The sequence below is a fragment of the Pelophylax lessonae genome (assembly GCF_965119305.1).
Source record: "Pelophylax lessonae genome assembly, chromosome: 2".
Classification (NCBI taxonomy): domain Eukaryota; kingdom Metazoa; phylum Chordata; class Amphibia; order Anura; family Ranidae; genus Pelophylax; species Pelophylax lessonae.
Genome location: NC_138769.1, coordinates 313,293,787 through 313,433,823, shown reverse-complemented (window position 1 = coordinate 313,433,823; position 140,037 = coordinate 313,293,787). Strand labels below are relative to the sequence as shown.

The window sequence follows — 140,037 nt, the reverse complement described above, 5'->3', positions numbered from 1 at the left end:
AGATTCTAAATTAAATTATGAACATGGGGACTCTGCTGGCATCTGACAGGAACAACCCAGGAGAGACCCCTTGACTGGCCCATAGAGACACTGATTGTTCAGGCCTTGACTGAGCAAAAAGCTTTGTCTACCATCTCTGTTGCACCTAGAGTGCATATTGTTTACTATTGCTCATTATTGATTGACTATTTTTTTTGCTCTTTTTCAGTGGGATCACTCCATCACAACCACAAAGAAATGGTGGAAAGAGTATCCGGCTCACCTATACAGGAAACATCAGAAATGACAAAGTCAATCTTTCTAAACAGTAGAAAAACTCAAACATCCAGGCAATAGAGGGAGATATACTGATTGACTGGTGCTGGATAGAGGGACCTAAGAACGATGTGCTGGCTGAAGTAAAAAGTCAAAAATTACCTTGGGAAGGAAGCTCTGGGCCTCAACACCACCTTGTCCAAGACCATAAAGGGTTCTTTACAGAATAAGGCTATTAGCTCACTTAAGCCTCGTACACACGAATTTCCCGCCGACCGGTCGTCTGTCTTTTGTCCAGAGTGGTGTCTGTTGGTTGGAATGTGCTCTAGACTGCACACAAATTTTCCCGTACGACAGAATTCTACTTCAGAAGTGATGTCATGTGTTGGATTGCTTTCTATGTGTTCTTTCATCTCTGAGCATGCCTAGTCTTGCTCATAAGATTTTTCCCCATCGAAATCTGTACTAATAAGACGAAAATCGGACGTGTTTTGATGGTCAACAAAAATGATATAGCCTGCACACCAGGATTTTTTCAGCCGAAAAGTCGGAGTCGGTTGTCGGAAGCACCATACTAACAAGCCGGAAATCGGCAGATCGGTCGTCAGACGAAAATTCCCAGCCGAATTTCTTCTCGTGTGTACGGGGCTTTATCCTCCAAAGGTGACGACAAGAAACACCACCTTATGAGTCAGGCTCCGTTCACACCAATGCATTTTTTTCATGCTTTTTGCTGAAATGCAAGACATTTCAACATGGGTTGCTATGGAACACGTTTACATCAATGCATTTTTGAAAAGAGTCAGGGACTTTTTTTTTAATGCAAAATGGTGCTTTTTTTGGTTTAATAGACTTCCATGGAGAAGCTGCAGAAAAGTATGTAGTGCGTTTTTACCGCGTTTTTAAATCTGCCCAACAACAAATTTTCCATAAAAGAAAAGCACGCAAATTGTGGCAAAAAAAGTGGAAGCACAGCAAAAAGCACTACAGAAACGCTCAAAAAAGTGCAGGTGTGAATCGAGCTTAAGAGTGAAAAAGGGAATATACCTTATAGGTTCAAGGAGCAGTTTTTAAAGTGCTTACCAGGAAGCCACACTGCCCAAAGGTCTTGAGCAAAGAATCGGCGGCTAGCGGCCTTTCAAACAGAACAGCAAGAGCAGAGACCCCTCTCTTAGGCTCTGTTCACATATATGCAGTTCCGGCTTTGGTGCAGAGCCTGGTATGGTTTCCATTCAACAGTTCAGGTGCAAATTCGACTCGCACCTGGACTGAATTGAAAACCACACAGGTCCTTTTTAAAATATGGAAATAAAACAAAACAATATCTGCGCTCAGAACAAAATATCATTAACTCTAAAGCACAAAGGCAGCCAGCACAAAAATGGCAAGATTATGCACCAACGTAGCATGGAAAAATATAGAGGCAGCGACAATGTGGATGTATACATAGAGTATAACAAAAGACAGTGAAGATTCAAAGTCCAATAAATTTAATAGCGAAAGGGATGAAATTCTTCCAAAACTCATGGAAAGATTGAATTTAACCACATAACATTGAAATAGAATGGACTGTTACCAAACAAAATTGACCCGTTACGGATGTAGAGATCAAAAGCAGCAGGTTCTGAGCATATAAGGATTCCAAAGGTGGCTGTGATATATCCAATGAATTCCAATAGCAGGAAATCATTCACCCCCCAGTACCCACACAGGTAAATCCCTAGGGATAGACCGATATGGTTTTTCCAGGCCGACACCAATATTTTGGTCACAACGTATCGGTATCGGCTGATATGGGCCGATATTTTGTACATTTAAAGTTTTGAAAAATAAAGACAATTTTTGACACAAATCTGGTACTGATCATGTTAATTTTCTAGTTCCAAGGCCGATACCGATATATCGGGGAAAGTGCATATCGGCCTTGCCAATAATCGGTCTATCTTTACAAATCACATCAGGAAAAGACAAGCTGGAATAGTGTAGTATTTCTAACCAGTGGAAATGTATTAAAAGTATTGCACTTACAAGCAAATAAAGGTTAAAAGCATATAGCATCCAAATTTCAAAAAAATGCGGTTGGTGCTTACATCATAAGTCCTGGTCCTGCCTTACGCGTTTTGTCACTCTGACATTTGTATGATGTAAGCATGCTGACAACCGCGTTTTTTTTAAATTTGGATGCTTTATGCTTTTAACCTTTATTTGCTTGTAAGTGCAATACTTTTAATACATTTCCACTGGTTAGAAATACTACACTATTCCAGCTGTTTTCCTGATGTGATTTGCCTGTGGGTACTGGGAGGTGAATGATTTCCTGCCATCGTTTTCCATTGGAACTCATTGGATATATCACAGCCACCTTTGGAATCCTTACATGCACAGAACCTGCTGATTTTGACCTCTCCATCCGTAAGGGTCAATTTTGTTTGGTAAGAGTCCATCTTATTTCCACGTGGTGTGCTTTAATTCAATCTTTCCACGGGTTTTGGAAGAATTTCATCCCTTTCACTATGGACTTTATTGGACTATGAATCTTCACTGTCTTTTGTTATAATCTATGTATACATCCACATTGGCGCTGCCTCTCTATTTTTCCCTTTTTTAATATGCACAGACACCTGCCTGCATATATGTGAACTGGCTCCATTGAAAGCCGGTCCGGTTCACATTTTATGCAAATCGGATGCAGTTCAAAAATGCATCCAATTAGCAATTATGTGAGCCGAGCCTTAATCGTACTGAGTGCCAAATGCTGGTTCATGCCCAACTGTAAAAACACCAAGGATTTATTGCACAGAGAACTTTTCTGGGTTGAAGGTTTTGTATCTTTTACAAAGCAAAATCTGGCTTCCACGTATAGTTATAGATCCTGTGGGAAGACTCCCTTGCTTTTAGCAGCATAGGAATATTCCCCTGTATATATGTCTACGGTGGTTTATAACTCGTTTATGGCACGGCTAATATATATCTCTTAAATTTACAGTTTATGTATATTTATATCGGCACAAGATTTTAAAAAATACTAGTTTTCGTTTTCGGATCACAGTGTATTTAGCATTAGTGGCATTTACAAAGTTAACTTTATTCTCCGCCATATTCCTGGAGTCTTTATTATTTGCCGATTAGTTAGCTGTTTAATCGCTGACGCTTACTGTTGCCTGGTAACCACTGTATACAAATAGGGGACAACAGGAAGTGATGCTACGCTGCAGAGGACATCGGATGACGAAACGCGTACATCGCTGTTGCATCACTTCCGGTTCCGATATACTGGTGGAACGCAGTGCGTTCCGGGGCGCTATTTCCTCGTTTGATATTCCTTGTCACATTGTGAGTACCCAGCTTTTTACCTATTAATAAAACAGTCTTACGTTATCACACTATCGAGACCTTTCTTTTGCCCTGTATATTCTACTGCTGAGTGGCCGGCCTTTATCCACGAATTCGTACATACCACCATCCCTATTGGAGAGGACTTTAAGGATCCTGTTTTTCTTCGGTGACACCCGGGACCCCCAGGGACGGCCTCCAATACCTCCCCGACCCACTAAGAAGTTAGGAGCGAAGGGAAGGAGCTCAATCCACAGCTTAATACCCGCCCTATACTCCTGTGTGGGGTGGGTACTTCTGGTTAGTAGGTTATTTACTAGTGGGATCCCCCTGCACTTCGCCAGTTGCCCACCAGGGGGTCACCTGAATTCTTTTTCATCCATGCACAGAATCCTTTTTCTGGATCTTTCTTTTGTATTCGGACTATTTCTTATCACTCATACTGGTTATTAGGACTTTATTAATTTTTTAACCAGTCACTATATTATTTATTGCTTTTTTTGCACATTATTGCACCTTTTGCACTTTATTCACGGATTTATCATTATTATTGGCCATTAGGACTATATATATATATATATTTTTTTTCAGCTAGCTATCATATATTATTTATACTATATTTTTTTCCGCTAGCTACTATATACTATTTATCGTTTTGCACAATACTGCATTTATTGCGATTTTTCCCAGTACAATTGTTTTCTCTTTCCTGCACATCATTTAGCACTATTTGTCACTTGGCACTTTACATTGCTTATATTATTTAACCGTTTCACATATATCACTGGATTGCACTTTTTGATCACTGGGATATATTATCCATTTTTGTACATGTTGATTTTATAATTTTATTGCTGTTTTTACATGTGGGTTTATTTATTTAATTGTGCATACTGACACTTGCACAGACACGTTCATTTATATCCACATATATCACGTTGTGATTTATATTACAATATTCCATATAGGCAGCGCCAAATACCTATATTTCTAACCTCTTTGTTATACAGTCATCTGATTGTAGCTTAGGGTAGGCTGCAGCCTAAATTATTTTTGATATATCCGTTAGATATCCATAGCGTGGAACTCACTTCTCACCATTTTTACATACCCCTTTTGGGGCATGGCCAATTCTACTGCCATGGATATCTTCGGGTACCTAGACAACAGAAAGATCAATATGGAAGATATCTTTAATCAAGAAAGAGTTAGCAATAGGCAGGAGATGGATGGCCTTTTTAAACAGCTTAAACATGCTTTGGAGAAGCAGCTCAGAGTCTGGTGGGATATATCAACATTAGAAATGTATATCAAAGATAAAATTACACCCAGACGTCTTAGATGGGATATTAATCCTAATGATGGCCTAGAGCAGTGGTCCTCAACCCTGGCCTACAGGGCCCACTAACAGGCCAGATTTTAGGTATTACCTTGGGGAGATGCAGACTAGAGTACTGCAATCATTGAGCAGCAAATGATATCACCTGGGATGTATTTCAGTTATCTTGAAAATCTGGCCTGGTAGTGGGCCCTGTAGGCCAGGGTTGAGGACCACTGGCCTAGAGGATAGAGTTCTCGCAGAAGAATGGTATATATTTTTTAATAGGTGTGAAACAGATCTTCTCACACTTATTATTAAAAGAAGAAAGACCAAATTGCGGAACATAGAATCTCAAATTACGGATCTATAAACAACATTAATCCCATTTACACTTCTCAAAGAGTATAAAGATAAGGAGAAGGAACTCCAAGCTTACATTACAAAATACGATTCGGCCATACAACAAAAGAAACAAACTATAAGAACCAAAAGGTTTACAAATGGCAAGCAACAGTGGAAGAGATGGAGATCCCAGCCACTGCAAATGCCTTTGATTCCAGAGACACTTCAGTGGATGAAGAAGAGTATGAGGAGTCTATAGCAACTCCAGTCCCTAGGACCCCACAAGTGTTCACGTTTAGACCCAACAGAGATATAGGGGATAACCAAACATCCACACAAGATAACAGATATGTATTATAAAGAGAAGTACCCAGGCCACAAGGCAGAACAACTACTCCACCCAGGGACCATTTTAATAGGTACAATACACCCACGCAAGAGATTTAATCTCCCTACAAACAACAGGTTTTCCCCTCTAACAAGGATGGATACCTATACACCTATTAGAAATAATAGGGGTAGTAACTATTATAACGGACCCAGGGATTTTTTTTTGAGGGGGACAACAGAGGAGACCCCCTCCCTACAGGCAACAAGGCTGGCACAGACCACAAGGGAGAACAGGATGGAGAGGCCCACAAGGCCAACAGAACAGATGGAACCACGACTATCCCTCAGACAGGAGACCTACCACATACAGAGGAGGAGATTACCAAGGACAATGGAGAGGACCACAACAGGGTGGACATATGGGACCCCAACATCAGAACCAATATTGGGACGAAGGAGACGTACGCGAGGCAAGAGAGGAGGTAGGAAGAAAAAGAAGGCGAGAGTTTTAGGCCAAGGCATTTTTAATCGTACTGACATTGTTTTTAGTGAAGAAGAGCTACAGGTTTTAGATTATGGTCTTAAATTTGCCCCTACCAAGGACATTGATCCCTTTGAAGTTTTTATCGACTTACAAAAATTCTTAAGGAAACTCAACATTAAAAAGTTTTTTGAAATCAAGGGACCCACACCTACCACTCCAGACCCTTCTTTTATCCATTCAGGTCTTAGAAATCACTCCATTTTTAATCCGCAAGTTCCTGGTGGGGAATGTAGTGGAGCTTTCAAGAAAATGGTTGAAGAAGACCTACGGAAAATTAAAATACCACCAAAAAAATACAACAAGATCAAACAAGCTATGAAAGAACTGGAGAAAAGAAAGGGAATAGTCATCCGCCCTGCGGATAAAGGAGGAGGATTGGTCATCATGAATAAAACGGATTACGAAGAAGAAATGGGCAATTTATTAAAAGTTGAAGGTACGTATGAGAAATTGAAGGGTAATCCAACCAAAGCGTATAAGAAAAAACTGAAGGGTTACATTAATAAAGGCAAAGAATTAGGGATATTAGATAAGAAAGAAGCACAATATGTATTACCTGAAGCAACCAAGATCCCAGTGCTCTACTATGTGCCGAAAATACACAAAGACCCCGTAAAACCCCCAGGAAGACCCATTGTGAGTGGGGTGGACTCATTATTCTCCAGACTTGGGGAATATTTAGACGGTTATCTACAACCAGTGGTAAGAATGGGAAAATCCTACTTGAAGGACAGTACAGACCTTATTAGGTCTTTTAAAGGATTACATATCCCAGAGAATTGTATTTTGGCCACAATAGACGCCAATTCCCTATACACAAGTATCAGACAAGCGGATGACCTTAAAGCGGTAGAGAAAGCTCTACATGAGCGCACCCAATTGAAACACGCACAAATTAAGTATATTTTAGAAGGACTAAAACTCACTATGAGCAGTCCTTTTTTCTGGCATAAACGGGATTATTATTTACAAAAGAAAGGGGTTGCAATGGGAGCCGGCTATGCACCCAGCGTGGCTAACCTATTTATGGATCTTTTAGAAGAAGAGGCTATTTATACTCAGAGTAATCCAGAACTAATTTTTTATCAACGCTATATTGATGATATTATCATATTATGGGAGGGTACGGAAGAGTCTTTTAACAATTTCTTTTTAAAACGAAATGATAACCCCTATGGAATAAAATTTACTGGTGATTGGAGCCTGAACCAAGACAACTATTTAGACCTACTCATTTTTAAAGAGGACCAAAGATTAAAGAGTAAAACGTATTTTAAACCAACCGATAGAAATGGTTATATATCTACAAAAAGTTGTCACCACCCTATCTGGAAAGATAGCATTCCTAAGAGCCAATTTGTTAGAATTAGGAGAAACTGCGACGACCTGGAGGATTACATACAACAAACAGACACACTTATGGTCAGATTTGAAGAGAAAGGATACAACAAACAGAAACTAATTAAAACGAGAAATGAAGTACAGAATATGAACAGAGAAGATCTCTTATATAGGAACAGGCCTTCATCCTGAAAATTCGAAAATTTCGCCTTCGTAACAGGATTCCATAAAGGTTTTAGACAGACGGAAAAGATTGTGAAGAAGTACTGGTCGATTTTGAGGTCAGACAAAACCCTATCAAAGATGTTACCAAGACAACCCAAATTTATCTATAGAAAGGCCCCTACACTACGAAATCAACTAGTGCATAATGCTATAGACCCCCCCAAAACCAGTCAAGATGTTTCCAGACCTCAAAGGCTTCATTAGATGCCTACCATGTAAGATGGTCAGAAACCAACCCAGGAAGACACTGAATTTTAAATCCAGATGGAGTGGGGAAGAATTCCGTATTAATAAGCTAATTACGTGCCAGACTACACACGTGACTTACATCATAGAGTGCCCCTGCTGACTCCAATATGTCGGCAGGACTACTAGGCCCTTATTTGTACGAATCAGGGAACGCATCAAAAATATTAGAAAAGGGTTCCCCAAACACAGCTTATCCAGACACTTTGCGGAAACACATAATAAAGACCCAACAGGACTTACCTTTATAGGAATAGATTCCATCTCAGGTCATTGGAGGGGTGAAAATAAGAAAATTAAAATTTCGAAAAATGGAACGGCCTGGATATACCGACTAAATACACTACAGCCGAGAGGGTTAAACCTAGATATTGACCTCAATTGTTTTATCTCTAACTTTTAATCCGTCAACTACACCTTCCCTTAATTGAACATATAGCCTCTTTTAATATATAATTTTATTTAAATTATAAACTTAATATAGGTTTTTATGCACAGCCCTTTTAATATCCCTTAATATTTTAATATTAAGATTTTAATATTTTATAGACAAATTATTTTTTAAAGGGTTATTATATGTCTTTTAATATTAATTAATTTTAGCCAGCATCATACGATTACCTATCTATGACATTTTATTGTGATTTTTGTCTCTTACACATATGCCTTTAAATACTAATCCTTATTAATCTAGCCATTACAGCTACCTATTCCAACATACGATATCTCGCCCTATTTCCTCTTCTACACACATTAGACACTTTTTCAACCTTCGTTGTGGTAATACATAGTTTGTCCAATAGATGCCCTCCTTCACCACGTTTATTTTAAATATAGCATCTATTATATTATGTATATACAATATGAAATATGAAATTTATTATATTATGCACATGTAATATTCACCATTGTTTTAATTCATAGTTGTTAATAAATTGTAAATTTTAATATATATTCCCCTGTATATGTCTACGGTGGTTTATAACTCGTTTATGGCACGGCTAATATATATCTCTTAAATTTACAGTTTATGTATATTTATATCGGCACAAGATTTTAAAAAATACTAGTTTTCGTCTTCGGATCACAGTGTATTTAGCATTAGTGGCATTTACAAAGTTAACTTTATTCTCCGCCATATTCCTGGAGTCTTTATTATTTGCCGATTAGTTAGCTGTTTAATCGCTGACGCTTACCGTTGCCTGGTAACCACTGTATACCAATAGGGGTCAACAGGAAGTGATGCTACGCTGCAGAGGACGTCGGATGACGAAAAGCGTACAGCGCCGTTGCATCACTTCCGTTTCCGATATACTGGTGGAACGCTGTGCGTTCCGGGACGCTATTTCCTCGTTTGATATTCCTTGTCACATTGTGAGTACCCAGCTTTTTACCTATTAATAAAACAGTCTTACGTTATCACACTATCGAGACCTTTCTTTTGCCCTGTATATTCTACTGCTGAGTGGCCGGCCTTTATCCACGAATTCATACATACCACCATCCCTATTGGAGAGGACCTTAAGGATCCTGTCTTTCTTCGGTGACACCCGGGACCCCCAGGGACACTACCTCCCCGACCCACTAAGAAGTTAGGAGCGAAGGGAAGGAGTTCAATCCACAGCTTAATACCCACCCTATACCCCTGTGTGGGGTGGGTACTTCTGGTTAGTAGGTTATTTACTAGTGGGATCCCCCTGTACCTCGCCAGTTGCCCACCACGGGGTCACCTGAATTCTTTTTCATCCATGCACAGAATCCTTTTTCTGGATCTTTCTTTTGTATTCGGACTATTTCTTATCACTAATACTGGTTATTAGGACTTTATTCATTTTTTAACCAGTCACTATATTATTTATTGCTTTTTTTGCACATTATTGCACCTTTTGCACTTTATTCACGGATTTATCATTATTATTGGCCATTAGGACTATATATATATTTTTTTTTTCAGCTAGCTATCATATATTATTTATACTATATTTTTTTTCCACTAGCTACTATATACTATTTATCGTTTTGCACAATACTGCATTTATTGTGATTTTTCCCAGTGCAATTGTTTTCTCTTTCCTGCACATCATTTAGCACTATTTGTCACTTGGCACTTTACATTGCTTATATTATTTAACCGTTTCACATATATCACTGGATTGCACTTTTTCATCACTGGGATATATTATCCATTTTTGTACATGTTGATTTTATCATTTTATTGCTGTTTTTACATGTGGGTTTATTTATTTAATTGTGCATACTGACACTTGCAGACACTTTCATTTATATCACATTGTGATTTATATTACAATATTCCATATAGGCAGCGCCAAATACCCATATTTCTAACCTCTTTGTTATACAGTCATCTGATTGTAGCTTAGGGTAGGCTGCAGCCTAAATTATTTTTGATATATCTGTTAGATGATATCTATAGCGCGGAACTCACTTCTCACCAGGAATACAATCATGTTTATGTTAAAGTTGCCTTGTTTGGGGGGTGGGGGGGGGGAGTTTGAAAGATTTGAAATTCCAAAGCTTGTAGGCAGACTGGAAACCACACATGGGTCTGGACTGGAGAGTTTAAGGGCAAGAGGAATAATGAAAGGGTATGGACCATCAGCAAGGGATGAACTGTTCCAAACTTTGCTTTAAAGCAGAAGTCTGTTTTTTAAGTGGCGACAGGTAGACATTTTTACATCTGTGCAAGGTCTATTCTATCATACGTTGTTTATACCTGCCTATTTTTTTTTGTGTACACTGCCGCACATGCGCAGCTCAGTGTACAATCTTGGCTTGATTCTCTGCCAGGGCAAAGTAACTCCTGTGCAGATGGACAGTTTTGTCATACAGGTCTGGCCAATCAGGCATCCAAAGACTTGGAATCTGGAAGGCTAACATAAGATAGAACATTCACTAACGCTAGAAAAGCACTAGAGCGTACAAGACTTCACCCAGTGAATGACATTAATGTCCAAACCCTAAGGCACTTTTCACACATCTCTTCATCTCTTGAGAAGAGGAGACTAAGTGGGGATATAATCAATGTATACATACATACTGTAAGTGGTCCATATAGTGAACTTGGTGTTGTGTTATTCACTTTAAGATCATCACAGAGGACAAGGGGGCACTCTTTACATCTAGAGGAAAATAGATTTAAATCTCCAAATACAGAAAGATTTCTTCAGAGTAAGAGCTGTGAAAATGTGGAATAGACTCCCTTAAGAGATGGTTCGGGCCAACCCAGTAGATTACTTTAAAAAAGGCCTGGATTCTTACCTGAATGTTCATAATATAACTGGATGCTAACAATTATTGGTAAAGTAAAGTTGATCCAGGGAATATCCAATCGCCTCTCAGGGGAATCAGGAAGGAATTTATTCTCTTGCTGCAGCAAACTGGATCATGCTTTGCTGGGATTTTTTGCCTTCTTCTGGATCAACGGTGGGTATAGGATTGTATTTCCCCCCCCCCCCCCCCTTTTTATTGGTTGAAGTAGATGGACTTGCATCTGTTTTCAACCTAACTTTTCCAACTATTGTGAGACACTGTCCCTTACCAGCCTGTCATTACCTGTTATTGGAAATCAGCCTCTCCTCCATATATCGTAGAATGGGCTTAAGATTCTAAATTAAATTATGAACATGGGGACTCTGCTGGCATCTGACAGGAACAACCCAGGAGAGACCCCTTGACTGGCCCATAGAGACACTGATTGTTCAGGCCTTGACTGAGCAAAAAGCTTTGTCTACCATCTCTGTTGCACCTAGAGTGCATATTGTTTACTATTGCTCATTATTGATTGACTATTTTTTTTGCTCTTTTTCAGTGGGATCACTCCATCACAACCACAAAGAAATGGTGGAAAGAGTATCCGGCTCACCTATACAGGAAACATCAGAAATGACAAAGTCAATCTTTCTAAACAGTAGAGAAACTCAAACATCCAGGCAATAGAGGGAGATATACTGATTGACTGGTGCTGGATAGAGGGACCTAAGAACGATGTGCTGGCTGAAGTAAAAAGTCAAAAATTACCTTGGGAAGGAAGCTCTGGGCCTCAACACCACCTTGTCCAAGACCATAAAGAGTTCTTTACAGAATAAGGCTATTAGCTCACTTAAGCCTCGTACACACGAATTTCCCGCCGACCGGTCGTCTGTCTTTTGTCCAGAGTGGTGTCTGTTGGTTGGAATGTGCTCTAGACTGCACACGAATTTTCCCGTACGACAGAATTCTACTTCAGAAGTGATGTCATGTGTTGGATTGCTTTCTATGTGTTCTTTCATCTCTGAGCATGCCTAGTCTTGCTCATAAGATTTTTCCCCATCGAAATTTGTACTAATAAGACGAAAATCGGACGTGTTTTGATGGTCGACAAAAATGATATAGCCTGCACACCAGGATTTTTTCAGCCGAAAAGTCGGAGTCAGTTGTCGGAAACACCATACTAACAAGCCGGAAATCGGCAGATCGGTCGTCAGACGGAAATTCCCAGCCGAATTTCTTCTCGTGTGTACGGGGCTTTATCCTCCAAAGGTTACGACAAGAAACACCACCTCATGAGTCAGGCTCCGTTCACACCAATGCATTTTTTTCATGCTTTTTGCTGAAATGCAAGACATTTCAACATGGGTTCCTATGGAACACGTTTACATCAATGCATTTTTGAAAAGAGTCAGGGACTTTTTTTTTAATGCAAAATGGTGCTTTTTTTGGTTTAATAGTCTTCCATGGAGAAGCTGCAGAAAAGCATGTAGTGCGTTTTTACCGCGTTTTTAAATCTGCCCAACAACAAATTTTCCATAATAGAAAAGCTCGCAAATTGTGGCAAAAAAAGTGGAAGCACAGCAAAAAGCACTACAGAAACGCTCAAAAAAGTGCAGGTGTGAATCGAGCTTAAGAGTGAAAAAGGGAATATACCTTATAGGTTCAAGGGGCAGTTTTTAAAGTGCTTACCAGGAAGCCACACTGCCCAAAGGTCTTGAGCAAAGAATCGGCGGCTAGCGGCCTTTCAAACAGAACAGCAAGAGCAGAGACCCCTCTCTTAGGCTCTGTTCACATATATGCAGTTCCGGCTTTGGTGCAGAGCCTGGTATGGTTTCCATTCAACAGTTCAGGTGCAAATTCGACTCGCACCTGGACTGGATTGAAAACCACACAGGTCCTTTTTAAAATATGGAAATAAAACAAAACAATATCTGCGCTCAGAACAAAATATCATGAACTCTAAAGCACAAAGGCAGCCAGCACAAAAATGGCAAGATTATGCACCAACGTAGCATGGAAAAATATAGAGGCAGCGACAATGTGGATGTATACATAGAGTATAACAAAAGACAGTGAAGATTCAAAGTCCAATAAATTTAATAGCGAAAGGGATGAAATTCTTCCAAAACTCATGGAAAGATTGAATTTAACCACACCACATTGAAATAGAATGGACTGTTACCAAACAAAATTGACCCGTTACGGATGTAGAGATCAAAAGCAGCAGGTTCTGAGCATGTAAGGATTCCAAAGGTGGCTGTGATATATCCAATGAATTCCAATAGCAGGAAATCATTCACCCCCCAGTACCCACACAGGTAAATCACTAGGGATAGACCGATATGGTTTTTCCAGGCCGACACCAATATTTTGGTCACAACGTATCGGCTGATATGGGCCGATATTTTGTACATTTAAAGTTTTGAAAAATAAAGACAATTTTTGACACAAATCTGGTACTGATCATGTTAATTTTCTAGTTCCAAGGCCGATACCGATATATCGGGGAAAGTGCATATCGGCCTTGCCAATAATCGGTCTATCTTTACAAATCACATCAGGAAAAGACAAGCTGGAATAGTGTAGTATTTCTAACCAGTGGAAATGTATTAAAAGTATTGCACTTACAAGCAAATAAAGGTTAAAAGCATATAGCATCCAAATTTCAAAAAAATGCGGTTGGTGCTTACATCATACGTCCTGGTCCTGCCTTACGCGTTTTGTCACTCTGACATTTGTATGACGTAAGCATGCTGACAACCGCGTTTTTTTTAAATTTGGATGCTATATGCTTTTAACCTTTATTTGCTTGTAAGTGCAATACTTTTAATACATTTCCACTGGTTAGAAATACTACACTATTCCAGCTGTTTTCCTGATGTGATTTGCCTGTGGGTACTGGGAAGTGAATGATTTCCTGCCATCGTTTTCCATTGGAACTCATTGGATATATCACAGCCACCTTTGGAATCCTTACATGCACAGAACCTGCTGATTTTGACCTCTCCATCCGTAAGGGTCAATTTTGTTTGGTAAGAGTCCATCTTATTTCCACGGGGTGTGCTTTAATTCAATCTTTCCACGGGTTTTGGAAGAATTTCATCCCTTTCACTATGGACTTTATTGGACTATGAATCTTCACTGTCTTTTGTTATAATCTATGTATACATCCACATTGGCGCTGCCTCTCTATTTTTCCCTTTTTTAATATGCACAGACACCTGCCTGCATATATGTGAACAGGCTCCATTGAAAGCCAGTCCGGTTCACATTTTATGCAAATCGGATGCAGTTCAAAAATGCATCCAATTAGCAATTATGTGAGCCGAGCCTTAATCGTACTGAGTGCCAAATGCTGGTTCATGCCCAACTGTAAAAACGCCAAGGATTTATTGCACAGAGAACTTTTCTGGGTTGAAGGTTTTGTATCTTTTACAAAGCAAAATCTGGCTTCCACGTATAGTTATAGATCCTGTGGGAAGACTCCCTTGCTTTTAGCAGCATAGGAATATTCCCCTGTATATGTCTACGGTGGTTTATAACTCGTTTATGGCACGGCTAATATATATCTCTTAAATTTACAGTTTATGTATATTTATATCGGCACAAGATTTTAAAAAATACTAGTTTTCGTTTTCGGATCACAGTGTATTTAGCATTAGTGGCATTTACAAAGTTAACTTTATTCTCCGCCATATTCCTGGAGTCTTTATTATTTGCCGATTAGTTAGCTGTTTAATCGCTGACGCTTACTGTTGCCTGGTAACCACTGTATACAAATAGGGGACAACAGGAAGTGATGCTACGCTGCAGAGGACGTCGGATGACGAAACGCGTACATCGCTGTTGCATCACTTCCGGTTCCGATATACTGGTGGAACGCAGTGCGTTCCGGGGCGCTATTTCCTCGTTTGATATTCCTTGTCACATTGTGAGTACCCAGCTTTTTACCTATTAATAAAACAGTCTTACGTTATCACACTATCGAGACCTTTCTTTTGCCCTGTATATTCTACTGCTGAGTGGCCGGCCTTTATCCACGAATTCGTACATACCACCCGGGACCCCCAGGGACGGCCTCCAATACCTCCCCGACCCACTAAGAAGTTAGGAGCGAAGGGAAGGAGCTCAATCCACAGCTTAATACCCGCCCTATACTTCGCCAGTTGCCCACCTCGGGGTCACCTGAATTCTTTTTCATCCATGCACAGAATCCTTTTTCTGGATCTTTCTTTTGTATTCAGACTTTTTCTTATCACTCATACTGGTTATTAGGACTTTATTAATTTTTTAACCAGTCACTATATTATTTATTGCTTTTTTTGCACATTATTGCACCTTTTGCACTTTATTCACGGATTTATCATTATTATTGGCCATTAGGACTATATATATATTTTTTTTTTTTCAGCTAGCTATCATATATTATTTATACTATATTTTTTTCCGCTATCTACTATATACTATTTATCGTTTTGCACAATACTGCATTTATTGCGATTTTTCCCAGTACAATTGTTTTCTCTTTCCTGCACATCATTTAGCACTATTTGTCACTTGGCACTTTACATTGCTTATATTATTTAACCGTTTCACATATATCACTGGATTGCACTTTTTTATCACTGGGATATATTATCCATTTTTGTACATGTTGATTTTATAATTTTATTGCTGTTTTTATATGTGGGTTTATTTATTTAATTGTGCATACTGACACTTGCACAGACACGTTCATTTATATCCACATATATCACGTTGTGATTTATATTACAATATTCCATATAGGCAGCGCCAAATACCCATATTTCTAACCTCTTTGTTATACAGTCATCTGATTGTAGCTTAGGGTAGGCTGCAGCCTAAATTATTTTTGATATATCCGTTAGATATCCATAGTGCGGAACTCACTTCTCACCATTTTTACATACCCCTTTTGGGGCATGGCCAATTCTGCTGCCATGGATATCTTCGGGTACCTAGACAACAGAAAGATCAATATGGAAGATATCTTTAATCAAGAAAGAGTTAGCAATAGGCAGGAGATGGATGGCCTTTTTAAACAGCTTAAACATGCTTTGGAGAAGCAGCTCAGAGTCTGGTGGGATATATCAACATTAGAAATATATATCAAAGATAAAATTACACCCAGACGTCTTAGATGGGATATTAATCCTAATGATGGCCTAGAGCAGTGGTCCTCAACCCTGGCCTACAGGGCCCACTAACAGGCCAGATTTTAGGTATTACCTTGGGGAGATGCAGACTAGAGTACTGCAATCATTAAGCAGCAAATGATATCACCTGGGATGTATTTCAGTTATCTTGAAAATCTGGCCTGGTAGTGGGCCCTGTAGGCCAGGGTTGAGGACCACTGGCCTAGAGGATAGAGTTCTCGCAGAAGAATGGTATATATTTTTTAATAGGTGTGAAACAGATCTTCTCACACTTATTATTAAAAGAAGAAAGACCAAATTGCGGAACATAGAATCTCAAATTACGGATCTATAAACAACAGTAATCCCATTTACACTTCTCAAAGAGTATAAAGATAAGGAGAAGGAACTCCAAGCTTACATTACAAAATACGATTCGGCCATACAACAAAAGAAACAAACTATAAGAACCAAAAGGTTTACAAATGGCAAGCAACAGTGGAAGAGATGGAGATCCCAGCCACTGCAAATGCCTTTGATTCCAGAGACACTTCAGTGGATGAAGAAGAGTATGAGGAGTCTATAGCAACTCCAGTCCCTAGGACCCCACAAGTGTTCACGTTTAGACCCAACAGAGATATAGGGGATAACCAAACATCCACACAAGATAACAGATATGTATTATAAAGAGAAGTACCCAGGCCACAAGGCAGAACAACTACTCCACCCAGGGACCGTTTTAATAGGTACAATACACCCACACAAGAGATTTAATCTCCCTACAAACAACAGGTTTTCCCCTCTAACAAGGATGGATACCTATACACCTATTAGAAATAATAGGGGTAGTAACTATTATAACGGACCCAGGGATTTTTTTTTGAGGGGGACAACAGAGGAGACCCCCTCCCTACAGGCAACAAGGCTGGCACAGACCACAAGGGAGAACAGGATGGAGAGGCCCACAAGGCCAACAGAACAGATGGAACCACGACTATCCCTCAGACAGGAGACCTACCACATACAGAGGAGGAGATTACCAAGGACAATGGAGAGGACCACAACAGGGTGGACATATGAGACCCCAACATCAGAACCAATATTGGGACGAAGAAGACGTACGCGAGGCAAGAGAGGAGGTAGGAAGAAAAAGAAGGCGAGAGTTTTAGGCCAAGGCATTTTTAATCGTACTGACATTGTTTTTAGTGAAGAAGAGCTACAGATTTTAGATTATGGTCTTAAATTTGCCCCTACCAAGGACATTGATCCCTTTGAAGTTTTTATCGACTTACAAAAATTCTTAAGGAAACTCAACATTAAAAAGTTTTTTGAAATCAAGGGACCCACACCTACCACTCCAGACCCTTCTTTTATCCATTCAGGTCTTAGAAATCACTCCATTTTTAATCCGCAAGTTCCTGGTGGGGAATGTATTGGAGCTTTCAAGAAAATGGTTGAAGAAGACCTACGGAAAATTAAAATACCACCAAAAAAATACAACAAGATCAAACAAGCTATAAAAGAACTGGAGAAAAGAAAGGGAATAGTCATCCGCCCTGCGGATAAAGGAGGAGGATTGGTCATCCTGAATAAAACGGATTACGAAGAAGAAATGGGCAATTTATTAAAAGTTGAAGGTACGTATGAGAAATTGAACGGTAATCCAACCAAAGCGTATAAGAAAAAACTGAAGGATTACATTAATAAAGGCAAAGAATTAGGGATATTAGATAAGAAAGAAGCACAATATGTATTACCTGAAGCAACCAAGATCCCAGTGCTCAACTATCTGCCGAAAATACACAAAGACCCCGTAAAACCCCCAGGAAGACCCATTGTGAGTGGGGTGGACTCATTATTCTCCAGACTTGGGGAATATTTAGACGGTTATCTACAACCAGCGGTAAGAATGGGAAAATCCTACTTGAAGGACAGTACAGACCTTATTAGGTCTTTTAAAGGATTACATATCCCAGAGAATTGTATTTTGGCCACAATAGACGCCAATTCCCTATACACAAGTATCAGACAAGCGGATGACCTTAAAGCGGTAGAGAAAGCTCTACATGAGCGCACCCAATTGAAACACGCACAAATTAAGTATATTTTAGAAGGACTAAAACTCACTATGAGCAGTCCTTTTTTCTGGCATAAACGGGATTATTATTTACAAAAGAAAGGGGTTGCAATGGGAGCCCGCTATGCACCCAGCGTGGCTAACCTATTTATTGATCTTTTAGAAGAAGAGGCTATTTATACTCAGAGTAATCCAGAACTAATTTTTTATCAACGCTATATTGATGATATTATCATTTTATGGGAGGGTACGGAAGAGTCTTTTAACAATTTCTTTTTAAAACTAAATGATAACCCCTATGGAATAAAATTTACTGGTGATTGGAGCCTGAACCAAGTCAACTATTTAGACCTACTCATTTTTAAAGAGGACCAACGATTAAAGAGTAAAACGTATTTTAAACCAACCGATAGAAATGGTTATATATCTACAAAAAGTTGTCACCACCCTATCTGGAAAGATAGCATTCCTAAGAGCCAATTTGTTAGAATTAGGAGAAACTGCGACGACCTGGAGGATTACATACAACAAACAGACACACTTATGGTCAGATTTGAAGAGAAAGGATACAACAAACAGAAACTAATTAAAACGAGAAATGAAGTACAGAATATGAACAGAGAAGATCTCTTATATAGGAACAGGCCTCCATCCTGAAAATTCGAAAATTTCGCCTTCGTAACAGGATTCCATAAAGGTTTTAGACAGACGGAAAAGATTGTGAGGAAGTACTGGTCGATTTTGAGGTAAGACAAAACCCTATCAAAGATGTTACCAAGACAACCCAAATTTATCTATAGAAAGGCCCCTACACTACGAAATCAACTAGTGCATAATGCTATAGACCCCCCCAAAACCAGTCAAGATGTTTCCAGACCTCAAAGGCTTCATTAGATGCAACAGATGCCTACCATGTAAGATGGTCAGAAACCAACCCAAGAAGACACTGAATTTTAAATCCAGACGGAGTGGGGAAGAATTCCGTATTAATAAGCTAATTACGTGCCAGACTACACACGTGACTTACATCATAGAGTGCCCCTGCTGACTCCAATATGTCGGCAGGACTACTAGGCCCTTATTTGTACGAATCAGGGAACGCATCAAAAATATTAGAAAAGGGTTCCCCAAACACAGCTTATCCAGACACTTTGCGGAAACACATAATAAAGACCCAACAGGACTTACCTTTATAGGAATAGATTCCACCTCAGGTCATTGGAGGGGTGAAAATAAGAAAATTAAAATTTCGAAAAATGGAACGGCCTGGATATACCGACTAAATACACTACAGCCGAGAGGGTTAAACCTAGATATTGACCTCAATTGTTTTATCTCTAACTTTTAATCCGTCAACTACACCTTCCCTTAATTGAACATATAGCCTCTTTTAATATATAATTTTATTTAAATTATATTAACTTAATATAGGTTTTTATGCACAGCCCTTTTAATATCCCTTAATATTAAGATTTTAATATTTTATAGACAAATTATTTTTTAAAGGGTTATTATATGTCTTTTAATATTAATTAATTTTAGCCAGCATCATACGATTACCTATCTATGACATTTTATTGTGATTTTTGTCTCTTACACATATGCCTTTAAATACTAATCCTTATTAATCTAGCCATTACAGCTACCTATTCCAACATACGATATCTCGCCCTATTTCCTCTTCTACACACATTAGACACTTTTTCAACCTTCGTTGTGGTAATAACGGAATTTTTGTAAAATCTTACCTGTAAAATTCCTTTCTCTGAGTCCTCCGACAGTCGCCGCCCTCTTCATATTCGTCACAATGGGGTATTAGACTTTTCTCCGAAGGAGTAGCTAGGCAACAGAATATGTTAATATAAAAGTTTTAACACATCCCACCCCCAGGGGGTGGTCCCCTCAGTCAATACCCTACTTCCTGTATCCATACTCCAGTTTCAGTGGAATAGCAGTAGAGAGTACATTCAACCCCAAAAGAGGGGCGGGGGCGGCGACTGTCGGAGGACTCAGAGAAAGGAATTTTACAGGTAAGATTTTACAAAAATTCAGTTTTCTCTTACGTCCTCCGACAGTCGCCGCCCTCTTCATATTCGTCACAATGGGGACGTCCCAAAGCAGTGCAAACATGAGGGGTGGGAAACGCAGCCGCGCCCAAGGCAACGCCGTCTCCACAGCAGAGAAAGGAACCTTACCAAAGGAAGGAAACCCTCTGGGCAACAGAAGAAAAAACTTGCTCAACAGAAGCAAAAAATCCCAGGAAAACAAATAACCCAGGGATAACAACATGTATCCCAACAGCCAAGAAGCCCATACAAGAGGCTCTAAGGAACTGCCGCACCAAGAACCTTGCGGCCAAAGGAAGCATCTGCCGATGCCTGAACATCCACTCTGTAGAATTTTGTGAAGGTGTGAACGGACGACCAAGTCGCCGCCTTACACACCTGGGCCACAGAAGCCCCATGACGGCAGGCCCAAGATGTACTCAGAGATCTTGTAGAGTGCGCCTTCACAGGCACAGGGGGAACTCTCCCCTTCAAAGCATAGGCCTGTTCCACAGTCTGTCTGATCCATTTGGCAATGGTAGAGGCCGATGCAGCCAAGCCCTTCCGAGGTCCCTCAGGAAGGACAAACAAGGAATCCGACTTGCGGAAAGATTCAGTCGATTTCAGGTAAACCCTAATCGCCCGAACAACATCCAAGGAATGCAGCTCCACCTCCTTCGGATGTTTGGGCTTCGCGCAGAGCGAAGGCAGGACAATATCCTCATTGATGTGAAAATCCGAAACCCTCTTCGGAAGAAAAGAAGGGTTAGGTCGTAAGACCACCTTATCCAGATGAAGGACCAGATACGGAGACTTGCAGGACAAAGCTGCCAGCTCCGAAACCCTGCGAGCCGAAGTGATCGCCACCAAAAAAGCGACTTTCTTGGACAACATGGACAACGAGATCTTCCTGATCTGTTCAAAGGGAGCATGTTGTAGCACGGACAGAACAAGATTCAAGTCCCAAGGAGGCAAAGGTTCCCTCCTAGGAGGGACCAGATGTCGCACCCCTTGAACAAAGGTACTAACCAAAGAGTTAGACGCCACAGGACGTTGAAAAAGAACGGCCAGCGCAGACACCTGACCCTTGACCGTAGCCAGCGCCAAACGCTGGTCGACACCCGTCTGAAGGAAGGACAACACCCTAGACACCGAGTAAGTGCGAGGTGAAAACCCCCTGGACTCACACCAGGCAAAATAGGCCTTCCAAGTATGGTGATAGACCTTCCCCGAGGAAGACTTCCTCGCGTTAATCAAAGTGTGAATGACCTCCGGAGAGAGACCCCTATCCTTCAGGACCTCTGTTTCGACAGCCAGGCCGTCAAAGCCAGCGACTGTAAAGCAGGATGGAATATCGGTCCTTGAGACAAGAGATCTTCTCGAAGAGGCAGACGCCAAGGAGCGTCGACCGCCAGGTTCACGAGGTCCGCGTACCAGGACCTGCGAGGCCAGTCCAGTGCCACAAGAATCACCGCGTGTGGTTCCGAGTTCAACCTGCGAAGGAACCTGGGCAGCAATTGGATCGGCGGGAACGCATACAGCAGCCGATACTGGTGCCACGGGGCCACCAACGCGTCGGACGCGTCTGCCCGAGGATCGCGCGTCCTTGCCACGAACCTTTTTACCTTGTTGTTCAGACGAGACGCGAACAGGTCCACTTCCGGAAGACCCCACTTCGTGCACAACATCTGGAAGACAGCCGGGTGGAGAGACCATTCCCCCTGATCCAGGGTCTGGCGACTCAGATAATCCGCCTGCCAGTTCTCCACCCCCGGAATGTGTACCGCCGATATCGCCGGGACATGAGCCTCGGCCCAAGAAAGAATGCCGGCCACTTCCCGAGCCGCTCGGGCACTCCTGGTGCCCCCTTGGTGATTGACGTAAGCCACTGCCGTGGCATTGTCCGTCTGCACCCGAACCGGACAGCCACGCAGCCTGTCCGTCCAACGGTGAAGGCAAAGATTTATCGCACGCAACTCCAGAATGTTGATCGGAAGGGAGGATTCCTCCTCCGACCAAGTCCCCTGGGCGGACAGAACGCCCAGAACACCACCCCAGCCTGACAGGCTGGCGTCCGTGGTGATCACCGTCCATGAAAGAGGACGAAAAGACTTTCCCCCCGACACCGCCGGGGACTGGAGCCACCACAGAAGATCCCTTCTGGTGCGACGGCTCAACGAAACCTCGACATCCAGAGACTGCGGACGCCCGTCCCACTTGGACAGAATCTCCGCTTGGAGACCCCTCGTGTGAAACTGGGCAAAGGGAATTGCCTCGAAAGCCGAGACCATCAGACCCAGACACCGCATGCACTTTCCGCAGGGATGAGCACGGAACGTCCCTGAGGGACTGGACTTCTCCCTGAAGAACCCTGATTTTGTCGTCCGGTAGGAAGACCTTCGCTTGGACCGAGTCCAGGATCATTCCCAAATAGGGAAGACGAACCGTCGGGCACAGTGTCGATTTTGGATAATTTATCGTCCAACCAAACTCCTGCAGAGTCTGCACCGTGACGGACAGATCCTTCTCCAGACCCTGGCTGGTCGCAGACCGAACCAGAATGTCGTCCAGATACCCCAGGACAGAGATGCCCTGGGCCCTTAACAAGGCCAGCAGTGGCGCAAGCACCTTGGTGAAAACCCGCGGAGCCGAGGCGAGGCCAAAAGGCAACGCCACAAATTGGTAGTGATCCTCCGCAATGGCGAATCGAAGGTACCTCTGGTGACCCTCGAAAATGGGAATGTGTAGGTACGCATCCTTCAGATCGATGGAGGCCATGAATTCCCCCGGAACCAGGGCAGCCACCACCGACCGCAGAGATTCCATGCGGAACTTGTGAACCCGCACAAAGCGGTTTAGAGCCTTCAGGTCCAGAATAGGACGAACCTTGCCCTCCTTCCTGGGTACAGTGAACAGATTTGAATAGAACCCCCGAAACCTGTCCCGATGAGGTACTGGGACCACCACTCCCTGAGCTCTCAGGTCCCGCACCGCCAGGTGCAGATCCCGCAAACGCTCCGGAGACAGTTGAAGATTTGAGGGAAAAAATCTGCTCTCCGGCCGAGAGAGAAACTCGATCTTGTAACCAGAACGAACGATTTCCTGAACCCACCTGTCCCGAACACGGGCCAGCCAAGGTTGTAGAAAACCGAGCAAGCGTCCCCTCACCCCAGAACCGGGTGAGGGCGCCCCTTCAGGCCGCACTGTTGTGGGCAGCGGATCCGGATTGGCCGGACTTCTGCTTACCTGTCCACGGCTTCTTTTGAGAGCCCTGACCTTTGAACGGTTTGCCCTTAAAGTGCGGCCGAAAGGCACGAAAGGACCCCTGAGAGGGCCGAAAGGAAGCATGCTTCTTACCAGGAGTCGACTTAGCCTTCTGGGATTGGGGCAAGAGCGTGCTCTTACCACCCGTGATCCCCTTTATCAGTGTATCCAAGGATTCACCAAAAAGGCGAGAACCGTCATAAGGAAGATTGGCTAAAGTCTTGCGAGAAGATTGGTCCACCGACCAACACTTCAACCAAACCAAACAGCGAGACAACACCGCCACACCGTGTACACGTGCGGCCAACGGGACCATATCCAAATCCGCATCGCACAAATACATGACACCCTGATGGATTTGATCCACCATGTCCAATGTCGCCTGCGGGGCTGAGTCAGCCACCAAAACGCGTCTAAGCACCTGCGTCCAACTCGCGACCGCCTGGGCCGCCATAAGGGAAGCAAACAGAGCTTTCAACATAGAACCCATAATAGAATAGGTATGACGGGCAAGAGACTCCAGCCTCTTGTCCGTGGCATCCCGGAACACCGGGGTATCCTCAGCAGGAATCGCAGTGGACTTATTCAAAACCGCGATCGCGTGATCCACCGGAGGTGGTACACACCAACGCTCGTCAGTAGCGGGCGTGAAAGGATAACGCAATTTGAACCTACTGGGTACAGCAAAAGGCTTGCGGATATTACGCCATTGTTCTTTAACAGCGTTTTGAAAATCATCCGTGCAGGGAAAAACCTGAGATGTTTTGCGCCGTCTCTTTGTCCCATAAGCTGCCAAGGCAGCCGACGGACACGGTTCATCCTGCAAGCGCAGCGTATGCTTAATAGAAGCAACCATTTCATCCATGAGCGCAAGCTCTTCAGACGAGCCAGGGGGAGAATCATCCACCCCTTCAACCTCAGCCTCCACCTCGGACCCCACAAGATCCAGGGAGGAAAGGGACCCTGATAAGGAGACCCCGGCCACACCAGCCCCTGCACCATCACCCTCTGAACCAGAGGAAATTGAATCTCTGGACCTTTTTGTGGATTGAGCAGCCACCAGCATTTGCACCTGTGCTGCCAGATTAGCCACAATCGCAGCCAAATCCCCCCCTGGGGGGGAAACAGCAGTCCCCTGACTACCCATCAATGTGGTAGGAAATTTGCCCTCCTGAGAATCCATTGCCCCAAAATTATTGCTGGCCAAGAAGGGGTTAACTGCCCCTTTAACAAGCGCAGCCCACCGCACACACACACAGCACAATTGAGACCCCCACAGGGAAGACACAGAACCCAGGCAATGGATAAAGGAAGATCAGAAAGGTAAAAACCTGAAGGAGACCTCGCTGTAGCTGCCGCCGCGATCGTGCACACCAGGAAAGAGGAAGTGATGCAATCAGGGCGCTCTGTTAAAGCCTATGGAAGGCTACAAGAAAATGGCCGCCCGCAGTTAAAACATGCGGCTGGGCGAGTGCAGGCAAAATGGCGCCGTTTGGCGCCGAAACCGCCGCTCCCCCACTACAGTGAGGCATTAACACCACCCATGCAAAAAAACATGGTGGGTCGCCGTAGCGATCGCTGTAAAGTGCCCCAACATGGTCAAAAGCATGTCCCACAGCACACAGCCTTCACACATACACAGGCTGACACAGACAGTGCAGCCCAGCCCCCCCCCTCCTTATGCCCACAGCATGCAGCCAGAGAGACAGGGAGAAACAAATCCACAGTGTGAACACAGGCAGGGTAACACAGTCCCAGACTGACAGCCCTCCCAAAACAGACAGGTCCCCACATAAATACACTTACCTCCACGGATGGCGTGGGGGACCCGCACAGGCGAACAAACCGCTGCACACAAGGCAAGGAGAGTCGCATCCAGGACGCAGCACAATGGTGGGTTAAGAAACCGCACAGCGTCCAGTGAGGTAGCCACCTCACCAAGCATCCCTGCACCGAACAGGGATGGGTCGTTCACTGCGCCAGGAGCGATACCTGACTGAACGCTCGATGGCAGGCTGGGAAGCCACCGACCCACAACCTGCGACCAGGGGGATCAGCCTGAGACCCAGCCCGCACGAATCCTCTTCATCAGAAGAACTAACTAACGCTGAAAAAATAACAGCTAAGTAAAGCAAGAGAGAAAACTCAAACAAAAAATCAAAAAAAGAAGAAAGAGTCTGGGGCACAAAGCCCCAGCACAGAGAGAGCCAGCCACTCCTGACAAGCTAGACATTGAAACTGGAGTATGGATACAGGAAGTAGGAGGGTATTGACTGAGGGGACCACCCCCTGGGGGTGGGATGTGTTAAAACTTTCATATTAACATATTCTGTTGCCTAGCTACTCCTTCGGAGCAAAGTCTAATACCCCATTGTGAGGAATATGAAGAGGGCGGCGACTGTCGGAGGACGTAAGAGAAACATAGTTTGTCCAATAGATGCCCTCCTTCACCACGTTTATTTTAAATATAGCATCTATTATATTATGTATATACAATATGAAATTTATTATATTATGCACATGTAATATTCACCATTGTTTTAATTCATAGTTGTTAATAAATTGTAAATTTTAATATATATTCCCCTGTATATGTCTACGGTGGTTTATAACTCGTTTATGGCACGGCTAATATATATCTCTTAAATTTACAGTTTATGTATATTTATATCGGCACAAGATTTTAAAAAATACTAGTTTTCATCTTCGGATCACAGTGTATTTAGCATTAGTGGCATTTACAAAGTTAACTTTATTCTCCGCCATATTCCTGGAGTCTTTATTATTTGCCGATTAGTTAGCTGTTTAATCGCTGACGCTTACCGTTGCCTGGTGACCACTGTATACAAATAGGGGACAACAGGAAGTGATGCTACGCTGCAGAGGACGTCGGATGACGAAACGCGTACAGCGCCGTTGCATCACTTCCGGTTCCGATATACTGGTGGAACGCTGTGCGTTCCGGGATGCTATTTCCTCGTTTGATATTCCTTGTCACATTGTGAGTACCCAGCTTTTTACCTATTAATAAAACAGTCTTACGTTATCACACTATCGAGACCTTTCTTTTGCCCTGTATATTCTACTGCTGAGTGGCCGGCCTTTATCCACTAATTCGTACATACCACCATCCCTATTGGAGAGGACCTTAAGGATCCTGTCTTTCTTCGGTGACACCCGGGACCCCCAGGGACACTACATCCCCGACCCACTAAGAAGTTAGGAGCGAAGGGAAGGAGTTCAATCCACAGCTTAATACCCACCCTATACCCCGGTGTGGGGTGGGTACTTCTGGTTAGTAGGTTATTTACTAGTGGGATCCCCCTGCACCTCGCCAGTTGCCCACCACGGGGTCACCTGAATTCTTTTTCATCCATGCACAGAATCCTTTTTATGGATCTTTCTTTTGTATTCGGACTATTTCTTATCACTAATACTGGTTATTAGGACTTTATTAATTTTTTAACCAGTCACTATATTATTTATTGCTTTTTTTGCACATTATTGCACCTTTTGCACTTTATTCACGGATTTATCATTATTATTGGCCATTAGGACTATATATATATATTTTTTTTTTTTCAGCTAGCTATCATATATTATTTATACTATATTTTTTTCCACTAGCTACTATATACTATTTATCGTTTTGCACAATACTGCATTTATTGCGATTTTTCCCAGTGCAATTGTTTTCTCTTTCCTGCACATCATTTAGCACTATTTGTCACTTGGCACTTTACATTGCTTATATTATTTAACCGTTTCACATATATCACTGGATTGCACTTTTTCATCACTGGGATATATTATCCATTTTTGTACATGTTGATTTTATCATTTTATTGCTGTTTTTACATGTGGGTTTATTTATTTAATTGTGCATACTGACACTTGCAGATACTTTCATTTATATCACATTGTGATTTATATTACAATATTCCATATAGGCAGCGCCAAATACCCATATTTCTAACCTCTTTGTTATACAGTCATCTGATTGTAGCTTAGGGTAGGCTGCAGCCTAAATTATTTTTGATATATCTGTTAGATGATATCTATAGCGCGGAACTCACTTCTCACCAGGAATACAATCATGTTTATGTTAAAGTTGCCTTGTTTGGGGGGGGGGGGGGGGGGGGGAGTTTGAAAGATTTGAAATTCCAAAGCTTGTAGGCAGACTGGAAACCACACATGGGTCTGGACTGGAGAGTTTAAGGGCAAGAGGAATAATGAAAGGGTATGGACCATCAGCAAGGGATGAACTGTTCCAAACTTTGCTTTAAAGCAGGTCTGTTTTTTAAGCGGCGACAGGTAGACATTTTTACATCTGTGCAAGGTCTATTCTATCATACGTTGTTTATACCTGCCTATTTTTTTTTTTTTGTGTACACTGCCGCACATGCGCAGCTCAGTGTACAATCTTGGCTTGATTCTCTGCCAGGGCAAAGTAACTCCTGTGCAGATGGACAGTTTTGTCATACAGGTCTGGCCAATCAGGCATCCAAAGACTTGGAATCTGGAAGGCTAACATAAGATAGAACATTCACTAACGCTAGAAAAGCACTAGAGCGTACAAGACTTCACCCAGTGAATGACATTAATGTCCAAACCCTAAGGCCCCTTTCACACAGGCGGACCGTTCAGATCCGCCTGTCCGTTTTTTTGGCGGATCTGAACGGTCCCCCCATGCATTCCTATGGGGCATCGGATGTCAGCGGAGACCTGTCTGCTGACATCCGACCCGATCCGATCCGTCAAATCTGGACGGATGGAAAAATGGATTTTTGTAAAATCTTACCGTAAAATCCTTTTCTCTTAAGCTCATTGACAGACGTAGTCCTCGTTGATTAACAACAACTCGGGTTATACTGCCCTCTACAGGAGTAGGACTAGACAGGAAAGAAAACGTTCTGGCCACACCCTAGGGGCAGTCCCAGAGGGTATATCCTCTCACTTCCTGCTACAGCAAATCAGTTATGTCACAAAGCAGTGTTTAGAGAATTTAACCCAACCCAACTCAAAAACAGAGGGGCGGGTACTACGTCTGTCAATGAGCTTAAGAGAAAAGGATTTTACGGTAAGATTTTACAAAAATCCATTTTTCTCTGTCGCTCATTGGCAGACGTAGTCCTCGTTGATTAACAACAACTCGGGATGTCCCAAAGCAGTACCACAAATGAGGGGTGGGATAACAGAAATCAAAATCCAGAAGGCCCAATCGGAGCCAACCAGAAGCATCAAGGACTCATCGAGCAAAAAGATGAGACCTAAGTGAAACACCCAACAAACCCTTGAGGTAGACCAACAGTCTCCTCAGATTGCGGCCTGCAGAACCTTGTGGCCAAAAGAGGCATCTGACGATGCCATCACATCAACTTTATAAAATGTTGTAAAGGTATGAACCGACGATCAAGTCATCGCCTTGAAAACCTGGATCGCTGACGCCTGATGGCGGAAGACCCAGGAGACACTAGGCGCCCGAGTAGAGTGCGCCTTAACAGGGAACGGAGGATTCCGACCCTTAATAGAATAAGCCTGTACCACCGTCTGACTGGTCCATCTAGATATGGTCGCGGCAGACACAGGCAACCCCCTTTAAGGGCTATCCGTGATCACAAAAAGTGAGTCCGTCTTACGAAAACAAGTTCGTAGTAGTCAAGTGTATCCTTCTGAACCCCATCCAAGGAGTGTAATGCAAACTCCCAAGGATGGCTAGTCTTAGGACACGGGGAAGGTAACACAATATTTTTATTCAGATGAAAACTGAAAACCACTTAGGAAGGAAGGATAGATTTGGAAGAAGAACCACCTTATCCCTATGAACCACCAGATATGGGGAACGTCAAGATAATGCGGCCAGTTCTGACACCCTGCGTGCAGAAGTAATGGCCACCAAGAAGGCCACCTTCTGGGATAACGTAAGCAAGGGAATCTCCCTAATATCTTCAAAGAGAAGTTTCTGAAGAACCGACCACAATAAATTAAGATCCCAGGCGGTAAGGGTGCTCGCACTGGCGGAGCCAGATGTCGCACCCCCTGGATGAAACTCCGCACCAAGGAATGATTAGCCAAAGGTTTCTGAAAGCAGATTGCTAATGCTGAAACCTGACCCTTGATAGTGCTCAAGGACAGTTTCTGCTCAACCCCTTGTTGCAGACAGACCAAGATTCGGGTCACCGAATAGGTATGTGGGGGAAATCCAAAAGATTCACACCACGCAATATAAGACTTCCATGTGCTGGAAGTCGCTTTCCTTGCTTTAACTAGAGGTAGGAATAACTGAAGCTGACACTCCCTTGTCCTTCAGTACCTGGGTCTCAATGGGCAGCCCATTAAGCCAGCGATTGTAAAGCAAGATGGAAGATCGGTCCCTGAGACCGCAAATCCTCCTTGAGAGGAAGTCTCCAAGAAGCGTCCGCGACTAGCCTCACCAAGTCGGCGTACCAGGCTCGACGAGGCCAGTCCGGAATTTCCAGAATAACTGGAATTCCCTCCAACTCTATCCTGCGAAGAAGTTCCCGCAGTAACTTGAGAGGATGGAAGGCATGCCGTAGCTGATACTGCCCCCATGGGGCGATCAGCGTTTCTGCTGCGTCCGCTAGAGGATCGCGGGTGCCAGCTACAAACCTCCGCACCTTCCTGTTGAGCCAAGGTGCCAACAGATCCACATCCGGGGTGCCCCAATGAAGGGACAGCTAGTGAAAAACCTCTGGATGAAGAGGCCATACCCCTTGATCCAGAATCTGACGGCTGAAATAATCTGCCTGCCGATTTCCCACCCCCGGAGTGAACACTGCGGGGAGATCCGGAACAAACCGTTCCGTCCAACGAAAAGATGCTAGTCGTTTCGATGGCCACCAGGACACTCTAAGTGCCCCTTTCTTGACATAAGTCACGACCGTGGCATTGTGCGATTGGATCCGAATCGGGCTGCTCTAGAGCTGCTCGGTCCAGTAAATCAGACAAAATCTGATCGCTCTCAGTTCCGATACCCTATTGGTAACCTGGATACTATCGGAAGGAATGACTTCCCCTGGTTGAGCATCGGAGGTTCCCTGGTCCGCTCGCTCAACCGGATCCGATTGTCCAGGAATTCGGAATTCTGATTCCATAAGAAAAGAATCTCCTTCAGGAGAATTCGGGTATGAGACTGGGTATACGGTACTGCCTCTAAGAAGGCCACCATCCGCCCAGCCAATTGACGGACAGCAACATCCGAATCGTTGACTGAACCTTCTGGAGTTTCTCCGCAAGGAGAAACTCTCTTGCCCAGGATGTATCCAACCTTAGGCCCAGATAGTTCAGTCTCCTGGTGGGAACCAGGGATGATCTTTGGGAAAGCGAAGAAAAACACTGATGTCCTGCGATGATGGGGATATAAAGATAGGCATCCTAAATGTCTATGGACGCCAGGAAATCCCCCTGATGCAGGGAGGCCACCACTTGTTCGGATGGACTCTATTTTTTCCCAAGTTCAGAAAATGGACGCACCTTGCCCTCTTTCCTGGGCATTGTGAACAGGTTCGAATAGAACCCCTGAAACCGTTAAATGTTAGAAGGGAAGAATCGCACCGGTGGAAGTGATCAAAACTCGATCCTGTATCCTGACCGTATGACCTCGCGAACCCCTTAGTCCGGGGTTCTGGCAAGCCATGGATCTGGAAACCGGTGAAGACTTCCTCCCACCCCAGAGATGGGTAGGGGCGCATCAGGCTGTATTTTTCAGGCTTGGCTGAGCCGGACTTTGTTTAGCCGACCAGCGCCCTTTGAAACCCCTCTAAAGGGGCTTTGGAGGGTTTCGCCTTATCGCCCGCCCTCGCGGAGCGAACAACTCTTTAGGAGCAGAAAGGGAAGGTCCTCGTTGGTTACGAGGTCCTCTTTATCCTAACAGTCTGTGGCAAGACAGCAGGTGGTACCGTCTATCCTTTAAAGAGGGATTCCTCAAACGGATAGCGCCTAGCCATGCGTTAGGAAATAACAGGGGTTCATTACAAAACGACCCCATTTGGGTAAAGGAAAATCCTTCGCCCTTTTGGAAGGCTAACAAGTACCAAAAAGGAATTTCAGTCTCAGCTACCTCTGCCGGTGTAACCTCAAGACTAAAGGTTTCCCAGGCGGACACAACTGGTGCATCCACCACTCTTGTGCTATGGCGGAGGCAGAAACATTCTCCTCACTGCTGAGGAGACATTACCTGAGACAACAGCCCCATAAGAGGGACCTGCAGCTGCATTGACCAGCTCTGAATCCGTATCTGAAGTATCAGATAAAAAATAGGGGTAGGCGGGGGTCGCTTCTTGACCCCCGTCCCTGACAGGCCACCTCCACCCCGGATACCAAAGACTCCAAAACTGCAGATAATGCATTAAAAACAAGTGAGGTACTGGAGGGTCCTGCGGCCACCTTGAGGGGATCCGGTGGGGATACCTATGCGGCAGGGTCAATGATTATACCAGACATTTGCCAGCAACAAAAAAATTACAAAGTAAAAAACTTTTTTTTTTTTTGTATCCCCCAGTTGCAACAGCGCCCCTCAGTGTTACCTGCCTTTTTGGACCCCACAGAGAGAGAGAGAGACAGACACCGACCCCAAGGCTCATCCCTGATACACAGAAGTTTTTATCAGCTTGCTCAGTGCTGTCCTGTTACAGACAGGAAGTCTTTGGCCCTTTTTCCTGGGTAAAGGAGGCGGCTCCGCCCCTTAACACACCTTCCGGCGCCTCCCCCTGGCTCCACGAGGTGTTTGGTCACCTCAAACATGGCCGCCCCCATGCTGGAGACACGAGGCTACGCCAATATGGCGGCCTCGTGTGCTCTGCAAGACAATGGCGGCGGCCTGTTAGGATAGCGGCGGCTTAGCAGCGGCCTGCGGGATGCTGTATTCGGCCTAGCGGCCTGCGGGAGTGCATCGGCCCCCCAAACTTCACCCTGGATGGTGATCAGCCTGGCTGGCGGTACCGGACCCTGGCGGGCCGCATGCGGTCCGTGGGCCGTCAGAAGGCAGCCTGCCCTTGCTGGAGGAATGCGATCTGGACTGCAGTTATACATGCATAGACATTGCCCTGTAAACACCTCTGACAGGTAAGATACCTTATGCTACCACAGTAATATTCTAGTACTGTCACTGACTTCAGTCATCTTTACAGTTTTGAAATGACAGATTGTCAGCTCCCAAACCAAGCCTCCTGGTTTCTTGTTCACAAAAATCACACTCAAATAGGGGGGGATCTGTGACATGTTATAGGATAGAGGGGAGACCCATCCTTACCATTTCAGAGAGGGGCCCGCGTTCACCACAAACCCGTCAGGGGGAAAAGGGGGAACATACTACTCACCATACCGGAACCAGGCGGGCGCCAACTCCTGACAGTACCCCTCTCCACCGGGGTGGGAGGGCTGTCGACCAATACGGACGCCGTGATTCATGGTCATTGGCGTTTAAGCGAGACGTTTAACTCGCAGGGTCAGTCCCCGTCCAGTGGGACTATGTCGCGGCCGACCCAGCGCGGAGCTATGGCCTGCACGCGCTCATAGGCTGAACTGGGGTGACCACTGGATCTCAACATCCAGCCCGTCGCCCAGTTCCAGCTTTCTTGCTTGAAGATCTCACAGGAACACTGGAGAAAAAAAGCGGTCTAAAAAATCTAAGAAAAAAAATCCTGCCAGGACCGAAGATCCTAGCAAGGCATCTAGGTCCTTACTCCTAACTAGACAGAAAAAAACTGATTTGCTGTAGCAGGAAGTGAGAGGATATACCCTCTGGGACTGCCCCTAGGGTGTGGCCAGAACGTTTTCTTTCCCGTCTAGTCCTACTCCTGTAGAGGGCAATATAACCCGAGTTGTTAATCAACGAGGACTACGTCTGTCAATGAGCGACAGAGAAACCCTATTTTACATCCGTCCAGCGGATCGGATGGCATCGGGTGAGAACAGACTGACGGTCAGTTCCCATCCGATTTCTCCCATAGAGATGCATGGGGAACTGTCAGCTGTGTCTCCGCACACAGCGCGGAGACACAGCTGTCCTCCTGCTGCTCAGCGGGGGAATCGGCGGCTCGATCCCCCGCTGAGAAAAGCGGACTCCGTCCAACGGACGGAGTGTGTGAAAGGGACCCAAGGCCCCTTTCACACAGGCTGTCCAATCAGGTCTGCCTGTCAGTTTTTCAGGTGATCCTGATAGCAGTCTCTATGGAGCGGCAGATTGTCCGCTGACACCCATCACCATCTGATCCTGTCCCCAAAAACAGATGGATGATGGTCCTATTCCCCATCCGTCTGGCATATTAGATGAAAACTGGACAGGCAGTCTGTTTCTATCTAATTACCTCAGCAGAGAGCAGGCTGTGTCCTTGACCAATCTACAAAGCGGAGTGGACACAGACCTGTCACCCACCTGCTCAGCAGGGATCAGAGGAGAGATCCCCCACTGAGCAAGCAGATTCCGCTACACAGGTGCACCTGTGTGAAAGAGGCCTTAGAAATAATCCCTTTCATAGTAAATCGTCAGGAAGTGGGAAATTTAAAGCCATTTAGCAGTCAAAATTGTGAGGTAGCTCCCAGAGCTCAGCCCGATTGGCCTACCTAAAAAGCGGGTCTTCAGAAACAAGGCAAGCAGTAAAGCAATGCCAACACCTCTGGACCTGAAAAGCATCTTAATGGCTAAATACTACTGGGTGTGACATGTGCCCAAGGTCACTTCTGACTAGCCCCTCAACATCCAGTCCAGCAGGGTCTGGGTACAGTACTCCAGTCATGCCAGGGAAAAGGTCAGTCTTGGCAACTACCAAATAGAGATCAGCTTAAGTAGTGATGTAGTAAAAGGAATCTTGATTAAAGAAGAAAAGAAAGGAAAGGATAAAAAGTTTGCGTAAATGGTTGGCTTTTCCCCACAAAGCTGAAGAGATGTCCACTAGGAAACAAGTAAAAAAAAAAACAAACTGAGGCATGGTAGGGGTAGGTGTTAACCTGGGTCTGGCAAGATTTTTTTTTTTTTTTTTTTAACTGTTCAAATTATCTGTAGACCGCAGTATAACCTGACAGTATATGGATTCCAGTTTTCCTAAATGGACAAGAAAGAAATAACACACACCTTAGTTCCTGGCAGGTACCCACCAAAATTATCAGTTTATCGCAGGCCTTATAGACCATGTACAAATGAACCATTTGTAGTTTCTATATGGTGTGTTACACTAATATGACATTTTACATTGACAACTGGAATGCATTATTAACCAGAACCACTGCTGGCATTGGGCATTTTCACTATCAAGTGCTTACTCATGCAGGGTTGATGCAATGGACCCAATTTAACAATGTGTCTATTGGGTGAACCTCATACCAGTCAGTCATTCTCCCCAGTCACCAGATTCAGATATCCAAAAAAAAAAAAAAAAATTATGGGATTTTTACCATAAAATCCATTTCTCTGATGTTCATTGACAGACACAGACAGCTCTTCAACTTTCATAACCGTAAGGTTATGCTGCTCCCTACAGGAGTAGGACACTAGGCAGAGAAAAGCTTGAGTATGCCTATGAGGCAGTTTCTGAGGGTATACTCCCACTTGATGCTATAGGTATTCAGTTTTGTAACAAGCAGTGTCAGAAGAAAACCAACCCAACTCCACAAAACACCCTCAAAGGAGGACAAGTCCTCTAAACAGCAGCCTGCAAAACATTGCAGCCAAAAGAAGCATCCTCAGATGCCAACCACTTTATAAAACTTTGTGAATATGTGCACCGACGGACCAGTGGCTACTTTGCAAACTTGCACCACTGACGCCTGATGATGGAAAACACGCAGGAGGCACTAAGCACCCAAGTAGAATGTGCCCTGACAGGGAAAGGAGGAACCTGACCTTTAACAGAATAAGCCTGAACCAGTCTGCCTGATCCATATGGAAATGGTCACAGCAGCAGCAGCCAGCCCCTTGCAAGGTCCATCCATAAGAACAAACAGGAATCTGATTTTCTAAATGACTCCGTAGCTGCCAGGTACACTGATTGCCCGAACCACATCCAGGGAATGCAAAGCAACTTCCTTAGGATGCTTAGGACACAGGGAAGGCAACACCATGTCTTCATTCAGATGAAAATCGGAGACAACCTTTGGAAGGATAGATGGACATGGTCGAAGAACCACTAGATAATGGCAAGAGCACCGCCAGCTCAGACAACCTGCGCGCCGAAGTAATAGCCACCTTCTGGGACAATGTAAGCAGGGGAATCTCCCAAATATTTTCAAAGGGAGGTTTCTGAAGAACTGACAACACCAAATTGAGGTCTCACGGCGACAATGAAGACCGCACTAGGGGAGCCAAGTGTCTCAATCCCTAGAGAAAAATATGCACCAAGGAGTGCGAGGCCAACGGACATTAAAGGAAAATCGCCAAGGCCGAGACCTGGCCCTTGATGGTAAGAGACGATTAAGGGGGGGGGGATAGGATATTAATGTACAAATACTGTACTGGCAACCCTAGCATAAGGAACAAACTATTCAGAGAAAGGGAATACAATAAGACGTGGCCACTCACTTAAACTAGAGGAAAGGCGGTTTAACCTTAAGTACGTAGGGGGTTCTTTACTGTCAGAGCAGTAAGGATGTGGAATTCTCTTCCGCAAACAGTCGTATCAGCAGGGAGCATCGTTTCAAAAAAACTATTAGATGGGCACCTTAAAGACCACAACATACAGGGGTATACAATGTACGGTTAACAACACACACACACACACACACACACACACATCGTAGGTTGAACTGGATGGACTGATGTTTTTTTTTTTCCAACCTCACTATGTAACTATGTACTCCAGGCCAAATTTTGCTCGACCCCTCGCTGGAGGAAAGCCAAGATTCGAGTCAACGAAAAGGAGCGAGGGTGAACCCCATGAGACTCACACCACGCAATGTACATCTTCCAAGTGCGATGGTAAAGCTTCCTGAATGTAAATTTTCTAGGTTTTAAAAGCGTAGGAATCCCTGAAATCACACAACCCTCTATTCTTCAGCATTTGGCTTTCAACAGCCAAGCCATCAAAGCCAGCTACTAAAGCAGGATGGAAGATTGGTCCTTGGGACAGCAGATCTTCCCTGAGAGGAATCTCCAAAAAACATTGGCGACCAGCCATACCAGATTGGCGTACCAAGATAGGCAAGGGCCAGTCTGGAGCTACTAGAATGACAGGAATCTCTTCTGCCTCGATCCTGCTTAGGAGTCACGGAAGAAGCTTGAGACGAGGAAAAGCATATATCAGACGATAATGACTCCAGGGAGCCCCTAGGGCGTCCGTGTCAGAGGGTCCAGAGACTGTGCCACAAACATCTGAATTTTCCTGTTGAGGCGAGAGGCCAACAGGTCCACCTCGGGAGCCCCCCCAACTGGAGACACAACTGACTGAACACCTCTGGATGAAGTGACCATTCTCCTTGGACCAACACCTGTCGACTGAGATAGTCCACCTGCCAATTTTTCAACCGTGGAATGTGTACAGTAGAGAGCAGGAACGAACCATTCTGCCCACCTTAGAATGCCAGCTACTTCCCGAGCTGTCAGAACACTTTGGATAGACTGGCAACCGTTCCGTACAGAAGAAAAGATTTTTCCCTGAAGAAGTGCCAGAGAGCGAAGTCACCAAACCAGGGACCCCTTTGTTTTCCAGGTCAAAAGGATCAGATTGTCCAGAGACTGGGGATCTTTGTTTCACTTTACCTGAATCTCCTGTTGAACACTGCAAAAGGTAGACACCATCTCAGGCCCAGCACCCGCAAGCAAGTCCAAAGTGACGACCATCTGCTGGACAGCAGAAGCTGAATTGCTTCCTGCAACTTCTGAAGTTTTTGCAGAGGGAGAAACGCTCTGGTGGAGGCCGAATCAGTCCCAAATATTGCAGGCTCGTGGACGGGACCAGAGCAGACTCCTGAAGATTCAGAATCCAACCAAACTCCCTCAGCATTTGCAGAGTCATCTCCAAGTTGGCCAGCAGAGCAGTCAAAGACACTGCTCGCAAAAACAGATTGTCCAGGTACCCCGGTATTGCGATCCCATGCTGACACAGAAATTCCAGAACTGGGGCCAGCATTTTAGTGAAGACCAGATGAGTAGAGGCGAGACCAAAAGGGTACACATCACAAATTGATATTGCTCCTCGCCCATGGCAATTCAGAGGAAGCGCTGATGGGCGATACAAATGGGGACATGAAGGCAAGTGTCCTTGGTATCGATGGATGCGAGAAAGTCCCCGATGTAGGGATGCTATGATCGTGCGAATGGACTCCATTCAAGACTTCTGTACCCGCACAAGGCAGTTCAATGCCTTAAGGTCCAGCATTAGAAATATCTTGCCCTCCTTCCTGAGAAACGTAAACAGGTTTGAATAGAAACCTTGAAAGCGTTCCGCCATCGGAACCAGGATAATCACTCCTTGAGAAGTCTTGCACTGCCCCATGGAGATCCTGTAAGTGAGCAGATGGGGGGACAGAGGCTGCAATAGACTGAGCTGGGGGAAGGTGAGACTTGATTGGGAAGAAGGTGAACACGGGGGTCTGACCATTCCAGGGAGGGGCCCATGCCCACCCCAAAATCCGCCAGGGGCAGTGCTCCAGACAGGACACTGTTCCTTTGTAATGCGAGTGCTGTTGGCCAGGAGGAAACACTGGGACTCATGCTGAAGCCAGTTCGTATATGCCCTCGCGTGACGTTTTAACTCGCAGGCCAGCCCCCCCCCCATCCAGTGGGGCTATGTCTTGGCTGACCTAGCACAGAGCTGCGGTCTGAATGGGCTTGCTGGCCAGACTGGGGGGGGGGACCCTAAGGATCTACATTATGCAGTTTGTCATCAAGTCTGGCAGTTGATAGTAGATTCTCAAAATAATCAAAATAATAAAAAGGAAAAAATTTGATTTTTTGCTTAGCGAAAATCCATTTCTCCGAGTCCACCGACAGACGTAGCTGCTGCTGCTTTAAATCATAGATGGATGGGTAATAAGCCCCTCCCACTAGGAGTGACCAGGTAGAGCCTGGCAAGTAAAAAATCCAATTTTTTCTTTCGTCCACTGACAGACGTAGCTGCTGCTTTAAATCATAGATGGATGGGACATCCAAAAGCAGTAACCACTAAGGGGTGGGGAAAGGACAAACTTAAAAGACACAGCCAACTATATAACATGGAGCCCAACAAGCAACAACTGGGGCTCAATCAGCCAAAAGACACATCCACTCATTAAAACTTGGTTATCATATGTACAGACGACGTGGCCGCCTTGCAAACCTGCATCACCGACGCCTGATGGCAGAAAGCCAAGAGGCACTCAACGCCTGCGTAGTGAGCCATGACCGGGAAAGGAGAAACCTTGCCCTCAAGAGAAAACTCCTTCACCTGTCTGATCCATCGAGAGATGGTGGCCGCAGACGCAGCCTGACCCTTACAGGTTCCATCCGTATTCACAAAGAGTCCGACTTACGAAAGGACTCAGTAGTCTCCAGATACACCCATATCGTCCGAACCACAATCAAGCAATGCAAGGCAATTTCCTTAGGATGTGAAGGTTTTGGACAGAGTGATGAAAGCACTAGGTTTTCGTTCAGATGGAAGTCTGAAACCACCTTATGAAGAATCGACAGATTAAGCCGTTCCACTACCTTAACCCTGTGTATTACCAGATAAGAGCAGCAGCAAGATTGCACGCAGGGTTTCTGAACTAGCGGTGCTGAGGTGATCGCCACCAAAAAGGCAACTTTCTGCGACAAGGCAAACAAGGAAATGTGTCTTAGGTTCTCGAAAGGAGATTTCTGAAGAACCGATAGAACCAAATTAAGATCCCAAGGAGGTAACGAGACCTCCTGGGGGGAGCTAAATGGCAATCCCCCTGAAGAAATGTAGGAATCAAAGAGTGTGTAGACAAAGGGCGTTGGAAGTACACAGCCAAGGCCGAGATCTGACACTTAGAGTGCCCAACGCCAAACGTTGGCTAACCCCTTTCTGTAGAAAGGGGAGGATCCTGCTGATAGCAAAGGATCTAGGATGCAGCTTCAGTCATTCGCACCAAGCAACGTACGCTTTCCACGTGTGATAATAAATCTTCAGAGAAGATTAAGAGCTGTGTCCATCAAAGAACGAAAGAGTAAGTTTAAAAAAAAATAAAATAAATAAAATTAAGACTTAAATTAATGATCTGCAGCAAAGATAAAAAGGATGTGACTTCTAATTCACAAGCGTGGAGAACGGTGTAAACCATGGGTGTCCAACCTTTAGGCTTCTCCGGGCCACATTGAGTTTAGAGAAATTTTCTCGGGCCGCATATAAAATATATACTATAGTTAAGGTTTATAAGTTATAAAACGCCTCCACGTCCTTCCCGCGCCCCCCCTCCCCCGCACTAATTTAACTAGAGGATGATGATGAAATGGAATCAGTATATACAAAGGGTTACTTCTTAGAGATATTAAAGGAACACTAACCACATGACCATTTCAGTGATTTGAAGTGGTGATGGTGGAAGGAGTCAGAAACACTGCACATGGTGGGATAGTTACAGTTATGTGCTGGGGGATAGTTGCACTCCTAGCACATATGATTTAGGTAGCAAGAAAATTTAATGTCCTTATTCATACATGTATGAACAAGGACATGACGTATTCTGGTAAAACACAACTAGTTAAAAAAACATATTGCAACCATTTACACACGCTAATGCGCATACCTTTTTCTACCCATTTTGCAGACTTCTGCCGGTTACTGCTGGCGGGTACTGCTGGTGCGGTTACTGCTGGCTGGTCATGACATTGGGTACTGCTGGAGGAAGCAGCAGCTGCAATAGAGAGCAGCACCGCTGCTTCCTGTGTGGCTCTTGTCACAGGCGGAGTGCATTTCATATCACTCCGCCTGTGACAGAGCCGGAACTATACAGGAAGCGGCGGCTCTGTCACTGACTGCAGACATCCTAAGTCTCCTGCGGCAGCCGGGGGAATCGCACGGCACTTGCAGCCTAATGCGTGCCCATCCAATGCAGCTTTACCAGTGCATGCCCAGCCAATGCAGCCTGATCGGTGTCCATCCAATGCAGCCTCACAAGTGCATGCCCATCCAATGCAGCCTGATCAGTGTCCATCCAATGTACCTTCACCAGTGCGTGCCCATCCAATGCAGTCTGCAATGAAGAGAAAAGGAGAGCAACTGGATTACACAGAGCGGGGATCTCCAGCTTACCCGGCGGCCGCTGTCATACGAAGTCCTGCCTCCTGGACTGGCTCCTATGATATTAGTCACCAATGTGCTGTCTATCATAGGAGCCGGTCCAGGAAGCAGGGCTTTGTATGACAACGGCCGCTGGGTAAGCAGGAGATCCCTGATCTGCTTTTAATCCGGCCCCCCCCCCCCCCCGCCTCTTGTCTACAGTTAGTTGGAAGCCACTGTGGCTGTGTCCCCGACTCGACTTCTTTCCTCACCAGCAAAAAAAAATAATTGTCAGGGGGCAGTGGGCCGCATTGCCTGCAGTTTGGACATGCCTGGTGTAAACCGTTCAATCTGCTGACGCTGCTTTTTTTTTTGTTACTTAGCCCAGGTCTATAAAACTTTAAGGCAACATGATTTACAGTTGTCCTTAACATTTAGGATTAAGCAGGCCTTTAAGACTTAAGCTGTTCAGGCAAAATTTAGTAGCTCAACTGCAAAACTACATTTCCTACTTCTATATACTAATTGTAGCCAAGTGTTAGATAGAACAGAGAACTAAAATGGTGTAAACCACACCAGCTACATACAGTAGTGATTAATTGCACAATGCAATAAGTGAGTCACTAATAACTACTATATACGAATTGTGTAGGTAAAACCAAATTGAGCCATTTCTTTGTTCGGTTTTGTTGCCTCTAGCTAATTGTTGCCTCTAGCTAATGATTGCTAGTCTATGTAGTGGATTTCATACTGGAAAAATAACTAATAAAAAATACAAATTGTTCTTGTTTGTACATGGTAACATCATCTTTAGAGTCTAAAATACAGAAATTGCAAGTCAACTCTTGCCAAGCATATTAATAAATATTTTTTATTTTCAATTCTGCACATTGCGCTTTTACATTATCACATCCAAAACATTTAGCAAGTGGATGTCTAAATTGGTAAATCCTATATTTGGTTTGTTACCATTTTGTACAAAATTATAATTACAACATTTAACGCTAAAGGTTGTGTGCACGTGTACGTGTATAACGTTGACACAATCGAAAAGCAGAAAAAGGGAGAAAAAGGTGCAGGGTGTTACTCTCATCTTAAGAAATTATAACCCAGAAATCAACAAAATGTGCTTTGAACCTCTTCCCTTGAGAAAATAAAATTAAAAAGGAAAAGAAAATCTGGTAAAAATTCAAGAGACCAAATCAGAAAATTTTGTAAGACAGAAAACAGTGCGGTAATCATTCTGATAATTTCAATGAAAGTCATCATTTGTTTATTGTGTTTAATTTGCACCAGCTGTTGCCAACCAGCTACTACAAACAGGATTCCGGTGATCATTTAGGAGACAGTACTTAGTAAACTTTTCCTTCAGATACTGTCTAAACTGCTCCCGATTGCTGTAAAAGGACTGGTTGTTTGCCATAAAGGCCTGGATTTCATCCTGTGATAGGCCGTCTTCCTCTTCTGAAGTGCATTCTGATTCATCCTTTAAAAACAAAAAACAAAATATGAGATCTTGGTAAACTTCCCAAAGGGCACTTCACCACAAAATTAAAACTAGAGATGTAGAATAAGTAGTAAAACAAAAAGTTAACATAAGTGCGGCAGTAGAGCGACTAATCAAAAGTGTCACATCAGTTTAAGGAGATTCACCTCTTATGCTCCGGAACTAGCATTACAACTTGGTTTGGAACAATGGCAGCCTACACCATTGCAGAGATGACATGCTCTGCTTGATAACAGTCATCCTAAGATGTTCCCTTTATTAAGCTGTGCTTTAAACTGGTTCCTGAATCCAAGAAAACAGGCCACACACAAATGATTTGGATTTACAAGATATTAACCAGTTCTGGACCGGAAGGATTTGCCCCTTTACCAGGACCAGGCCATTTTTTTGCGATTTGGCACTGCGTTACTTTAACTGAAAATTGCGTGATCGTGCGACACTGTGCCTAAATAAAATGTATGTCTTTTTCATTATATAATACATTTTCACATTCTGCTATAGAACATTGCAAAAAAATATTTTGATGGGTTTGGGCAAGAGTTATCGCGTCTACAAACTAGGGGAAAGATTTGTCAGTTTTTACTAGTAATGGCGCCGATCTGCGATTTTTAGCGGGACTGCGACATTGCGGCAGACAGATCGGACCCCTAACTGACATTTGCCACTTTTTATTTGGGGGGGGGGGGCGGTTGGGGCAGTGACATTACTATAGTAATCAGTGCTTAAAAAAAAAAAAAAAAAAAGTGATTTTTGTCTTACCGTAAAATCCTTTTCTCTAAAGTTAATTGACGAACGCAGTCTTCTGTTCTCAATAGAATTAGGGTTATGCTGCCCCCTACAAGAGTAGGGCACTGGGCAGAAAAAAGATCTGGGTACGCCTATGGGCAGTCCCAGAAGGTATACCCTCTCTCCCTGCTATAGGATTTCAGTTTTGTATTAAAGCAGTATCCGAACAATACGAACCCAACTCAATAGAGGGGCTGGTACTGCGTCCGTCAATGAACTTCAGAGAAAAGGATTTTACAGTAAGACAAAAATCCCATTTTCTCCATCGTTCATTGAGGGACACAGTCTTCTGTTCCCAATAGCAGTAGGGACGTCCTAAAGCAGCGCCATAAAACACGAGAGGTGGGAACAGCAGAGAATAATTCCCCAAGGAGGAACCACAGCCAACCAGGCAACATAGTACTCATCAGAAAAAACAAGATGAGACCCACCTGAAAAAATAAAAACACCCTCAAGGGAGACTAAAAACGCCCTTAAACAGCGGCCTGCAAAACTTTGCGGCCAAAGGAAGCATCTGCAGATGCTAGCACATCTACCTTCTAAAACTTTGCAAACCTGAACCACAGATGCCCGATAGCGAAAAGCCAGGAAGCACTAAGCACCCAAGTAGAGTGCGCCTTAACAGGGAAAGGTGAAACCTGACCCTTAATTGAATAAGCCTGCACATCTGTGTCTGCTCAATCTTGAAATAGTCGCAGCAGACATAGGGCAGCCCTTTCTTTGGTCCATCTGTGAGGACAGAGCGAATCTGACTTTTGAAAAAAGACTCCGTAGTCCCCAAGTACACCCAGATTGCCCGAACCACATCCAAAGTATGCAATGCAAATTCCTTAGGAAGTTTAGGACACAAGGAGGGTAACCATGTCCTCTGGAAAACCGACAGCACCAAATTAAGATCCCAAGATGGCAACGGAGGTCGCACCGGAAGAACCAAATGTCGCACATCCTGGATAAAACTACGTAACAGGGAATGGGTGGCTAATGGCCTTTGGAAAAAAATGGCCAGGGCAAAACCTGACCCTTGATAGTAACTCAAGGCCAAAATTTCGATCAACCCCTCGTTGAAGGAAAGCCAAGATCTGAGCCACCAAGAGGGGGAACCCCAAGAAACTCACACCACGCAATATACCAATTCAAAGTGCGATGATAGATGTTTCTAGAAGTCGCTTTTCTCGCTTTAAGCAGAGTGGGAATCACAGAAGCAGACAATCCCTTGTCCTTCAGTACCTGGCTTTCAACAGGCAAGCCATCAAAGCAAGCGTCCATAAAGCCGGATGGAAAATTGGTCCTTGAGACAGCAGATCCTCCCTGAGAGGAAGTCTCCAATGAACGTCTGCGAGACAGCAGATCCTCCCCGAGAGAAAGCCTCCAATGAACGTCAGCGTACCAAGCCGGCGAGGCCATTCCGGAGCCACAAGGATGACCGAAAACCCATTCCTCAATCCATCGAAGAAGTTTCGGCAGCAACTTGAGCGGAGGAAAAGCATACATCAGCCAATAATGCCCCTACGGTGCCACCAGCGCATCAGTGGTGTCTGCCACAGGGTCCCGAGAGCGGGCCACAAATCTCTGCACTTTCCTGTTGCTCCGAGATGCCAACAGATCTACCTCTGGAGTGCCCCAACGAGCCAAGGTCTGCCGACTGAAGTAATCCGCCTGCCAATTTTCCACTCCCGGAATGTGAACAGCGGAGAGAGCCGGAACAAAGCGTTCCACCCACCGAAGGATGCCTGCCACCTCCAAGGCCGCAAGGACCCTTCTGTGCCCCCTTGGTGATTGACATAAGCCACATCCATCCAGTGGATTAGTCAAAGCCTGACCGGGCTCAGCTCCAGAACATTGATCGGTTACCTGGATTCCTCCAGAGACCAGACCCCTTGAGCAGAAAGCTTGTCGAGAACACCTCCCCACCCGGACAGACTGGCATGCGTGGTGATCACTGTCCAATATATGGGGGGAAGAATTTTCCTTGTTTGAGCGTCGGGGACTGAAGCCACTGTAACAGGGACCCCCTGGTCACCTGGCTCAACTGGATCCGATTGTCCAGAGAACTTGGATCTTTGTTCCATCTGAGAAAATTTTCCTTGTGGAGTATTCTCGTGTGAAATTGAGCGTAAGGTACCACGTCGAAGGACAACACCATCAGTCCCAGAACTCTCATACAAGTCCGACCATTTGCTGGACAGCAAAAGCTGAATCGCAGACTGGAGTTTAAGTTTTTCTGGAGGAAGAAACACCCTGGCTGAGGACGAGTCCAAAGCTAGTCCAGCCTCATGGAAGGAATCAGGGATGACTTCTGAAGAGTCACAATCCACTCTAACTCCTCCAGAGTTCTCATGGCAATTTCTAAGTTTGTCACCAGTGCTGTGGGAGACTCTGCACGGAGAAGCATATCGTCCAGGTAACCCAGGACCGATATCCCCCGCTGGCGTAATAAGGCCAGGACCGGAGCCAACACCTTTGTGAAGATCCAAGGAGCAGAGGCGAGACCAAAGGGCAACATCACAAACGGATAGCGATTCTCTCCCACGGCAAAACACAAACGGTTAAGGTCTTGCTCATATTGGGATGTGAAGGTAGGCATCTTTGATATCCATGGAGGCCAGGAAATCCCCTTGGTATAGGGAGGCCACCACGTGAGAATAAATTCCATCCTGAATTTTTGAACTTTCAAAGAAATTCAGAGCCTTCAGGTCCAGAATTGGACGCATCTTGCCCGCCTTCCTGGGGACTGTAATCAGGTTGGAGTAAAGGTCCTGAAAACGTTCCGAGAAGAGAACGATTACTCCTTGTTGTACCAGGTCCTGTACTGCCGCCCCAAAAGAGCCTGTAAGCGATCCGGGGACAGTCGCACATTGGAAGGGGAAAACCTTACCGGAGGGACAGATTGAAACTCGATCTTGTAGCTGGACCGTATGACCTTGTGCACCCACTTGTCTTGTATCCGGGATAGCCACAGATCCGGAAACCGCAAAGACGTCCCCCCACCCCAGATTCTTAGAAGTCTGATCCGCAGACCAGCTATTTAGTCAAAGTATAGGCCGGAGGACGACTGCCGACACCGACAGTCGCGCCAATATAGGAGCCGCATCCAGCGAGGCATCGCAAACAAAATGCAGCCCCTGGATCAACTATTCCGTCAGCTCCTGAAAGGCAGGAGGAAGTTGTACCCCCCCAGGTCACGGCATAGTAACTTAGCCCATTTGAGACACAAGGGCAAAAGTAAACACCGGTCTGAGCGCTCACCCCACCAGGGAGTACATATTGCAGGCCACAGACACTGCCTTTCTATCCGGCAGATCCTTAAAAGGACAAGGTATTCTCCACTGGAATCAGTCCACTTCTTAACAACGGACTCTTCAAAGGGGTATCACCTAGCAATCCGCTTAGGCACCCCAGGGGGATGCTTTGGGCAGTCACACTCTTTTTTGACCATGTTGTCAAAACACGTGGGAAGGGGGGGGGGGGGACCTTAACCGCTCTGGACGGAGTGCAAAAAGTAACCTGCACTTCAGTCACGTCCTCCATTTTTAGGGTCTCATGCACAGATACAACTAGTGCGTCCACTAGCGCTTTTTTTTTTTGCGTGGTGGCTGAGGGAGAGAGGTGTCATCCTCATTATCAGAGGAGACCGAGCGTGAGGTAGTAGACCCGGCAGGGAGACCCACGTCTGCAGTGGCTGAATCAGATTCAGAATCTAACATCAGATGAGGCAGGGGTAGGAGGGTGGAGTTTTTTGCCACCCCATCCTTTACAGACCACCTGTACCCGGGACACAAAGGATTCCAAGACTGCCGACAGCGCATCTATGGATAGCTGGGATCCGGAGGGCCCTGCGGCCTCCTGGAGGGGTGTCAGATGGGGAAAAAAATGTTACGCAGGGTCAATGTTGCACTAGGGGAACCCCGCAGGAAAAAGTTGGGGGGAAAAAAAAAAAAAACACGTTTTATTAAAGAGTCCCCAAGAGGTTTAGGCCGAACGCACACCCCCAGCAGAGAGAGCCCCCACCAGACTCACCCCCGATGGGACTATGTCACGGCCAACCTAGCGCGGAGCTGGCCGGCTGGGGTGACCACCGGATCTATATATCCAGCCAGTTTCCCAGATCCAGCATAGTTGCTTGTAGGTCTCACATGAAAAAAATCCGGTGGAAAACCTACCTAGAATTTTTTTTTTTTGCCAGGACCAGAGATCCCAGGAAGGAACTAGGTCCTTAATCCTGACTAGGCAGATTAAAAACGGACATCCTATAGCAGGAAGAGGGTATACCCCCTGGGACTGCCCACAGGCATAGCCAGAACTTTTTTCTGCCTAGTGTGTCCTATTCCTGTAGGGGGCAGCATAACCCTACTGCTATTGAGAACAGAAGACTGCCTCCGTCAATGAACGATAGAGAAATATGCAGTGTTACTATAATAATGACATTGGCAGGGAAGGGGTTAACAGTGGTGATCAAAGGGTTAAGGGTGAGGTTAGGGGAGTGTTTTCTAACTGTATGGGGGATGGACTTGTGAAAAGACCACAGAGACCTGTGATCCTATATAGAAGGATCACAGGCGCTCTGATCACTTCAGAGAGAAGAACAGTCAGCTGTGTTTACAATAGCTGACCGTCCTCTTAGCAGGGAGAGACCACGGGTGCCCGGCGGAGTGTGCTCGCCCACCCCCTCTCCCCCCCCCCCCCCCCAGCAGATGCGTGCCCGATGTAGAGCTACGTCGATTCGCGCAAGAGAGCAGTAAAACTGCGCCAGGCGATCAGGAACCGTTTAAACAAGCACGTAGCTTCCAGAACACACTTCATGTGCTGGGGCTCCCTAAAAGAGAAGCAGTAGTTACACCTTTGGAATTTATTTTCAGAGTACTACACGCTGGTGTGTTGCCGCGCAGCATGTTGATGCAGTCAGGCATGCAAAAAGATGTGCCTACAGTACTCAGGACTGTCCATACACACTGATGGACAGCAGATTTGCTTTGTGTACCAGTAAGAAGTGCTTCTGCAAGCAGCAGCACAGAGCACGTCACTGCAATTTTGTGTAATTTTTTTTTTTTTTAGGTTCAAAAATAAAACAAGCCAGATGGTTATACATTAGGCCTTGCAGGTAATTTTGTGTTGAGGGTTCATTTCTAGTTTAAAGAATAGGTTAACCTTTGGAATATGTTACACCTGTTTTAGGAGGGGGGGGGGGGGTGACCATGTTCCCAATCCCCCCCCCCCCCCCCCCCATTCACTGATTGTGGATACAATTGCTTTGCAGGCTCCTGCAGTGAAAAAATAATGCATTTTTTTCTGTAAACAAATTTGTAAATATTAGGTTTCCCTTAAAGGCCTATAAGATTTAAAAACAGCAACTATCTAGTAAAGTCCCCACCTAAACAATCCATTCAATCTAATACCCAGTCAGGTAGTAACTCGCACTAGCTAATTTTACTGATCTATTTGGCCAGCTTAACCGCTTACCGACCGCCCGCCGCAGGTTTACAGCGGCAGGCTGGCTCGGCTGCGTGAACCGACATAGGGGTACGTCAGCTCGTGGGAGCGGTCCTTGGGGGGAGCTTGCACCTGCCCCCACTAGGCAGAAGGGATGCCGATCCATGGGACCAGCGGCACCGATTGCCGCCGGGCACCCGCGATCACTGCCTGCTGATAGAGAGACCCCTGGTCAGCTGTTGTAAACATAGCAGATCGTTATCTCTGAAATTATCACAGAGTGCCTGCAATCCTCCTATATAGGAACACAGGTCACTAATCATTTCACAAGTCTCCACCCCCCCCCCCCCCCCCCCCCCCATTAGAAAACACTCCCCTAGGCTCATACTTAACCCTTTGATCACCCCTAGGTAAACCCCTTCCCTGCCAGTGTCATTACAGTAACAGTGCATATTTTTTAGCACTGATTACTTTAGTAATGTCACTGGTCTCCCCAAAAGTGTCAAAAATGTCAGTTAGGGGTCCACTGCAATGTTGTAGTCCCACTAAGAACAGCAGATCGCCGCCATTACTAGTATTAAAAAAAAAAAAAAAAAAAAACCACACACGACAAAATCTTTCCCCTAGTTTGAAGACCTAAAACTTTTGTGCAAACCGATTAAAATACGCTTATTGGGATTTTTTTTTTTTACCAAAAATATGTAGCAGAATACAAATTGGCCCTAAAGGATGAGAAAAAAAAAAAAAAAAAATGTAATTACATTTTTTTTGGAATGTTATATAACAATGTGAAATTATATATATATATATATATATATATATATATATATATATATATATATATATATATATATAATGGTTTGGGGGTTCCAAGTAGTTTTCTAGCAAAAAAAAAAAAAAAAAAAAAAAAAAAAAATGATTTTAGCTTGTAAACACCAAGTGTCAAAAAAAAGGCTCGGTCTTAAGTGGTTAAGGGGGCAAATCCTTCCGGCCCAGAACTGGTTAAAGTGCATGTTTTTAGGTGTGTTTAGAATCAAAGATGAAAAAATTGGATTTTTGTAAAAACTTACCGTAAAATCCTTTTCTCTTAAGCTCACTGACAGACGCAGTCCTCTTTGATTAATATCAAATTGGGTTATACTGCCCTCTACAGGAGTAGGACACTAGGCAGAAGAAAACGTTCTGGCCACACCTTAGGGGCAGTCCCAGAGGGTATATCCTCTATCTCTGCTACAGGATGTCAGTTATGTCACCAAGCAGTGTCAGAGAATTTAACCCAATCCAACTCAAAAATAGAGGGGCGGGTACTGCGTCTGTCAATGAGCTTGAGAAAAGGATTTTATGGTAAGTTCTTACAAAAATCCAATTTTCTCTGTCGCTCATTGACAGACGCAGTCCTCTTTGATTAATATCAAATTGGGACACCAAAGCAGTGCCACAAATGAGGGGTGGGATAACGGAAATCAAAATTCAAATCCAGAAGGCCCAACCGGTGCTGACTAGAAGTTTTAAAGGCTCATCAAACAAAGGATGAGACTCAACTGAAAACCCAACAGAAAAAAACCCCTCAAGGTAGACCACCGGTCTCCTCAAACAGCGGCCTGCAGAACCTTGCGGCCAAAAGAGGCATCTGCCGATGCCATCACACCAACTTTATAGAATTTTGCAAAGGTATGCACCGACGACCATGTAGCCGCCTTGCAAACCTGAAGCACTGACGCCTGATGGCGAAAGGCCCAGGAAGCACTAAGCGCCCGAGTGGAGTGCGCCTTAACAGGGAACGGAGGCTCCCGACCCTTAATAGAATAAGCCTGTACCACCGTCTGTCTGATCCATTTGGAGATAGTCGCGGCAGATGCAGGCAACCCCTTCTTAGGGCCATCCGTGATCACAAAAAGTGAATCCGTCTTACAAAATGAATCCGTAGTATTCAAGTATACCCTGATCGCCCGAACCACATCCAAGGAATGCAACGCGAATTCCCGAGGATGAGTGAGCTTAGGACACAGGGAAGGCAATACGATGTCCTCATTCAAATGAAACTCTGAAACCACCTTAGGAAGGAAGGATGGATTCGGACGAAGAACCACCTTATCCCTATGAACCACCAGATATGGGGAACGACAGGACAATGCGGCCAGTTCCGACACCCTGCGTGCAGAAGTGATAGCCACCAAGAAGGCCACCTTCTGGGATAAAGCAAGGGAATCTCCCTGATATTTTCAAAGGGAGGTCTCTGGAGAACCGACAGCACCAAATTAAGATCCCAGGGCGGCAAGGGTGCACGCACCGGCGGAGCCAGGTGCCGCACTCCCTGGATGAAACTCCGCATCAAGGAATGAGTAGCCAGAGGCTTCTGAAAGAAGATTGCCAACGCTGAAACCTGACCCTTGATGGTGCTCAAGGACAGTTTCTGCTCAACCCCCTTTTGCAGAAAGGCCAATATTCGGGCCACCGAGTAAGAACGTGGAGGGAACCCAAGGGATTCACACCACACGATATAAGACTTCCATGTGCGATGATAGACTTTACTGGAAGTCGCTTTCCTCGCTTTAATTAGAGTAGGAATAACTGAAGCTGACAACCCTTTGTCCTTCAGCACCTGGGTCTCAATAGCCAGGCCGTTAAAGCCAGCGATTGTAAAGCAGGATGGAAGATCGGTCCCTGAGACAGCAGATCCTCCCTGAGAGGAAGTCGCCAAGGAACGTCTGCGACCAGCCTGACCAGGTCGACGTACCAGGCCCGACGAGGCCAGACCGGAGCTACCAGATAACTGGAATTCCCTCCACCTCTATCCTGTGAAGAAGTTTCGGCAGCAACTTGAGAGGAGGGAAGGCATACAGTAGCTGATACTGCCCCCACGGGGCGACCAGCGCGTCTGCTAGAGGATCGCGGGAGCGAGCTACAAACCTCCGCACCTTCCTGTTGAGCCGAGATGCCAACAGATCCACATTCGGGGTGCCCCAACAAAGGCACAGTTGGTGGAATACCTCTGGATGAAGAGACCATTCCCCTTGATCCAGAATCTGACGGCTGAGATAATCTGCCTGCCAATTCTCCACCCCTGGAATGAATACCGCGGAGAGAGCTGGAACAAATCGTTCCGCCCAACAAAGAATGCTGGCCACTTCTATGGCCGCCAGGACACTCTTGGTGCCCCCCTGGTGATTGACGTAAGCCACTGCTGTGGCATTGTCCGACTGGATCCGCACCGGGCTGCCCCGGAGCTGCTCGGTCCAATGAATCAGACAAAGTCTGATCGCTCTCAGTTCCAATACATTTATCGGTAACCTGGACTCTTCCAGGGACCAGAGCCCCTGAGCAGATAATTTGCCGAAAATTCCTCCCCACCCGGATAGACTGGCATCCGTGGCGACAATCGTCCAGTATATTGGAAGAAATGACTTCCCCTGGCTGAGCATCGGAGACCGAAGCCACCAGACCAGAGACTCCCTGGTCCGCTCGCTCAGTCGGATCCGATTGTCCAGGGAATCGGGATTCCGGTTCCATTTGAGAAGAATCTCCTTTTGAAGGATTCGGCTTTGGGACTGGGCAAATGGTACTGCCTCGAAGGAAGCCACCATCAGACCAAATACCCTCATGCAAGTCCGAAGGGAAGGCCAGTTGACGGACAGTAACAACTGAATCGTTGATTGAATCTTCTGGAGTTTCTCCACAGGGAGAAACACTTTTGCCAGGGATGTGTCTAAAATTAGACCCAGATATTCCAGCCTCCTGGTGGGAACCAGAGATGACTTCTGCAGGTTCACCAGCCACCCAAACTCTTGCAAAGAGATCATGGTGATCTCCAAGTTTAGCAACAGAGCCTGCGGAGACTCCGCACGAAGCAGAAGATCGTCTAGGTAACCTAGAATCGATATGCCTCGCTGTCGCAACAGCGCCAAAAGTGGGGCCAACACCTTTGTGAAGACCCGGGGAGCCGAGGCGAGACCAAAGGGTAACGCCGCAAACTGATAATGGTTCTCTCCTATGGAAAAATGCAGGAAACGCTGATGTCCTGCGTAAATGGGAATGTGAAGATAGGCATCCTTGATGTCTATGGACGCCAGAAAATCCCCCTGATGCAGGGAGGCCGCTACTGTGCGAATGGACTCCATCTTGAATTTCTGTACCCTGACAAAAAGATTGAGTGCTCTTAAGTCCAGAATTGGACGCACCTTGCCTCTTTTCTGGGTATTGTGAATAGGTTCGAATAGAACCCCTGAAAACGCTCTGTCCAAGGAACATGGACCACCACTCCTTGTTGCATCAAATCAGTTACTGCCCCCCGCAAAGCTTTTAAGAGATCCGGGGATAGTCGAATATTGGAAGGGAAGAATCGCACCGGTGGAAGTGATCGACACTCGATCTTGTATCCCGACCGTATGACTTTGCAAACCCATTTGTCCGGGATTCTGGAAAGCCATGGATCCGGAAACCGGTGAAGACGTCCCCCACCCCAGATATGGGTGGGGGCGCACCTTCAGGCTTTAGTGGTCTTATGTTCAGCTCTGGAAGAGCTGGACTTTTGTTTACCCGACAAAAAAACTTTTTATGAGCGGAAAAGGAAGGCCCCCGTCTCTGACGAGGTCCTTTACCCTTAGTATTCTGTGGCAAAAAAGTGCTTTTGCCCCCAGTGAGATCCTTAATAATCTCATCCAAGGTGGCCCCAAACAGCCGATTCCCTTGAAAGGGGAGATTAGCCAAAGCTTTTTTGGAACCTTGATCCGCCGACCAGCACTTTAACCACAACACACGCCTGAGGACCACTGCTGAAATCGATACACGCCCCAACAATGGAGCGGCGTCACAGACAAACTGTAGCCCTTGTATCATCTGCTCCAGCAAGTCCGATACTGCCGGGGGGATACTTCTCCCCTCTAGGTCACGGCGTAACAACTTGGTCCATTCTGTCAATGTTTATGAAACCAAACCAATTGCAATCACTGGCCTAAAGGCTGAACCTATCAGGGAAAAAATTGAGCGGGATAGCGCTTCCACCTTACGATCCACCGGATCCCTAAAGGACGGAGCGTCCTCCAACGGGATAACAGTAGCTTTATTTAGTCTGGAAATCGGTGAATCCACCAATGGTGGTACCGTCCATTTCTTAAGTAGAGATTCCTCAAACGGATAGCGCCTAGCAATCCGTTTGGAAATACCAGGGGTTTGTTTCGGACGACCCCATTCCTCTTTAATTATATTACCAAAACATTTGGGCAAGGGGAACACCTTCGCCATCTTGGTAGGTTTGAGAGTACCGAAAGGAATTTCAGTATCAGCTACCTCAGTCCGAGAAACCTTAAGACTTGAGGTTACACCGGCAGACACAATTAGTGCATCCACCAACGCCTCTTCTTGTGCTATGGCAGAAGCAGAAACGTCCTCCTCACTATCTGAGGAGACGGTACCCGAGACACAAGCCCCCGAAGAGGGACCTGCAGCCGCAGCGATAGGCTCAGAATCTGTATCTGATATGTCAGATGAAATAGGGGTAGGCGGGGGTCGTTTCTTCGCCCCCCCGTCCCTGACAGGCCACCTCCACCCAGGATACAAAAGACTCCAGGACCGTTGATAATGCATCTATATTGAGTGGAGAGTTGGAGGGTCCCGTGGCCACCTCGAGGGGATCAGGTGGGGATACATGCGTCGCAGGGTCCATGGCAAAGCCAGGCACCTGTCAGCAAACAAATGACAAAATTTGCAATTAAAAGAAAAAAAACTTTTTCTCTTTAAGGTAATCCCTCAGCGCAATAGCGCCCCTCAGTGACCACTTGCTTTGGAGCCCCCTCAGCGAGAGAAGAGATACCCCCAAGGCTTACCACCTGATGCACAGAAGTTCCTATCGAACTGCTCTCAGCGCTGTCTTTACAGGACAGGAAGTCTTGTGGATTGATTTACCCGGGTAAAGGAAGTGGCCCCGCCCCTTCCAGCACTCCCACCGCTGCTCCACGAGTCTGGGTGGATCCAAGATGGCCGCCGCCATAGCGGGGACATCTGGGTTACGCCAAAATGGCGGCCCCGCGTGGCCCACGATAGCATGGCGCTCCGCGCGCCGTGACCGCTCTGCAGCCGACCGAGTTACATCGGTAACTCCCGCGGCCCCATACCTGAACCCTTTAGACTGACGCCTGATGGCGTCCTGGGTTCATGCTGCAGCCGACCGATCGCTCCAAAAGCCAGTGTTCCATGCTGCAACCGACCGAACCACCGGTAGGTATCCGACAGTGAGAATGCCTGCGGTGCCATCCCCATCCCTGACAATCTCGAAGGGATGTTGTTCCGTGCCCCTGACAACCTTAGCGATTGAACGGTAAGTGTCTTGACAAACTGTATGATCGATTTACTAGTAATGCGGCCCCATACTCCACCTTTGTCGTGACTTACAGGATAGTAAGCTCTTGAACCAAGCCTCCTGGAATCTTTACAGGACAGGTCTTACTTACCAACCTTATATCGGTGGGGAAGATAGGAGGAGTATGTTTACCGGATAAAAGGGGAACCCGGGATTATGAGGGTCCGATTATCCCACGGAGGGGCCCGCGTCCACAGAGGAAGAGGGGGAACCTTCTACTTACCATACCGAAACCGGCGGGCCCAAACTCCTGACAGAACCCCTCTTCACCGTGGCTGGGGGGCTGTCGGCCAACACAGACGCCGCGACTCCAATACAGATTGGTCGTAGGCGTCCTGGCGAGACGTTTAACTCGCAGGGCCAGTCCCCGACCAGTGGGACTATGTCGCGGCCGACCCAGCGCGAAGCTAGGGCCTGCACACGTTCGCTAGCCGGCTGGGGTGACCACTGGATTTCAACATCCAGCCCGTCGCCCAGCTCCAGCATAATTGCTTGCATGTGTCGCGGCCGACCCAGCGCGGAGTTGGAATCTGCACGTGCTAGTAGGCCGGCTGGGGTGACCACTGAACCTCAACATCCAGCCAGTCGCCCAGATCCGGCATAATTGCTTGGAGAACACAGGAACAACTGGAGAAAAAAAGCCAACTAAAAAGGATTTATATAAAAAAAAAATCTTGCCAGGACCAAAGATTCCAGCAAGGAACTTAGGTCCTTACTCCTGACTAGACAGAAAAAAAACTGACATTCTGTAGCAGAGAGAGAGAGAGAGAGAGACAGAGGATATACCCTCCGGGACTGCCCCTAAGGTGTGGCCAGAACGTTTTCTTCTGCCTAGTGTCCTACTCCTGTAGAGGGCAGTATAACCCAATTTGATATTAATCAAAGAGGACTGCGTCTGTCAATGAGCGACAGAGAAATTAGTGTTACCTGCATAAGTGTGTAGCAGCTACAGAAGTGATTTTCTTATTACTGAGAAAAATGTACTTGCAGTAAATGAAAGCTCTATAGTACAACTTCAGCTATATGTAGCTCAGTTGTCATAGACCTTTAGAAGTCTTTGGGGATACCTTACAGAACAAGCGTTAATAACTACTTGAGTGTTTAAGGCAGCTGTTAGTAATCATGTCACATACCAATTCATGTTTTCAATGTATGAAAAGCAAAATCTAGGTGTTACCAGTAAAGTACTACAACTGTGCAACACAGCTTCTAAAGAAAAAAGAAAAAAATTCTCAATGTCACAAGCTGCTATCCTACCAACAAAATGTGCAGCAAGAGAGGAAAAAAATCAAAAACAAAAAACTAACCAGAAGTTCTTTTAAGGTTTTTGTTTCTCTTCCACCTTCCAAATTTTGTGATGGCTGTCCTAACCCTGTGCATTTTAAAAATTCACTCCGGTGATCTATGCATGACTGTCCATTGATTTTCGTGGAAGAACAGCAGCTGTCAGCCTTGCCATCTTTGGACTGGTCGTTGTGTATGTTGCCTGCAATTTCTGATGCACAGGCTGCATGCTGAAAAAAAAAAAAAAAAAAAAAAAAAACACACGTTTAAAACACTATCATACATCACATTTTAAAATACAGATGAAAATAGGACACAAACTTTTCATTAAAAAAAAATCCCTATTAGCAAAGAGATAGCTCAAATAATAAACATTCCCCACTAGGCAGCCACACAAATACAAAAAGGGCATGTATGTGTACAGCTGCAGGACAGAGACGGCCACAGATGAAGGGCCCTGTACAGGCGACCACTTTCTGATGGGCTTGCACACCTAAATTTGGGTCCTAGTCTACACACACCAGAGCACATCACTAACAAGTATGTATGGCAAAAAAAAATAATATTATATAAAAATTAATCAATGAATTCTAAGATATAGGTAGCTGAAATGATAGAAGTCTTTGTACCTAGAATCAATTCAAGCTCGATCCCACAGAGTCCCACCAAATGCAACAGTAAGCTTCCCATGGCGATAGGGAGGCTTGGTGGCGGTCAGGGGGCATAGTTAAAAATCAAAATTTAGTAGAAGGGTTGAGATCTGCATAAAAGTGCAGATACAATTCCCTTACAAGGGGCCTGGATTGCGCACAATAAGTTTACTTAATGGGTTTCAGTGCCATCTTTCAAGAAATACTACTATCTGAAGAATGGACATACACCTATACGTGCAAACAAAATGCAAAGGAAAGGGGAGGAACTTACATGCTCTTTTTCACATTTAAATGGTTTGCATTTCTTCTTCTTCTTTTTATTTTTTCCCTTCAAACTATCCTCTGCTGAATTGGCCCAACATTCCACACAGCTATCACCATCTTCTTCTTCCTTGTCACAATTGACACATGAGTCCTCACCTGAAAACATTAAAAATGTAATGATTAAATTAAAATTGTTTCATATTTTCATTTTGAACAAAAAAAAAAAAAAAAAACTTGTAGCAACTTTAAAGTGATTGTAAACCCTTAACCATTGATACTTCCTCCAGCTTTCTAACTGAAAGCCCTTACAGGAGGTACAGGTAGCAAGCTGGGAGGAAGAGTGTGTAAGGAGCCAGACATTGCCATATCAATCCACTGATGGTGGGTGCAATGCTTTGTACGCTGCTGTAATGAAAAAAATGGCAGGGGGAAAAAAAAAAAAAAAAAAGAAAAAAAACCACGTATTTATTATTATTTTTCAAAGGTGAACCTTACCTTTAAAGCCCAACAACATCTATGCAGCACCACTGCACCTTTCGTTTTTACACTTTTTCCATGCGTACTTGGTGTGGCTGTGTGATGTTGCCCTCAGTCAATGGGTGGTACTGCATTCTGCAGAGAGCGGTGCCGCATACTAATATGGCACAACTCTAAGCAGTATACTCCTACAAGTCCAGGGCAGCCAGATAATGAGACCTCTGAAGGCAAATCCTTGCCATCCTGAGCTCACAAGACAGGGATATACGATGCTAGACATCATTACACCTGGAAAAGGACCAGTACCAAGGGCACAGTGACAAGTCTGTGGAGAACAGCACAGAGAAGAGTAGAACAGCACAAATGGCTTTTTAGATCAGAGATTTGGAGGCGTTCTTAATAGCAGCAAATCTACTTCAGTAAAAAACGTGAATTTAATCAGAGCCTAAATAACCTAAAGAATGTATAAAATGTGTCTTTCATGCCTCCTAAAAAAATAGTACACTGACATGTCAGTGTGCGTAGGCACTGGTTTTGTTATGCCTCTGCAGCCTACTGTACATTGGTAAGACTACATGGGCCTTACAAGTATAGATTGGTGAACATATTACAAATATAAGAAAGAGTTTTAGGGAAACGGTTTGTCTAGACATCATGCCTTGCATCATAGGAAGGATCCAATGAGTCAGGGTTGCGTATATTGACAAATTTACTCCATACTAGCGTGGAAGCAATAGCAAGAGAAATCGCACATCTGGAGACTCCTTGGATCTAGAAAATTAAAACCTATTGCACATTTGGGTTAAAATGCTGACTGGGATCTAAACTGCTTCATATATTTTCATAATATATAATACATAAAAAACACACCACACCTTTGTGCATTTTTATGAATTATACATTTCTATAAAAAATTATATTCCAGTTTTTTTATTTCACCAGAATTGCACCGTAATGCATCTGGCAGATAATTGTAGTGCCCATTTCCCTCCATTTGCTCATGACCAGCATTAGAGTGTATTTTCTTTATTGTCCACTAGATGGAGCTGGTCAGTACTAGTAACAGTCTATTTGGAGATTGTTTTTTTTTTTTGGTTTTTTTTTTTTTTTTTATTATTGATTTTTTGGATGCATTTTAGTTTTTGCTTAAAAACTTTAGGGTCTTTACCTTGTGACATGAGTGTCAGTGTCTCAGATGTTGGGCAGACGTTCAGCAAGGATGCCCTTTTTATAACTAATCATGTTACTGACCTGTATTCCATAGACCTAATTTGTTGAAAAATACATTTTTCAGCTCTTCCTTGTTAGTACCACTTTGCCAGATTTTTGTTGCCCTCTCCAAACTGGTATTATTTCAGTTTTACCACTTCAATACTGGGCACTTCACAATTTGAACAACAATTGTGCGGTCATGGAACGCTGTACCCAAACAAATTTTTTACCACACAAATAGAGCGTTCTTTTGTTGGCATTTAATCCCTGCTGGGTTTATATTTTGCTAAAAAAAATGAAAAACCAAAAAGACAGACAAACAAAAAAAAAAAAACAAAAAACCCTGAACATTTTGAAGAAGAAAAAAAAAAGGTTTATTTCTTTTGTCAGAAAATTTTTGCGGGGAAATGCTGCTGATCGGCTCTCCTCACACACTGAGTGTGATGCGAGGCGAGCCAATTACTGGCACTTCTGGGTTTACATGTGATCGGCTATGATTGGAAACAGTCAATCACATGGGTAAAGAGCCACGTCATCTGATCTTTACCTGAGATCAGGGCCGCGCCATGTGCCTGGCTGCGATCGCTGCGCTTTGCACCTCCACGGGGCACGTGAGAACGGCAAGACTGGGGCGACGTCATCCCAGATCGAGAGGGGATGGTGGTTAAACATTTGGTTTTCTATTGCAAATAAAATATGGGTTCATGAGATTTGCAAACCATTGCATTCTGGTTTTAGATAAATTTTACATGCATCTTTTTTTTGGAAATCGGGTTGTATATGGGCTGTTTGATTGGTTGAACAGCCTCAGAAGATGAAAGAAATCACTCTACATAAGTTTTATTTGTGTATCTGTTGTCTTCAGCTTTCTACACTGTTTAGAAAGTAAACGTCGTCTTAGGATTTTTTTCTTCCTGTTCCAGCAATGGGTGTGGAATCTTGGCATACACCGAGACAGCTGATTGGGGAAAAGTATCCCCACCCCCCTCCACACAGGCAGAGGAAGGAAGAAACATTCAGAGCTGTGCTGTGAATAGACCAGCTCTCGGCTAATCTATTTGCACCCACCCCAACACAAATTTCCACTTGCGTTTATCTCCCGTGTCAGAACTTGTAAGAAGTTATGCTGATAACAGAGGAATGGAGCAGTAGAAAGACAGGGACGTAGGGCTTTGGAGCGTGATAGGTAAACACTACACATACATGTGCCCAGGTCAAATTTCATGACTGGGGTTTACATCCACTTAAATTTGTTCTATTTCTTACTCTGACAGTGCAACTTTCCCTAGTTTTCACTTAAACTTTGCACCAAGTGCAAGGTTTCACGATTTATATATTTGTCATATAGCCTCATAGCTGTATATCATGGTAAGGCTGACTGATTGCTAGTCTCAGGAAATCCGTGATGCCCCTATTGGGTTACTATTGTCCATGCTGGAGAATAAACTATACCTGAGGACCTGCAAAATATTCCCCTGTCCGATTTTACAGATTTGCGATTCGGCTATGCGTTAATTTAACGGACAATTGCGCAGTCGCGTGACGCTGTACCTAAGTACAATTGATTTCCTTTTTTTCCCATAAATAGAGCTTTCTTTTGGTGGTATTTGATCACCTGTGCAATTTTTATTTTTTGCTTTATAAAAAAAAAAAAAAAAAAAAAAAAAAAAAGCGACAATTCCGGGAAAAAAATATTTTTCACATTCTGCTATATAAAACATTCTCCCCCCTAAAAACAGAAATCGCAATAAGCGTATTTTGATTGGTTTGCACAAAAGTTATCGCGTCTACCAACTACTGGAAAGATTTGTCTTTTTTTTTTTACTAGTAATGGCGGTGATCTGCGATTTTTTGTGGGACTGCGACATTGCGGCGGACAGATCGGACCCCTGACTGACATTGACACATTTGGGGGGACCAGTGACATTACTACAGTGCTAAAAATATGCACTGTTACTATAATGACACTGGCAGGGAAGGGGTTAATCATAGGGTTAAATGTGTACCTAGGGGAGTGGGGCTTGTGAAGTGATCATAGAGACCTGTGTTCCTTTGGTCACAGGAGCTCTGATAATTCCAGGGAGAAGAACGGTCAGCTGTGTTTTCAGCGAGGAACGATCGTGAGTGTCAGGCGGCAATCAGGGCCACCGGCCCCGTGCATCGGCTTCCCCACTGACTAGCGGTGAACGAAGCGCGCCGCCGGCAGCGCATGCTCGCCCCCCCCCCCAGCTGCCTGCGCGCGACCGACGTATACCTACGGCGGTTTGCGCAGGAGCAGCTGCCTGCCACAGTATAACTGTGGCGGGCGGTCATAGTGGTTAATTATCACTACCTTACAAGTTAAAAGGGAGGGGGGAGGGGCAGCAAAGCCTCCACACAGACATACAGCAGAACAAAAACCATTAAGGTGGTTGTAAACTTCAGACATGAAAAATGAACAAAGCCTATCCTATAGTGTGCATCTGCCTTATTCCAAAGAACTTGTGCCATTTTGCGATTATTCCTTCCCTCTGCTATCTGTACAAGTCACACCTAAAAGGTCTATGCCAACACAGCAGAATCCTGGGTGACGAGCCTGTGTAGACATCAGATCCCCACCCCCTGCCTTCTAGTGCAGAGAAAAATCCTTTGATCTGTGTACTTTAGAAGGCTAAAGAAAAATGAGGGCTGTAGATAAAACAGGTACAATTTACGCAGGAGGATATGTTTATCTGTGTATCACCTAATGCTAGTCACTTCACTGTGTATATGTATCTATATCAATCTATCCAGTGCCTTGCAAAAGTATTCACCAACCCCCCTTGACTTTTTACCCATTTAGTTACATTACAGCCTTAAGTTCAATGTTTTGTTAATCTGAATTTTTTGTGCTGGTTTAGAACACAATAGTCTAAGTTGGTGAAGTGAAATGAGAAAAATATCCATAAAAACTTTAGAAATAGAAAATTGGCACGTGTGTATGCATTCACCCCCTTTGTTATGAAGCCCAAAAAAAGCCTTTGGTGCAACCGATTACCTTCAGAAGTCACAAAATTAGTGAAATGATGTCCACCTGTGTGCAATCTGAGTGTCACATGATCTGTCATTACATATACACACCTTTTTTGAAAAGCCCCAGAGGCTGCAACACTTTTTTTTTTCAAATTTTTCTTTATTAGAAAGAGAACATCCAAGCATACCATATACCAACAACAGGTACAATCAAATTTCAGGTGTGGTGAGCAGATAACAAATTATAAACAATACAGGCAGCATTTCAAAATTTTTTAACGTAGCACTAAGTCGTCCATAGAGCACATCAGAAACAGAATGTAAACCCTCCGTGAAGCCCACGGTCTAAACTTCTAGAACCGAATAGTGAACAGAGAAAATCTCAGGACACCTTCAGGTAGACCCCCCCCCCCCCCACCGGCATCCATCTCATGGCCGGCTACCGGGGAAGGGAGGCCCCCCCTAAGCGCCCCAGAATGCCGCGGCAAACACCCGAGGGTCCACTGGCAGTACTTCCCCCAAAGGGGCGTCGAACTGCGTTACTCCAGGAAAACGACTGAACGACCTTACAGGGAGCCCGTAGTAGAATAGCTAATGCCCAGAAACGGTACAGAGGATGAAAACACCTATAGACGGTATGTCTATAGCCTAGATAGAGAAGAAGGAGCTATGGAAAGTAGACAAAGAAAGAAAGAGGGGGAGGAAGGGGACCAGGGTGAGAGAGGAAGGGGTCAGGGAAGAACCAAAGAGGGGGGTGGGGGGCGGCCGGCCGGCCCCCGCCCATCAACCATCAGCAGGAAATCAACTCCGTGTATTCTGAAGTATATTTAAATTCATGCCAGTAGAACCAGCGTTTCAGGAACTTGTCTCGTGAACCGTGCTCAGTGGCTACTAGATCTTCCATTTCATTGAGGCAAGAAACCTTGCGGAGCCACATAGCTACCGTAGGAGGCTGCGTCTGCTTCCAGAGCGGAGGGATGCAGCTTTTAGCTGCCGTGAACAGAAGTGGTAGAATTGATTTCCGATAGGACGCTCTCGGATATTCATGGTGATGAAGGAGGAAGAGGGCTGGGTCCAAGGTGAGGGAATGGTCTGTAAATTTCCTAGTAATTCGTAAGACCTCCGACCAGAAAGATTGTAATCTGGAACATGACCAGAAAACATGTAGGTAGGTGCCAGCCTCCTCCCCACATCGCCAACAGACATCCGGGCAGGCCGGAAACATTCGATGAAGTCTAACTGGGGTATAGTGCCAGCGGGTTAAGCACTTGTAGCCCACCTCCTGATACCGCGAGCAGCGGGAGGTCTTGTAAGTGAAAAATAAAATTCTCTCAACCTGATGGTCCGTAAAAGATACATTCAGGTCTCTTTCCCATTTGGCAATAAATGGGGGACGGTAAGATTCGTCCGGTGAGGCCAGTGCCCGGTAGACCAGGGAGACCGTGTGGCGAAGAGGGGAGGTGTCAGAGCACAAATCTTCAAAATATGTGAGGCGTCTCGAGAACAGAGACGCCGAAGGAAGAGCTTGTAGAAAATGAATAAGCTGGATCCGTTGCCAAAAGGACAGGGAGGCAAAGGGCGCCGTGGTATTCACGTGAGAGCGCGAGATCCAAGCCCCATCCCTCACAAAGTGCCGGGCCTGGTAAATCCCAGCGGTCTTCAAAGATCTAAAACCGGGCTGATCTACCCCGGGCCCGAAGGCCGGGTTATCAATCACTGGGAGGAGAGGCGAAGGAAAGGGCGCCAATTGGCCATTGTGGCACAGGCGTCTACCCACCGCCAGCGTGGATCCTATGGTCGGATGGGCATCCAATTCCCTGGGGACGGCTGCAACACTTAAGCAAGAGGCACCACTAACCAAACACTGCCATGAAGACCAAGGCACTCTCCTAACAAGTAAGGGACAATGTTGAGAAGTACAAGTCTTTGATGATCCCAGGAGCACCATCAAATCTATCACAACCAAATGGAAAGAACATGGCACAACAGCAAACCTGCCAAGAGACAGCCGCCGACAAAACTCACGGACCGGGATTAATCAGAGAGGCAGCACAGAGACCTAAGGTAACCCTGGAGGAGCTGCAGAGTTCCCCAGCAGAGACTGGAGTATCTGTACATGGGAGGACAATAAGCCGTACGCTCCATAGAGTTGGGCTTTATGGCAGAGTGGCCAAAAGAAAGCCATTACTTTCAGCAAAACACAAAATGGCACATTTTGAGTTAGCGAAAAGGCATGTGGGAGACTCCCAAAATGAATGGAGGAAGGTGCTCTGGTCTGAGTAGACTAAAATTTAACTTTTCAGCCATCAAAGAAAAACGCTATGTCTGGTACAAACCCAACACATCACCCAAAGAACACCATCCCCACAGTGCACCATGCTGTGGGGATTTTTCAGCAGCTGGGACTGGAAAACTGGTCAGAGTTGAGGGAAAGATGCATATCGGTTTTGCGTTGCTGATACCGATATTTTGGTCAAAGCATATCGGTATCGGCCGATATTTTCATACATAAAAAATTTTTTTTTTTTTTTTCTCTCTTCTTTGACATGTACTCTTGTGGAGGGATCTGGGGGTCTAAAATACCCCAAACCCCTCCTCTGCACTTAAAAGCATTCAAAACGCCAAGTTTGGCTGTTTTGAATGCTGTCATCTTCGAATTTGGTGCCAGTACCCGGAAGTGATGTCATGACATCACTTCCAGGTTTTTGCATAGAGACCCGATCAGAGCAGAATGCGGCTTTGATCGGGTCTTTGGCGGCCGTGCAGGCTAGTTGCCCGGGTCCCCTGGTGGGATGGGAGACATCCCCTCCCACTCCTTGCAATGACAGCCGAGCGGATTCTCAGCCGCATCGGTTGTCATTACAAGACAGCTGACCATCAGCTATGGATGCGGGTACCGGGGTGATGCCTCTAGCTCCAGGCACCACTCCGGTACAAGCACTTTCCCGAAATATCGGTCACATTGGTGGCCGATTCCGATATGTCAGGGAAAGTGCATATCGGCCCTCGATAGATCGGCTTTGCCGATAATCGGTCGATCCCTACTCAATTCAATAGAAAATATGTGGTCAGACTTAAAGATTGCTGTTCACAAGCACAAACCATCCAACTTGAAGGAGCTGGAGCAGTTTTTCAAGGAGGAATGGGCAAAAAAAGAAAAAAGTGGTAAGATGTGCCAAGCTCATAGACTTATCCAAAGCAACTTGGAGCTGTGATTGCCATAAAAAGGTGGCTCTACAAAGTATTGACTTGGGGGGTGAATAGTTATGCACATTGACTTTGTTATTTTGTCCTATTTGTTGTTTGCTTCACAATAAAAAAAAAAAAAAAATAAAAATAAACCCATCTTCAAAGTTGTGGGCATGTTCTGTAAATTAAAAGATGCAAATCCTCAAACAATCCATGTTAATTCCAGGTTGTGAGGCAACAAAATACGAAAAATGACAAGGGGGTGAATATTTTTGCAAGGCAATGTGTGTATATACAAGTTTACAACCACTTTAAGTCCATAATGAGGAATTAAATGAGCTGCAAGGAACCGTATGACGTGGCTGCAAGAGATTTTATCTTGTGCCAATTTTCTCATCTACAAAATATTAATTTCAAACAGGTTTATATATCTGATAGACATTGGAGTTATTTTGACAGTACATGTTCTAAAACACTGTATACCAAATACCTGCTTCATCATGGTTGCAAATTCCTTCAGTGCAAGCCACATCTGACCCTTCCCGAGATCCTGGTTCACTACCTTCCATGCTAGATGAATACCCACAATCGCTGCCATTGGAACGTGGTGCTAAGCCTGTTGCAGAAAACATATGAATAGCATTAAAGTATACCTTTTCAATGCAAGAACTTTGTGCTGCAAGTTATACAGTATTAAGGTTATACAGTACAAATACTTGCTTACTAGGGAAGAGAAACGCAAATAAAAAAAGTGGTCCAAAAACTGGTCTTTAACAGCAACCAAAAACATCCCTACACACACTAAAATTTTATATATATATATATATATATATATATAAATTTTTTTTTTTTTTTAATCTAGTCAGTTCACCCAAAATCAACAACAGTTAAAGAAAAAAAACATATACCCTTTTTCATTTTTGAAGACGCCAGAAGATCCCCACTATTTGGACAAGTGCATGAAGAGTTTTCATGTGTTATTACCACTTCTACACAGCTGTTCTCTTCTATGCCATTGCAAGACTTGCAGCCCATATCTGCAAAGCCTGCTGTCTCCTAAAAATAAAACAAGCAAAAAGATAAGACAAGTGGCAAGACAAGTTTTCTGTACAATTGTTTTGTTGTTAGCTATTCATATTTTTCTGGCAATATTCTGTTGCATAAAATTACAAAAGTACAAACATTAAAATTGTGGCGTTTTTTTATAAGAGAATCCATAAGACTCTGAATTTCCATTTAGTGTTGAAAGTTTGTTTGACAGAAAATCGTTAAGAGTATTTACATTGTACCCAAGAAATATTTTTTTCAAAAAAATCTCTATAGGTTTTATTTTTATCAATATGGACTTCAATGACTGGACCAGAAAAACAAAAATGGTCAGTATTATTCTATATTTAATAGAATCATGACTGGCCTCAATTCTCCCAGAAAACCAGTTTGGCCGCTTCAACTGTCATACCAGTAAAGGATACTTTATTCTGGGAGAAATATGGGAGACAGCAAATTGCCAACTACTAATTCTGTAAATGGTAGAGGTCTGTCATGCTGACCTACTGCTTTTATTACCAACCCAGAGAACATATGCAGATAAGGACTAAGAAGCCAGTGGGTCAGCATAACAGGACAGCTACGCAACTATCAAATTCTCAAGAGGTCAGCAATGCAAACCCCCAAATTTCTTTAAAAGGTTTACTACAACAGATTGCAACTAAATGCCATATAGGCCATCATTGCTTTATAATCCAACATTTTTTTTTTCCCACACACAATTCATCTGAAGATGCAGTAATTACCTTTTCCTGACTTGTGGCGATTGTCTCCATACTTTCTGGTGATGATGGCATATCACATGCACATTTGTTTTTTCTCCTGTTTTTCTTCTTCTGCCGCTTTTTTTCTTGCTTGAGCTCCTGAACCCTCTCCTCTTCCAAAAACTCTTCACACAGCTGTTCTAGCCGGCTAATTCCTTGCACTTTCTCAACGGTCATCTACAAAAGAGGAGCTGTATTTTAAAGCACCATGCAAAGCAACTGGTATTCTACATTACAATGTTTAGATAAACACTGCACTCAGTTTAAACTGTGCTGGTCGAATGTCCAAGAGAATATCCAAACTTGTTTTTATAACGTAGATCCAAGCTTAACAAACCTTTGGGCCTTATTTACATGGGCACTGAAGCCCATACACATTATCTGGATAGAATCGGCAAGCAGCTCCAAATACAGACCGTGTACCATAGTGTGCAAGTAAGCTGTACATACTTGAACATTATGGCAGAAGCCCATCCAGCAGTTCAATTTCAATTTAACTTTGCTGTTTATCTACTAGTAACTGTAAAAGCAGATTAACTACTTCCCCCGAATGGATGTATCTGTACGCCCTCGAGTTTCAATTGATCTACCAAGGTCGTGACTGCAGTCTGAGGGGCTATGCTAGGTTTAAGTAATTTAGAATAGAAATGCTGATTTTTACGTGTTACAGAAGTATACATGTATACGAGAACTGGCTTGGGGGTTAAGTAGTTATGGATTGTAGCCCGAGTAACTATGTGGCACACACCACTTTAAAATCCCAGTACCACTCCAAGCCATATATTGCTTGGACTAGAACAGAATTTCAACCTTTGTCAGTTCAGAATCCTTTAAAAAAAGTATGCAAAAAAAAAAATCGAGGCACCCCAGTCTACAAATTGCAAAAGGTAAATGTTAGAAATCAATGGGAAATCTAAGCCTGGAACAAAGCACACAACCGCCTTGATAAAATTATCTTCACACGAGAGCACACTTTACATCAGAGAACCCCTATACACACACACACACACACACACACACACACGTCCCCTGTCACAGAGCTTACCCCATTCCAATCACTTCAGAACCCTACCTTGTGGTGGCAGAAACCTAGAGGAAGCAGACTTTGCCCATTTCCCCAAATGCTGGGGGCGTCCCTGCATGCTGCCTGCTCCGGATCAGAGTCACGCATTGCCATGGTGCGGGCGAATGGCGAGTCAAGGCAGTTACCATGATTTTGACACATTTTTAACAAACAAAAGAGCTTTGATCTTGCCAAAAACGTAAACAGAAAATTACCTCAAAACTCTTGCGTAAGGCATCAACACCAAGGTAAAACAGCATTTGCCAGGTCTGCTCCTCGGCTCTTAATTTCTGCCAGATGCGATGCAGACGCTCATAGAGATGAATTCCCAGGCACGTCAAGACTTCTTCTTGTGCAATGTCTATTGTTTTAGCATGCCTTTCCCGTCGCCTTAACAAAAGGAAAAAAAAGTTAAGCACTTTACAGGTTACAAAAGTAAAAGGTGGAAAACCTTGTTAAGAGAATTAAAACATTAACCAGAATCATATTTGCCTGCTTGAAGTATATATAATATTAAAGACATATCACAAGCCAACAGATTAAACTTATGATGTTTGAATATTTTGTACAGACTTAACATGTAAGTGTAGGCAAACCACTAAATGCATAGTTGAAGTACATCTGTAAAAAAAGGTATTTACTTCTTCACAGAACGCTTCCTAATCCAAATTCTCCCATCCCATTTAAATGACAAATATACTAGCCGTTTAAGGTTTATGTATTGCAGTCAAGGTTATGGATTGGTTGAAACTATGGTTGGATAGTGAAGAGCAGCACTGTAAAACAATGTACCCTGACTTACAGTACTGCCTCTCCCCTCATGCAGCCTGAATGCTGAAGAGCAGGAGTTTACAGGAGGCCAATTCAAAGACATAGGCAGTGTTAAAAATACAAATACTACGGTAGCCTTTAATGAATACATAACTGAACTTTATATCGGTCTACATTTACACTTAAAAAGGAACTCCCACTTTAAGGACTCGTCCCCCACACCTCTTGCACAATTGGCACTTTTAAGGAGCGGGGGGGGGGGGGGGAAGGAAATCGGATTTTGACAGGTACCTGCTCCCACTTCTGTCTGCGGCGCTCGGGAATGGGAGTTCTCCCCCCTGCATTCTTCTAGGACACCAACAGGTCCCAGAAGACTGCATCCACCAGGTCAGGATGCGCAGCGCGAGTGGGCACCCAGCTGTGCAGCCGCAAGCTGTCACAGCCGGGTGCCCATAGTGAAGATGCCAGTGCTGCCGAGGGAGGACAGTGGATGAAGATGGCTGGGGTGATGGGGTGAGCTCACCGCTGGGACTGTAGGGCAGGTGAGTTTTTTTTTTTTTAAAGTCAGCAGTCACACTTTTTGCAGCAGCTGACTTGTTTTTTGACAGGTGCCTGGAGATCCTCTAAGAACAAAAACAGCTAGTTTTAAAATATAGAAAAGTAAACAAAGTGCTAGGGAGCCCAATCTAGCACGTTACATACTCATAACCTCCAGCAAACTCTGGCTCAGCTCTACCCAGGAGATGAGCAATAAAGTCCGTCTCACAGCAGACATGAATGTGTCGTTCATGTGGGCAACATCGAAGACCTTCATACAGTGCAGCACAATAGCCCTTTTCTTTACTACAGTCCAGTTCTCCAATTAAAATGTTGTATGCTCTTAGTACTTTATTCTTGCAATCTGTGCAAAACCTGTCGAGAAAAATTTAAAATTTAAGCAGTTTTTGAAGATAGTAACAGGACAGATACGTAAAATTAGAACAGAGGTTTTCATATTTAAAAGTTTAGGCAATGCAAAATACAAAAAGTTAATACAAAAGTTATTTGGTGGTAATTCGAGAACCAGGTTGATTTGGGCTATAATGTCTTAACTGCAGTAAACACCTCAGCTGAAAGGGTAGAGGATGTAGTCACATGCCACAAAGGTAAGCAGGACAGAGGAAGGGGTAGACCCCAAGAGCTGCGGACAACATAACTCCAGCATAATCAATGGGTGTTTATGTGGAGCTCCACTTTGACACAGCAGAGCTGAAGCAAAGGCACATCCCCTGAGACACTAGCAAAAAAAAAAAAAAAAAACTGAAGCACAGTGATAGCAGGAGGGCGTATTTTGGGCTGGCCAAAAGTTTTTGTATGCCAGTGTCCAATCCACTGCAAACTTTTAACGAGCTTAATGCAGCTGCTAAATTCCTCTTTATATTAAGTCTCTGTTTGTAGCAATTTTAACCCAAGTCACATTGGGTTAGCCCTCATTTACACTTTGCTAAGTGCAGCCAGCCAATTTAGGAAGAGCTTCTGCATGTTTGTAGACATGAGAGTTCAGGAGCAGAACAGCATTCTTATTCGGATTGCCAGAAAATCAGCTAGTACAAAATAGAGGGGAAATTACCTGTGTTTCCGTAGGTAATTTTCCAAAGTTTCCAAAAGACAGCTTGAATCAATTAAAACCACTTCATCACGGCATTCCTGGGACATGACTTCCCAAATATCCATCCAGTTTCCACTACAAAGAGATTAGGTAAAGTATAACTTCTAAATGCTTACAGTTTACACACAGGCAAATTGTCACATGTTAAGCTGTCCTACTGTAGAACAGGACAATTAAATGGAGAAAAAGGAACTCCATGATACAAAACAAGTTTGCTCAGGGAGATAAAGGTTTAGTGGACTTTAAAGGCACATATTAAGTAGGCAAAAGACTACCATAAGTATAAAAAACATATATTCTTTTATTTAACCAAAGTTTTTTTTTTATAAAAAATAGAACAAAAGTTCAAGAAGCAAAACTATACAATGACATACATATTATTTGAAATAAGAACATACATCATATCTATAGGTCAAAATATTAGATACACAGATATTGTAGTAGTTACACTTTGTGAGTATTAGGATCGTGGTCTGAAGAGGTCGACGCGTTTCGCCTTAGCTTCTTCTGGACCTCAGACGCTAATATACAATTTTATCTCTTTTAGTAGAAACAGAAACATGCAATTAGTACAAAGCATTTTATGTTACATTTTATTCCTATATCTTTTATTAATTTGTTAATCAAAACAACACACCTCTCAAAATGCAGAAAAACCGTGTGATCCGTGGTCATCAGTATCAGTATATCATATTGATCATAGAGTAGTAAAAAATAGGCGGGAAGTGAAGAGGGAGAAAAAAGGCCCAAAAACTGGTGGAATGGGCCACCTATATATATGGGGCAAAGGGGAAACATATAAATCTCAAAAAGGTATTTCAATATCCTCAAATATTAGTAATGATTTATGTTATATTTACCTCAAATTCCCACACTGGAATCTATCGAGGATTCAGGTCGGGATCAGAGTAGTGATATGGAGGCTGCTATTGGCTGTATCACATGAAGGTCTAGTAAAAGAAGTAGTGTATATATTTGTTTCCATCTCATCCATTCAATAGAAATGGAGAGACAAAAACATAAAACCACAAGGTTCTATACTTATAAATATATCTCCAAATTAATTCATTTTACCTTTGTATCCTTCTGTCTAATCTTAGACCATATTGGGACCCAGTCCCCTTATAGCAGTAGATATTGATGTCTTGTAACGTTAGATGGAAAAGTTCCCCCCAGATTTGTAGTGTATCCGCTAGGGTGTAATCAGATAATAGTAGATTATATTCACAAAAAGGGGGTATATATCTCAATTTAAATCCCTTATGTTAATGTATATATTCATATATACATATATTTTATTACTTACATAGTAGAGTATATTCCAGTGTATAACAATGGTATTATGGATATTGCAGCTGAAATTGCTTGTGAATATAGTTCCCAGGGATAGAAAAGGTATAGTCATCTGGTTCAAAAGGGGGCGACCTAAGACAATTTCAATAGAAAAGCATGTCTAGATTAGTTGGACTATATTGCCAAGATTGGGGTAGATAGTTTTAAAAAAGCTCAAAAAACTTACTGCGCCAAGAGCCTCCATCAGCCTGTTCGTATCCCGCCATGTCCTAGGTGTGTGTGTGTGTCGCATATATACCTGATCATTACCTAATGAATTGTGATCTGGTGTTTGTTTGTTGTCTCCGCGCACCGGAAGTGCGTCACTTTCCCGCCTTTGTCTCTTACCTTAGGACGCAACCGGAAGTGCGTCCTTTGTTTACATCCGGTCATGACGCTCGGCGGAAAGAGCACCCGCCGGAAGCGTCAATGAAGCCAGGAATGATCTGCGGAAGTGACGTGCGCTCACCAACAACCTCGTAAGAGGGTGGGTCATCGCCGCCCTGTCACTAAACGCAGATAGGTCCTTACTGGCTCAGAGTGCAAAATAAGATCGCTGTGACCAGTATAACAACGGCTTCTGCATAAAAGAGAGGGGTCAAATTATCATTATGTCATTTGCACTTTTATTGCATATTATAATCTATATATCCACTCTATTGAGAGAACATTTTATATTTGTTTATTCTGAGGCATATATAGTACTTTTAGTTATAACTTGCATATACATCATATATCGGCATTTGAATTAATATTCTTTGAAAGGTATTTTTACATTATGAATATGGCTTGTATCTAGGACTCTTTACAGGAAGTCAAGGAGAAAGTCATTGCTACAAATACATCGTATAGTAAAAAACAATGAGAGGAAAGGAGAAAAAGGGAAATAAAAGAGATCGGATAACATCATAATTATTATGTCTCTTATCACCCCAAAAATCACTTTAGAAAAAGTTGTTTTTTTGGGGCTTATTTTATTTTATCTGTGAAGAAGGATTCCACATATGAGGGGGGGGGGGGGGTTTATTATTATTTCCTCAGGGGGGGCCCTTCTAGAGAAGCCCCTCAAAGGAAAGGTTTGAAACTTAGTGCCTCATTTAGTCCTGGACTTATTGTAGCTTTTAACAAATAAATCCAACGTGCTTCGCGCTGTAGTATAATTTTATCAAATTCCCCCCCTCTCGGGTTTTCCAATATACGTTCTAAGGCTGCGAATTTCACTACTTTTGTATTATTTTTGTGATACACCCCCAGATGTCTTCCAATGGGTGTAGACAAAAGATTATTTTTTCCGTATCCTATATGGTCCTTGATACGGCGCCAGAAATTTCGTTTTGTTTTTCCTATATAGTATGCGCCACAGTCGCAGAACATAATATATACTATGCCTATTGTTTGACAGTCAACATAATGTTTTATAGAATGAAGTTGTCCATTAGGTAGATATAATGATTGGTAAATGATACAATCATTTACCAATCATTATATCTACCTAATGGACAACTTCATTCTATAAAACATTATGTTGACTGTCAAACAATAGGCATAGTATATATTATGTTCTGCGACTGTGGCGCATACTATATAGGAAAAACAAAACGAAATTTCTGGCGCCGTATCAAGGACCATATAGGATACGGAAAAAATAATCTTTTGTCTACACCCATTGGAAGACATCTGGGGGTGTATCACAAAAATAATACAAAAGTAGTGAAATTCGCAGCCTTAGAACGTATATTGGAAAACCCGAGAGGGGGGGAATTTGATAAAATTATACTACAGCGCGAAGCACGTTGGATTTATTTGTTAAAAGCTACAATAAGTCCAGGACTAAATGAGGCACTAAGTTTCAAACCTTTCCTTTGAGGGGCTTCTCTAGAAGGGCCCCCCCTGAGGAAATAATAATAAACCCCCCCCCCCCCTCATATGTGGAATCCTTCTTCACAGATAAAATAAAATAAGCCCCAAAAAAACAACTTTTTCTAAAGTGATTTTTGGGGTGATAAGAGACATAATAATTATGATGTTATCCGATCTCTTTTATTTCCCTTTTTCTCCTTTCCTCTCATTGTTTTTTACTATACGATGTATTTGTAGCAATGACTTTCTCCTTGACTTCCTGTAAAGAGTCCTAGATACAAGCCATATTCATAATGTAAAAATACCTTTCAAAGAATATTAATTCAAATGCCGATATATGATGTATATGCAAGTTATAACTAAAAGTACTATATATGCCTCAGAATAAACAAATATAAAATGTTCTCTCAATAGAGTGGATATATAGATTATAATATGCAATAAAAGTGCAAATGACATAATGATAATTTGACCCCTCTCTTTTATGCAGAAGCCGTTGTTATACTGGTCACAGCGATCTTATTTTGCACTCTGAGCCAGTAAGGACCTATCTGCGTTTAGTGACAGGGCGGCGATGACCCACCCTCTTACGAGGTTGTTGGTGAGCGCACGTCACTTCCGCAGATCATTCCTGGCTTCATTGACGCTTCCGGCGGGTGCTCTTTCCGCCGAGCGTCATGACCGGATGTAAACAAAGGACGCACTTCCGGTTGCGTCCTAAGGTAAGAGACAAAGGCGGGAAAGTGACGCACTTCCGGTGCGCGGAGACAACAAACAAACACCAGATCACAATTCATTAGGTAATGATCAGGTATATATGCGACACACACACACACCTAGGACATGGCGGGATACGAACAGGCTGATGGAGGCTCTTGGCGCAGTAAGTTTTTTGAGCTTTTTTAAAACTATCTACCCCAATCTTGGCAATATAGTCCAACTAATCTAGACATGCTTTTCTATTGAAATTGTCTTAGGTCGCCCCCTTTTGAACCAGATGACTATACCTTTTCTATCCCTGGGAACTATATTCACAAGCAATTTCAGCTGCAATATCCATAATACCATTGTTTTACACTGGAATATACTCTACTATGTAAGTAATAAAATATATGTATATATGAATATATACATTAACATAAGGGATTTAAATTGAGATATATACCCCCTTTTTGTGAATATAATCTACTATTATCTGATTACACCCTAGCGGATACACTACAAATCTGGGGGGAACTTTTCCATCTAACGTTACAAGACATCAATATCTACTGCTATAAGGGGACTGGGTCCCAATATGGTCTAAGATTAGACAGAAGGATACAAAGGTAAAATGAATTAATTTGGAGATATATTTATAAGTATAGAACCTTGTGGTTTTATGTTTTTGTCTCTCCATTTCTATTGAATGGATGAGATGGAAACAAATAAATATATACACTACTTCTTTTACTAGACCTTCATGTGATACAGCCAATAGCAGCCTCCATATCACTACTCTGATCCCGACCTGAATCCTCGATAGATTCCAGTGTGGGAATTTGAGGTAAATATAACATAAATCATTACTAATATTTGAGGATATTGAAATACCTTTTTGAGATTTATATGTTTCCCCTTTGCCCCATATATATAGGTGGCCCATTCCACCAGTTTTTGGGCCTTTTTTCTCCCTCTTCACTTCCCGCCTATTTTTTACTACTCTATGATCAATATGATATACTGATACTGATGACCACGGATCACACGGTTTTTCTGCATTTTGAGAGGTGTGTTGTTTTGATTAACAAATTAATAAAAGATATAGGAATAAAATGTAACATAAAATGCTTTGTACTAATTGCATGTTTCTGTTTCTACTAAAAGAGATAAAATTGTATATTAGCGTCTGAGGTCCAGAAGAAGCTAAGGCGAAACGCGTCGACCTCTTCAGACCACGATCCTAATACTCACAAAGTGTAACTACTACAATATCTGTGTATCTAATATTTTGACCTATAGATATGATGTATGTTCTTATTTCAAATAATATGTATGTCATTGTATAGTTTTGCTTCTTGAACTTTTGTTCTATTTTTTAAAAAAAACTTTGGTTAAATAAAAGAATATATGTTTTTTATACTTATGGTAGTCTTTTGCCTACTTAATATGTGCCTTTAAAGTCCACTAAACCTTTATCTCCCTGAGCAAACTTGTTTTGTATCATGGAGTTCCTTTTTCTCTAATTAATAGGATTATGGCACACAAGGGTCAGCTCAACCAAAAACCCCCCTCTTTTCTATAGGACAATTAAATGAGTGAATAGAAACTGAAGGATAGAAGCGTGCCCATAAATTGGCAGATAGAGCAAAGGACAAGTCACCAGTATCGCTTGTTGTCTTCCAGTAAGTGATCTTTTCCACCATTACTGACTAACCATGCCTTGTTCTGCACGGTGTGTCTGTTGAGGCGACCATTTAGAAGAGATTAGCTTCCTCATGTCAGAGCCTCCAACAGTGAGCAGCACAGTAGGGATATCACCAAATGTCACTTTAAAAACTGTTAATAAAGCCCATTTTTTTATTAAATTAGAAAAAATGTGTCATACTTGCCTTCTCTGTGCAATGGTTTTGCACAGAGCAGCCCCGATCCTCTCCTTCTGGCGCTCCAAGACCCTCCTCTTCAGCAGGTGCCCCAACGAAAAGCCGCTTTCCATGGGAGCACCCACACATGCTCGCTTCCGAGTCCCACTGCCTCTCCTGTGAAATGGCTTTGGACTGACAGCAGTGGGAGCCGATGGGAAGCCGCTGCTCTCGGGCACAGGTGTAGCACAAAAGGTTTTTCACCTTAATGCATAGAATGCATTAAGATGAAAAACCTTAAGGCTTTAAAACAACTTTAAACCTCTTAAGACTAGCGGGCAGAGGCAGTGGTGCCTTGGATCTCTCAACTTTGATCTATAAACCATGGAGATTGTAAGAAGGAGTTCCCAGCCATGCTCAGAATACATGGAGTGTGTTTATTTTAGGGGTACATTTTTAACCACTTAAGCCCCAGAAGATTTTACCCCCTTCCTGACCAGGGGGTATTTTGCAATTCGGCACTGCGTGACTTTAACGGACAATTGCGCGGTCGTGCGACGCTGTACCTAAACCAATTTGACGTCTTTTTCCCACAAACAGAGCTTTCTTTTGGTGGTATTTGATCACCTGTGCGATTTTTTGATCATGCGCTATAAACAAAAAAAGAGCGTCAATTTTGCAAAAACAATATTTTTCACATTTTTTTTTATATGAAATTCTCCCCAAAAAATGTAAAAATCAATCAAAATTTAACATTTCAGCCAATTTGTTTTATGCTACATTTTGGTAAAAAAAAAAAAAAAAAAAAAAAAAAAAAATAAATCGCAAAAGCGTATTTTGATTGGTTTGCGCAAAAGTTATCGCGTTTACTAACAAAGGGAAAGATTTTTGTCATTTTTGTTGGTTTTTTTTTTTTTTTAAATGGCGGCGATCTGCGTTTTTTTGCAGGACTGCGACATTGGGGCGGACAGATCGGACCCTTGACTGACATTTTTGGGGTTACCAGTGACATTTCTACAGTAATCAATGCACTGTTACTGTAAAATTACACTGGTAGTCAAGGGGTTAACTTTTTTTTGAGAGTGAGGGGTGGTGTGTGTCCCTAGGGGCGTGATTCTAACTGTGATTGGCTGTGGCTTGAGGTGTAGGAACAGTGATCAACGGTCCTACATAGTAGAACCGTATGATCACTGTTCCTACACAGGGGAGAATGACAGGTGGCTTGTTTACATCAGCCGCCTGCCTTTCTCACGCTGTCGCGGACGATCGTGAGTGCCCGGCGGACATCGGGTCTGCCGGGCACACGCGCAGCGGGTCCGTGACCGAGTGGGAACGCACCTCCGGCGGCGTGCGCTCGCTCCCCAGAGCCTCACAGGCTAGTGAAGTACTGGTACTTCACTTGGCCTGTGAGGGGCTGACCGCCGCTGTATATGTACTTGCGGCGGTCGGCAAGTGGTTAAATGGAACCGTTTAGCCGATTTAGGTGTTTTTGGTGAGTTAGCCCCAATAGGAACACATCAAAAGGGATGCAGGCCCAGCAGATTTCCTCAGTGCTCTGCAGGTGCACAGCTGATGGATAATTATGAAACCACTCCCATTAGACTCACTCACAGAGGAACAGCGATTTATTCAGAACAAATGGTGGGAATTTGCAACAAACTTTGTTATAATCCTTGCAATGTACATAGATCACCCAGAGGGGAATTGTTTTTTTGCTCTCAACAAAAAAGGAGTTATACTTCAAACTAAAAATACTTTAGACATACTGGAATAGGGTTTCGAACACCGGTCAGGTTGTGTGTCACTTTTGGGAAGCGTGACCCTCTTGTTTACATTAATAATTGAAAGTGAAAGAAAATGTTGGGAACATTGATAGTTCTGGTGACAACCATGGATTCCTTAATTTTTTGGGGGATTTCTGTTCACTTACTAACTTTGGGACAGGAAGTTAACAGAAATCTCCCAAATGAGAAACAGATGGCAAAAAGAAACCTGACAGAAGTTATTACCCTCCATTACTCAAACCAAAAAAGAAAAAAAATTAGTTTTTTGTTGCAGGGGATGCCTGAAATCTGACTTTTATCTTAGGCAGACTTCTAGGAATATTGGTGAGCCAATCAGCAGGAAATTATGTTTCTGGGGTGTGGTCAGTACACATTCTGTGTACAGAACAACTCCAGTTAGCCATATTGCATTTTCAGAAAATACAGCGGCTAGAGATTGAAAAGGAAAGGTAATTTTTAAGAACAATCAATTACAATAGGCTTTGTGTCGCAATTGTATAGGCTAGATTATTTTCACTTTGCTCGTCCCCCTCTCCTCCCCCCCTGCGAAAGTAGAGTTACAAAAGCCAATTTCGGAGTTCAACTTACCCTAATGGCTTTGGCTTGTGTGTATCTAGAGAATGAAGCTGGCATCTTTTATTCTTCTTGCTTTTTGGAATCGCTTCAATCATATTGCTCAATTTAGTCCTGAAAAAAAAAAAAAGGACAGACAAGGATGGTCAAAATGGTACTTAAGATGGCTTTTTGTCAACAATACTGTTTTAGAAGCTAGGCCCATGCACTGTGTTTTGTACATGTAAACAGTTTCTGAACCAAGACACTTTGGCACCTTATGGTTAAGATTATGTAAATGATGCATCAAGCAGGCACACAGCAAAAAAAAAAAAGGTAATTAAAGGCAAACTCCAGACTAAAATGAATTTTTTTCAAATATATTTTAAATACTTTTATTTTTGAGATTATTCATTGTCTGGCTAGCTGCTTGTGTAGCTTAAAAAGTCATCTAAACTAGACAAACCGCTTCTTCCCGACAATGCCATCTCCCTTTATCTGAATTTGCTAAGCTGTCTCACTTCCTGAAAAGGTTGTCCATGTTTCTTAAACAGGCATGCCTTGACAGAAAGAAAAAAAAAAAAAAAAAAAGTAAAAAAATTACAGATTGATTTCTGGATTCCCTGAAGTCACGTGCAGTGACGCAACGCGTAGGGTCTCCGTATATCGAAAGGAATGTGCAGACGAGCTTGGCGCTCATGGATGTATTACACTTGTCACATTTTTTAAATTGAGTACCTCGCTGTTTTAAATACATTTTTTTTTAACTGTAATATGCTATGGAGCTCTCTTGCCCTCATAATTATGGAGTGAATTTGACAAAGAAAATAATCCAGACTACACAAGCTTTGCCTTACAAGTACTGGAAACGAAGCATCAGAAGAGAAAGGGCTTCTTATGCTGTTTCCTTTCAGCGGTAAGGTGAACGGCTAGTGCACTGACAGATGTGACTTGCACTGAAGATTCACACACTTTACTGTGGCATAGAAGATTCACTATGCCATCACCTGAAGATTGCATTCATTGTATTTATTATTCACACTATTTTTTAACATGGTGAAGGACTTTTTTCGGCTAAGGATTCATTAGTTGTAACCTCTTTTTCACTGTTTAAGTATTGCATTAATACTCATTGATTATTAGGATTATCCACTTGTCATATTGATTCACTATGGAGATTTGCAACTATTCATTTTAAATCGGAATAGCATTAGCCCCACAGCGCAGCACTCCATTATTCATATTTATGATCATTGTATGCTGCGAGCTGAGACCCCAGAGCACTTCCAGCTACACTGAAAGTCACCACGCCCACTTGCTGCTCTTGCACTCAGCAGGAAGAGGAATTGAAGTCATGTGACAGCATGAAATAGTGCAAAATAAGGTAGAAAAATTGTGATTTTTCTCATTTCGACACAAAGCTGAACTCAGCTCACATTATTGACTGCAGGGGAGAATTTAAGGTATTAAGCTGTACTTCTGCTTTAAGCCTGTCACCTATAAACAAACAAGCATTTGAAGGGTAGCATAAAGCTTCAGTACAAGACAGCCTTCTGTGTGGTGAGGAAGTCTGTTTCTGACTCCCTTCTAGATTATTTCTTCAGCCTGCATTCCGGGAATCCACAGCAAACGTTTCTACATCCAAAATATGTCATGACTTTAAAGATACAAGCTGGGAGAGTACAAAGTATTAGGGCCATAGCACATCTATGATCCCTGTCACTGGCGACAACAGATCATTATGCAGAACAGAAGAAATGCTCATCTACTGGTCACTGGGCCAGTTAAGTGAACCATTGCTGAAAGTAGATGCATATAATGCATATAATGCACTTAAGCTAAACATGGGAACATTGTACATATCTGATGAGGACTCCAGTATTTACTACAGGACCAATTCTTTACAGCGATCATTTTATTTTATTTTTTTTTAGCGGAGACACTGGAGAATAAAATGGCAGTCGCTGCAATATTTCATATCACGCAGTATTTGCGCAGCGGTCTTTCAAACCCAATATTTTTTGGAAAAAATACACTTCACTGACGTAACAAAAACAACTAAACAGTAAAGTTAGCCCAATTCTGTATATTGTGTCATTCAGAGTAAATAGATACCCAACATGTTACAGTTAAAAATTGCGCACACTCGTGGAATGGCGACAAACTACGGTACTTAAAAATCTCCATAGGAGAGGCTTTGAAAAACATTAACGGTTACCAGTTTAGTGTTAGAGGAGATCTTTTCCTAGAATTACTGCTCTCGCTCCGACGATCGCATCGATACCTTACGTGAGATTTGAACAGTTAACATTTGCGCTCTCTTTGGTGCGCGAGCACACGGGGGGACACTTTTGAAATCTGACCACTTTTATTGCTGTAACAAGGAATGTAAACATCCCTTGTGACAGCAACGGGCAGTCAAAAAATAAAAAAAACGGTACCGGGGCGATGCCTCTAGCTGCAGGCATCACATCGGTAAAACCATTTCTTCAAGCCGACGTACAGGTACCCCACACACACTTTCCCATAATGTTCTTTATTTTCAGTAAGGGTCCTTTCACACGAACAATCCGATCAGATCCGCCTGTCAGTTTTTTTAGGCGGACCCGATTGGATCCTCCATGCATCCCTATGGGGCAGCGGATGTCAGCGGAGACATCTCCGCTGACACCCGCTGCTATCCGATTCCGATCCAGTCCGTGTAATCCGGACAGATGGAAACCCTATTATCCATCCTTCCAGCAGATCGGATGAGAACGGACAGGTGGTCCGTTCTCTTCTGATTCCCCCAAAGAGGACAGCGGGGATCTGACAGCTCCCTCTCTGCACACAGAGCAGAGAGGGAGCCGTCACCCGCCTGCTCAGTGGATCGATCCCCGCTGAGCAGCACGGAGTCCGCCGGCAGAGGCAGACCGTGTGAAAGGAGCCTTACAGAAATTGAAAATAAGGATTCCTTTTTTAGGCACGGTCATAAAGCCCAACTTCAGCCAAGTTCTCTATCATTTTGGATAGCCGAGGGGGTAAGTCAGCTTGCCCTCTTGGCGAGAGTTCATCTAGCTTTCTATGCTGGTCACATATGAACAGAAATATGCATTTTTTGTTCATATCCTTGTCTACAATGAGGAGATAGTGCCATGTCCTTCTGTCCATTTAAAATCTTTTCTCTCAAAAAGTGAAAGTCAATTTTAATGGGCACACAGACTTATTGAAAAACTCAACTTAACTCAAAACTAAACTTATAGCGGAGTTCCACCCTAAAAATTAAGTTTGAACCGTCCGCTAGCTTAAAAACACCTAAAAAAGAATTGAATAAAAATTTTTCTTGTTTCACTTACCTTGTTTTTAATGAAAATATGCAAAAGTGAATATATCAGCACAAACAATTGGCTGTATGCAATCAACTAAAGGTGCTAAAATAAGCTGCTATACCAACTGAGTTCACCACTACAAAGCAATTCAATAATCCAAAACAACGGTACAGCGCTAATAAGTCATTTAGCCCGGTCGGTTGCTGGTTTAACCCCACCCCCTACTGAGGAAGTCGAGCGTCTGATTGGCAGATGACGTAACGCATATAGGGGGGTGGAGTCTTCACCAGCAACCTGGAAGCTTACAGCTAGTTTGCTGCTCTATAATTGCGGTTTCCATGCACTTTCAGTAGTGCCTGTATATGTGAGCTTTTTACCATTTTTTTGTCTTGAATAAAAACCCCTGTTCATACTGAGAGCATTAGATCCTGTGCCTTTTATTTTTTATGCGATATCCATGATGAGATCCGTGTCCCAATGTTTGGCTATCTTCGGGCAGCAGTGTGTCTACTGAGAGGCTGTGAGAGAGCCTGTTAATCCCAGCTGGTGATTTGCTTATTTTGACCTTGTAGTGAAAAATAGGTCAAAACTTCAGGTGAGAGGCCAATTATATAAGGTGTTGGTGGTGGAAGACACACAGATTCACTTGTAAAACACTGGCTGGATTATCGCCATCAAGCTAATTTTGCACGAATTCTAGCACAAGACCACTGGACTCTTTGGATCTATGAATTATATGTTATATGAATTTGATTTATTATAAGCACTTTATTTCTATTATAGCCCCTAATATTGCGCAGTTATTTGTACTATGACACTTTAATGAAAATATACTTACCTTCCTTCCTCCCTCTGAGGACACGGCCCACGACGTCACTTCCTCCTTGTATTGACTTGTCAACTGAGCGTCATCGATCCCAGGAGTCAATGCGCCTGCACCCGAGTCACTCGTCACTTCTGGTTCAGGCGCGTCATTCCCTGTTGAACAGCTTCTGGGCATATGCAGAAGCTGTTCAGGGATGACGGGCCTGGCCCGGAAGTGACGAGCAAGGCATTCTGGGACTCTGACGTCACTGAAGAGGACACAAAGAGGGATGCTCCGGCTTCAGCTGCCCACACCTGAGATGGCAGCACTGGACAAGACATTTTCAAGGCAAGTATTTCTTCTTATTTAGGTAAGTGAAACAAGGGACAGCTCAGAGGGTATCGTTGCTTAAATACACTAGCCCTGACTGTCCCGGGGGTATTTTTAGCTTATTTTTTTTGCCCGGAACTCTGCTTTAACTCAAAATACTCAAACCAATAAATGTTTTGTCATGGCTGTTCATGTGGCAACTTAAGGGTTTGCTTTGGTATATTAGCGTCATGAAGTTGGTTACCAACTTCCTTTAAATAAAAAAAAACTTTATTCAGGTCAGAAGTTTATGCTTGGCGGTCCCCCTCACTGTCAATCACCAAAACGAAAGCCTGGACCTACATCGTTGTCATACACAAAAAAACAAGCAAAAAAAAAAAAAAAAAAAAAAAAAACTTACTAATTTACTTCCAAAGTACAGAAATTTGACATGGATTCCCCACTTCCTGCCAATAGGATTTGACCAAATCCTCTAAAATCTTTGATGGAGCTGGCAGATCTATCCACAGAACCCCCCCCCTTCTTCTATTTGAGAGCATCCTGTTGACTTGTACTGACAACTGTTAAATGCTCTTCGCTGAGTCAACATTACTCTGCCATCTTCAACTTGATCAGTCTATATGCTGTTGATAATATGGTATTGACTAACATACCCGTGTTCCTTCAAATTATGCTGTAACATCCCCATCTAAAACCCAATAATGAAATTGAACAAGAAAAAAAAAAAGTATTATCTGTGGCATGCTTACAAAAACATTATTTGGGAATCAAATTGTGATAGCCAGAACAAGGCTAGTCAAAAACAAGATACTATCTAAAAGCAATCTAAAGTCTTGAATATTCTTACCTACTAACACTTGCTGACAATACAAGTTTCACGTGAGAGGTATGAGATGTTTGTACCATGCATACTGCAAATTATTTTACATCTATGGTTGAATTAGAAACCAATTTGCTTGCAGACTCTTAGGTTAAAATGTCAGTGTAAATTAGCAAGAACACAATCTGGTTTGTCTTTACAGTAGTCCCTGATATGAAATAGCAATATTTACAGGTAGGAGAAAAAAAAAAATCTAAATTGAGATTTAGCATAGTCTTGACCTGATCTGATTATGGGGGTGCAAAAAAAATGGTCAAGGCATTTTAAGTACTCAAACAGCATATTTATATACCCCTCACCAAATGGTGGTTAAAAAAAAAAAAAAAAAAGTGTATAGGAAACTTTTTTTTTCTCCAGTCAAATTTTATATAAAAAGGTCATGTGGTAAAAATCTGCAAACCAGTAAGAAATAAAATGCTACTCACCCCCGCACATAAAACAGTGTGTACAACTTTGTGGCATCAGTCATACAACTGTGTGACAGTGTGAGCACACCCTTCGCACCCACTGAGAGAGGGTCCAGAGCAGGGTTTCCAGACTCCACAAGTTGAGTGAAAAGGCGTTCCACACTTCTTCGACAACCAACACATGGGACAAGCTGGGAAAGTGCATTGAAAACTTCTCGTGAGGTCACCATCATGGCAACACTCAGTTCTTGCTCGCTCAGCATGCCGTGGCGCTGTGACAAGGAAAAAATAAAATCTTACAACAGTTTTGTACTGCCACACAAAACATTGAACAAAAGTTATACACAATTAGGATCTTAATCAGTTTCAGGGTCCATCACACACACGCCATGGTGATTGGGGTTTTCCTGCACTAGATCGGCAGCCCCCGCTAGGGAAAATAGAAAGCAGTTGTTTTCTATTTGCCCTGCTCACACTGCAACAACCTACGGTAAAATGTAAATGTGCTGCATTTTACCATAGCACACAGGTAGGCACAGCATGTCAATGCACTGCAGTTAAGGGACAGTAATTGAAGTGTCACTTTGTGCCTTTCAAGGTTAGCAAAACAAAATGCACATCACACCGCCCCCTCTCTGCAGCTGAAAAGGAAAGCTACAGGCATACTAAACTGGAGCGTTTTAATGTGCAGGCAGTGTCCTGACAGTTATAGAGTACTTCTCTGACAATGGTTTAAGTGTAGAAGCTGTTATTCCTACCTTCTGCTAGGAGTAGCAGTTCTTACCTAACTTTTCAATTGTACTTTATACACACACACACACACCAAATGGGGCATTCAAATTCAGAACATAGAAAACCATTTCTAATGTAGCACATGAAGGATTTTACACTGTACACAATATAATTTTTCCCTCCTCTCTTTAATGACACTAAGCAGTGGCTGTGCCCTCTAAAGGAAATGACACAGTGAAGGTCAGGTCCACATCTAAGAATGGTCTGTACTAAATATAGGGGGAAAAAGGACTGACTATATGCACACATATCCTCTCATTGCGGATAATTGATTAAAAAAAATAAAAAAAGGGGGGGGGGGGGTTGAGTATGCTTTTCCTGAGGAGCCCTTGGTACAGAAGAAATTAAAGAACAGGATAATCAGTTTCAGTAGGTTAACAGCTCCTAGTCTCTTTCTGAAGCAAACTAAACCTTCAAGAAAAAAAAACAAAGAAAGATTTTAAAGGGTATGGAAAAGGTGGGCAAATGCCATCCTTATGGTGGTGGTCAGAATTCCATCCTTCGGGCAACCAAAAAGATTGTCATTCCACTGGCTCTGCTAGGTAGTGTTAGCCATGCATTTATGAGATGATCAGATGGAAGGTCAATCAGCAACACCTCAACAGGTTACTGAAGGTACCCATTGCAACCTCTGGAGCAACCCTGGTTGAGAATGGCTGGTCTAGGTAAAGCATGGGGGGGGAGGGCATGGGCTAATCTACAGTTGAAGTGTGTGTTAAGTCACTTTTTTTTTTTCCTTCTGTAAAAGGGGAACACCATACTCCCTACTAGCACCACAGTCCCTGTGATACTTATCTTGCAGTCAGTCCAATGGTATGGAGATGTTAAGTTCCCGCTCTTCTTCCTCTTTTCTGTCCAGTGCTTGCAGGACCTGTACAGAGCAAGACACTGTGCTGACCAAGAGGGAGAAGAGCAGGGATTTAAAATCCCTTGACCAGCTTCATGGGCAATAACAGTTCAGCATCCTCAGAGGTAAGTAGAGCAGGGACCAGGAAGGGTGTATGGGGTTAGTTCTCATTTTTCTAAACAGTAAAATTTTAGGTGAATCTGCCAAGACGCTAAACATTTAAGGCCCCTTTCACACTTATGTGATCTAAAAGTCGTGCGATTTTACCACAATTTTTTTGCAGCGATTTTGACTGGACTTGAAGCAATGCCTATGGACCTCAAACGCATTTAAAATCGGCCCAAAGTAGTGCAGGGACTGCTTTGAAGCCGCTGCGACTTGAAGTCGTACAGAAATGAACGGTACTCATTAGAAATTATGGAGTACAACTTGTCATGCGACTTTGCAGTCCCAAATCGCAGGACAAGTTGCACAAGTGTGAAAGGGGCCCAAGTCAGAAGTCTAATAGAAACTGTATTCCTCCACAACACAGGCTGCAGCAAACTAGATTGGGGTTGGCAATGCCGACATGGTTTAGTGTCAATAAAAAAAAAAAAATTCTACTACCCCAGTATGCAGATACAGCCTTGGGTCAAAGAAAAAAAACAGTGTCTATCAGAAGTCTCTGAGCCAGGTTTAACTTGCAACAGATTTACCCATCCAGCAAGAAAGTGAAAGAATCCAAGACTAATGCCTCGTACACACGTTCAGATAATCGGACGAAAATAATCGCTTTCGACTTGGATCGCTCGATAATCTTATCGTTAGTACACAGCTTTTGACAGCCGATCACGACAGTTCATCCAACAAAATCCGAAGGGGCAAACACGAAAACTTTTGTCGTTCAATAGCCTAGCGAACGACAATCGTTTAATCAGTATAGTATGCATCCGCTAAAAATCGATAGGCAAAGACCGCGTATGATCAGAAACACTAAAACAGCATGGAAAAAGCCTGGCTGCCATTGTTTTTGTTTTGCACCATCTGATACGTTGCTAAGCAACCAGGAAGCTTTTCCAGAATCGTACGAAAAACAAAAATCATACGTTTATATGCATTGTTGAATTTGATATTAGTATCATGCAACAAAATGCGAACGATAAATCGTCCGATTATCTGAACGTGTATGAGACATTAAAGTGGTTGTAAACCCTCTCAAATACCCAGTGACTCGCCTCAGGTGATACACAGATGAAACAAACCCTCCTGCATAAGTTGTACTTGTTTAGCTATAGCCATCTTCCCCCTACATCCATTGAAAGTACAGAATTTACACAGGATCGCTCAGCTTTGAAAAGGGGGCAGATAGCTTTACTCAGTGAGGAGAGCTCTGAGAGCTGATTGAAGGGGAGGAAAGAACATGCCCGCTCCAACCCCCCCCAGGAACACAGCTGAGGTTGTCAATCTGCTGGCGCTACCTCTCCGGTCACCAATTTTCTCTTGGCATCAGGAAAACTTGTCAGAAGTGATACATGCTGATAGAGGAATGAGACAGCAGACAGAAATGACACTTAGTGTTCTGGATTGAGACAAGTATACACTATAGGAGGAATATACTTTGTTCATATTTCATGTCTGCGGTTTACAACCACTGAGGATGAAGCAAAAATTGAAGGTTTAGATATTTTCAGTACCTGGATAAACTGCTTAAGCTGCAAGGTGTCACTCTGCTGCTTATCAAGTTGCAGCATATTGTCGGAGAACTCCATCACCATCTGGGAGGGAAACAAAAAGGAAAAAAAGGTTATTGAGATGTCTTGGGATAAATCTACTGCAAAACAAGGCTTCTGATCTGAGTAGTTAACATTTAAATGCCAATTCTCAGTGCCAAGAAATGAATCCATCAAATACAGCACAGATTTTGCTAAAACATTTTCACTGAACGTAAATTGTGCAATGCAATTCAAAGACAAAGTAGTTTAATTGGGGTTCCACTTTAAAAGGTCCTTGTATGTGGTTACAAAGGGGATCAAATAAAAAAAAGGTTCCTTGTAAGATTGCTAAACACTCTTGTTCAGTTAAGCTTTGAGAAGGAAAGCTAGAATCTGATTGGTTGCCATGTCTTTGTAAATTCTCCTCCTATAGTGCAGGTGTGCAACAAATAAAAAGAGCAATGTAATAAAAACTAGAAAAATCAAGTTGCCATCTAAAGATAACTGCAGGCAGAAGACAGCGGCTAAACATAATGACAGAATACATCTCCACTGAAAAAGCCCACCAACAGGAAAACAGATAGGCTTGACACTGCTGAAACTGCTTGTCGCCTGGCTGTCATTTTAATCTTCTATTTTTTTTGTGCACTAGATGTCAGCAACAGCAGCCAACATTTGCTAACACTTTCCTTCTGGCTATGCTATATGAATGATTCTGCACTCTGCTCTAAACACTATCAGGATTATCAGTTATCATTAAGGCTAGGTTTACCTATGTGGGTTGAGGTTGTGTTTTTCCCCATGCATTTTGAGTCTTTGGGAAGTGTCTGTTGTCATGCAGTGGAAACCAGCAAAAAACGCACACACTGCATTTTTTATTTCTGCTATGTTTCCATTAAAGTCTATGCAACCTGCTGCACGTAAAAAAAATAAAAAAAAAAAATGCACAAATGTAAAAATTACCCATAGGAAATGATGTTAAATGGACTAGTGCATTTCTGCAAGACACCTAGGTGTGAACGTAGCCTAAAGGGCCATACACACTACAAGATTTTCTGAAGACTTTTTCCTTCAGATTTACCTTTTCTATGTAGTGCAATGGCCTGCCAGATTGCATACAAATGGAAAGTGTTTAGGTTTGACCTCATTATCTGGTTTTGTTAAGTCTAAAGGAAAAAATCTTCAGAAAATCTTAAAGTGTGTCTGGCCCATTAAGTGTACGTACGTAAAATTGGGAAACATTTTGGCTAGCACTTGTACCAGTGGCTTATCCAAAATGAAACTGACATGAGACTAAAAAAAATTTAAGACAAGACAAACCATCTCTTTAAAGGCCAGGATGCTAGTTTAAGATTTTTCTATGTCCAGCTGCCCCCCCCCCCCCCCAAAAAAGGGCTATAGCTGCACACCAGTCTGTTACATGCATTACAAGTAACTTGTAAAACATTACTTGTGTTATGTTGAGGGAAAGAATTCTGCTTTTTCTACTCATTGGGAATTTGTAATCAACCAGCCCATATGTTCTGGTATGTTGGTCATATGATTCATTACAATTTACATCAGACCATGTGCGGGACAGGCAGTGGATCCAGAAGGTATATTATGTTTGTTAATTTGACATGGCATAATTTACAGATCATCTCTACCAAATAATGGCCCATCTACTACGGAATCCTAAGCTGTATCAAAGAAAAGAAAGCCAGACCACATCATTTTGTTAAATAATCACTGATCAATGGTACTGATCGCTCCTCATCAGCATATTTACTACTCTTGACTTGTTGCAATAGATTTTCATGCTCATCTAGCTGCACAGTGCGCATATCAAAGCAAAAACCTTACATGTAAATGAGCCCTGAAAAAATCGGCCATACAATCGGCCATACACTGAATGATCAAATGATCCAAAATAGCATTTTTTTTAATACATATCCACAATCCCTAGTGATTACAATGGCAGCATATAAAAAACACAGAAAAATCACATCTAATGTAAGATAAGTGTTTACCTGTCAGCTAAAGTGTTTTACCATCTGTACTTTATACAGATTCAAATTGTGAAGAAAATCAGGGGTTTGAGCTGCTGCATGGCATTACCTGCCTGACATTCCAATCCTGCAGAATTGCTGAAATATGTCATTTTTCTAGTGGATGCTTCTCCTTACTAGGATCACATGATGAATCCCAATATTGTAGGTTTAAAGGAATTTTGGGGTTAAGCAGTTTACAACTCCCAAACCAAAGATGACATTTACAGGAATAAAAAGGAGAAGTTTACCTTTTGACAAAAAGGTAAAAAAAAAAAAAATGTGCAGCTATTTTTGTTGCAGGAGCCTGTAAAGCATCGCTGGCTGTGATTGGCAGCAGCGGCAGCCAACTGCTCCCACTGCTTCCAATCAGGAGTGTGAGTCCCCCAGAGAGGCAGAGGACAGGCTTTTGTGGAAATTGCTGGATCGAGAGGGGGGCTCGGGTAGGTATTAGGGTAAGCTGCTGCACACAGGTTTTTTACCCTCATGCATATATAATGCATGAAGGTAAAAAAAAACCTTGTGCCTTTACAACCACTAACAATCGTGTTTGCATGCATGAACATTCAGGCTGTGAGAAATCCATACTTTACCTAATGTAAAGGCCTCTGTCCCCCTAAAATACATTTTATAAGACTGGTGACACCTATGTCCTCTATCCCACCAACCACAAGTCTTGTAACTTCCCTACACCTGAATATAAGGGGCGGCATATATAGGAACTGATCTCCATTTTCCTCCTGCAGCCTTTCAGTACATATCTGATGGCTATTCTGGAGAAAGTTCTCATGCATCCCAGAAATCAGCTTTAAATCATGCCTTTCCCCCTTGGCCCTAGCCACACAGCATGCATCCTGGGAAGGCTACATCATCAACATCTCTTCCCCCCCCCCAGATGATGTGCAGCACCACAGTTCCAGAAAGTAAAAGGGAGATTAATTATTCTGCCTATAGTGAAATTGGCCACCATGAGAAGATGAGGGAGGCCTTTGTTGTAGTTTTTAGGATAAGGGTGAACTGCATCTTTAATATTGAACTCCAGGAAGTGATCTTTAAAGAAGAAGTAAACTCTCCCCTTATGAAGCGGTTTGATAAATAAGCCAGTATGGAAATTAATTTCAACAAATTCCACATTAAAAATAAACGCCCAATAATTGGTTTCTTACTGTTTTGCAGCAGCTTTAAAAATCCTCCTCCTTGCCACAGGCAAAGCATTGAGGCACTGCCATTTAAACACCCCCATCCACTGCTAATTGCAGCTTAAGGGGAGGGGTGGCAGGCAGGTGGAAAAAACAAGATTTAACCATGAATTTTTGCAGCCCTCCAACCACATTAAACAATGCCGTATGAAGAATTGCATAGATCCAACGTTAAGTTTAAAGTGGTAGTAAACTCTGCTTTTTCACTTTTTACCTACAGGTAAGCTTATAATAAGCGTTAACTGCAAGTACAGTAAATATTTCCTAAATGTGTATTGTTTAGGAGATAACTGATTAAACCCACATGGAATAATAAATAAAAAAAAAAAAAAAAAAAAAAGTAGCTGCATAAATAATAGAAAGAAAAAAAAAAATTCACAATCTTGATTCACCCCCCGCCCCCCTAACGATCTTAAAAACAGCATTTCCTTGATTCTAAGGCACCTTGCACACGATACTCCTGTTAGAGCATCTACGTTTTCTGGCGTAATTGTAATGCGTGCATTTTAGCGCGAATTCGCGTAAATGCACGCAATTGCGCATAGATTTATTCTAGCGTTCTGGATATTTAATTGACATTTTAGGGTCATTTGCGCGCATTCGCGCGTATTTGCGCACATCAGGCGTAAATTACTGACCAAAAATGCAGATTTTTCTATTTTGTTCTTACTGAAGAATAAGCGGCGCTCAATTACGCGGCTGTGTGCATAGGCACATAAGAATGAATGGGCTCTATTTTAGCACAGAAAAAAAAAAAAATGCTGTACTGAGCATTTTTAAGCTGCAGTGTGCAAGAGGCCTAACTGAGCCGTTCTCTGCTCACTCACAGCTGTCAAAAAAAAAAAAGCCCCCAAATGTTTATCCACATGTTAAGGCTGCTAGCTAACTATAAACACAAAGCTCTGTGAGGGCAGTTTACCCTCCTAAAGCGCAGTTCCGCTGGCTTTTGTATTTATTCAAAAAGTGTAGCTGTTGACTTTTAATAAAAACACGCACTCACCTGTCCTACGGTCCAGCGATGCGGGAGGGAGGAGCCTCGGATCTCTCCATCTTCTCCCCTTGGCACCGGCATCTGTAGTCTGGGCACCTGGCTGTGACACCTTGCGGCCTTACAGCCGAGTGTGCACTGCGCATGCGTGAGTCGCGCTGCGCGTCCTGAATGGACGATCAATCTTCTGGGACCTGTGATGTGTCCCAGAAGATCGCAGATTGTAGACCCACGTCGCTGGACTCCTAGCTGTCTCGGCGGCTCACTCCCGCTGTGTTCAGACACTGTGGGAGTCGGGCCGGAGGAGGAGGAGGAGAGGCGGTGATTGCCTTCTCTCTTTCCCGATCGTCGGGGAAAGTATGAGAAGATTCGCCCACTTGTGTAAACAAAGCAGGCAGATCTTCTGTGAGACAGGGAGAGATCACAGTATTCAGCATAGCTGAACCTGCGATCTGTGTCACAGAACCCCCTCCCCCCCCCCCCCACACGTCAGTAAGCATGAGGCTTACATTTAACCCCTTGATCACCAACAGTGTTAACCCCTTCCCTGCCAGTGTCATTATTACAGTAACAGTGCATATTTATAGCACTGATTACTGTGGTAATGTCACTGGTCCCCTCAAAAGTGTCACTTAGGGGTCCGATCTGTCCGCCGCAATGTCGCAGTCCCTCTCAAAAAAAATAAAAAAAAATAAAATGACAAATCTTTCCCATAGTTAGTAAACGCGATAAACTTTTGCGCAAACCAATCCAAAATACGCTTATTGCAATTTTTTTTCCAAAAATATGTAGCAGAAAACAAATTGGTCTAAAATGTTAAAAAATTTAGATTTTTACATTTTTTGGGGGGAATATTATATATCAGAATGTGAAAAATATTGTTTTTTTTTTCCAATATTGTCGCTCTTTTTTTCAAAACTTAAGATCGCACAGGTGATCAAATACCACCAAAAGAAAGCTGTTTGTGGGGAAAAAAAAAAGGGACGTAAATTTTGCTTGGGTACAGCGTCGCACGACAGCACAATTGTCCGCTAAAGTTATGCAGTGCCAATTTGAAAAAAGTGGCCTGCTCTTTGAGCAGCAAAATCTTCCGGTCTTAAAGTGGTTAAAGGCGAAGCCTTTTTCTGACACTTGTTGCTTACAAGTTAAAATCAGTATTTTTTGCTAGAAAATTACTTCGAACCCCCAAACATATATATTTTTTGTAGCAGAGACCCTAGAGAATAAAATGGCGATCGTCGCAATCTTTTATGTCACACTGTATTTGCGCAGAAGTCTTTCAGACGCAGTTTTTTGGAGAAAAAATACACTTTAATGAATTAAAGAAAAAGAAAGTTAGCCTAATTTTTTTTTTGTATAAATGTAAAAGATGATGTAACGCGGAGAATCGTGAGAGAATAGTGATCTTTATTCAAAGCAAAAAAAAAAAAAATTGTGATTCTCATTGTATCCAGAAATTTGTGTGATATATATATATATATATATATATATATATATATACACACACACACACCAGGGCTCAACAAAACCCAGGCACTAAGTCGCAATAGTGACTGGAAATCCCGTCCTGGCACCTGGGTTACACCGCAGCAGTGAACAGGATCCACCCATGTGACCAACCCGTGGGTGCACGGACTAGCATCAGGCTGGCCAATAATTGAGGCCACGGCTTTGTGGCTTGCTGCCGTTCTTATGTGAAAACCGGCAGCCTCTGGTGGACGGTGCTGTGATGAGCGCGGCTTGCTCTCACTGCCTGTTCACTTCCAACATCATCTTCCCAGGCTGACAGCCGGGCTTGATCAGTCGCCCTTAGTTCTGCTGAGTGGACGGGCAGTGCTGCCTATCAGTGCCGCCTCCTCATTGCCATTTTTTTTTTCCTATCACTTGGCACCAGGCGTGAGCAATTCTTATTGCCCAATGCCCCGAACATGCAGTTCTGGTTACTAAATTTAAAAAAACTGGCTCCTAGATTCTAAGCAAATTTGTCAAGCCCTGAGATATAGAGATATATATATATATATATATATATATATATATATATATATATATATATATATATATAATATATATACCCACACGTACCCTAAAACGGAGAGAGGATTCCTCCTGTCACAAAAAATATTGGATTTTATCAGCACACATGTATGAATAAAAATCACTTGTTTTATTACAAAAGCATTAAAAACCCATACACAGTATAGATAAAATCCATAAGGTCATCAACCTAAGTGGAAAGGCCTAGCTACCTTCTGGATTTGGACACTGTACTGTACTTTGTACTAAACTAAAAGCGGAGTTCCAGTCAGTATTAGGTTTATTAAAAGTCAGCAGCTACAAAAAGGGTAGCTGCTGACTTTTATTTAACACGCACTCACCTGTCCCATGATGCGGCCGTCTGAAGCTTTGCTCACCTCTCACTTCACCCCCTCATCACAAGTGTGGGCACCCAGCTGTGACAGCTTGCAGCTTCACAGCCGGGTGAGAGTCGCGCTGCGTTTCCTCAGTGACCAAGCAATCTTCTGGGACCCCTGATGTGTCCCAGAAGCTTGCAGGTAGGGAGGGAGGAGAGAACTTCTGCTCAAACCGCCTGAGCTGAAGTGGGAGCGGGTATCTGTCAAAACTAGGTACCCGCTTTCCTCCCCATCCCAAAAAATGACATGCCAAATGTGGCATGCAAAGGGGTGAGGAGTGCTTAAAAGGAAAATTCACATTTGGGTGGAACGTCGCTTTAAATATTGGTTCAGTTTACATAAATGATTTAAGGCGTCTGTGCTTTATCCTCTTATGGGGTATATCAAGTCTTTCCATTCATGTTGATGGTCTTATGGATGTCAACGATAATGTATATATGTTAGGGTTTCACAGATTTTATTTATTTTTTTTTTTTTTGTATGAGCGAGTACAAAAACGAGTGCTCAAATACACGCCGATACTGATACCGTGCAATCTGAGCCCATAGAAAATTTATAGGCTCAATTCGCACTGCAAGTCATTTGCACAAGAATGTGGTGCGATTCCTGTCCAAATCACATGAGATTTCCCCCACTGCTCCTGTGTGAACCCAGGCTGAAATCATTACAACAAACATGGGATCACACAGGAGCAGTGCAGGGAAACCACATGCAATTCAGGCATTCCTGTTCGAATCCCACACAATTCTTTGCAGTACGACTTGAGCCCATGCATTTTGTATGGGCTCGAATCGCACCACAAAAGGTGTCGGCTTTAGTTATTGGGGCATTAGTACAATTACTTAGTATCGTCACTGACATAGGTGCGCCCCTAGTATGCGTGCGCACTGTATCGGACGCACACTGGATGTGCCGCTGATGGAAAGAGCCTTGCCACGATCATGATGACTACCGTGCATGGCTGGAGAGTGGGGACCCGGGACGGTGAAGTGACTTTTACCATACACATTTCTCCATGTGTGTGTGCGCTGATACAGTCCAACATTTTTTTTTATGCATTAGGAAAAATCCTGTCAGTTTCAGGCTGTTTAGATGATATTCAAAGCAGCAGCTGGTAAAGTCACTGGTGTTTCCGCACTGCATCGGCGTCACACACTGAGTGTGCCGCTGATGCAGAGCACCATACCACGATCACAACTACCGACAACTCACTGACATAGGTGCGCCCCTAGTATGCGTGCGCACTGTATCGGACGCACACTGGATGTGCCGCTGATGGAAAGAGCCTTGCCACGATCATGATGACTACCGTGCACACCTGGAGAGTGGGGGACTGGGATATGATTTTTTACCACACATTACTTGCGCGAGTGCGTTTGCGCCAATAAAGTAACTTTTTTTCATTAGGAGGAACCCTGTCGGTTTTAGGCTGTTTACGTGATATTCACAGTGGCAGCAGCTGGTGAAGTCACTGCTGTGTGAGCACTGCATCGGTGGCACACTAATGTGCCACTGATGCAGAGCACCATGCCACAATCATGACTACCATGCACAGCTGGAGAGTGGGGACCCAGGACAATGATGTGATTTCTACCACATTTCTCGCATGTGTGCACCAATAAAGGCCAACATTTATTTTTTTTCCCCTTTTCCCTCAGGAGGAATCTTGTTGGTTTTAGGCTGTTTAGGTGATATTCACAGCGGCAGCACCTGGTGAAGTCACTGGTGCAAGTGCACTGCATCAACAGCACACTGAGTGTACTGCTGACGCCAAGTGCTGTGCCACGATCACAACTACGGTGCATGGCCAGAGATTTTTTTTGCTTTAGGAGGAATCTTGTCGGTTTTAGGCTGTTTAGTTGACATTCACAGTGGCAGCAAAAGTCCCTGGTGCGTGCGCACTGCATCGGCAGCACAGTGAGTGCCACTTATGCAGAGCGCCATGCCAGGATCATGACTACCGTGCACGACTGGAGAGTGGGGACCCGGGACTGTGATGCGATTTTTACCATACGCATTTCCCTCACGCGCCACAAAAGTCCAACGTTTTTATTGCATTAGAAGGAATCTTGTCGGGGTTTTGGTGGCATTCACAGTGGCAGCAGCTGAAGTCACTGGTGCATAGGAACGGCATCAGTGGCACAGTATGCGCCACGTATTCAGAGTGTTATGCCATGATCGTGATACCGTGCACGGCTGGAGAGTGGGGACCCGGGGCAGAGATGCGATTTCTATCATACACTTTCCCTCGTGTGCCACGAAAGTCCAACGTTTTTATTGCATTAGGAAGAATCTTGTCGGGTTTAGGTGACATTCACAGCAGCACAACCTGAAGTCACTGGTGCATGTGCACTGCATCGGTGGCACAGTGTGCGCCACTTATGCAGAGCACCATGCCACGATCGTGACTACCGTGCACAGCTGGAGAGGGGGGACCCGGGGCAGTGATGTGATTTCCACCATAAACATTTCCCTCACGTGCCACAAAAGTCCAACGTTTTTATTGCATTAGGAGGAATCTTGTCGGGTTTTGGTGGCATTCACAGCAGCAGCAGCAGCTGAAGTCACTGGTGCATACGAACTGCATTGGTGGCACAGTATGCGCCATGTATGCAGTGTTATGCCAAGATCGTGATACCGTGCACAGCTGGAGAGTGGGGACCTGGGGCAGAGATGCGATTTCTATCATAAGCATTTCCCTCACGTGCCACAAAAGTCCAACGTTTTTATTGCATTAGGAAGAATCTTGTCGGGTTTTGGTGGCATTCACAGCGGCAGCAGCTGAAGTCACTGGTGCATACGAACTGCATCAGCGGCACAGTATGCAGAGTTATGCCACTATCGTAATACCGTGCACGGCTAGAGAGTGGGGACCCGGGCCAGTGACTACGCGCTACTGGAGGGAGGGCTTAGTTGGAAAGCTAAGCGCCATAATGTGCTAGTACGCCGTGCATACTAGCACATTATGGAATTAACCTTTTCGCAAAGACTTTACTACGACTTTGAAAAATAGATAAATCCTGAAGATAAAAAAATATAAAAGGGGGGGGGGGGGGGAGAAAGAGCAGGATTGAGAATGAGAACCGCTTTTGTTGTAACATGGTAATGCTCAATAGGATTCTGGTGATTGGCTTTAACTCTACAGAAAATTAAGCTGCACGTAAAAAAAACAAAAAAAAATATGGAGGAATATTAAAAATGGCAGCAGTAAAAATAAAAGCGTCCCCCCCCCTGTGGCAGTGGGTACAATACATAGGTCAGCAGTGGTTCGGGGAAAGTTGACAGGGAGAGGCCTAGTCATGGCACAGCCTGCACAGCGGGTTCTGCTCCCTCACGAGGCCGCCTGAGGCGCAGACAAGGCCGTAGTTGCCGTTAGTCAGTGCGAGGCCTCAGCTCCTCGGCTGACGACCTGTCCTCTGCTCGGAGAGCCCTGGCTTTTGTGGCCTTCCCCTCCTCCTTCGCCTCATGTGTGCAGACAGACGCAGCGCGGCCGCTCGTGAGACACTCACCGTCAACGTGTCATCGATATACAGGGGAATCTGCCTGGTATCGAAAGGGAATTCCTCCTCTCCGTCCCTGCAAACTGCGACCAGCCTCGCCATCTCTGCCACTTCTCGCAGATCCTGCCTGAACCACAGCAGATTACAGTGTCGTAAACAGCGAGTGCACACACCCCGCCCTCAAACCCCTCCCTGGTCTGCTCGTCCGCCGCCGCCAATTCGACACGTCAACGACGCTTCCGTATGCCAGCCGGCGAAGGCCGAGCTATAAATGCCACTTCACCTCACGTCAATTGCTGGGGGGATTTTTTTTTAAATTGTCGGCTAATGGGCCATTTAGTTAAAGCGGCTAAGCTGTACGGGGGGAAAATGAAACGAATTAACTGGTTGGCGAATCTGCGGGCTCTGCACACGTCCTGTTTGAATGCAAAAACTTTATTTAACCCAGTTCTAGTGGAAACGAACAGAAAGTTCCAGTATTCAAATACTGTCAGTTGAGCTGTTTTCCAGTCCAGTTGAGCTGGTTGTAACTGTTGCAGTGCTTTGCATTCATTGTGGCTGGATTTAATGTAGTCTACCCCTTTTTCCCAAGTCTTATCTATAGTATACTGAGTGTTTATGGTCTATTACAGAAGAGCTGACAGTTGCATCATATGGCGTGTTTATCTAGTTCATATACTATTTGCTGGCCTTTTACCAGCCTGTAGGTGGTGTGCAGCATGGTGCGGTGGTAATAATTCACACAGTCAGGTGCAAAATAAACCTGTATTAAAGTTTTGCAGCATCAATTCATAACAAACCTGGTGGGAGACTGCCCAGCCGGGTGCAATCATAGTTAAAGCGGAGTTCCACCCCCCCCCCAAAAAAAAAAAAAAGTACACATAATGTAGCTGCTGATCTTTAAAGCGGAGTTCCACCCAAAAGTGGAACTTCCGCTTTGAATAGTCCTAACCCCCTGACATGCCACATTTGGCATGTCATTTTGGGGGGGGGGGGAGCGGGTACCTAGTTTTGACATGTACCCGCTCCCACTTCCGCTCGGAGCGCCGCGGCGCCCTGAGCGGAAGTTCTCCTCTCTCCCTCCCTCCCTGCAATCTTCTGGGATGTCAGAGGTCCCAGAAGATTGCCGGCCAATCACGACTCGTAGCGCAACTCGCGCATGCGCAGTGCGTACCCGGCTGTGAAGCCGCAAACTGTCACAGCCGGGTGCCCACATCAGTGATGCCGGCGCTGCGGAGCAGAGAGGGAGAAGACAGTCCATCGCTGGACCGTGGGACAGGTGAGTGTGCGGTTAGGCTGGAACTCCGCTTTAATATTAGGACACTTACTGGAGTCCAGCGATGTCGGCACTGCAGCCGATGTTTCCATCGGCTGTCCGGTGCTGCCGTTGCAATTGCCGGTCAGGGAACCCAGCAGTGAAGCCTTGCAGCTTCACGGGCGGGTCCCTAATGCTCATGCGCGAAGCACGCTGCGCATTTGGATTGGCTTGACGGTGGGGGGAGGAGGAGGGGCTAAACTTTCGAGGGGCAGCGCCGTCTCCTGGAAGTGGGGAAGGGTACCTGTCAAAAACAGGTACCCGTTTCCCCGTCCCCCCTGAAAGGTGCCAAATGTGGCACCGGAGGGGGGGAGGAAGGAAATGAGTAGAAGTTCCACTTTTGGGTGGATCTCCGCTTTAACAGCTACGTGACTAAAGCAATTTTCAGCCATCTAGTGCCCAGTCAGGAAGGTGTCCAAAAGAGTAGCCACCATATGCTTTCCCGCCCCGCCAGGAACCTCTCACTTCCGCTATTACTGTCCCCAACAGGAATAGCGCATGAATATGAGAATAAGCCCATACTGGTTTTCTGGTGCTGGCAATCTGGTGACCACACTAGGCATGAGAGCACATTCATCCAAACATTGGTCAGTTTGATTTGGGAAGCCATGTCATCTGCTGGTGTAGTTCCACTGTGTTTTATCAAGTCCAAAGTCAATGTAGCCCTCAACCAGAAAATTCTAGAGCAATTCATGCTTCCCTCTGCTGACCAGCTTTATGGAGATACTGATTTCATTTTCCAGCAGGACTTGGTACCTGTCCACCCTGCTGAAAGTACCAATACCCAGTTTAATGATCATGGTATTACTGTGCTTGATTGGCCAGCAAACTTGCCTGACCTAAACCCCATAGAAAATCTGTGGGGTATTGTCAAGAAGAAGATGAGACACCAAACCCAACAATGCAGACGAGCTGAAGGCCGCTATCAAAGCAACCTGGGCTTCCATAACACCTCAGCAGTGCCACAGGCTGATCACCTACGTGCCACGCCACATTGATGCAGTTTTTCATGCAAAAGGAGCTCCGACCAAGTATTGAGTGCATACTACACTGTACATGGACATATTTTTCAGTAAGCCAACCATTTCTGTTTTAAAAATCCATTTTTTTTATTGGTCTTATGTAATATTCTAATTTTCTGAGATACTGAAGTTTGGGTTTTCACTAGCTGTAAGCCATAATCATCAAAATTAAAAGAAAGAAATGCTTGAAATATATCACCATGTGTGTATTGCATCTATATAAAATATGAGTTTCACTTTTTGTATTGAATTACTGAAATAAATTAACTTTTTGATGATATTCTAATGTTATGAGATGCACCTGTATTTCTGTGACAGGTATGGCCCTGTATTGTCAATCAACGCATAGAGGAAGCATGAACAAATCTTTGACAGGCTGATACTAGCCACAGCTTTTCACTTGTAAATACACATGGAGAGATCATACTCATAACTGGGGATTGTTTTGCACCCCTGGATGCAGAAAATTCAGGTCAAGGGCAACACATCTATCCCTAAACACAGGTAATGTGCTATTTTATTTGAAAAGCTGTGGACAGTCTTGTCATTGATTTGTACAGGCTTCCTGTCCACACCTGATAATAAAAACACCTAGCCATGCATGCCAAAGAATTACAAAATCTGGGGGGTGAATGATCATGTGCATAAGCCCTAAGCCTGTAGCAAAGTTTTGTATATGGTTATGTGACAGGAATAATGGGTCAAGAGCAGAGTTGTATAAAGTACTCGAAACCATTCTTGAGTAAAAGTACAAGCGCTCGATCAAAAAGTGACTTGAGTAGAAGTGGAAGTGCTCCATCAAAAAGTGACTTGAGTAGAAGTACTAAAGTATTCAACATTTTTTGTACTTAAGTATTGTAAGTAGTTTTTTTAAAAATGTTGCTACTCAAGTACTGAAGGTAAAAGTACCAGTAGTATTTAAAAAAAATTGCTACTCTAGTACTGAAAGTAAAAGTACAAGTACTGTGTTATGTAGTTATTAAAGAAAGAAGTCAAAAGTACACATGACATTATACATATTTTTTTGAGCTTCATGAAACCTGCCATCTACTGTTCTGGCAGTGGTAATTCTTATAATTGTAACGAGTAACTATGCAGCACAAAAAAGAAAATATCGGAGTAGAAGTATTGAAATCATCGAAAAAATGTAGTGAAGTAAAAGTGGAAGTAGGAGAAAAAAATTCTACTCTAGGAAAGTACAGATACCGCCTTTCGGTACTTAAAGCGGAGTTCTAGCCATTTCACTCACCTGTCCAACGGTCCAGCGATGCGGCCACCCGAAGCCTCGATCCTCTCCCTCTGGTCTCGGCGGTGCCGGCATCACTGCTGTGGGCACCCGGCTGTGACAGTTTGCGGCTTCACAGCCGGGTACCCACTGCGCATGCGCGAGTTGCGCTGCGCGTCTGGATTGGCCGGCAATCTTCTGGGACCTCTGACATGTCCCAGAAGATTGCAGGGAGGGAGGGGTAGAGGAGAACTTCCGTTCAGGGCGCAGCGGCGCTCCGAGCGGAAGTGGGAGCAGGTACCTGTCAAAACTAGGTACCCGCTCCCCCCCCCAAAAAAAATGACATGCCAAATGTGGCATGTCAGGGGGTTAGAATACCTAATGCGGAAGTTCCACTTTTGGGTGGAACTCCGCTTTAAGTACAATAGTGAAGTAGTTCTACTTAGTTACTATACATCTCTGGTCAAGAGGCATTTGATGTCATCAACCTGAAACCAACATGCAGCTGACTCTCACAAAAATTTGCATTGTTAGCATAAGAAATAAGGAAAATTTCCATATCATTGAAGCCAATAAGGCAATAGAAAAATGTGTTTTCTATTTTTTGCATACACCCGTACACTATACTCATGTTTATGCAAGCCCCGGAATATACCCCATTCATGGCTATGGGCGGATGTATGCAACACCTGAGCTTTCTAGGCAAGGGAATTTATATTTCATGGGCTGAGGCACCCATGCGAGCAAGGCCTTATTCTTCTGCAATACAAGTCTGCAACTCTGTGTTTGCTTTGCTGAAGGATGTCAGTATGGAGCATTGGAGTATGAATGCAGGAAGCAGCATTTTTACTGAGAGAGAAACATTTCCAACAAAACATCAGTCACAAATTAAAACACACAGGGGTAAAGGACTATAAACAAAATAAAAAGGTGTGAGACTTTATTTGGTTATAAAGATAGGGGAAACTACATTATGTTGTCAAAAGTATTGCGACATCTGCCTTTACACGCACATGAACTCTAATGGCATCCCAGTCCTAGTCTGTAGGGTTCAATATTGAGTTTGCCCATCCTCGACAGCTATAACAGCTTCAACTCTTCTGGGAAGGCTGTCCACAAGGTTTAGGAGTGTCTATGGGAATGTTTGACCATTCTTCCAGTAGCACATTTGTAGGGTTAGGCACTGATGGGTACAAGAAGGCCTGGTTCGCAGTCTCCGCTCCAATTTATCCTAAAGGTGTTCTATCAAGTTAAGATCAGGATTCTGTGCAGGCCAGTCAAGTTCCTCCACCTCAAACTCGTTCATCCATGTCTTTATAGACCCTGCTTTGTGCACTGGTGCACAGTCATATTGGAGCAGGAAGGGGCCATCCCCAAACTGTTCCCACAAAGTTAGGTGTATGAAATTGTCCAAAATGTCTTGGTATGCTGACGCCTTAAGAGTTCCCTTAACTGGAACTAAGGGACCAAACCCAACCCCTGAATAACAACCCTACACCATAATCCCGCCTCCATCAAATGATTTGGACAGTCCAGAGACTAACAGTTGAGAAGAACCAGTTCCTAAGGCAGTGTCATTAATGGAGACAGCATAAGCGAAGTTGAAGCTCTTGCCTTTGTCCAGCGCATGGACCTGATTACCTTTCTTGCCACAGGATGGAACCCCACTCCTTCTACTGGGAGATAAGGCAGCACCTTGCTAGTGTCTACTAACATCTGAACCAGGAAATCTTCTTCTGCGGGATCCCCTGATGTGGAGGGAAGTACTTGTTTCAAAGAGCCAGACAGTAGTCCCAGTGGTGGTGGTTGTCCAATGAGAGGATACAGCAAGAAGAGACATCACACTTTGCGAAGACCCCCTGATAGATGGGAAAGAGACGATGCCAACCACTTGCATAAGCTGAAGAAATGCAACAGGGACTACTTGGTCCATAGAGATGGGCCTTTATGACTGCTCAGCACCCAAACCTGCAGTGACAAAGCATAGGACTGAAAAGAGCTGGGAGAAATTTAGATAAGAGGATACAACCCTGGGAGGTTGGTGCCTGATGCTCCTGCAAGGAAGGAACATGGGCCAATTCCCTGTCTGGTGATGAGGGACCTGAGGGTAAAGGGCTGTTGACAGGGTGAAATCAGATCCGGACAGTTCTTACAGGTTTTTGAATATTGGGGAAAAAGCTGGCTTCACAGGAGGTCGTCTGTCCCACAATGTGGAAGCCAGAAAAAAGCACTAGGCTAAACAAAGGAGCCAATGTTCTGAGCAGTAGCAAGTGAGCATGGGAAAATCTGGGGATCCATGGTTCTGTGCAGGTAGGGAATAAGAGCTGGTCCAAGTTAACCCAGTTAGGGGATCTCTTCAAAAGGGAGGGGATCTGAGAGGTACTATGTGCCAAAAGGGACTTCACATGTCCCAAGAGCAGAAGATTTCCCTGGGGGAAAAAGTGGTAGCTCAGCACCAGAAAGCAAATTGACGCATGGACCGAGGCAAGGTGTCCAGGGGTGGGAGGAACACAGGTTCAGTATTCTGTGCAGCAGCACAGGAGCAATAAGTGGTAGCTGAAATAGATATCTGAGGTTTGGAGTTGCCCTATGAAACTAATATCTCTGCACCTAAATACCAGATAGACAGACAAACTACCCAGGGACCCGCCAGGGTACACATTCAACCCCCTACTTATATACAGTGCCTTGCGAACGTATTCGGCCCCCTTGAACTTTGCGACCTTTTGCCACATTTCAGGCTTCAAACATAAAGATATAAAACTGTAATTTTTTGTGAAGAATCAACAATAAGTGGGGCACAATCATGAAGTGGAACAAAATTATTGGATATTTTAAACTTTGTTAACAAATAAAAAACTGAAAAATTGGGTGTGCAAAATTATTCAGCCCCTTTACTTTCAGTGCAGCAAACTCTCTCCAGAAGTTCAGTGAGGATCTCTGAATGATCCAATGTTGACCTAAATGACTAATGATGATAGATAGAATCCACCTGTGTGTAATCAAGTCTCCGTATAAATGCGCCTGCACTGTGATAGTCTTAGAGGTCCGTTTAAAGCGCAGAGAGCATCATGAAGAACAAGGAACACACCAGGCAGGTCCGAGATACTGCTGTGGAGAAGTTTAAAGCCGGATTTGGATACAAAAAGATTTCCCAAGCTTTAAACATCCCAAGGAGCACTGTGCAAGCGATAATATTGAAATGGAATATCAAACCACTGCAAATCTACGAAGACCTGGCTGTCCCTCTAAACTTTCAGCTCATATAAGGAGAAGACTGATCAGAGATGCAGCCAAGAGGCCCATGATCACTCTGGATGAACTGCAGAGATCTACAGCTGAGGTGGGAGACTCTGTCCATAGGACAACAATCAGTCGTATACTGCACAAATCTGGCCTTTATGGAAGAGTGGCAAGAAGAAAGCCATTTCTTAAAGATATCCATAAAAAGTGTCATTTAAAGTTTGCCACAAGCCACCTGGGAGACACACCAAACATGTGGAAGAAGGCGCTCTGGTCAGATGAAACAAAAATCGAAATTTTTGGCAACAATGCAAAACGTTGTTTGGCGTAAAAGCAAACACAGCTCATCACCCTGAACACACCATCCCCACTGTCAAACATGGTGGTGGCACCATCATGGTTTGGGCCTGCTTTTCTTCAGCAGGGACAGGGAAGATGGTTAAAATTGATGGGAAGATGGATGGAGCCAAATACAGGACCATTCTGGAAGAAAAACTGATGGAGTCTGCAAAAGACCTGAGACTGGGACAGAGATTTGTCTTCCAACAAGACAATGATCCAAAACATAAAGCAAAATCTACAAAGGAATGGTTCACAAATAAACATATCCAGGTGTTAGAATGGCCAAGTCAAAGTCCAGAACTGAAAACTGCTGTTAACAAACGCTCTCCATCCAACCTCACGGAGCTCGAGCTGTTTTGCAAGGAGGAATGGGCAAAAATTTCAGTCTCTCGATGTGCAAAACTGATAGAGAAATACCCCAAGCGACTTACAGCTGTAATCGCAGCAAAAGGTGGCGCTACAAAGTATTAACCTAAGGGGGCTGAATAATTTTGCATGCCCATTTTTTCCATTTTTTTATTTGTTAACAAAGTTTGAAATATCCAATAAATTTCGTTCCACTTCATGATTGTGTCCCACTTATTGTTGATTCTTCACAAAAAAATACAGTTTTATATCTTTATGTTTGAAGCCTGAAATGTGGCAAAAGGTTGCAAAGTTCAAGGGGGCCGAATACCTTCGCAAGGCACTGTACTTATGAAAGTGGGGGCTTACCCTCATGAATAAGTCTTACCAGAGGGCTTAGTTGCTGCAATTGAAGGCAGAGGCTCTACACACGCTACAGCAATAACTTTGAAAACCTAAGGCTGTCTGAGAATCGGGCTCTGAGGGCCTGGAGGCACCTACAACAAAGGTAGATGGAAAAGGACAGGATTCAACCAACCTCTTCTTAGACCTCCTATGAAGGTCTGTGCCCCCTGGTATACTGTGACATCCCTGAACAGTGCATTAAGTGAAGGATCAATGTGACAATGTACCTCTAAGACCAAGCAAGTCAGATGCTCTTTGGAAACACCTCACCACTGTAAACAGAATACTCTATGCATCTGTACGGACATCAGACCTATGTGAGACACAAGTTTTGATGCTAGTAAAAAGCCACCAAAAGTGAAGTACAAGGCATCTGTTCCACATGTTTAATTAAGGAGGGGGTCTATCCCAGCAGTGGAAGTATCCTTTCTAAGGTATCCAAGCCAGTATGAAATGGTTTGACAGATTAAGGTCAATGCTATCACAGGGCGGGGGGCAGAACCTACCAACTCAAATAGGGATATAAGGTTGGATTCCAGCTGTCAGTCAGTAGAAGGTGAAAAATGGTAAGTCTGTCCTGGTAAGGTGAGTCAATGGGAGAACTATAGTGGGTAAAGACCATAATTGCCTCTTAAAGGGGAACAGTTCCAAAAAATTCTCAGGTGGGGCCCAGACCCCTTCACGTTGCTTCCAATTCACATAGAGGAATACCTCAAATATCTGCAGTGGAAAGGTCTTTACAGAGTTCCAGGTGCTGTTAAAGAGGAAGTAAAGTCCCCAAAAAAAAACGAGACAAAAAAAGCCCTGTAAAGAGAAAGGCATAATGAGCTAGTATGCATCGCATACTAGCTCATTATGTAGTACTTACCTTAAAACGAAGCCCCCGCCGTGCCACCACCTCAGCGACAGGACGGCGACATGTCCTGCCGTCCTGCTTCCAGGTTTGCGTCCTCCGGCCATCTGATTGGCCGGAGGCGCGATTACATCACTCCCGTGCCTGCGCGCGGGAGCCGCCGTTCACGGCACTGAGCTTTGAAGGAACGGCATGGGTGGCCGTTCCTTCAGAGCGCCTGCGCCGATGACGTCATCGGCAGTATGCACTCTAAATATCTCCTAAACGGTGCAAGTTTGGGAGATATTTTATAGCATCTATAGATAAGCCTTAATATAGGCTTACCTATAGGTAAAAGTTTGTGAGGTGGGTTTACAACCTCTTTAACTGTGGATCCAAATCCTATTTAACCACTTTACCACCGGAGGATTTTGCTGTCTTCCGTCCAGGCCACTTTTTGCGATTCGCCGCTGTGCGACTTCAACTGACAATTGCGCGGTCGTGCGACGCCGTACCCGAACGAAATTTACGTCCTTTTTTTCCCACAAACAGAGCTTTCTTTTGGTGGTATTTGATCACCTGTGCGATTTTTACTTTTTGCGCTATAAACAAAAAAAGAGCGTTAATTTTGAAAAAATAACAATATTTTTAACATTTTTTTATATGAAATTCCCCCCAAAAAAGATGTAAAAACCAATTTTTTTAAAAATTTTTGGCCAATTTGTTTTATGCTACATATGTTTGGTAAAAAAAAAATCGCAATAAGCGTATTTTGATTGGTTTGCGCAAAAGTTATTGCGTTTACTAACAAAGGGAAAGATTTCTGTCATTTTTGGTGTTTTTTTTTTAACGCGTAATGGCGGCGATCTGCGATTTTTTTTGCGGGACTGCGACATTGCGGCGGACAGATCGGACCCTTGACTGACATTTTTGACACTTTTGGGGGTACCAGTGACATTACTGCAGTAATCAGTGCTATATATATATGCACTGTTACTGTAAAAATGACACTGGCAGGGAAGGGGTTAATTTTATTGGAGAGGGAGGGGTTAATGTATGCCTGGTGCTTACTGACGTGTAGGGGGGGAGGTGACTGTGTGAGTCATGGACAGATCGGATGTCCAGCTATGCTGAACAGTCCGATCTGTCACTCCCTGTCACTATGGAGATCCGCCCGCTGTGTTTACACACAGCGGGCGGATCTCCAGACTCGATCCCCGACGATCGGGTAAGAGCAGCGGCGATCGCCGCTGCTCCTCCCCTGGCCCGACTCCCGCTGTGAATGAAAACAGTGGGAGCGAGCCTCCGGCGGCGCGCAAGCGCCGCCCAGAAGGGGGAGTGTCCAACGACGTTAATACTACGTCGCTGGACGATAACGAACCACTCTGCCGCAGTAGTATTACTGTGAGCGGTTCTAAAGTGGTTAAAAATGGGAAAAAAGGCACGATGATAAAATCAGAGTTTGACTGTGCAGCTGCCAGATCATGTTGGAATAATGTTAAAAGGCTGAAAACAATAGTCAGACAGTGCTCATTAGCTCAATTGTATTTGGAAGCTGAAGTATGTCCACAGTCAATAAACGGATAAAAACACTTGTAGTTTATTCATAAATGAAAAAGAAGATTAGCAGTTGCAAACATTACCATGCTGAGGACCTGGGCACCGATGGGTCACTTTGTCCAATGGCAAGGAGAATAGCATTGGGGGGGGCGCCAGTCACCATGTCCACGGAGGTAGAAGGGGCTGCAGTATGATTCACTTAACAAAGCACATGCGCGCAAAACGCATCATCACAGCAACAGGGACTCTTGAGCTCCACTCTGGTTCCTTGTGGCTTTCATCTGGGCACCTCGCTTCTGCCCTACCACTTGAGTGATGTCACCTGCTCAGGCCGACAAGGTCTGGTTTGGATCATTTTGCAGCAAGGTACAGTGGAATCTTTATTTTTTTTTCTTTAAACAGATTTCATTGATAATAAGCACTATACAGTTCAACAAAATGATGGTCGTACAGTGAGAAAGTTGTAAAACAAAATTGAGTTTAAAACAAGACATAAACAAAGCTTCCGCTTTTGTTACATCACATGCATAAAAGCATATAGCTGAAGGTAGGAATCAAAGGTTGAAAAAAGATAACACTGTACTAGTGTATCTCCCAGCGCCTCGGAAAAGGTTTTGATTAAATATAAGATAAAAATATAAAAATATGTGTGTAATTAGTGAGATATAAATATAAAAATATATATTGTGTGGCAGCAGCTGTAGATTTAAAATGGATGATAGAAAAATAGCCTAGGCTATATACAGCGCTTGCCGCAGAAAAACAATTAACTTAATGTATGTGAACAATGTTGAAAACTTATCTTTAAGTCTTTTGCGGTGGTGATCAATATATGTGAATAAAATAAATGTAGAATTCAATAAATAAAGTCTTTGCACCTGATCACCACTTGAAAAGACTTTATTTATTGAATTCTACATTTATTCTATTCACATATATTGATCACCACCGGAAAAGACTTATTTATCTATTTATCAATTCCTTGGAAATTTTTATTAATTTTCTTGTGTTTAATTGATTTGTATTTTCACTTATACTGTAAAGATAAGTTTTCAACATTGTTCACATATATTAAGTTAATTGTTTTTCTGCGGCAAGCGCTGTATATAGCCTAGGCTATTTTTCTAGGAATCAAAGGTTAACATAGCCAGGCAGGTGGTGTGGTGCGGGTATCAAGATACAAAATCCAGGTGTAGGAATATGCCATCTACGTAAGATCTCACCAGGAGCCCAGAGAGAAATAAGGAATTAGGGAGGGGGGCTGGGGGTTTTATGCTCCTGGAAGGGAAAGGGGAGCTAACATCTATTGGTGGAGGACATGAGGGAAGTATAGTGTCAGATTATAATATGTTCACCATGGTTGCTGGAGAGGACTACTGAGAGGTAGGGGTCTATTGTTGCTGGCTGGGGAGTGATCTGTTGTTGCCGCTGAAAGTCTATTATTGCTAGGGGGGAATTTTGTTGGGGGTGTTCCTTTATTGTAAGAGGGATCTATTGTTGTTGGTGGAGGGGGGGGGGGGGCTGCAGGAATCTATTTTACTGATTTTCTTGTTATCATTACCAAATTCCATGCAAAATACTTAGCACCATAAAATGATATGTGGTTCTGGATTCTGGGAGGTGGGTAGGGGGTGGAACCAAGGAATGGTGCTCGGAGGTGGGTAGGGGGAGGAAAAAAGGAATGGTGCTCGGAGGTGGGTAGGGGGAGGAACCAAGGAATGGTGCTCGGAGGTGGGTAGGGGGAGGAACCAAGGAATGGTGCTCAGAGGTGGGTAGGGGGCAGAGAAAAAGGCTGACTCGGAAAGAAGGAGTTCCTGCACTTATTCTCTGAGAAAAAAAGCCCTGCTTAAGCGTATAGCTGTGCGAGGAAACCCGCACAGGATGCACAGGTGTTCTGTACATTCCCATGCAGGTAGTCCCATTAATGTCCTTTGGGACACAGCCGCTGCTCCCAATTTGACATCTTTGTGAGTGCATGTGAGTGACTGTATCTGTATGGATGTCAAACTAGGAGCAGCAGCATCTGTTCAGGTGCGGTATCCCAAAAGATGTGGATGGGGCTGCCTGAATGCCAATGCACGTAACACCTGTAAATCCTGTGCGAGCAAGCGTGGCCCCCATGTGAGTGTATGCCAGTGTGAATGAGGCCTTATTATCCTATCTGAAGAGTTCAAAAATTCCAGTGTGCAAAAAGTGAGTCAATCAAGTGGTTTGAACAAAAGAATCCACAACTGATGGGTATTCTGCTTACCAGAATTAGGTGAATATATTGCATAAATATTGATCACTCTCCGCCACGTATGATGAACTCGTGAATGGTCCAGATGCCGGAAAGAAATCCAATATGGAACTCTTGATGTGGTATGGTGATGACGTCAAGGTCACTCAAATGAAGGTGTGATGGTCATATGGGGTGATTAACATGAAATGACAAGAAACGCCATAGCATAAAACCCCAAAGAAATGTCCACACCACAACAGGTGAAAAAGGGAAAAAGGGCAAAATGTAAAAACTCTGCAGTGCTTGTAATGCAGCCTAAGTAAATACTCCTTACCAAATATAGGAAAAGAAGGTGCATTGAAGACCAGCCATAGTGTAAAACCAAACAGACTTTAATGTAAATAACAGAAATGCACTCACATGTAAGTAACCAAATAAACGCCTCGGATGACAAGGTGCTGGAGCCGCCGGCCGGACGGCTTACCGCCAGCACTTCCTGGACGCAGAGGGTGACATCAGCACGCCGTGACCCAGGGCCTGTTTGGTTTTACACTATGGCGTTCCCATTCTTTATTTTAGGATTGCGGAGTCCTATATTACCTATGTGGTGGGATATCTTATGTCTGCTGGGTCCCCCTGGATATACCTATCATCAGGCTGCTGTTCTGATTATAAGCATATTCCTTACTGGTATCTGGTAAGGAGTTTTTATATTGGGCTTGGCTCATTTCAGGGGCGAGTGTCCTTTTCTCCATCTCTACTGGGTGAAGATTTCCATTCTTTGCTATTCACCTCTTCCCATTTGTTGGATGGTCTTCAATGCACCTTCTTTTTCTATATTTGGTAAGGAGTATTTACTTAGGCTGCATTATAAGCACTGCAGTGTTTTTACATTTTGCCCTTTTTCACCTGTTGTGGAGGTGTTTTCACTATTTTTAAACTATTCCATTAAATTTGTAGGAGTGCACTTGTTCTTCATCACATTTTTGGGGGGTTTTATGCTATGGCGTATGTTATTTTATGTTAATCACCCCATATGACCATCACACCTTCATTTGAGTGACCTTGACGTCATCACCATACCACATCAAGAGTTCCATATAGGATTTCTTTCCGGTATCTGGACCATTCACGGGTTTATCATACGTGGCAGAGAGGGATCAATATTCACCTAATTCTGGTAAGCAGAATACCTATCAGTTGTGGATTCTTTTGTTCAAACCACTTGATTGACTCTCTATTTGCACACTGGAATTTATGAACTCTTCATTTCTGTTTTGGATTTTTATTCACATTTTGATACATTTGTATATTTTTTATCACTCAGCGCGACTTGTTTATATTATTTGATTCTGGGGTGTTGTCACACTTGAAGTTGCAGATTATTTCTTTATATTTATAATATTATCCGTCATATTTGTTTTTCATATTAGCGCGGTTACACATCCATTCTTATTATCCTATCTTCCATCTTCATGGAAACAAAAGGGACGCCCTTAGTAACTCACCCTTAATTTCCTTGCTTTTTTGCAATTCCTCTTTCTTCTCTGATTGCTTTTAATTTCAGCTAACTCGTATTATTCCATCTTCCATTTTAATGTCTTACCGTTCTGGAGCAAAAATAACAAGTTGCCCTTAGCATCAGGGCTGGCCCAAGACATTGTATTGCCTGGGTCCAAGAATGAAATGCTGTCTCACCCCAAAAAAAAAAAATTCACCCCCAACAAAAGGCCCCCACATTATTTCACTTAAACATAAAATTTAGAAAATACTATACATACTGTTATCTTCTTCCATAACTTAGGCCACCAAACACCCACTGTCTGTTCTCAGTCCTCCTGTCACTCCTGTGTCTGCCACACCCACCGCCCTAGAAGATCCAGCCCGCACTGAAGTCTGACGTCACTGCGCAAACCACAATCACGTTAGGGATGTTCCCTGGGTGAGATGCTCCACCTCCTCATACTCATCAGTTTGCATTGCAGGCGGCAGTATGAGATGGGGAAATGCCGCCCCTAAGCGCGCCTCAAACTGGTGACACAAAAAACTTCTTGGGAATTTTTTCTTGGGAAAGAAATCTTGGCAGTCAATTTGCTGCCCCTCTCCAAGTGCTGCCTGGGTCCAATGGACCCATCGGGACCCATGGTAGGGCCGGCCCTGTTTAGCATCCTGAAACAAAAATCGATGACCTTGGTAACTGATCTTTGCAATAACTGGCTTGACAATAGAAAACTAACCTGTGACCTATTACTATGGGCTTGATTTCTAGCGTGATATCATTTGTAAAAGCAGCCTGTCAATAAAAGTAAGGGACATGTTACTCAGAATGCATTGGAATTATGTTTCGTTTTCCAGTTTTTAAGTGTTAAGTTGGAATTTTCTTGTATTTGAAAGCGATTAGAGATGTTATACACCCAATTTATACGTTACACAAAGAAAAATGTGAATCAGACTGTGTAAAAAATATATCCTTTATTAAGTAAAGAACTTAAAAAAACACATAAAAAATTAAAAGAAACAATCACAGAATCTCTGAAAACAAATTATTCTGCAAACTCCAGCAGCTACAAATGAAGTAGGCATTACAAATTTGTTACAAAAGGAGAAAACAGAACTTTCTTATTTTTGTTTTAGACTAAATTTTTACTCTGCATTTTAGTACATTAAAAAATCCTCCTTGCATTGGTGTCCCCCCCCCCCCCCAAAAAAAAAAAAACACCACCTTCTATAGGGAATGACCAGTAACATACAATATCTAAAAAAAAAAAAACACACAGCAACTATACCACGTGAAAAACCCAGTTTTAAATGTAGCTGAAAATCAAATTTCTACAGTGCAATACTACCAGAACTTAACAGTAATATTTTTGATGTGTAAAAGGTATACTATCAAACAGTTAGAAAACATATAAAAGACAAGCACAAAGATAGAAAACAAACTGCTGCTGTGAATGGTGTCAATTGTCATGTTCACTATTCCAGTTAATATGTTCGCAATCAAGAAGTAGAGCAACTGATTTCTGTTGATAGCTTCAATGAGACATTGATGAGCTTCCTTTTTTGAGTCTTTGATAAGAGTAGCCTTTTTGATAGAGGGATGTGAGGAGTTGTCTATGTTCCATGTGCTTGGTACATTAATACCAGGAGTCATATACTCTCCAAATGCCAAAATTAGGTCACATATTAAAAATGAACACAGCCAAGCTACACACTGGCCAACGATCCATATGCAAAAAGGCAAATTTGCCATTCTACGGGACACAGGTTCCACATATATCTGGAACAAAAAAATGCTGATAAACAACACAGAAGACAGAAGTGCCAAGCTGCAGATGGCCTTGATCCATTCCTTTACCAACATCCTTTTCTTCAGAACATATAGTCCAACTTGAACTCCAATCATGTATATTCCAACATAACCAATCACAGAAAAAATACCCTCTCTGTTGGCATTTAAAAAACCAACTCTGGTGCCCTGACCATCACTGCCGTAAAAAATAAAACTCTTGAGATCAGTCACTTCCAAAAAGAACTGATAGCCTATTATGATGGTAGCAGCTACAAACCAGATTCTTTGACGTGGCACTAAAGTCAGCAGCAGGGATGACAATACCCGAACAATTGCAAGAGTGAAAAAGAAGTTCCAGTGAACACCATACTCAGTTACATGTTCTTGATAGTGGACTGCTTTTACGCTTATTAGCCGGGCAAGTCCGAGAACAATTAGTGGCCAAACTGACAGAACCTGTTTTTTTACTCTGAATAAATGTGAGTGTGCCACTTTTTCCTGTGTTCTGGCTTCTGGAGAAACAAGAGCATTCCCAAAAATAAAGCTTCCAACTCCCATGTCCATCACCCCAGTTCCATATGTCTCTGTTTTTGCATAGCGCCTGGGGAAGATTGGGAAATCCACACCGAGTATGGAAACTGCAGTGAGTACATTAAGGCACACACGCAAAGTTGTAACAGCTGGGACAGTCCCATTCCCCACTTGTGCATTCAGGAAGGACTGGAAGATATTATGAAGGGATGCCTGGATAGACTTGTTTCTCCTTGTGCTTATGAGGTAAAACAGCACTAAGCAAAGTGCCACAAAACATATCAAAACGAAATGTAGGGTATCACAGAAGATTGTGCATGACAGTACCAGTGGAAGTACCAAGAGAATGTAGTCAATGAAAAAGTCACCTTTCCATGAATTACTTATCACAGATGTTTTACGGTGGAGGCTAATAAACAACAATCCTCTGAGTAGGATGGAAAGAGTCGTTACACCCAAGCCTGATGAGATCTCTGTAATGCTGGTACCGTTGAGATTTCTTATAAATGCTTCCTTAAGATGCTTTGATGACATTCTGTGGTAAAATAGAAGGGTTAAAGGTTGTAGAGTTAACAATCTAAAATTTAACCATACCTATAGTTTCCTCTATGGCAGTCTAAACAAGTATGAAATTCAGTTACTATGTGATGTACAAACCTCATAAAGTAAGCACAAAACCTTATTTACCTTCCCTGACTGAGCCAAATCCTTCTTCATCTGTGTCTCACATGCTCCCTATCTCAGACACTGCAGCTCACAGTGGGAAGAGTTTCAGCAACTAAAGCTGGCCATAAATTGAGAGATTTTCTTTCCTACAAATACAGTCAGTGTTGATTGGGGAAATCCCTCCCACGGAGCCATTTTGTTCTCCTGGTGGGTGAAGTCGTCCCTATAACAGCTAGTAGCAATAATCGCATGTAAAATCCAACAGGCTGGTTGTACCCAAGATGACTGATCAATCAACTTGGGTACATTCAGCCTGCCCATACATGGTTTGAATCTTGGCCGCTTCCTGATAATCTATGGCCGGATTTAGGCAGTGCTATGAATCCAGAAAGCAGTGTGCAGAATTAGGTGCTGCCAGGTACTGACTGACAAGCTACTGGCTTCCCCTCATTGTAGTGCAAATAGACACAGCCTACATGAGAGTGGCAACTCGGCAGTACAGCATTGTTGCCACACCATCAAAGAAAGAAGCATCAAGTGGACTCAATAGGTGTTTGTAGGACTTTGCCAGAGAACTCATAATTTAACCCCTTGCCGAGAGCAACACGTATATATATGTTGCAGTCTGCAAGTGGTTTACCGGGATTATGGCCAAAGATATCAGCCATAACTCCAGTATCAGTTTTTTCAGCAGGCGGACAGTTTTCTCATGAAACCAGTCTGAGAGGTTTATGAGCCGCTGGAACGGTTTCCGAAGTGGCAAGAGGGGACATTCCCCCTCTTGTCAGTGTTTCTCGACTTAACATTTTCGGCAGTTCGCTCGAGAAACAATCCGACGGTGCGGCCAGCTATTGCCTTGGAGGACCGGAGTGACGTCACTTCAGTCCAGGCTGAAAGCAACTAATTTTATTTTTTTATTTTTTTTAAAAGCGAAAGCTCAATTTTTCCTTTCTTCTTTTTTTGATCTTTTGTTTCAAAAAGGTAAAGAAGAAATTTGGGTCCTTTTTTACTTCAGATCTCTCCATAAAGAGGACCCGTCATCCTTATTTCTATTATAAGGGATGTTTACTTCCCTTGTAAAAAGAATAAAAGTGATAAAAAAATTAATAAGGGTACAGTGTAAAAATAAAAAAGTAAAATAAATACTAATAATAAAAAAAAATGAAACTGCCCCCATCCCTCCATGCTCACGCGCAGAAGCAAACACATACGTAAGTCGCGCACACATATGTAAATGGTATTCAAGTCACACACGAGGTTTCACATCGAAAGCAAGAGCAAACATTCTAGCACTTGACTTCCTCTGTAACTCTAAACAGGCAACCTGTAAAGGTGTTTAAAGTGTCGCCTATGGAGGTTTTTAAGTACCGCCGATTGTCGCCATTCCACGAGCGTGCGCAATTTTAAACCGTGACATGTTCGTTATCCATTTACTTGGCATAACATAATCTTTCACATTATACAAATAAATTGGGGTAACTATTGCGTTTTTTTTTTTTAATTCAATAAAGTGTAATTTTTCCCCCAAAAAAATAGTGTTTGCAAAACTTCTGTGCAAATACCGTGTGACATAAAACATTGCAACGATCGCCATTTTATTCCCTAGAGTCTCTGCTTAAAAAAGAAAAAAAAAAAAAAAAAACGTATAATGCTTTGGGGTTATAAGTAATTTTCTAGCAAAAAATACTGATTTAAAATTGTAAACAAAAAGTGCCAAAAAAAGCCTCGTCGGCAAGTGGTTAATGTTGCAGCAGATATTTTAAATGGGAGGCCATAGTCCTACTTTAATTTTGCGAACAGGACTCCATGTTTTGCCAATGCAAGCTAAAATTAACAGATTTACTTAACTGTCACCCTCTTCAGTTGAGCATACGCATCACTGGTGTTTGATGACTGTTTGCTTATGCTCCCAGCACTTTCACGATGGCAGGAAGAGAGCCTTCAGTCCTGTGTACGCTACAGACAGTGACTTAAGAGCTTACATAGGGCTTCCTCCTCGCCCATTGATAAAATGGAGCAGTGGGAGAGCAAAATAAAGATAAGTATGTGCAGCTGATGGAAGCACCAGTACAAGTAGAACTTTACTGGGGAAAAAAAATAAATAAAACTGCTAACATAAAAGCTTTTTATTGAGGAAGAGACATTCTAGGTCTTTCTGGCAGTAAATGCCTGTTAAGAGGCTGCTGGAGGTGAGTGTGTAATGGAGCTGTAATATGGCTCACTAAGCTGACTATTTACTAAGAGGTTTGGGGGCGCCACTCTCTTATGGGAATTTGGTTGCTACCGGATTTTTGGTGAAGTGCTTTATATCCATCTGGACACATGCCTGTTTGACCATTCCTAACCAATGGTCTAATGATCTGGTAAGCAGACATCCTTTTTTGTGCACATGGTGATGCATACTTCTGACCCTGATCTTGGTGTTGGATTCTCCCAATCTCTGGCATTTATCTAGTTCAGTAAATCATCCAATTCTGTGGGATCTATGGACTGACCTTGAGTAGACTTGCTTTCACACAGATGGTTGGTTTCTTTTTGGCGCTGTATTCTTTATCATTAATAAATGCCTGTTACCCACTTGCTAGCAAACGAAGGGTCAATGAGCTGTGCACATGCAGCTCATTGTGTACAATCTCAGCATGCCCTAGTGCTAGGAAGAATTAAAGTGTAAATCCACCCTAACACTAAAATCTCTGCATCTATAGACATCCAAGATCTCACAATAACCTATCTAGCCCTGTAAAGAAGAAATCAGTATACCTACCATTTTTGAAGCCGATCTGGTCTCCAGCGGCAGAAGCTCTGCGGAGTACACGGCCGACAACGGCTGTAAAATTTATGGGAAGTGACATCACCCATAGACTTACAATGGGGTTTCCGTGGTCGGTTGTGTCCTCTGCACCTGACTCCACAGCAAATCCACAGCTGACAGCTCAGCGTGGGATCGGGTTGGATCGGTTTCAAAAGGAGGTACGTATACTGATTTTTTTCTTTACAGGGCCAAATAAGTTAGTTTTAGATCAAGGAGGTCTGTAGATGCAGTGATTTTAGTGTTAAGGTGAACTTACACTTTAACTTCTGTGGACACATGCAGGAGTTATGTCACCCGGGGCCCACCAATTAAGATGACCAAAGATGTTGAGGTAAGAATTACTCCGTCTAGAATCTCTTTAAGTGAGACCGTTGCATTTACCTACATAGGCAAAGCTAAGCTCCACGTTGCAGACTCATTCACCAAATAATTGTATATGTTTCAAATATTCTAAACTGCAAACATTCATTTTTATTAACATTGCTTACTTGTATTACTTTGTCTCTGCTGATGGGCAGCTGTCACAACTGACTAAAAGATGAAAGGCACCCTAGAGATCATGGATTACAGCAACTGTAATTGCCATTATCCTAAGTGAATGGCTAGATTAGTGGTAGTTGTACACCTACAAAAAAAAAAAAAAAGTGTTATTACTATCAATGTGAAATTGAACAGGCTAAAAGTACTTATGAAACAAGATTAAAAAAAAAATCAATGCTTTAAATTAGAACTATAGGCAAAACTTTTTCATTTTGGATTACGCAAGGAAGGGTTATAACCCCCATCAGATTTTTTTTTTTTTTTGCCATCTGCAACCCATTATGGGGATTTCCTTTCACTTCCTGTCCAATAGCTAAAACAAGAAGTGAGAGGGGAACCCTGCAAATAAAGGGAATACCTTGGGGACCCCTAGATCACCAGAACTAGTGTTCCCATTGGAAGATTTCTCCTCTATTACTTTTCTTGGGACAACCCAAAATTTGGAATTTTCTTTTACATTTATTTTCAATAATAATAGTAAACAGAACAAATAGAGAGGGAATCTCCCTAATGGGGACACAGACAGCAATAAAAACCTAAATAAATAGGGACAAAGACAGCAATAGGCATTATAATTTTTCTCCACTCTGTCCAAAACTAAAAAAAAGTTTTGCCTTTAGTTAGCCACTTCCTGCCTGCCATGTACTGCAGATGAGCAGCCAGTGTAAGCAAAGCTGCGTACATCGTTGCCTACTTCTGGGTTTAGGGGCGCACGCATGCGTGCCCCTCACCCGACACCTGCTGTGATTGTATACAAATGGGAGCCTGCCAGCAAGTCCCAGCCAATGATTCACGGCCGGGATCTGCTGATCAGCCCAGAACTCTGTGTTGAAGAACAACACAAAGTTTTGTACAGAGGGAGCGATCTGTCAGTTTCTCATCCTTTCAAAGCTTAGAGATCCATTAGTAAGTTCAGCACACTTTACACACATTACGCATAGTTAGGCATACATTTAACCCCTTAGTTACCTTAGATGTTATCACCTTCCCAGCCAGTGTCATTATTACAATGACAGTGTATAGTATTAACACTGATCACTGTATTATTGTCACGGGAGATGTCAGTGGCAGTTAGTCAGACTCCCCCCCCCCCCCCTCGCGTCAGTTAGTGTCAGATTGCATAATCGCAGTCCCATGTCCCATTACAAGTTGCCAAAAGTAGTATAATAAAAAAATTCCCATATACTTTTTATATTATATATATATATATATATATATATATATATATATATATATATACATACACACACACACACACACACATATATATATACATAACCTTTTTTTTTATTATTATTTATTTATTTTTTATTCAAAGACATGTAGCAGAATACATTTTGGCAACAATTTATGAAAAAAAGTATTATTTTTTTATTTTGTTTTATAGCGGAAAGAAAAAGAAAATATATATATATATTTTTTTCATAATTGTCGATCTTTTTTAGTTTATACCGCAAAAAAAAAAAACCCCAAAAAAACAAAAAAAACAGTGGTCATCAAATTCCACCAAAAGAAAGCTCCATTTGTGTGAAAAAAATGATATCAATTTCATTTTGGGTACATCATTGCATGACTGCGCAATGACCATTTAAACTAACGCAGTGCCGAATAGCAAAAAATGGCCTGGCCATGAAGGGGGCAAAATCTTCCGGAGATGAAGTGGGTAAAGTAAACCTGTCAAATAAACCATGCACCTTTAAAGTCGTTCTAGTCTATGGGGTACCCATAGGTAATTCGATATTTTAGGAAATGTATATCCTCATACCTGTGAATGTTATGTTTGTATAGAATATTCCCTGATTTTGGGATTACTTTTTTGGTGATCTCTTCCTCAAGACATGTCATAGCCCCAAAATAATCTCATAGTTTGAAAAAGACTATATATGGTTACTTATTGCACCTGTATGGCAGGACTCCTCTACTACATTGGTAAGAGGAAAACCAATGTAGAAAATGTTCTATCTAATATATGTATAATATATATAATATATGTATATAATAATATGTAATATATGTAAGTGGTTAACAGATGTACGAATAGTAATTGTTACATTGTTTTCTTTTTATTTCTCATGCTTTTTTATAATTTACATTATTATAAAAGCCAACCTGTTCACCAAAAGTGACAACGGCAGGAGCTGAGATATACTATACCAATGCCAGTGAAGCTTAAAGTATTGTCAAAATAAAAAAAACAAAAGTCAGCACAGGGGACAAGACTTCCTATTATTGCGCTGTGTCCCTTGTGCTGCTGGCTCCTGGTTTCCTTGAAATCCTCCTCCATCAATGTCCCCACTCCAGCAGGCCTTAATCTTTTGGTTCGGCGGGGTTTAAAACAAGTGAGAGTTCTCATTCCCACTCCTCAAGTGTGCCTTTCTGTGCAGCGGCTTCATTCATAGCAGCCATACTACAATTTCTACGAATGAAACATGATTTATGAATTAAAGCAGAGTTCCGGCCTCAAAATCTATAAAATCGATTTTGGGCCATCCGCTTGCTAAGGGGAAGCTGAAAAAGAAATGGATAATGGCAAATTTTTTTTTGGTCACCTACCTCATTATAGAAGAAAATATACTCGCCTTCCTTCCACTTCCTCCCTCTGAGGCCGCGGCCCGCGCCGTCACTTCCGGTTTGCGATGATTCCTGGGAGCTGAACGTCATCGCTCCCAGAAGTCAATGCGCCTGCACCGGCCCCGCTCCTCACTTCCGGTGCAGGCGCGGTATTCACTGCCAAACAGCTTCTGGGCATACCATGCCTGCACCGGAAGTGACAAGCGGGGCCGTGCAGTGCATTGTGGGACTCCGACGTCACGAAGAGGACAGGAAGATGGACGCTGCGGCTTCAGCTGCCCAAACCTGAGATGGCAGCGCTGTGGAAGAAATTTTCAAGGTAAGTATTTCTTCTTACAGGTAAGTGCGACCCGGGACAGTTCAGAGGCTATCCATTATGGAATGTACTAGCCCTGACTGTCCCGGGGGTATTTTTAGCTCAAATTGACCCCGGAGGCCGTAACTCCGCTTTAAGGAGGAGTGAATTAATGAAAATGTCCACCCCCTCCATTCATAAATTATGTTTCATTCGTATTTCTATATACTCCTGCTGCACTGGAAGATTGGGGCTGTGGAGAGTGGGTGTAAGGGAGTCGATAGAGTAGGATTTCAGGGAGAAAAGGAGCCAGCAGCACAAGGGACAGCGCATTAATATTAAGTAATGTCCTTTGTGCTGATGTTAGTATTTCTTTTTTTAATTGGACTACACTTTGGATTTAAAGCGGAGTTCCACCATAAATTTATACTTCCCTCCATCTTCTCGCTCCGGATCACCTGAAAAACAAATGGATAATCGCAATTTTTTTTTTTTTTTTTTTTTACTTACCTTGTAGAGAAAAATACTTACCTTACTTTCTTCTTCCTCCCCTCGGCGGCCAAGGCGATTCGTCACTTCCTGGCTTTTGCAATGATTCCTGGGAGCTGAACGTCATCGCTCCCAGGAATCATTGCGCCTGCACCGGCCCCGACATCAAATCCGGGGCGCGCGCGTCATTCCCTTCTAAACAGCTTCTGGGCATGCCCAGAAGCTGTGGAGGGATGACGTGCGCGCACTGGAAGTGACGGCGGGGCCGGTGCAGTGCATCGTGGGACCGAAGAAGAAGGAAGAGGACGCGGAAGAGGATCGCGCTGGCTTCAAGCTGCCCATACCTGAGATGGCAGCGCTGGACAAGACATTTTCAAGGTAAGTATTTCTCCCAAAGGGTAAGTGCAACCCAGGACAGATCAGAGGCTAGCCATTGTGGAATGTGCTAGCCCTGACTGTCCCGGGAGTATTTTTATTAAAAAATGTATAACCAGGGTGGAACTCCGCTTTAAGTAGGTGTAACAGTTTTGTTTTTTAAACCACATGAATAAAAGGCAGCTGTATACCCTGCTTTCTTATTTTTACCTACAGGGAAGCCTATGATAGGGCTTACCTGTAGGCAAATGAATATCTCCTAAACCTGCACGGTTTAGGAGATATTCATCCTGCATGCAGCCGCTGACACCAGTGGTGCATGCGTTCTGAAGGCCTGGCGAACCGTGACGGAACTTCAGAGCTTCTTGCTGGAACCGAAGGCTCCTTTGCGCATGCACAGGAGAGACATCATCGCCCCTCTTACCCCCCACAATGCTACATTTGCTGAATAACTTGGTTTACAAAGAAAGAAGAGAAGAATATAAGTAAAAGAATGTTAAAGAAGGCCTTGGGCAGACCATAGATGATGCAATTTTCTTTCCTGCAACCACAGGAATAAATTAACCACATAACGTCTGCTCACGTTGCTGCTACTCCAGCAACGTGGCTCGTTATCGTCTAGCGACGTAGTACTACGTTGCTAGACTCCTCCCCCTGTAGGTGGCGCTCGCGCGCCGCCGGAGGTGCGCTCCCGCCGTTTTCAGTCACAGCGGGAGTCGGGCCAGGGGAGGAGCGGCGGCGATCACCGCTGCTCTTCCCTGATCGTCGGGGAATCTAGTTTGGAGATCCGCCCGCCTGTGTAAACAGAGCGGGCGGATCTCCTAAGTGACAGGGAGTGACAGATCGCAGTGTTCAGCATAGCTGAACATCCGATCTGTCCCTGACTCACTCAGTCACCTCCCCCCACACATGTCAGTAAGCACCAGGCATACATTAACCCCTCCCTCTCCAATAAAATTAACCCCTTCCCTGCCAGTGTCATTTTTACAGTAACAGTGCATATATATAGCACTGATTACTGCAGTAATGTCACTGGTACCCCCAAACGTGTCAAAAATGTCAGTCAAGGGTCCGATCTGTCTGCCGCAATGTCGCAGTCCCGCAAAAAAAAAAAAAACGCAGATCGCCGCCATTACTCGTTAAAAAAACAAAAAAAAAAAAAACACCAATAATGACAAAAATCTTTCCCTTAGTTAGTAAACGCAATAATTTTTGCACAAACCAATCAAAATACGCTTATTGTGATTTTTTTTACCAAACATAGGTAGCAGAAAACAAATTGGCCAAAAATGTAAAAAAATTTAGATTTTTACATTTTTTTTGGGGGAGAATTTCATATAAAAAATGTTAAAAATATTGTTATTTTTTCAAAATAAACGCTCTTTTTTTGTTTATAGCGCAAAAAGTAAAAATCGCACAGGTGATCAAATACCACCAAAAGAAAGCTCTGTTTGTGGGGAAAAAAAGACATAAATTTTGTTTGGATACAGCGTTGCACGACCGCGTAATTGTCCGTTAAATTCGCACAGCGCCGAATCGCAAAAAGTGGCCCAGGCGTAAGACAGCAAAATCCTCTAGTGGTAAAGTGGTTAAAAAAAGACAGAAAATTTTGAAAAAAAATGGTACACTATGCCTTCAGCTTGCAGGTTTTTGTTTTTTTGTTTTTCAGCGGGTTTACAACAGCTTTAAAGCAATCCTGGCAGTGTAAAGGCTTGCTCACACACTCCTGCATGCTAAAACGTGCGTAGGCTAGTGTCCGCTCTGTAGCAATAGTAATAGATGGTGCTTTGTGTCGTTACAACACAAGGAACTGTTTACTTTTTCCTTTTTTTACCTTTATGGCATTTCATTTTTTTTTTTTTTCTTATGAGGTGTGGTGGGAAAAAATGTAGCATGTCTTCTATATGCTCTGGTGTAAGGATCTATGCAATTGAATGCAGCTCAAGTGAAGTTGTGGAAAATAAGTCTTAAAGTGAAACTAAACACACACAGTTTAATTTACATTGTACCTTTTCTTTCAGTATATGGGTGATGGCACTGTAATTATTTTAATGAAAAACAAAAAAACATCTAAGTACCTTTTTCCTAATGGATTTACAGCTGTCACATGACCAAGATCTTTCCCATCCTGTCTGCAGGGAAACAAGCAGGAGGGGCTTCCAGTCCTCTGCTACTGGTCACATGTCCAAAATAAAAAAAAAAAAACGGCCTTTGGAATAAAAATAAATAAATAATATTAATAAACTCTTTAAAATTGGTATACAAATACATATTTAAAATCAAATCTTTATTATGTTGTGGAAATTACAATGTGTAAGTGGGTTACTGCTAGTCACACGCTGTCAGGTCCCTCCATCCTGTGTCTTAGAATAAAAGGGAGGTGAAGCCTCCATCAATCTAAATGTAATATCCCACCCCTATTGTGTTTAGCTGGTTAGTGGGCATGGAGGAGGAGGGAGGTAGTGGGCTGTCGTTTACCATTGCGTATACACCCACATGTGTGACTCTATAGTCACATGGGCTGCTAAATTGTGATAATGAAAAAATGCCCAGTATAAAAACTCACTGAAAACTGAGCATGTGCAGAGTTGCCACTACAGCTGCAAAATCCCTAGCTGAATTGAGGACATGAACAGAAGGTAAAGATAGCGAGCAGCAGATCAACCAGTTTTTTTGCAGAATACAAAAAAACGAGTCTCATAGTGACCGAGTATGAACAGCATGCAATATACAGCATTTATTTTGATTTACCTTTAACTATGTGGTGCAAGGGCCTGCCTAATTGCATACAAACTGAAAGGGTTTAGGTTTGATATATGGTTTTGGTAAATCTAAAGGAAACTCGTACAAGAAAATTGTATAATGTATGGCCAGCCTTAGCATTTGCCCTTACCCCCAGCAATGCTACATTTGCTTAATAAACTTGTTTTACAAGAAAAAGAAGAGAAGAATATAAGTAAAAGCATGTGAAAGAAAGTCTTAGGCAGACCATAGATGATGCGATTTTCTTTCTTGCAAACACAGGAGTAAATTAAAAAAGGCCAAAAATTAAAAAAAAAAAAAAATTATTTTTACTTTCTGCTATAAAACCTATCCAATAAAATTCCTTTAAAAAAACTTGAATTACTTTATATATTTTACCAAAATGTATTTTGCTACATGTCTTTGGTAAAGAAAAATCCCAATAAGTGTATATTGATTGGTTTGTGTGAAAGTTATAGCATATACAAACTATAGTATATATATATATATATATATATATATATATATATATATATATATATATATATATATATACACATACACACACACACTTTACCACCGGAGGATTTTGCTGTCTTACGTCCAGGCCACTTTTTGCGATTCGGCATTGTGCGACTTTAACTGACAATTGCGCGGTCATGCAACTCCGTACCCAAACAAAATTTACGTCCTTCTTTTCCCACAAACAGAGCTTTCTTTTGGTGGCATTTGATCACCTCTGCGCTTTTTATTTTTTGTGATATTAATAAAAAAAATGCGAAAAATTTTGAAAAAATAACAATATTTTTCTACTTTGACTGTTAAAAAATATCCAATATATTCAATTTTTGTCATATATTTAGGCCAAAATGTATTTAGCTACATGTCAAATTCTCAATGAGCGTATTTTTAACTGCTTTAAGACCGGAAGATTTTACCCCATTCCTGACCAGGCCATATTTTGCGATTCGGCACTGCGTTACTTTAACGGACAATTGCGCGGTCGTGCGACGCTGTACCCAAATAAAATTGATGTCCTTTTTTTCCCCACAAATAGAGCTTTCTTTTGGTGGTATTTCATCCTGTGTGATTTTTACTTTTTGCGCTATAAACAAAAAAAGAGTGACAATTTTGAAAAAAACAACAATATTTTTTACATTTTTTTTATATGAAATTCCCCAAAAAAATGTAAAAATCAAATTCTCTTAACATTTTAGGCCAATTTGTTTTCTGCTACATATTTTTGGTGAAAAAAAAAAAAAAAACGCAATTGCGCAAAAGTTTTATCGCTGCTACTAACTACGGGAAATTTGTCATATTTATTGTTTTTTTTTTTTAACTAGTAATGGCGGCGATCTGCGATTTTTTTTTTTTGCAGGAATGTGACATTGCAGCGGACAGATCGGACTCTTGACTGACATTTTTGACACTTTTGGGGGTACCAGTGACATTACTAAAGTAATCAGTGCTATATATATGCACTGTTACTGTAAAAATGACACTGGCAGGGAAGGGGTTAACTTTTATTGGTGATCAAGGGGTTAATGTATGCCTGGTGCTTACTAACGTGTGTGGGGGGAGGTGACTGAGTGACACAGGGACAGATCCAGGGTTCAGCTATGCTGAATCCTGCAATCTGTCCCTGCCTGTCACTTAGGAGATCCGCCCGCTTTGTTTACACAAGCGGGCGGATTTCCACACTCGATCCCCGACGATCGGGGAAGAGCGGCGGTGATCACCGCCGTTCCTCCCCTGGCCCGACTCCCGCTGTGACTGAAAACAGCGGGAGCGAGCCTCCAGCGGTGCGCGCGCGCCGCCCACAAGGGGAGGAGTCCAGCGACGTAGGTCTACGTCGCTGGACGATATCGAGCCACTTTGCCGCAGTACGGTCAACGTGACCGGTCGGCAAGTGGATATATATACTGGAATTTTTATACTACTAATGGTGGCGATCAGCGACTTATAATGGGACTGCGATAGTGCTGCGAACAATGTGACACTAACTGATGCTGAGAGGGGGAACTGACTAACTGCCACCACCAGTGCCATTAATACAGTAATCAGTGGTAATACTTTACACTGTCACTATACTAATGACACAGGCTGGGAAGGGGTAAACACCTAGGGGCAATTAAGGGGTTAAATGTGCGCCTAACTATGTGTGATGTGTGTAAAGTGTGCTGCTTTTATCAATGACCTTTAGGGCCCCTTTTACACTTGTGTGACTTGTCCTGCAACTTGGGACTGCAAAGTCGCATGACAAGTTGTACCCCATGATTTTTAATGAGTACCGTTCATATCTGTGCGACTTCAAGCCGCAACGACTTCAAAGTAGTACCTGCACTACTTTGGTCCAACTTTGATGCATTTTTAGGTCCATTGGCTGTCACTTGCTGACAAAATCCTGCTGTGTACAATCACAGCAGGTGCTTGCAGGGAGGGGCGCATGCCCATGCCCTAAACCTGGAAGAAGGTGCGATGTGCGAGTATGTTACTTTGTCTACACTGGCCGTCTGTCCGCAGTACATTGTGGGCAGGAAGTGGTTAAACATTTTTTTTTTTAATCTACTTCCTGGTTTCTATACCTAGGCAAATTATGGTCATACATTCCAAGAGTTTTCAGGAGGGGTTTTCTCAGCTAAGCACACCCTCCTTCCTTTATGCCGGAGCTAAGGGCAGATGGATTCCAGGAAGTAAATGCTACATGAATAATCTGCCCTTACTTAAGTGGAACTTTACTTACTTACCGTACTTACACTGCATGTGAGCACCACAAACCTAAATCCCAGTTTATTTCATGTTTAATATTTAAAGCAAACTCTCCCCTCCAACCATGTCTCCATGCTTTATTTAGCTGAGAAATCACTTTGAAAAACACCCCTCCTAGCAATTCTGGCAGTGGCCACCTTGAGTAAGGGAAGATGGAGCATTTACACCCTGGAATCCATCTGCCCTTAGTTCAGGCATGCAGGCAGGGCTCAGCTCAGAAAACTCCTCCTTCTCCTTCCCTGAAGACTCCTGAGATGTATGACATCAGTTGCCTAGTCATGGAAAACAGGAAGTAACTAAATGTTAAAAAAAAAATGTAAACAAGCAAATATGATATACTTTCATGAAGAATAAAAATAGTCAATGTTGACAAAGAGTAAAGTTCCTCTTTAACCAGTTGCTGACTGCCCTCTGTATATATATTGCGGGGTGGCGGCTCCTACAGGGGAAATTACGTACAAGTACGCAATCGCCTCTTTCAGGTTTGTGGCATGCACGCACATCAGTGGCCTGCTCCTGCTGTGATTGGACACAGCGGGAGCCAATCAGCGGGTCCAGTGGACCTAATATCCGCCCGAAACTTTCAGTTGTTACAAGAAAGGCAGAATGGTGGTCTGCCAATTTTACCAAGGTAAGTCACCGTTCTGTGACAAGGGAAGATAGAGATCCTGTGTTTCTGCTAAGCAGGAACACGGATCTCTGTCTTTCTCACAGTACAAGCACCCCCCGAACCACACACACAGTTAGAAAGCACCCCCTAGGGACACATTTAACCCTTTGAACGTCCCTGATGTTAACCCCTTCCCTGCCAGTGTCAATAGTACAGTGACAGCAAATTTTATTTACCATTGATCACTATATTGCTGTCACTGGTCCCCAAAAAGTGTCACTAAGGCTGGCCATACATTATACAATTTTCTGTACAGTTTTCTTGAGATTTATCTTCAACTATGTAGTAAAAAGGCCTGCCTTATAGGATGCAATTGAAAGTGTTGTTTAGTTTTGACCTTTTATTATATGGTTTTTGGTAGATCTAACAGAAAATTGTACATGTATGGCCAGCCTTAGTATCCGATTTGCCTGTCACAATCCCGCTATAAACGTTGCTGATCGCAGCTATTACTAGTACAAAAAAATAAAATAAATAAAAATTTCATAAAAACATCCTATAGTTTACCACCTCTGCCAAATGTACAAAGTTGGTCTGATGCAAGGCCTACGGGTTACCTCTTTTTGGACTATAACCGAATGTGTTTCACAGTAGAAGTCTCTTCATAGTTGACCACCCTGTCGCAGTTCTTGATACCCATTGGTGGACTTACATGGATTTCTGTCTTAACTCCTTACCCTTAAAACATGCCACCATTGATAACTTCTTATTTAGTGTTTATGTTGTCAGAACCATTTTGCACTCTTTTTGTATTTTATTATAACAACATTTCACTGAAATCCTGAAAATTGGATAAAAAGTCTGAAACAGAAAAATATCCCATAGTTTGTAGCTCCTATAAGTTTTGTGCAAACTAATAAATATATGATTATTGGGATTTTTTTTTTTTTACCAAAAACACGTAGCAGAATACATATTGGCCCAAACTGATGAAGAAATCTGATTTTTTTTTTTTTTTAAAAAATGTATTGGGTATGTTTTGTAGAAGTAAAAAAAATTAGTATTATTTTTTTTTTTTTTTTTTAAATTGTTGGCATTTTTTTGTTTATAGTGCAAAAAAAATAAAAAAAAACTACAGAGGTGATCAAATACCACCAAAAGAAAGCTCTATTTGTGGGGAAAAAAGACATCAATTTTACTTGGCTACAGAGTCGCATGACCCAGCAATTTTCAGTTAAAATAACACAGTGCAGTATTGCAAAAAATGGCCTGGTCATCATGAAAGGGGTAAACCTCCTGGGGCTGAAGTGGTAAGGATGGCTGTGACTTGAAATGCTAGATGGATGTTTTTCAAAGTGATTTCTCAACCAAATAAAGCATGGAGACATGGACGAGTTTGCTTTGAATATTACGCTTCGTTCACATCTTGGCGTCCTGGATCACGGGCAGAAATGCCACCAATTGGCCTGAGATCTGGAATCAGGGCAAATCACGGGACCCCCGTGCGATCCCTGCCACTTCCAATGGCCGATTTTGCCGTGATTGTTGCCTGACGAATCGCGGTAAAACGATGCAAAAAGAATCATAATTAGTTAGGTTGAAAAAAGACACAAGTCCATCTGGCTCAACCAACAAAAAACAAAAACCAGTAAAGAAAACCCAACCATACAATCCCATATACACAATCCTATACCTGCAGTTGATTTGGTGCAGTGATGGCGAACCTTGGCACCCCAGATGTTTTGGAACTACATTTCCCATGATGCTCATGCACTCTGCAGTGTAGCTGAGCATCATGGAAAATGTAGTTCCAAAACATCTGGAGTGCCAAGGTTCACCATTACTGATCCAGAGGACGGCGAAAAAACCCCAGCAAAGCATGATCCAATTTTCTACAGCAGGGGAAAAAAATTCCTTCTTGATCCCCCGAGAGGCAATCGGATATTGCCTGGATCAACTTTTCCCTTTAAATATTAGTATCCATTAATATTATGTACACCCAGGAAAGAATCCAGGCCTTTTTTAAAGCAATGTAATGAGCCAGCCAGAACCACCTCTGGAGGGAGTCTTTTCCATATTTTCACAGCTCTTACAAGGGCGCCTTTTGCCCAAAAGACGTACAAGAACTATTCTATTTGTGTGATTTTACCGCGATTCATTGAGCGACAATCTCAGTAAGATCACGCCGCCTTTGGGGTGCCATTGGAAGTGACGGGGATCGCACTGGCGTCCTGCGATCTGCCCTTATTTGAGATTGCGGCGATTCTGCCCATGATCCAGGACACCAAGATGTGAACGAAGCATAATATTCAAAGCAAACTTGTCCATGTCTCCAAGCTTTATTTGGTTGAGAAACCAATTTGAAAAACATCCATCTAGCATTTCAAGCCACAGATGTGAATGGAGTCTTAGAAATGAATTAAATAACGTGTTCAGTTAATGGTGCTCAGATACAGTGTAAGTCTGCTTAAATGACAGCAAACCAATAACTGAAAGGTTTGCTACTGATGGGACATAGAAACTCTAGGAGGGTACAAATCTCAGACATAATCTGCAGCAGCTGTGCATGGCAGCCAATCGGCTCCTAGCTTTCATTTTCAAAGCTTAACTGAAAAGGTGAGGCTAAAAGTTGATTGGTCAATATGCAGAGCTGCACTAGATCTGATAGATTCCCCCATGGTACTCATGACAAGTGGAGGAAAAGAAATGCCTAGAGATGAGAGGCAGTGAGAAGGTGACAGATAAATATTTACTTACATCCCTATGAAAACATTGTCTGGCTTGGCAGTAGAAGTCCTCACCCATACCTCTCAGTCACCCTCCAGGAACACAGCTGGAATGTGCCCACAGCTCAGCAGTGTGTGATCTCCCAGCACTACCGGTGTCCCCGTCCGTCCAATCGTCGGCTGTACAGCCAGGCCACGTGACTCCAGCTCCCGCCTATGGCAGACGAGTGTCCGGATGACGTCTGTGGCGGCGGGCAGGGTTTAATCTGCAGGCGACTCCTCTTGTCCTTCAGATATTAGTGTGGAGCTGGCAGCTGTATAGAGCTCACCTGGGTCCCCCTCTGCCATGAGCGCGGCACACGGGAAGTCACAGGTAGGTGACCGCCATAGGGACACGGGTGTGAGCTTCACCCGCCTCTAATAAAGTTGTATGAATTGGAATTATCGGGCGGAGAGCAGAGCTGTGCCAGGGTGGGTCATGGTCAGTGTATTGGGGTGCAGGTGTATGTCCGTTATTGCAGAACATAGCGCTGTATATATTAGTAGGTGAACAGTGTGCCCCCTGGCGGCGATTCATGTGGCGGGCGACCCCTCATTACTCATCGCAGCATTCCAGTCTCCTACATGCCAGAATGGAACTTTAGGATGAGTTAGACCCCGCCCCTGTGTCCGCCCACACCCCGCCCACTCAGTGATCAGGAGCCGCCTTCGGCCGCACCGCTGGCACTGTGATCACCTTGCTTGTACTGGTGCAGTGTGCGGGCTGATATAGGGATGAAATCCCCATCCTGTCCTATGCTGTATGATCATCACTGATTTATACATCATCTACTATTACAGAAACCACTGCTGGTCTCTTTCTGAATGTACCAGCTTCCTGGCAGTTATACTAACCGTCTTTAAAAAGCCCAAATACTGGAGTATCAAATGATCAGGGGAGGACTGGCCCAGGGGGCAATTGCCCCCCCCCCCACATTAGGCTGCTCTGATGCCCCATAAAAAGGCTGCACTGCTTCTGCCACAGACATGTCTAAAGGATTCCTGGTGAAGAGAAGTAAAAAGTCTCCACCGCTGACTTACTGAGTGCGGGATGAAGAAAAGGAAAACGCGAACCCCCCCCCCATTATGGATGGTGTAAACTGTGTCTGAGCAAAGGCCGGTTCCATGCCCCACTGGAGACTCTCCTCCCCCAGCCAGCCCTGATCACACTTTCCCTGCACCCCACTGGCCAGGGGGGAACCTGGATTTGATCAGTAAAGAGTACCTGGAGCGGACCTTCAGCCTGGAATGGGGGTCAGGAGGAGGCCAGGAAGAGGGAGAGGGGCTGAGTCGCTGCACCATGGGTCTCTGGTTTGTACTTGCCCCCCTGGGCCAAAAGTTGCCAGTCTGCCCCTGCAAATGATCCTCCCTTGCAGTGACGTTGTGTCACTATTAAACCATAAGATGTTACCAGTTGTTCAGTCATTCAGTCATGTCCGACTCTTCGTGACCTCATGAACCATAGCGTGCAACGGTTTTCGGTCCTCCTCTGCCTCCCCAAGTTTTCTTAACCTCTTTACCACTGCTCACATTGCTGCTACTGCAGCAATGTGGCTCGTTATATATTTGTGTGTTAGATCCCTAGTTGCCCTTAAATAGTAAGTGTAGCCAACATCCCGATATGTAATCTGTAAAGAGTTTGGTGCCTCAAACCAAAATTGGTGGGACTTTATGGGCTAATCAAGAAGTATTAGAGTGTGTAAAAAATATATCACAATTTATTACATTGTTCATAATACATATAATAATAAAGGAAAATTGGGTGCCAATGGGTTATAGACCCATGTGTGTAGTGAAAGATAAGATAGAAGGAGTGACAATGTGAATGGTGAACATAGATATAATTCTCTGTCTGTTCCGGCTCATGTGTGAGACTCTGGAATGTGTTGAGAGAGAGTATATATCTCTAATTTCCAACGCGTTTCGGCATTCTAGGATATGTTGCCTTTATCAAGGAAAAAGATTTGGTCACCATATCTGGAAAATATATGGTAAGAATAAGTTGTTTGCATAGTATGTAAATATTTCCAGTAAATGGGAAAATGAAATATATCAACATACTTGTGACATTGGCGTCAGATCCCGGACCTTGTTATCTGCTCTCTCAAAATATTTCACACAGGATTTGGGGGAATCACTGTCTCTATGGTGAGAAGGAGTTTGAGTGAATTTGTTGAAATATTAGAGTGGTTTTGTATGGAAGTTTGTTAAATGACTTACAATTTGGAATCGTTGCTCTTGTTAATGGGGAGGAGTCCCTTGTGATATCCTGAAAATGTTGAGTACGGTAAGTATTCAAGTATGGAAGAGCATGGCGATGAGAAGTGAGTCGTTTAATAAGTAGATATAATTGATTTTACACTTACAAGTTAGGTGTGGTTGGTTCTTGTGGCCAGTAGAGGGAGCTCCGGTCTAATATCCCAGGTGTTTCCCTGGTAACAGTAATATAAATATAATCCTTTGGTCAAAAGGCATTTGTATTTGAAAGAATCATCCAACAATGCAGTAAATCGTCATTGTTGGATGGTAACTTACAGTTTTTGGAAGGAATTAAGTTGCTGAGTGTTCTGGAGAAGCGAGTCCTGGGCGTCCGGTACGTTCCCTCAGCTGGAGGGAAGTGGCGCCCTGTTAGAAATCCCCGGCTTTTTGTACCCGCTCACGCATGCGCAATAGCGCATCGGAGCGTCACAGCGCGGACCCGGCTTCCGGGTGAGCGTCTCGGCGTGGTGCGCGCCAGGCGAACCTGCGCGCGCATCCAGCTTGTGACAGATGGAAGGGAGATGTTCCAAAGCCGCCGACACAGGAAGGACGGAGATGGTGCTCCCTGTGACAGGAGCATTTCTCTGTCAAGTCCCCAGAGAGAGGGCCTCTGGGGTCACCTGTGCCGGGTGTGTTTTGGGATGGCAGAATGAAGGCGGAGGGATGATGAGACGCCACTTGTGTCACAAAAAAATGGATATAAATAAATATATTAATACAAAAAGAATTACTAATAATTAAGTAAATAAGGATATAAATGTATATATTAAACATGATAATTTACAGCAATAAATAATAACATGAAGGAAGAGTGGGTTTCACTCGGGGAGACAATGCAGGCCAGGGTGGGGCAGTCCCATTAGTGATGCTGGCATACTAAATATGGTGTGTGTCACTTTATATAAGTTATGAAAGGAGAGTTAGAAGCTTGCTGGGGATTATTAAAAAATAAGATTATGTTTAGTCTGTCTTTCCGGAGACGAAGCCCTCTAAGGCTCCATTCACACCTGGGCGTTTTCAGCTCCAAAAACGCTCAAAAGAAACACTTCCAAAACGCCCAACAAGTAAAACCCCATTCATTTAAATGGCCCCTGTTCACATCTGAGCGTTTTGCAAAACGCCTGTAGCTGAAAAAAGTACATGAGCTTCTTTTTGGGCTGATTACCAGCGTTTTTGATAGATGTCAATGAAAAACGCCTGAAAAAATCGTGGTAAAATCGCGGTAAAAAAACGCTACGCTCAAGTGTGAATGCAGCCTAAGAAGGGGCGATAACTTTCGTTATCATTAAGTCCGGGGGGTCTGGTAGCGTTGAGTTTTTTGATCCAACGCATTTCTGTTTGTAATAGGGACTTATTCCAGTCTCCCCCTCTGCTTGGAGTGTGTATACGATCAAGAACAGAGAATTTGACTTTAGGCATTCTGTATTTGTGAAAATGAGACATGTGGCGGCCTAACGGTAAATAAAAATTACCAATGGACATGCTTTGCATGTGTTGGTTGACCCTGAGTCCAAATTCTTGGCGCGTCTTTCCGATGTAGAACGCGCCACATTCACAGTTCATTATATAAATTACCCCCTTCGTTTTGCAATTTGCATAATGTCTGGGGGAGAAGAGCTCACCATTAGGTAGCAAAAGAGAAGTTGTTTTGGGAATGACGGCGCATTGTGCGCATGATCCACAGGGAAAGGTGCCTTTGATTTTACAAGGATCTTTATTCGATTTCATTTCGCTGTGTACGAGGGTTTGGTGCACAGAGCGAGTCTTTTTGTAGGAGATACGCGGGTTGTCGGGTATTAAGTATTTCAATGAAGGATCTTCCGTGAGGATGGACCAGTTCTTTTTTAATATATTACGAATTTTTTTATGTTCGTTAGAGAATCTGAGTATTATTCTGGTCGGTTGTGGATCCGTTTTTGTGGCTCGTTATAGTCCAGCGATGTAGACCTACGTCGCTGGACTCCGCCCCTTGTGGGCGGCGCACGCGCGCCACCGGAGGCTTGCTCCCGCTGTCGGGCCAGGGGAGGACCGCCGCTCTTCCCCGGTCGTCGGTGTCACGGAACCATGAACCAGACGTACAACAACAGATAAGTGAAAATAAGAAAGCTTTATTGAAAAACAAGCTATAAAGCAAAAGTCCAAACGGATGGCGAAACCGATGCAGAGTCTTTGCGAAGCCAGGGGTCAGGAACCAGGAGGGTAGTCAGACGAAGCCAGGATCAGGAACCAGCAGGGTAGTCAGACGAAGCCAGGATCAGGAACCAGCAGGGTAGTCAGACGAAGCCAGGATCAGGAACCAGCAGGGTAGTCAGACGAAGCCAGGAACAGGAACCAGAAGCAGCAGCAGTCTTAGAAGCATGTGAACACAGGAGGACCAAGCAGGGAACTGAAGCCACAGACCTCCTATATATATATGAGCTAGGCATCCAGCTCCTCCCAGTGGGAAGGAGGAGCCGCAGGATGGGAGGCTACAAGAAACCCAGAAACCAAGATGGCCGCCAGCACATGTCAAACGAAGGAGAACAGCAAGAAGGTAAGACCATGACAGTCGGGTAATCTAGTTTGGAGATCCGCCCGCTTGTGTAAACAGAGCGGGCGGATCTCCTCAGTGACAGGGAGTGACAGATCGCAGTGTTCAGCATAGCTGAACATCCGATCTGTCCTTATGTCACTCAGTCAACTCCCCCCCCCCCCCCCACACGTTAGTAAGCACCAGGCATACATTAACCCCTCCCTCTCCAATAAAATTAACCCCTTCCCTGCCAGTGTCATTTTTACAGTAACAGTGCATATATATAGCACTGATTACTGCAGTAATGTCACTGGTACCCCCAAAAGTGTCAAAAATGTCAGTCAAGGGTCCGATCTGTCCGCCGCAATGTTGCAGTCCCGCAAAAAAAATCGCAGATCGCTGCTATTACTCGTTAAAAAAAAACCACTAAAAATGACAGAAATCTTTCCCTTAGTAAACGCAATAACTTTTGCGCAAACCAATCAAAATACGCTTATTGTGATTTTTTTTTTTTTTTACCAAACATAGGTAGCAGAAAACAAATTGGCCTAAAATTTTAAAAAATTTAGATTTTTATGTTTTTTTTGGGGGGAATTTCATATAAAAAATGTGAAAAATATTGTTATTTTTTCAAAATAAACACTCTTTTTTTGATTATAGCGCAAAAAGTAAAAATCACACAAGTGATCAAATACCACCAAAAGAAAGCTCTGTTTGTGGGAAAAAAAGGACGTACATTTAGTTTGGGTACGGCGTCACACGACCGCGCAATTGTCAGTTAAAGTCGCACAGCGCCGAATCGCAAAAAGTGGCCTGGACGTAAGACAGCAAAATCCTCTGGTGGTAAAGCGGTTAAAGAGGAAGTAAAGTTATTCATGTTTTTTTACCCGAAAAGAAAAGGCATAATGTGGTAGTATGAATCGCATACTATCATCTTATCTGACACTTGCCTCCAAACAAAGCCATTGTCGTCCCCGCTGGAGGCGGCATCCATCTTCACCTGTCTTCCTTCTGGGTCAGCGGTATCCGGATGTACTACAGACCGGAGCTGCATGACGGCACTCCCACACAGGCATGCGGGAGCTGCCGGTTACGGCGCAGGGCTCTGAAGAAATGTCACAGGCGGGCGTTCCTTCAGAGCGCATGCGCCGATGACCTCTTCAGCACAGTATACAGTAAATATCTCCTAAACTGTGCAAGCTTAGGAGATATTTACAGTACCTATCGGTAAGATTTATTATAGGCTTACCTCTAGGTACAAACACACACTTTAACGTCATGATCATTGTTTCAATGATGCTATCTATCCTGCTTGTTTTCTGTCATCCTCTTCCCCTTTTTCCTTCCATGTTACCTAGGATCAGGGTCTTTTCCAATGAGTCCTCTCCGCATTAGGTGGCCAAAGTATTCGAGCTTCAGGATTTGTCCTTCCAGTAAATATTCAGGGTTGATTTCCTTCAAGATTGACTGGTTTGATCTTCGTGCCGTCCAAGGAACTTTCAAGAGTCTTCTCCAACACCATAGTTCAAAAGATGTCACCAGTGCTCCTTTGCAATTGCACTGCTCAAACAATTTAAAGGAACACGTTGAAAACACATCAGTTCTCAATGGGGAAAAATCTCATGCTTGATATCTACACTGATATGGACTGAGTAATGCATTTGTAATGAAAGGATGCTACATCGTTTGCTGGAAATAAAACTAACCTACAGAGGGCTGAATTCAGAGACACCCCCGAAAATCAAAATGAAGAAAAATGATGCAGCAGGCTAGTCCATTTTGATAATTTCATTGCAGCAACTCAGAATGGTACTCAGTAGATTGTGTGGCCCCAACATGTTTGTATGAATGCCTGACAACATTGAGGCATGCTCCTAATGAGACGACAGATGGTGTCCTGGGGTTTTTCCTCTCAGATCTGGACCAGGGCACCTCTGAACTCCTGAACAGGCTGAGGCACAACCTGGCAGCATCAGATGGCCGAAACCTAACGTCTCAGAGGTGTTCTATTGGATTTAGGTCAGGCGAGCGTAGGGGCCATTCAATGGTATCAATTCCTTCATCCTCAAGGAACTGGCTGCATACTTTTGCCACATGGGGCTGGGCACTGAGAGGAACTCGGGACCCCCTGCACCAGTGTAGGGTCTGACAATGGGTCGAAGGATTTCATCCCCATAACTAATGGTAGTCAGGGTGCCATTGTCTAGCCTATAGAAGTCTGCGAGTCCCTCCAGGGATATGCCTCCTCACACTATCACTGACCCACCACCAAATCAGTTATGCTGAACACTGGTAGTGAGCACAGAGCCCACTACAGGATGTCGAGCCCTCAGGCCACCTTCATGAAGTCTGTTTCTGATTGTTTGGTCAGTGGCCTGCTCCTGTTCCTCCTTGCACAAATGTCCTGCTGATGGGTTAATGACCTTCTACGGCCCTGTCCAGCTCTCCTAGAGTAACTGCCTGTCTCCTGGAATCTTCTACATGCTCTTGAAACTGGGATGGGAGACACAGCAAACCTTCTGACAATGGCACGTATTGATGTGCCAACCTGGAGGAGTTGGGACTGGAAAAAGAGTGATGCTAGGCACCCTGCTCCTGCGCTCAAAGCCAGGTCCTCAGGCTGTTTCAATCTAGGAACCTGGCATCCCGTATGGCTAAGCCTTGCTGCCCTCTACGGGGAGGTCAAAAACACTGTAAAACAAACACAAAGAAAGGGCGCACCAGCCTAGCGCTTTATCCTCAGCAAGCTTTTTAATAGCAATTGTTTAAAATCAACTACTCACAAACATGCGTGGTAGATCGGCATATAGATTCCAACGAACAGCATCAAAATAGAAAAGTCCGATGTTTCATATAAACGGAAGACTGAAGCGTTTCGAGGCCTTGCCTCTTCCTGGTGCGCCCTTTCTTTGTGTTTGTTTTACAGGAGTTGGGACTGCCTGTGCAACCTCTATAGGGTTAGTAGTTACGCTGATCCTAGCCAAATGCAAAACTAGTGGAAAAACAGTCAGAAAATATGAGTAAGGAAAACATTTTCAGTGGCCTCCCCCATTCCTGTTTTGAGAACTTCTCATTGTTGCCCATCTAATGCACCTGTTAATTTCATTACCACCAAAGCAGTTGAAACTGATTAACAACCCCCTCTGCTACTTAACTGACCAGGAAGAGATGGGTGCTTCCTTAGCTATAAAGAACAGGAGGGTTTAACTCTGCTTTTAAGTCTAGGGGTAGAGGAATAAGGAATAATACTTACCTTGATCCTCAATACAACGTCTTCTCGGCGTTCATTACCGTTTTTAGTCGACCGTGCATAAATGTTCATGAAATTTCTCGTCCGATTTTTCTTTTTTTTGGGACATTTGTTCCTAGACTTCTGGGTTGTCAGCAACTTCAGATCATGCGCGGTCTTTCGTATCTGATTTTTCACGGACGTACTGCATACACATTAAACGAAAATCGGTCGTCTGGGGACGGACTAAAAAAATGTTGGTGTTTGTCCCTCCGTTTTTTTCGTTGAAAATGTCGGCATCGGCTGCTGAAAGTTGTGTACACACTAGGCGAAAATCGGACGATTTCACATCAGGCGGGAATTTTCGGCAGATTTTCTACTAGTGTGTACCCCGCCCACTTAAAGGCAATGTTGATATGTACATGTCAGCTGGCAGAGGCCAGTGTATGCTCTACTGCTGAATGCATGTAAAGATTTAACATCAGCATTACTTGTGCACGGGAACCTAAAAATGTGGAAATAGCTCCCGGCAAGATCGTGTGCTTTTCTGAATGAGCCCCAACATACATTGGCAGAATTGTTTACATAAGGGGATCTATCCTAATTATCATAAGTCTAAAATATAAAGTATGGGATAAACTGCATTTTACTACATGTTAAAAAAAAAAAAAGTTTTTTTAAATGTGTACATCACCCTTTTCAACAAACCACACCTTTTTATAGGGATGAATTGTATTGCATGTGAAATATGTTTAAAATGCATTGCATTGTGTGAAAAATGCAGTCTCAAACTCTGCCTAGAATGCAGGAGAATGATGAATGGTGTTCTCTGCTACAGAGAGGAGAAAACAATTCCTCGGCCTTTTCTCATTGAGTTGTTCTTGCTGGTTAGCGGGTACAATGCTTGGAAAAGAGCAGCATTACAACTTCTATAAACATGTTTTCCTAGCTAAGAATATAAAGACCTCTGCAAAGGGATCCAGTATGCACTAGGGTGACATGGTCCAGTGTGTAAATGTTGACCTTATATATGCCTGATCAAATCTAATGTCTGCCTTCTGGAAAGGAAATGATAAAGGTATCGATGGGAAGTACTTTGATCTTGAGACTAAGCAATAAATACCTGTAAGCGTTATGCATTACTTAGCAAATCTGAATGTAAAGTGACCCTGTCAGTGCCGGTTCACACTAATTCGATCACAGATTCAGAGCGCACTGCTCCTAAAATTACATGCGATGTCTGTGTAGTGCAAGTTCAGCCATACAGTTTGTATGGCTGAATTTGCACCGCTATTGCAGTGAACTCGCACAGGACACTTTTTTTTTTTTTTTTTGGGTCTGCAGCAGAATCGGAAGGCATGGTGGTTCACACCAGTGCGATCCAATTCCTGTGCCAACTGTCAGATCGCACTGCGATATGCGATCTGATCTGGGGGTA

General features: G+C 43.4%; 2 protein-coding genes across 2 annotated transcripts; both read right to left on the bottom strand.

Moving 5' to 3' along the window:
* Positions 1-41,775: 41,775 nt before the first annotated feature.
* Positions 41,776-97,812, bottom strand: GGNBP2 (gametogenetin binding protein 2). The gene is made up of 13 exons (XM_082248350.1): positions 97,645-97,812; positions 87,493-87,573; positions 84,199-84,452; positions 78,487-78,585; positions 70,323-70,436; positions 69,416-69,625; positions 68,158-68,332; positions 66,862-67,056; positions 65,977-66,124; positions 65,559-65,684; positions 57,207-57,355; positions 56,306-56,512; positions 41,776-42,409 (listed from the first exon to the last, which is right to left on the bottom strand). The coding sequence occupies exons 1-13, from the start codon at positions 97,735-97,737 to the stop codon at positions 42,206-42,208; spliced, it is 2,055 nt and encodes a 684-aa protein (XP_082104476.1). The 5' UTR covers positions 97,738-97,812; the 3' UTR covers positions 41,776-42,205.
* A 15,139-nt stretch (positions 97,813-112,951) lies between these two features.
* Positions 112,952-131,046, bottom strand: PIGW (phosphatidylinositol glycan anchor biosynthesis class W). Its single transcript, XM_082244286.1, has 3 exons — positions 130,642-131,046; positions 117,932-118,068; positions 112,952-114,500 (listed from the first exon to the last, which is right to left on the bottom strand). The coding sequence occupies exon 3, from the start codon at positions 114,497-114,499 to the stop codon at positions 112,988-112,990; it is 1,512 nt and encodes a 503-aa protein (XP_082100412.1). The 5' UTR covers position 114,500; positions 117,932-118,068; positions 130,642-131,046; the 3' UTR covers positions 112,952-112,987.
* Positions 131,047-140,037: the final 8,991 nt, after the last annotated feature.

Excerpts from the sequence above, each read along its gene's own strand:
- PIGW (XM_082244286.1), bottom strand. The coding sequence starts at position 114,499 with ATGTCATCAAAGCATCTTAAGGAAGCATTTATAAGAAATCTCAACGGT.
- GGNBP2 (XM_082248350.1), bottom strand. The coding sequence starts at position 97,737 with ATGGCGAGGCTGGTCGCAGTTTGCAGGGACGGAGAGGAGGAATTCCCT. Across the intron at positions 69,626-70,322 it reads AATTACCTACGGAAACACAG|GTTTTGCACAGATTGCAAGA; the intron begins GTAATTTCCCCT and ends TTTTCTCGACAG. Across the intron at positions 68,333-69,415 it reads GAGTTTGCTGGAGGTTATGA|GCGACGGGAAAGGCATGCTA; the intron begins GTATGTAACGTG and ends CCTTTTGTTAAG.